Source organism: Sceloporus occidentalis, unplaced genomic scaffold (assembly GCF_023333645.1).
Source record: "Sceloporus occidentalis isolate IW3139 unplaced genomic scaffold, rSceOcc1.0.p SCAF_1, whole genome shotgun sequence".
NCBI lineage: Eukaryota > Metazoa > Chordata > Lepidosauria > Squamata > Phrynosomatidae > Sceloporus > Sceloporus occidentalis.
In genome coordinates, this window is record NW_028316981.1 from 104,647,970 (window position 1) to 104,792,148 (window position 144,179).

Below are 144,179 nucleotides of genomic sequence, written 5' to 3' on the forward strand. Positions count from 1 at the left end.
AGAGGAAAGTGTGCAGGTGGTTAGCCATACCATACTAAGGCCTGTTACAGACAGCCAAAATAAAGCTGCTTCGAGTCACAGTGGAGCTATGCTGTTTCAATGATGCATGCGTCCTAAGAGTCCAGAAGCCGCACCAAAGCCACGCTCCAGTCCTTAGGGCTGGAGCGTGGCTTTGGTGCGACTTCTGGACTCTTAGGACGCATGCATCATTGAAACAGCATAGCTCCACTGTGACTCGAAGCAGCTTTATTTTGGCTGTCTGTAACAGGCCCAGGAAATCCAGATGGCTTAGCATGGGGAAAGCCCAGGCATTTAGCTGTGATGAGCTCACTCAAGATCAGAATCAGCATAAGCCTTTAAGAAGGCTTTAAAAACTTATCTCTTCCTTCAAGCCTTCCCTCCTAATTCCATTTAAGAATATATTCCCCTATTGATGTATAGTATCTATGATTCTTGATTTTAATAATGTCATTGGATGTTTTTAAATTTTGGTCGCATTTAATCTATTTTAATTATGTACTTTTAAGATGTGGTTTCTCCTGTTTTTATTGTCTGTTTTTAACAATTTCTGTACACCGCTTTGATCGTTGGAAAAGCGGTTAATTAATGAACAATTTATTATTTATTATAATCCCTTCACCAAGGAGTGTGATGGTGGGTCCTGGGCCTAGAAATTGCTTGCATCTAACAGACAAAAGGAGTTTCCTTCTGGGAATGAAACTCTTTTTGTCTGAGGACATTCACATGGATTGTTCAGTCATTCTAGTATATCTTGTTCCTTTCTTCCCTTCTGGGAAAGTTATTTAACTCCTGGAAAAGTTGTTTAACTTCTGAAACACTACCCTAGGACCCATGTTTTGATATAAATACCTGCCCCTAGACAACAGCAATTCAGTCTAGTTTGAAGTCAGAGAGAACCTCCATTTGCTTTCAGCTGAACACCTCAGTGTTCAGCCAGCCCATGTTCTGCAGGCAGAGCATTCTAATTCGGATAACCCTGCAATTGGAGTCATACTTCAGCATCAGTATACTAGTGCCCTTTACAACCCTGCAACTCACTGTATTTTACTACCTTTGGATCATTAGTTCTTGCATGTATGTATAAGAGTGCATTTGCATGTGTGTTGATTCCTCTTTGTATAAATAAACTAAATTGATTTGGAATCTGCTTCTGGAGTTCTCTGGGTTCAGAACTGGCATACAAAGGTTTATGATCCTGGCTTTATGCAACTGAAGCCCTTTTGCTATTTCCTATTGAGCTAAATCAATTTTCTCAATTGAATGCCATTTGTGGCTGCCCTCTCAGGACTCCCTGCGATTTAGGTAACAAGGGTGGGTCATGTTTAGAATTTACGTGTGTCATATATGTTATAAATCAATGACATTTAGTCTTGAAGATGACTTCAGCTATTTCACCTATGATAAGGCAGAATTTATATCTCAATTTCTCTAATAATGCAAGGGTCCAAATTCTGTTCAGCCAATGATTAATGGACAAATCTTGTAAATTCTTACATACTTTCTTACTATCACCAACCTTGCTTCATACAGCAAGCCAGATAAAAGATCTTTACATAGGGCATTTTCATTTCCTTTATCATGGATTAATAAGGTCTGTAGAGTACTCTGAAAGTGTATATTTTGATTAGTTATTTTGTTAATCTAATCAAGAACTTTCAGTCAGAATGGAATTATTTTAGAGCAGTCAACCCACATATGTTCCAATGTGCCAAAATTCTTACAGCTTCTCCAGCACCTGACAACTTGTTATTGATCCTATGGAGTCTTAAGGGGCACAATGATGTATCACTTTAATAGTAACCTCTTTTACAGTTGCAGGCAGTAACATAAGTGCAGTATAGACCACCCTAAAGCCTTTCTAACTCTGTCCGCCTCTAGAGCTTCCAGTTTTGCACTTCCCAGCCAGGATCTAGTTGTTGATACCAATACAGAAAAGGGAATCCCTTTCTAGGTTGTGGCAGGATAGAAGAGATGTTGATTAGGTTCCTGAAACACATTTAGGTAAAGTCAAAAGGGAGAGAAAAAGAAAAAGAGGGGACAAGCACATAAGGGCCTTTAGATGAGTCACTAACAATTGATTTTCCTTCTCTCTCTTATGTGCTTGTTTCCTAATATCCTGCTCCGTGCCTCCTGAGGACAGCACACAGGAGATGAAAGCAAAGAAAACCAAACATGCCACCGGCAGCGTTCACTCAATTGATTTTTACACAAAATTTGCCTTTGCGCTCGAAGGACAGAAAAATGATCTCATTAATAATGAATCATGAAAACAAATGTGAGGAGGAAATCAATGGAGGCACATTGCATGTCACAGGGAGTTGAAGTGGGGAATGGAGTCTCACGACAACAGACATCTGATTTGCGACATAGAGGTGCATGTTTCGCTACATAATAATGTGGGGGGGGGGGGGTTGCAAGGCAGAGGAGATTTGGCTTTTTTCAAGTCTAGGCAGTGCAAGGATGTGCCCAGGTGGAGAAGCTGCCATGGCACAGATGGAAAGGGAATGTCAAGAGTAACACTTTGGATTTGTGCTGGAGAAATCCCACATTAGGAAGATTCAGTGATCTGAGAATTAGGAGAGATTTGCAACCTAGAATGGCAGTAAAAGATAAACACATATAGTCTAAATAGTTTTGAAGGATTGAGCGGATTCAGAAAGTGGCCTCTCATTCTGTCCCAAATTGGGTGGCTAAAAGCCTTCATTAACAGAGCACAAGCCATTGGAAGAGCTACTCAGTCTAAGTCTAATTTAGAGACAAATAACCTTATGAAGGAAGATGAAAAACCCTGATATTGCCCATTTACAGTTAGAACTTGGATGACAGACTTGACAAACACCCAGTCACATTCTTCCCCACTCATGTGTGATGTATTGCAATTCTATCTGAATAATACAGTCCTTTCCTATTTCACACCTAATACATATAAATCAGCATATGCAATTTTATGCAGGTCATGCCTTTTGTCGTCTTCTTTGAGGGAGGAATTATCTCTTTTGGAGGGATGTGTAAGTGACCACTCAAATTCCAAAGTATTAGATCAGTTTGCCAGTTTCAAAGTCTGGCCATCTCATGCCATCCAGGGCATGAGGCTGGGGAGGGTTTGGGGTGGGATTGGGATAGCTTTGCTGGGCTTTCAGATTGATGAATTTCCTTCCATGTGGAAGCAGGATAGGGACAGTCACTGAACCAGCTTCTGGTCGGCACAATAAGAGGCCCCTCTTCAGGACATGAAGAGACTTGCATGCAATAGATCAAAGAGCCTTATCGCATGAGGGGGGGGGGGGAAGCCAAAATAGAGCAGGAGAGAAGTCCCCTTTTCCTTGCTTCTCCATATTACATTGTAGCACTTCCATTCACCTTCCCAAGGGAGATGGCTGTGAATGCATGCCTTTTGCCAAATGGATTATTCCAGCATGACAAAAGACATACTATTACTCAAGAAGAGGATGGAAGTGCTTCAGTGGCATATGAAGAGCCACAGAGAAAGCTGCTACTCTCAAGCTCCATTTTGGCTTTCTTTTCTTATGCAATAAGGCTAGACACAAACAGTACACCCCATAGCACCCAATTTGGGGGCTGATCACTGGCCAGAAGACCAAGTGTCTTAGATTTTCTGAGTATAATTCAACTACAATTCTCTTAGCCTCAGAGGAAGATAATGCAAATCTCCTCTCTCTAAGAAAATTCTTTGAGAGGGTTGCCATTAGTCAGAGTCAACTTACAGGCACATAAAAGCAATAAAGAGGAGGTCCACCAGGTGTAAGAAGAGTTCCCTCAACCCCAGCATGTTTCCACTGGATGCAACAGAGAAGATCCCTGCTCAATCCTAAATCATTTTAGGTCTCTTCCAGATGGGACAAATTTTTTGGGTGGTTACTGGAGGTTGCCATATTTGTTTTTTTAATTCAAGGGGCAGGGGGGGGGGGATTAAAATGTCCAAACCACATTTTTGTTGTCCTGGATTACTTTGTGGCACTTCCCAGCACTGGTTGCAACTTTTTATTCCCATACTTGTCCCTGACAGAGGAGGCTAAAAATCTCACAAAGCCTAGGCCCCATTCCCACTGGCTTATAACGCGGATCAAGACTCTAATTATGGGGCATCGTTCCCATTTGAGGGCGCATTCAATCCTCATTGTGCCAATTTCATTCCCATTGGAATTTGGATCTGATCCCCATGTAATCGATTTTTCCTGGAAAACCCCGAATCAGTGGTGGATAAACCAGATTAATTTGACTAAACTTTTTGGGAGGTTTTTCCTGCACCTCCTGAGTCTGATTTGGGGCAAATGAATGGGAACAACAAGGGTGTCTGATTCAGGAACTTGGGGATGGGAGAAGCGGTGCTCAAGGGGCTGGCCTGGGGGTGTCACCCGCTTGTTCTCTTTCCTGCATTACCGGCGCCATTTCCGCCGCTTGCATAGCCTTTCCCCCGGTGAAGTGGGAAGCAGGGTAAGGCGATAGCATGTGTAGACAAATTTATTTATTTTTAAATTAAGCTTTCGATTGCTTAGGTGCTCTGTCAGGTGTGCAAACATAGCAAATTGCTACATTGACCTCCAAATGCAGTAAACACATTACGCCCCTCTGCAACCTCCCCGCTGCTCCACATTCATAGATCAACGTGTGAGGAGAGCCATTTAACACAATTTTAAACTATTTCCCCCCTTTTTTTACATGCCTGCTTGATCGCCCCCCAGACAACCCAGGGAGCAATGGGGGGGGGGGGCAAATGGACTTGGGGAAATAGAGGTTCCCTTTTCCCTTTTCCAGAGAGACTCTGGGAAGACACAGGAGAGCCTGGGAGAGAAAGGGACCTGGGAGAATAGAGGCTTCCTTTTCCCTTTCCCAGAGGGAGTCTGGGAAGACACAGGAGTGCCTGGGAGGCAAAGGAATTTGGGGGAATAGAGGCTCCCTTTCCCAGAGGGAGTCTGGGAAGACACAGGAGAGCCTGAGAGGGAAAGGCACTTTGAGGAATAGAGGCTCCTTCTCTCTTTCCCAGAGGGGAAAAGCCCCTAAGCGCTTGATTGTCTGTGATGTCAAGTGCCTAAGCGCTTAATTGACAGCTGCTTTTAAAAAAAGAGGTTCCGGAAGGGCAATGGGAACAGGGAGCAAAAAAGTCTGCTTCAAATTACAACTGAGAAAATTTGAAAGGGAATGAGAACATGGGTCAAAAAACCCCGAGTCCGTTTGCACCCTTTTGTAATGGGAATGAGGAGCCAGATTAGAATACAACTCAGAAAAAAAATCCAAGTTAGAATTGCAGCAATATAAGCCGCTTTTTTTGCCCAGTGGGAATGGGGCCTTAGGGTTCCATAGCACTGAGCCATGGCACGTAAAATGGTGTCAAACTGCATTGCTTTTGCTGAGCAGATTAGGCCTGAAAGATGATTATGGATACTCTCTATGTTCCATCTCCAGATAGAATGTCAATTTATATAGAAGTAAACTTAAAATCCTGTGACCTACTTAGTTGGAGTACCAAAATTATTTGGGAGTGAAAAGTGGACTGTAAAATCTTATTTGACCCTCTGGCAACATTTCTAGCTTTGTAAAGCTACATTTTTTTTACTACAAAGTCCAGAATCCCTCACCAGTGTGGTTACTGGGCCACAATTTTGGAAGCTGATGTTAAAAAAAAAACCCTAATAACTTTTATTTCATCAATTGGTCTGTTCTTGCAGTGGTACATTTGGCAGAATGGGCTTTATCACATGCGGTATTTAAACCGCGATTCTCATGGGAGGGAAATGGCATTGGTGACGCCGATTGCACAACGCCACTTCCCTTCTATAACTGCCCCATCCCCTGGACATCTCTTTTCATTCACAGGAGAAACCAATGAATGACTTGCCAGTAGTGCAATACTCTGCCATCCCTGGGGCAGTCGCATTATTGGCAGCCACATTACCACACTACACTCTTATAATGCTGCTGTTCCACATTTACTGCTCAGGCTGCCTCCTGTTGCATTTTGAGATTTGTAGTTCAGTAAGGCCTAAGAGCTCTCTGGCTGAGAATTATAAATGCTCCTCCTTAAACTGCAAATCCTAGAATGCAACAGGAGGCAGCCAGAGCAGTAAAAGTGGAACAGCAACACTATAAGAGTGTAGTGTAGTAATCATTGTCATTGTCTCCTCCACCCCTTTCCCCCCTCCCCCTTGCAATTTTTTTAAAAAATCTCTTCTTTTGTCTCATAATTTCAGAGCTCTGCAGCATGACGGTATCATAAAAATTTTAAAACATTCACTGCGGAGCTGCAGAGCTTCAAAATTGCACAAGAAAAGCTAAATTTTTTGTTTAAAAACAATGGCATGACAGGGAAGCATGCAGAAAAAGTGGCAATAAAAGTGGTAGGTTAGCATTTCTTTTTCCCCCTCGTGATTGCAGTGAGAAAGGAGCTGGTGTGATAAAGCCCAGTGTCTTGTGTTCTTTGGCTACACAAAATAAAATAAATAAATAAATAGTGTGGGGTTTTTTGTGGGTTTTTTTTTTTTTACTTTATTTAACTGCCCCAAACCTCTATGCTCCAGATCTTTGGGTACTCTGTGATCCCCACAGTATTAATTCAGCATTTGGAGAAATATACACATAATTCCGTTATCAGTCTTTGCATGTAACATGGGAGGTACTTAGTCTGAAAGCATAAATCCATGATGAAATATTCATGAAAAAGTTTGAGGTATTCATTAAAAATCCCTTTAGCTTCTGTAAAGTAAGCTTGTAATTCTTTCCAGTTTTTCCTTCACACTGCATACTCATAGCACTTTGATACCACTTTAACTGACATAGCTCCATCCTACGGAATCCTGGGATTTGTAGTTTTATGAGGTATTTAACATTTTACTCAAGAGAGTTCCCCGAGGATTATGTAGGATACAGCCAAGCCAGTTAATGTGGTATCAAAGTGCTATAATCATGTACTATAGAAGAGAATTTAGATTTGAAAAGGTATTTCTTAATTCTCCAGGGACATATCTTCATATTGAGAAATCCAGTGATATTATTAAATTAATTTTAACTTCATTCATCCTGAGCTGTTGGCTTCATAGATTGACACCATCAGGGACCTTAGGTAAATGCATTATAATTTCCTTTTTAGATCAAAACCTTTTTGAAACTTGAGATGCTATTCTTTGTTTATTTGACAAAGAAGGGTTTTTATGTAGACTTTTCTTTCCTACTCTCAGTCTTCCATGATTACCCATTGGCCTCTTCTTCTATGCAGAATTCTCTGGCAGAAATCACTCAATTCTCTAGTTGCTTTCTGACCAATGATATCTTTCCTTCAAGCCCTCTGCTGGTTTCTCATCTAATCTTGGATCAGCACAATGACCTTGGCTTGCAACTTAACTTTATACTCTGAGGACAGTTGCATTCATGGAAGAGAGTCTTCCTGTTCATGGAAAGAACCCTTCCATTTGTACATTACTCCTAAAGTCAGGAGGATCCAAATCCTTGTCCTTGTCTTCAAAACTTTTAATGTCATCCTACATCCATCCTCTGGATTTCTACTTATTCCTGGCCATGTTTTTGTCCACCTCCAAATCCACTGCAAAAGATCTACTCCTCCCTAAGACAACCTTGCCTTTTCCCCTTCTGCCATGCCATTGCATGCCATGCCATTCTGTCCTAAAATACACTGCTGCTCCCCTCTCTAAATTTCCCCTCAAATGCCATCTTTTTTATGAAGCTTCATCCATTATTAAAACTAAGTCGTTGCATGCAACCAAACTGAACAAATACAGAATTCATCTTCTGCTTCTCTTTGTCTTCTTCTTACTAATCTGTTCCCAACTCAGGGCAGAGACCTATATTTTTATTCCATAAAGCATCACACACCATCATCATCATTGTTGCTACCTCCATTTTCATCTTCATCTGCATTGCCTGTTGCATCTGAGATTACTTATTAGGAGCCCTGGTGGCGCAGTGGTTAAATGCTTGTACTTCAGCCATTCACTCAAAACCACAAGGTTGCGAGCTCAAGACCAGCAAAAGGGCCCAAGTTCGACTCAGGCTTGCATCCTTCCGAGGTCGCTAAAATGAGTACCCAGACTGTTGGGGGCAAATTAGCTTACTGCTAATTAGCTTACTAGCTGTTCACCGCTATGGTCTTTGGAATAGTGGTATATAAATAAAACAAATTATTATTAAATTATTATTACTTCTGAAATTTAGGTGGTGTATTATCTCAATTTCTCATGGATGGATTCAGTTCCCTCTTTACTTGTGAATAGTCTTCCTAGTGAGCCAGTGTGGTGTAGGGGTTTGTGAGTGTTGGACTATGACTCTGGAGATCAGCATGGTTTTCTACAAGCCTTTCCCTCTGAAATGGAGGTTTTACGCTAGATGGATGAGAATTCCTATGATGTCTACTAGTTTATGTGTTAAACACTACTGCAGAGACATATGTTTCAACCTATGGAGGGAGCTCAGGTCGGATGATTATGAGTAGAACTGCAAAATGAACTTCATATCTCCATGTGTGGCATGTGCTTTGATGTCTACACAGAATGGTTCCGTTCTTTTGTCATAGAAAATAAGATACAATCCCCAATGTATTTTTAATGTTATGAAAATATTCATATCCCTCCCCATACCACAAGATTTCAGGGTGGCATACAATAAAATTTCACCAATTTAAAACAATTTACAACAGGAAAAATATTTAAACATTCTATGAGCCTTTGAGCAACAATTTGTCAAGTTAAACCAAGAAAGTTTCAAACCAGTTAAAACAGCTGAAGACAAAGTAAAACCGTGCTTGTATGTAAATGTGGATGAAATCATTTAGGTCCCAAAGACTTTAGCAAAGAGGCATGTTTTTACTGGTCACTGAAGTTACAAGAATGGGCCGCTATGGGGAGAGTGTTCCACAATCAGGTGTACAACAGCAGAAAAAGTCCTCTCTCAGACCCTCTTACAGTGAATTGTCTCACTGGTGGAAATCAGGGAAGGGTGCTCCAGCAAACCTCAAACCTCTGGTAGGTGTATATAGTAAGATATGATTTCTCAAATACCAATGGCCCAAGTCATTTAGGGCTTTCAACGTCATCACAACACCTTGAATTTAGACCAGGCACATACTCGTTTAGACTATAAGTGCAATGGTCCAGTTTGTTCATTCTGGTTTGTTACAATAGAAGTCCTCCTCATTTTATTGTTATGGTTGTATCTGCTCTCTTAAATTTAGCATAAGTTTCGTTGCCCCTCTCCCCACACCAAATAACATCCATTCATGATCACAAGATAACCAACTGTAGCAGTAAACATTAAGCCTGTACTATTCTAAGCCTGGCCTTGGACTTATAGCCAGCATGGTTTTGTTTGAAAGTAGAAGCTTGTCAAAATTCCACACCCAGTCAGAGTGCACCCCAGCTGTAATATTTATTTACAAACTTGTTACTAGTGCCATGTTGATTTCCAGTATTTTTGGGGTAGCATATTATTTATTAATCAGATTTGTTGTTCCCATCTTCTAATATGTCCACACACCTGGCATAGAGTGGGTATAAAAGTGATTAATCTAAACATTGCACACAAGAGAAAAAGAAATTGAGAGATCATGGCTCTAATTAAACAGAGGTTATTTTTGCTAATCCCAGACTGACTGTTGAATATGATCCTTAGTGTGAATTATTATTTATAAATTATTGAAGAGAGCCATATCCCCATTATTGGCAGTCAAAACATAAGAGCTGGAAAAGAAACCCAGACATCACCCATCACAAGAACACAGCATTTGGACAGAGCAACATGAATTAATTATTCAGCAGAATAGTCTTTTCATTCTGTATAGATCAGCTCTGGACTTCTTGGAGAGAGGCTGATCTCCCTCAGTGTTTCAATACACAACATCTTGGATTAAAAATGCATACATGTCTCATTTGAGGCCTTTGCAATTGGTAACAATTAATAAGAGCTAGAAAATAGATTTGGCAATTTCTAAAATGGATTATGTTGTTTGCCACTCATAAGAGGCAAGTGGACTAAAAAATCTAAAACAAACATTTAAAGACAATAAACAACCAGTTTAAGAGAACAAGTTAAAATAACAGTATTCAATGGGCAGCCAATGTGGCATAGTGGTTTAAGAACTAGGACCCTGGAGACCAGGGTCCAAATTCCTGCTTGGCCATAGAAACCCACTGGGCAAAACATTCCCTCACCCTCAGAGGAAGGCAAAGGCAAACTTCCTCTGAACAAATGTTGCCAAAAATGTGATAGGTTTGCCTTAGGGTCACTGCTATTGACTGCTTTAAAGAATGAAAATAATCTTCCCTGTTTTGGAAATTGGAAATTATTTGAAGGCACACACCAACCAACATTCAATACATATTAATTTTAAAATCTTGTTACAAGAATGTTTTTTAAAAAAATCATGGATACTGTTTTTATTGATAGGAATTCAATGTCGGGAAGTAGTGAATCTCACTTACAGGGGAAGTCTATTAGGTTCATGCCACTCTGATCCTATTTGTCATTTGACATGCCACCAACAGCCAAGGAATCTGGAGTATGGCATTAGAATAGGTGGAGGGAAAATATACTGTACAAAAGAAGACAATTTTAAGGGTGTCCTGGTCCTAACCTGTTTAAGGCTTAATGTGTTAAAATCAGCACCTTGGACAGAGCCTAAAAACACATTGGAGACCAAAGAAGCTCAAACAAAGTAGGAAGATAATTGGTTGCACCCACACTGCAGACATAATCCAGGTTGTTATTACTTTAACTGCCAGGGCTCCACGCTGTGGAATCCTGGGAGTTATAGTTTTGTTGTGGCACCATAGCTCTCTGACAGAGAAGGTTAAATGTCTCACAAAAACCAAAATTCCCAGAATTCCATAGCAGTGAGCCACGGCAATTAAAGTGGTGTCAACCTGGATTATTTCTGCATTACAGATGCAGCCTATATAACTAAAAAGTTCACAGGAACTAGTTCAAGCAGTTCTGCTTTCTCTTTGAAATGCTGGACTGGGTAGGCAGATGTTAGAATTTTCCCTGATTGTTGACTTCCCCAGCAAATGTTCCCATCTGCTACACTAGTGAATGTCTTTGTGACAGCAGCCATGCACAAGTATTTACAAAAGTACAAGAACCGATTTTAGATGCTCTGAACAATGGTACTTAATATGAAAAATATCTGCAAGTTCATTATTGAATTATAGCTACCATTTAGAAAGAAACTTCAATAAACAGGGAGAGTCAAATACTTCATCTAACTGTGAAATGTAGAGACCAGCAAGTTATGTAAAATAAGTTCCTTGTAAGTGTATTGCACTTTGTGTCTCATTAATATTTAGTTTTCCTTATTGTTACATCTGAAAAAGAGTCAGATCAAATTTTTGCTACTGAGGGAATCTGGGAATTTGGCAACCTCTATGTACGTTCCATATCCAGCTTTCAATAAAACATTTGTTTCTGCGGCCTGGATCCTTGGGAAAACAGCAGATTCTGATCAGACATTAATATAGTTGGGCTTTCCCTGTACCACCTGAGTTTAAAAAGGAAGTCAAGAAAGGAGGTTGTAGGCATTCCTTTCATATGCATAAAGAGCAATGCCAAAAGTAAAGACTGCAGTATTTATGGGAGACAGGCGAACATCTCTTTCATCTCTGGTGTTTGAAATTTCTTTCAGTGTTACCTATGGGAAAACAATGCACAGGGCATGACTGAATATGATGTATGTTTCACACAAGTGAAACTATGTTTCTTTTAAAAGAAGAAGAAAGAAAGAGAGAGAGAAAGTAAGAAAGAAAATCTTTTTAGTAAATCCCGCAGAACAAAAGCAAATTTGACTTAGAACAGAAAGGTTTGCTATCTGGATACAAGTTAGATGTGTATCAGTTTCTGCCTTAAGTAAGACCAGGGGTGAATATATACTGTAGAAATAATGCTATTTGACACCACTTTAAGTGTTGTAACTCCATCCTATGGAATCATGGGATCTGTAGTTTTACTCTTTGCCAAAAACTACAAATGCCAGGATTCTGTAGGATGGAGCTATAGCAATTAAATTGGTGTCAAACTGCATGTCTATGCACCCCTAGCTACATGATTCTGTTGACAAAGCAATTCTCAGTGATATGGCTTGTCCTAACAGATCACTGTTATGGATAGGGCCTCAAAGGACCAGGCTCTGCCACTGCTGCAGTACAGGGAAGAACATGTCCATTCCTTCAGCAGTCAACAGCAGAGCCTGGAAAGTTTACCAGTTACTGTATTTATTTATTTAGAGTACTTTTGCCATGTCTTTCAGCCAAAAAGGTACCCAAAATGGCTTACAAAGTGTGCTGTACTATCTCTCAGAGGCCAGAGCAATGGCATCTGGGATGAAGGGAGAGCCTTTCCTCAGCCACTGGAAACCTCCTGCTATATTGGGGTGAACAGCTGTGTGAGGGCCAGAAGCCAATTTCTGACCCTCAAGGGCCATACCAGGCATCAGTGGCAACCTGAAAGTGACACTACATCACTTTCAGTTTCCATTTCAGTTTGTGGTTGTTTGTACAGATCTGAAGGGCAGGGTTAAGGGGAAAGGAGGTAGACCACTGTGCTTTCAAGGCAGTTTTGATGATTTTCAGGTGATTCGGGGGCCAAATATTTCCCAGATCATTGCAGCCAGGCAAATATCTCTTTTCTTATTGTTTTTCTCCACACTGTAAACTGAAAGAAGACAGAGCCACCATCTTTCCCATTTTGGACTATGTCCACAACCAATTCTGCAAAGTAGGCCTCCACATGTTTTTCCTGAGACAAAGGATTAAGGTTTCCTAGTCTTATATCAGGCTCTTAATGGAGACAGAAAGGCCTGCCAGCTGCTCCCAGTACATTATATCATTGTTTCCATCCTTTCCAATCCTGTCTTGCATTCCTCTGAGTGAACCATGCACATAGGAGGTTGCATAGAGTGGATGCCATGTTTGTATGTCTCCATGTTAGTACACTGTGGCGATCCATCCTATATGCATAAATGCTGCACCCCAAGTCAACAAGACACAGATCATTCATGTGCACTTGTCTTCCAATCGCAGGTACAGAGATGAATATGAAATGGAATAGAAGAACTCCACATTCAGTATGGAAAGGGAAGCATGCAAGAAACTGTTTTAACTATCATGCCAGGTAGCATGAAGCTCAAAGCCTGCTTAATGCTTGCTCAATGCCAAGTTTCTGAAATACATTTGGAATCCTGCCTGGTTCGTATTTCTTTGTCAGTACCATTACATTTATGATATTCATGAGAAAATGTCATTTCTGAATTAATGTTAAGCATTAGTATGGCCATATCAACACACCATTTCTATTTGAAATGGAAGGTCCTAGTTTCCCATGGAATTTTGTTGCCTATTATTCTTTATCCCAGTTTGCTAGCCTCCCTCCCTCTCTTATTGGTCACCATCCATGACTCAAGGAGCTGTCCACCAGACCTTGGAAAAGCACCCTTTCTGAACTACAGTTTTCAGTATCTCCAAACCAGCATGGCCGGATTCTGAGAAATGTCAGCTCTACCCAATATTGTCATTTAACAAATACCAGGTATTGTAGGCCATATTTCAGAGGAAGGAATTGGCAAAATGATCTCTGAATATTCCTTGCCTAAGAAAACCCTATGAAATTCATGGGATTGTCATACATACACACACGCATACACATACACACACACACACCATCTGTGCAATACATGTTTCTTTTCTGAAAAAAATTGTTTTGTAGTAAACCTGTACATGCCATCCTTTCTTAGTCCACAAAGGATAGCACTGTATTTTCTACACAACTTAAAACCTAATGAAAATGCAAGTCCTGATCTCAGACTTCCCCAGTAAAATCCTAAACATGTTTACTCAGAAGTAAAGTCACTTGCTAAACTGAGGATGTATCCACCCTGCAGAAGCAGTTTGACACCACTGTGACAGTCATGACTCCATCCTTTGGAATCCTGGGATTTGTAGTTTGGTGAGGCACCAGAGCACTCTGACAGACTAGGTTGAATACCTCACCAAACTACAAATCCCAGAATCCCACTAGAAGGAGTTGTGACAGAGTGGTGACAAACTGCTTTATTTCTGCAGTGTGGATACGCCCCTCAGTTTATTCCTGAAGTACGGAAGAGCTGTGAGACACTTTATTTCTTTATTCTACCTAAATCCTAAGGCACGGTGTAAATGGAATGAAAATTATCCACAGTTTCACAACCTGAATTATTTATAAATTATTTGCAGCAAAATAGCCAATAGTGCCCCCTCCCCAAGACTTTGGGAAGTGCTATTGACAATTGTGTGAGTCAAAATTTTAAAATTCTGACTTTTCAGATTTGGAGTGAGGTGAACATTAATGGGTCACAGCCCCTTAGGGTCCTGAGAACAGTCAATGCACCCCTCCAACCACTGGCAGTTATTCACCCTCTGTCTTGTGGGCTAGCTGGAAGAGGACTACCTTGTGTTATATCTGATCTGGAATGAGTGAGACTTATGAAGTTTAAAAATGAAGGGTAGGAAAACTTTGGAAATAAGGCATAGATCCATGCTACTTCTAGAATTCAGCTAGAAAATAGGACAGGTGTCCCTGAGGCACTGCTGCTGTGATTCCTGTGGCAAGAAAAAAAAAAGGTGGGAAACAAGAGAGGAGTAAGGCTGTTCAGATTCTTGTGCTTCAAAATGGGAATGGGCTCTCTGAGGTATTGTTGGTTAGATTTGTAAAGGGTGAGGACATTGTGACACAGGAGACACTATGGACCTCTTTGGTGCAACTAACTATGGGCCTGAGCATTACTGGCTACACTTCAGCTAGAAAACAAACAAAAGTGAGTTCCCCATAACACAGGGCAAGAGGACTGTAGCCTTCAAATAAAGACATACAGATTTGCTCAGAAGCTTGCTGTATAAAATGGGTTCTCTCCCTGATTTCTAAAAGCCAAGCTCTGGGCAACTAAGGCTTGAGAGAGCAGAACTGCTCTACAACATCTTGGCTTTTTGGTGTACTTCACAAATCTCTAACAATATGTTCAAAAAAGCATTGCCAGTGCCACCTAGTGTTGCTAGGTTTTCAAAAGAGAAATAAGGGACAATCAAAACTCATGATGTTGACAGGGGGTTGACAGTCAGGAAGCAGATGTTGACAAGTTAGTGTTATCAAGTTACCATATATATTCGACTATAACTTGATCTCATATATAAGTTGAGGACAGGTTTTGGGGCCAACATTATTGATTTTGACATGAGGCTTATATAAGTTGAGGGTAAACATTGGGCGCATGTAACAAAGGAAGCATAGGAAAACAATGCCAAAGAGTTTACAAAATTCTAGAAGGCATAACTATTTGGGCTCACACGAAAGGTTGGATGGATGAAAGAGTAGAATGAGTCAGTGCTATTAGGACAGATCACGCTCTTGCCTTTCACCAAGGAATAGATTTATTTTTAAAGTGAGAGTTAAAACACGGGGAAAAGCGTACACAAATAAAAAAGATCTTTACCTGGCAGCAAAAAGAGAGCAGAGTGGGAGCCAGCTAAACCTCCCATGGGAGGGATTTCCAAAACCTAGGTGCAACATTGAGAAGGTTTTCCTATATATTCTTATTCCGGTTAGATGGGTAAAGACTCCACAGCTTATACTGAGCTGTACTACAGCTTATAATAAGCTACTTAAAATAATTATAATAAAGATCAAGACATCAATTTTCTTTTCTTTTTTAATTTTTGAGGAAAGCCTTTACTTTGAGAGGTTTGTGATGACACAGTCTGAGAGTGCCAGTGACAAGCCAGTCATCAAGAATTGGTTTCTGTGTCATTGATAATGAATCAGACATCCATATGATGGACCCAAGATGGAGACCACCAAGATAGTTTTACATGAATATACAAAAGCAGCTGCTGGATAGGAGCATATTTGGGGCATTAACAATCATGACAGGATTCAACATTACAGTCTATCAAGCAATGAAAGATGTTATGGTCTATCTATTATCCAAACCATCCCTCTCTCTGGATTATGTTATAGTATAATGATTTCAATATATGTTAAAGAACAAACCTGCATCAATTGAACAGTTGGCAAATGGGCAAAATTTATGAGGCCTCCCTACAGAAATCAATGGACCCATTGATAGCACCGTGCTTCAAATTTAGCCTTAGTTGACCTGAAAGATCTTATCTCAGTCTTGTATTGGCAACACCTGGTAGAAACATGGTGTGAAATTCTAATCAACTAGGTACCAAAAAAGGGGGGGACAACCAATAATTTTAATCCTTAGTAGACAATACTTTAAAAAGTTTCATAATTTGGTTGTTTCAGAAAAGTTCTAGCCTTCACCTCACACCTACTGAATAGCAAGACAGCTTAGCCCAGTTGTTACCACACAGCAAACTAAACCAATTCAAGTTTCATTCTTTTGAGGAGGAAAAACACACCCAACTATTGCTTTTTTAAGAAAAGCAAAACAGTACAGACTATTTTTCTTCATAATAAGTTCTTTTAAACTGTTTGGTGGGTAACTAAATATGCCAAGGGGACATGTAAGGAAAGGAAGGAAGGGTGCAGGGCCAACTTCCTATGTCTTGTCATTCAGTTTTGTCATGGTACTATAGCCACTGTACCTCATTTAATCTTACTTAGCTGGACTGATTGTGCTCTAAAAGTTTTCAGTTGTGATCTCTGTTTTAACCCACAAAGCCACCACTGATGCTTGGAAGCAGGACTGTGTCTCCTCTGTGCATCTGTAGGTACGCTGCATATACCCAGTGTCTCCTTAGCATAGAATAAAAGTTTTTTTCCCCAGCTTGAGAGTCAGCCATGGATGATGGCCATCTAGGGGCACATGAAAAGTCTTAGTGTTGCTTCCTGCCTAGAAAATGGAAAGCACCTGGCAGGCCAAGATCCATGGCTGATGGTTCCTATTTTGTTTCAGGAATAGATGTTGTAAAGGCTATTCAAGGAGAGCATGTAAGATGGATAGTACTGCAGCATGTCCTTTCCCACTTTTGCACTGAATAATGGGGGGAGGAAGGAGAGTAGACAATGCCCATCAACGCCTACATTTCTCCTCACTCCTTTCCCATGAGAACATCATTTGGTGCTTTCTCAGCTTTTGAATGAACTTTTTATTCTAAAAGCTGAAATATCCTTCTTAAAGGCTTACTTACTGGCAGCAAATGCTTTAAATTAATGTATGCTGGTATTTTTGGTCCCATCTTTTTGCCTGTAGCACACTCACCTCCCCTAAACTTTTCTAAAATTGAATTCAGCCTCAGATGGAAAAAAGTTCCTCCAGCTTTGAGGTTTTGCCACATGAACCCCATTCTCAAAGCAATCTAGTCGGCAATAATTTAAAAAGAGAAACATAGTACATTCAGAGCACTAATATCACATGTCTTCAGAATTGCATGACTGGGGCTACTGCTGCCATCACACCCTCTTTCTAAGTTCCCTTTATCTCCATCCCCTGCCTTACACCCTACTCAACATGCCTGTCTTTGTTTTTTATTTTTTATTTTTATTTCTTTTTCTTTTAACTCATGTAGTTCTGAAGCTCTGCTACAGTGATGTAAGTAAAAAAAAGTTTGTTTTTTTTTTTAAAGAAAAGAAATAGAAATAATAATAAATGCAACCAAGCTGCATGGGAATAGTAAGGAGGAGGGGGGATGGGGGAGACACCATGCAACTATTGATAATGCAACTGCCCCAGGAAGGGACATTTCACACATGGGGACGTGTGTTATAAAGACTTCATTGATGGGTTTCCCCCATCAGTGAAAAGGGACACCCTAATTGTGGTTGAGGGACACAGCAGCTATGGGTCAGAGACATTGTTGTGCACTAAGTATCGACAAAGCCAATTCCCCCCAGGTGTAATCATGGTTTAAAAGCCATTTGTAGTAATCTCCTAAATCTTCTTCATTGCCAATCTCTGACCTGTCAATAGAAGCTGGTAGTTTTCATGTCAGTGAGGTGGTAGAACAGTTCCATCTTTTAATCTTAATTTTAAATACGTTGCTGGGGTGCTGAATCCTAAAGATAGCTTTAAAACCTTGAATAGCTCATTTACTAAAACCCAGAGTAGGTATGCTGTTCCAGTGACACGGATGCCACCAGCTGCCACTGTGGCTTGTTTCCTCAAGTGTCATCATTTTGTGTCTAAAGAGTTGCTTTTATCCTCTTGCAGCCACAGGCACAACTACTCATCTAAAGGCTGTTTCCTCATGAGCCCAGAGGCCTGTGCATGCTTTTTTCTAAACCTTAATTTTATGTGGCTCCTCCTGCTACTTTTTGTTCTTAGTCCAAACAACAGAGAGCAAGACACATATGAATAAAGAAAATCATTTGTGAGGAAAGAAAAGAAGGCAAAGAAGGACAGAAGGAAGGCTGGTTCACCCCACCACAAATGATGTCCTCACTCAAATTCCCCCAGTGTCAGGCTTTTGTCATTGTTTGGCAAGCTTCAGAAGTGAGAGTGATGGCTAATGACTAGGCAACAGCAAATAGAGTCCCTGGTGGTCTGGAGAGCTTATTTCTCCTCTGTCACACTGAGAGGGGCTGGCAGCCAGCATCCAGAGACCAGCACAAGTCGAAAAGCCACACAACAGAGTTTTCTTCCTGCTGTTTCTTTTCATCTCTTTGTTTGGATATATAATGAAGTTAAGAGAGACAAAAGATGGAAGCAGAACAGGCAAGGGACTTGTTAAACAGCAGCCGCAAAGCTGTGAACGGTTAGCAGTGCAGACAGGTAAAGTCCAACGGTATGAGACACGTGGGAAAGTAGCCTTGTTGACACATACCCTGCCATTGCATCAAATGAGTAACAAGGAAAACCTATTTCATTTTGTTTATTCAGAAGTTGGCTTGAATAACTAGTAGTGAAAGCCTCACTACACCTTTTTCCCAAAATGTATTTTCAAGGAAGAAGCCAGTGTGCACATCTCAGGTCACCAGGGTCCTGTATGAACATGCTGGTTATCTTCATGTACAAGTGCCTTCGTCTCAGAAATCAAGATTGCAGTGGGTTTAGGGCAGCCCAAGACATTTTGCTGTCTGAGGAAGAACAGCCAAAAAATGCTGCCCTCTCATTCAGGTCTGAGCACTCAAAATCAGCCAAGTTATTTTGCCACCAGGTGCAGAAAGGTCCACAAGAACCTCTTTCTCTCCCTGACATTAAAAATACTAAAACTATAACATCAAAGCAAATCATTAGCACTTTGCTACCTTTTTAATAAACCCAAATTCTGCTGCCTGGGGAAGGCACCTCAGTTCTTCCTAATGGCTGGGCCAGTCCTGAGTCGGTTTAAAACCTGAAAAACATCAGTCAGGGATTTATCTGCATGCCACCAATATAGGCTAGAGAAGGGATTCTGAACCATTCAGGTAGACCTCCAAAACAGGTTCTTGAATGCTCACAGGCCCAAGCAGGAGCTGGTTATCATCTTTTTTCGCAACAGAAATTCCTCTGTCATTGATGCTATTCGGCCTTGAACAACAGAAAACATATGGATGTGCCCAAACTCTAAGATCTTGGGGGAAGCCTTTCTCTCAATCCCACTGGCACTTGGGGTTGTTAAGGGGGTAGGGCCTTCTTGGTGGCTGCTCCCAGACTTTGGAACTCCCTCCTTAGAGAGGCTAGGATGCTCATCTCTTTGCTTTCTTTCCACTGACAAGTAAAACTTGCCTATTCCATATGCTTTTAATGATAATGTTGTTTAGTTCTTTTTTACATCCTGCCTTTTAGTGAATTTTAAATGGGATTTATTCTATGAATTGTTTAATTGCTTTTTAAAATAAGTTTTATCTACTTTACTGATTCTTGGTATGTTTTTTAATCTGTTTTAGTTTTAATATTCTATAAACTGCTTTGAGTCCCAATATTAGGGGAAAGGCAGGATATAAATGAATAAAACAATGATAACAATAATTCCTCTAGGCCTTCTGACAGGACCACAACACAACCAATTTTTCATAAATAGTAATTTTCAGAGCCAAGCTTGAAAAAGCTGTGACTTTTGAATGCTGGAGGATGTCAGAAGTTAATTTGGGGGTATTCAGGGAGCCAGTGGAATTACTATTGGGGTGTGTGTGTGTGTGTGTGGTGAGGGTGGACAACCCCAGAAGTGGAGTGACACCCAGTCAGGCCCTCCTCCCACTGTACACCCCCCAGCTTTGTTGTGACAGTGCAGGCTTCCTCACAAGGAGACCTTCACTGCTGCAGTGATGGAGAGGGCTAACCATGCCCTTTTGGCCACTGCAGACCCCTGCAGACACCCCCTCCCCCCGACTCCAGGTGACACCACAGGCGGGGATGCCACTGCTGTGTACTCCAATAATATTTCCCAACTGTAATACAAAGCAACTTTTTAAAAAATCTGAATGGCTCAAAATCCAGGAATGGTTTGGGAAAGGTATAGTTTGATTCAGGCAGTGATTTCTGTTTCTCTTTGCCTTAGGGTCACCATAAATTGGAAATGACTTGAAGGACCAAAGAACAACAAGGTTTGCTTCCTGCCACAGCTTTGTCTCCCTTAGCAAAATAGTCTCACATCTGAAGGAGGGAGAAAGCACAAAAACTAAAATGCCAAGGTGGTTGGAGGAGTGATAGTTGCTTTCCATCTTGGATCATCATCTCCATCTCTGCATAGCTGGTGAGCAAAGGGAGTCTTTTGATTTATGCCTCCATTGCAGTAGTCTAAATAATCATGATTGCAAAATGGCAGAGTGAAAACTGAGCCAACAGAACAAATGTTACAGTAATAAAATCCACAGCAAACCTGATCAATTGGCTTGGTCCACCATTGCAAAACTAACTCTGTTTCAAAAAGAAGAAGACAGAATTGTCTGGTATGCAGTAAGTTGGCAAGAGACTGATGTTCCCAGAGGTAAATGCAATATGCATTTTTTAAAAAGTGCTTAATTTAATATTAACCCAAGAGACAGAAAATTTCTTCTCTCTCTAGGAAGCAGTTCACATTTTATAGCCTGTGAGAAGAGACTTTAATTTTCCCTGTACCACTCAGAATACCTCACAGGATGTAGATTTCTAAAAGTGAAAAGGCTATACTGATTTTTTTAAAGGCACATAAAGGCAAAGGATGCTTGAGGTAAACCTACATGGATGGAGAAATTTAAAACCCCATCTACTCCTGGGTTACTACTGTAGTGCTATGACAATTATTCCATTCAGTTTCCCCAATGAGCATTGATACTTTTGAAAACAGCTACCTTAAACCTCTTTGAACAATAATCTAGTTTTGTGTGTCCACAGGCTTTACTGACTTTCTTCTTTCACACTCTGTTACTAGACTGAGATATAAATTGACTGCTGCTTGCTGTTTTGAAGAATCTCTTCACAAGATGTACCTCAGGAACAAAGCAAAGATCAATGGCTTGGCTGAGGGGCATCTAGTGAACAATGAGTATTATTTATTTGTATTGCATCCAAGCGTAGAGCAAGCACAGCAGCACTTGAGCAGAGGAGCCAGTACATTCCCAGTTAAAACTTTCTTCTCTTCCTTCCACACCTCCCTACTTCCTCTTTTCTATTCAGAGCTAGGTTTGAAAAAACAGCTTCTGGCCAATAATCAAGTTAGTAATAGAGAATATGATGATATTTTACTGCAATGATATTTTATTGCTCACACTGAAAAGCAAATGATGCCTCCTGTGTGTTGTTTATTTGTTTTATTGAATTTATACCCTGCCTTTCTCCCAGGATGAGGTCCAAGACAGCTTACAGTAATGTAAAACAATATTAAGTTAAAATCTTACACCGGAATCCTGTTGGAGCCTTAAATTTTCCTAAGTGGACTTACATCTGCAAGAATTATGCAGCTGTGCTCTTCCATGTGTCTTGTTACACATCTTTGCAATTCAGTAAAAGGGCTTCTTAGTACCTCTACTATATAACTAGGTATATGTAAAGTTACACAATGTAAAAGGCCATTTGGATTCTGGCATTATTTTACAGACTTTTTTAAAATATTATTTTTTAAAACATTGGCCTGTTACAGACTGCCAAAATAAAGCTGCTTTGGGTCTCTTTGGAGGTATGTTATTTAAATGATGCATGCACCCTAAGAATCCAGAAGCTGCACCAAAGCTGCACTCCAGTGCTTAGGAATGGAGTGTGGCTTTGGCACGACCTCCGGACTCTTAGGACCCATGCGTCATTTAAACAGCACACCTCCAAAGAGACCCAAAGCAGCTTTATTTTGGCACTCTGTAACAGGCCATAGTTAAATACATTTAAAACATGATTATTAATACAAGTTGAATCTCCCTTCTCCAGAATTCCAAAATTCAAAATATTCCAAATACCAAAACCTTTTCCATGGGTGGCTGACATGGTGATACCTATGGGGAGTGTGTGAAGCTAACAATCCAAGAAATAAGGGGGAATAGGGGCTATTCCCATCAGTGAGAAAAGCAGCTCTTAGTGTTAGCTATAGTTTTTATACATCCTGTCCTGATAGTCTCTGTTTATACATGTATGTGTGTGCACAAGAGAGCGGTGTAGTGATTTGAGTGCTGTATTATGACTCTGGAGACCAGGATTCGAATGCCTGCTCGGCCATGGAAACCCATTGAGTGACCTTGGACAAGTCACATTCTCTCTCAGCCTGAGAAAAAGGCAAAGGCAACCCCCTTTGAAGAAATCTTGCCAAGAAAACCCTGTCATACTTTTAGCTTAGGATTGACATAAAGTCTTTTTATAAAAAAATTAATAAAAATACTTATTATTAAAAAAAACATACAGGAAATATACAAGATGTCCAGGAAAGCTGGCAAGAATGCGGATAATGGCTCACACAGACTGGCAGATATTTATATTTTATAACAAAATAATAGGCCTTTGCAAATAAGAGAAACAAAGCACAGTTTCAAAGTACCAAGTCAGTGTACAATAGAGAGTGGTCAGGCAGTCTGGGGCTCAAGGATTTTGACAAGGCAGGTTTAACCAGGCAGTCCGAAAGTCAAGGGTTCCAGGGAGTCCATATCAGTCTGCAGTCTGAGAGTCAAGGTTTCAGGCCAAGAAGACAAGGGAGTCAGAGAAACACGCTTTCATCAGGAAGCTCAGATAATTTGTGACAAAGGAGCTCAGCGTCCTGCACCTGTTTAGATTTCCTAGTTCATGATCACAGGTGCTTCCTGATTGCTGAAAGTTGCTCATAAAGTCTCTGTGACCGGTGGAGGCACACCCTTTCAGACATTTGCTGGCTAAAGGTAGGTATCTCAGCCTCCTGGTCTTCCATATCTTCTGTGCCTGGAATCTCTGCGGGTGGGAGGCTGGGCTGCTGAGGATCTTGACACGGCAGAGACTCTGCTGGAGCTGGCAGAGCAGAGCTAGAACCCGGCTCACCTTCAGGCTCAACCTCCATCTGGGGCTCTAACTCAGCCTCCTCAGCCTCTGAGTCCTCAGCCTGGCTAAGCATGACACTAGACATGTAAAATATACCAAAAAAAAAAAAAAAAACATTAAAAAATTCTTAAGGATGCTTCTTGTGTTAATCATCCTCAATCCATAGTCATAATCCTAATCTTCATTCCTCATTCCATTGTTTCTTCATTTCTTTGTAATATTTGTTTGCACATATTCTTAGTTTCTCTATATTCTCCATATTCACAGTTTGTATATATATATTTCTTCTTTTCCATACTATTTCATAATAATTCTCATATGACATATCATCCTCTGTGAGTGAATGAGAAGTCTCCTCCTTTTCTCTATGAATCCATATTCCTTTTGTTTCTCATCATTAATACTTTATCTGTGCGTTAATTGTATAGTAAGTATTCCACAAACTCTACCAGTCTAATATATCTTACAACCACACAAATAAAACATCCAAACGTTCACACAGTCTTACCACACCATATAATCAACCAACATTCATACCACCTTAACCCACATTCATTAAATTAGATCTACCAGTTCATTGATCCATTCATAATTATTTCTTGACCTTACTGTACAAGTTTTCTTTTTAGCTCTCATTTCCTCATTTAATTCTTCCTTTTGTGCATGTTTTTTTTCCTACCTTTCTCCCTTTTCTGCACATTTGCCTTAGGGTTGACATAAAGTCTTGAGAGCACAGACCAACAATGTGTGCATATGTAAGAAAAGAAGCTTAGAAAGAATTAATGCCACAGAGAAAAGTGGAGGTAAGCACTTTATCCATTTTCTACCTCCCATTCTCCCATTCTCAATTCTCCTCCAGTTGCTCCCCCCTCACACACACACAGAGGTACCAAATGTAGTTTTACCTCTTGACAGTGCTATTCCCTGTGGTCTGGGAGTGGGTCTGTTGGTGGGCAGCAGGACAGGAGATGTTGTTGGATTCCCACCATACCCAGACAGTATATAGACAGGTTATAGTAATGCTAGGCACTGCTCTCCAGCAACATCAGGTGGCCTACATGTTCTATACCAATGAACATGTAACATACTGGTTTTCTCTACTGGATCAAAGAGTGATACTTCAGCCTGGGAACCTAAAGAAGTACTATTGTTAGAAAAATATTCCTTTAAATAATTGTGAAAATATTGATTGACAGGTGGCATCATATCCTGTGGGACTGCCATAGAATGCTGAGTCAGAGCACATGGCATGATGCAAACTCTACTGAGGTTGCATCATGCTATGAGGCACCAGATTATGACTCACAGCAAATACTGTATATAAGTGAGCCAGAAGACAGGGTATATGTGAATTGTTGGATTGGAGTGGTTTGGGTGGCTTGTGGTTTGGATTGAAATGAAACTGTAAACCAATGTACTACAGATGGAGAAATTGATGGGAATCAGCAAGGAGAGTTTGTAAATATTTGTAGATATTGCAACTCAAGAAAAAAAACCTAAAAGGACTTGGATGGAATCAACAGTACCTGTGAGTTATTTTTTCAGTGTGGAAAGTGTTCAGTGTATTGCCAATACCTATGGTGGCGCAGTGGTTAAATGCCTATACTGAAGCCCCTCACTCACAAACCACCAGGTTGTGAGTTCAATACCAGCCAGGGGCTCAGGGTCAACTCAGCCTGGCATCCTTCTGGGGTCACTACTCAGCTTGTTGGCGGCAATTAGCTTACCCACATTGTAACTGCTTAGGAAGTGTTTAAGTGCACTGATAAGTGGTATAGAAATGTACTTGCTATTGCTACATCTGGATTTTTTTTTTTTTTTGCTTCTGTACTCACCTACATTATTGTTGAGCTGCATCCGAGTGCATCGTCCTCAGATTGTACTGAAAGTTGACTCCTGAAATGGCAGTGAGTTCATTAGAAAGCCAACAACTATGATATACCTTGATTGTTATAGATTCTTATTGCCAGGATCTATTACAGTAATATACCTCCATCTTCTTCCTTGTCCCATGAGAACTTCGCCTCCATCACTGTTCTGATAGATTGTTATTCTGCACTCCTGTCACATAATGGACCTTGAGCCAAGGAGACTGAAGTTGATCAGCCATGAAGCTGATGCAGTGGCCTAGCTAAACTACCTTGCAAGATTGCTGTAAGGATTAAATTAGAGAAACCCATATATTCTGCCTTACACTACTTGGTGCAGAGGTGGAACAGAACATGTGACAAGTAAATATTTATTTTAGTATGATATACAGTAACTCCTCAGAGCACGATTCATGTGACTTCTAATTTCAAAACCCTTTCCCCTTATAAACACCATCACTCCAGTGTCTCTCATTTTTACCAAAAGAGACGTGTTTGTTTATTTGAAAAGACATGCTTGCCTTTTGATTTTAATGTTTATTTATTAGAAATATTTCTATACTGCTTCTTATGTGAATGAGTCCCCAAATTACATTTAAAACAGCAGTGAGGCCTAATGTTTATGGGGAGAAATTATCCCCTAAACCTTCCCTCACTATGTTCTACTGTTTACACACAGAGTTCACCTCTCTCATCAGATTTGGGCAGGGGAAAATGTCTTAAAGCAGTTGAGGTGGGTAACTGAAGTGGGAGAGTCTGGGAGGTCCTGATGGCAGGAAAAGAAGCCATTAAGTTTTCCTCTTGTCCTTTGCAAACCAGGCCAAGGAACTTTTTGTTACAAAAGTGTGGCCAGCTGCAAGTGCCACCCACATCAGTGAAGAGAAGCAATCCTGACACGGCAGCTCTGACAGACGCTAATTAAACTGATCTGGGTTCTATGCGGCATGATCCTTTGCTCAAAGGGAGGATGTGAAGCAGGCGTAAGGAGCAGCACAGCGGAGGAAACAGGAGAGCAGAAGCACCTAGACACATCAATTATGCATAGAATGCCAGCAGCAACAAAGGCAAAGAGGGACCAGAACTAGGAGAATGGAATATCATAAAGCTCTTTAATAGTCTTTTTCTATTAATGTCAGAGTGGTGACCATGTTTCAAGGAGGCGGGAGCTTTTCAAAACTCAGATGGAATTCAGTGACAACAGCTAAATTGTGTAACTTCATCTCCTCCCACATCCCACACATGTGCTGCTGAAATTCTTGGTCTCAGAAGTGGAACATGATTGGTGTGGCTGCACACTTGATGCTATAGAAAGGCCTTCCTTAAAGGTTCCCCAAAGAAGACATGCAGAGTGGCCATGCCAGCTGGGGGCTTTTGGAGATTGTAGGCCAGAAGGTAACTTTTCCATGCATTCCATTTGTCAATGAACAAATGACAGAGTAACTGGTGGTGGGATTATAGTAAAGAGTGGTGGCGGTTACAGCACATGTTTGTTTGTGTTTATTTTAGTTTTAGCTATATCCTGCCTTTCCACGGATGTGCTCATGGCAGCTCACAAAATCACTTATTCAGTACAAAATGACCAAATCATCAAACAAATATGACAAGTAACAAAAATGTGATCGATAAATTATGCTAACCTTTGATCTTGGCTTCATTGCTCTTAATTTGAATCGTACAGCATCCCAAAATGTGTAGGTGTCTTAGACCAGGCATTTGTGCCCCAGAGCCACTTTCATTTAGGGTTGCCAGGACAGTTGCCAAATAAGAAATGAGCCTTTGTTGCTAAACAAGATCATTTTTAAAAAAAAAAAAAAGGGGGGGGGGGGGGCGGGCTGGTGAAGGAAGATTAAAAAGCAATGCAAAACTAATTCTCTGGATAGGAAGAGAAAGAGTACAGATGCAAGCCATGGGCCCTGAGTTTGTGAGATCTAAACAGGGCTGTTGATGAAAGGGTGATGTGTAGGTTTCTCCTCCATAAAATGTCCAGGGTGTCAATAGTAAAGGTTGGGGGAGACACCAAGTGACATCCTAAGGGGGAGTGACATCACTGCTTCCCAAACATCTGCCTTTTGGCAGCAATGGACTGTGGTGTTTGCCTGCATCCTTTTAAAATGCTGAAGAGATTATTGGGTGAGATTCACTGGGAGGAGATAAGAGAAGCCCAGGGTTGATTTTATAAATAAATAAATAAATAAATAAATAAATTTCTAAACATTTTAAAGTTTTATTCTTTTTAAAAAATATATTTTCTTTTAAAATTTTCTTTAAAAACATCACACCTTACTGAATTTTTACTTTAACTCCATGAAATGACGTACATGGAAATACATTTAGGCTGTGTGTATGATATTGTAATTTAAAAGTATAATTTTAATTTTGCTAGTTATGTATGTCATAGTTATTGTTATTACATTTAGTGGCATATAGGAATTACAATTTATGAGTAACATCAGTACAAAAGACACTACTGAGGATTCTGTATGGAGTGGTGTAGGAAGAGGTCAAAGGGGCTTAACACTATCAGCATTGGTGATCACAACCCTAGTGATGCCACTGAGAATCACCAGAGGTTGAGATTGACTTGACAGAAGTTAACAACAAATTTTTTCACAGGCTTTACATGCCTAATCAACATCTTTGGTCTTTTACTGCTGTATAGTTGTTTTAAAGGTTTATATACAATATTTCAATGAATTGTAATGTTTTCAATGTTTAATGTTTTAACATAAATGCTTTTTAAATCTTATATTCATACTTTAATTAATGCTTTTGTATTGTTTTTAACTGATGGTGCAGTGGTTAAATTTGGTAGTGCAGCCACGAACAAGGTTGTGAGTTCAATTCCATCCAGGGGCTCCAGGGTCGACTCAGCCTAGCATCCTTCCAAAGTTGCTAAAATGAGTACCCAAATTGTTGGGGGTAGTTAATTTACATGTTGTAAACTGCTTAGAGACTGCTTAGTTCAGTATGAAGTGGTATAGAAATGTAGCTGCTAGAAATGTAGCTGCTATTAAATATGTTGTTATGGGCCTTGAGTCCCATTATTGGGAGAAAAGCAGGATGTAAATCAATCAATCAAACATCTGAGTTTTCAGTTCTAGAATCAATTCTGCAATGCTGAAATTTCTTGTAAGTGTTCAAGAGAATTAAAACATATCCATGATCTGTATACATCCAGGCTAGTGCCACACCAAAGTGTGTTCATGTTGCCTCTTAGGAAGAACAGTTCTTTCTTCACTAGCCATGGCAAAGAGGAGCTGGGAAAGTCATCCTTCCTCCCTTGCTTACTCTCAAATGCAGCATCTCTGGGAATAAAAGGTGGTTCTTAGAAATGAATGAAGGACAGTAAATAAAATATTTGCAAGAAACATTTCTGCTCTGTTGACCTGAACCAAGATGATACAGAATTAAATGTCTTTGGTCAGGTGGTCTATGGGTACACCTACGTTGTAGAAACAATGCAGTTTCCTTCCTATGGAATCCTGAGATTTGTAGTTTTACAAGGACTTTAGCCTTCCCTGCCAACGAGTGCTGGTGCCACACAAAACTATAAATCCCAGCTACTGTAGGACAGAGCCATGGCAGTTAAAGTGGTGTCAAACTGTATTATTCAACAGTGTAGATGCACCCTAAGGGAGCCAGTGTTGCACTAGGACTTAGGGACACCAGCTAGTACAGTGGCAAGAAGAAGTCATAAAGAAATCATATTACTTTTCTTTTAAAGGAATGACACAGGCTGCCATTATGCTTCTGCAGAAGTTCAAAGTCATAGTGATGGCATTCAGAGCCTCAACAGAAAAATAAGACATATCTAAAAATGTTGAAAATGAGGCCTTTTATTTTCTAAATAACAATGGACTTTTCAGCTAGTAAAGATCATTTCTCTAGCTTGTCTCTTTTTCTCTCTCTTGTAGCATTCATTACATACTCTTGAGATTTTTTTGCATGTTTTGATGACATTCAAAGCCCAAAACACTTTATATGTGTTCAGTTACATAAATGCAACATAGGGTATAGCCCTGGAATATTTTCCATAGGGCAGGTTTGATAAATATACAGGAAACAGTGTCCAAGTGATGTGGTTGATCCCCAGTGTCTCAGACTGATCATTCATATCACTTCTCCTTTAGGTCAAGTTTCCTTCCTATAACAATCAAACCTAAAGCTAAGAATCATATTGCTTATTACCAGAGATGTTTAGGTACCATCCAATATCTAACCCACATAGCACTCCAGATCTCAGAGGACATGCATGATGAGAGAAGGGAAAACAGATTTTTATCAGAAACAAAATGCCACAGTCTGAATGCTAGGAAAATGCAGTTTATCTGCAAGTAAAGTATCATCTTGAGGAAAATGACTGAATCCTTTATGGCAGCTGAAGAAACAAAAAGCATCATCTGAAAAGGTTTTGAAGGTAAATGGGTGACATTAGCCCACTGTGACCTGCTTGCTTTGCATCAGACACAAATATAGCCCCAGATACTTTGTAGCTGCTGAGTTAAAGGCTGCCAGTAGCATAACCTACATAAGAAAAATGATATTTTTTCTTACACAGTTTATCCATCTGTTTATTAAAGGTATTTTGTTTATCACCACTCTGCCCACCAGTGTTACTGGGGTGGTACACAACAGATTAAAACATTCCTTTACAAAAATGAAAACAACTGTTTGAGGCTGCTGCTACTGCAGTTTGACTGCCACGGCTCCATCCCATGGAGTCCTGGGGTTTGTAGTTTGTTGTGTAACCAGGGCTCTCTGATTGGGAAGGATAAATGTCTCACAAAGCTACAGTTCCCAGAATTCCCTAGCATTGAGCCATGGGAGTTAAAGTGGTGTCAAACTGCATTAACTCTGTCGTGGGGAGACATACTAAACACGCACATACATTTAAAACAGTGAAGAACCAAAGGCCAAATGAAACACTATAGTCTTGACTGCCCACTGGAAGCTTTGCAGGTATGGAGGCAACCTGTTCACTGTTCAGATGGCTGCTGCTACTGAGAAAGACCTGTCTCTTGTACTTACCAACATAGCAAGCTGGGGGGCTCTGCTGGGTCTTCATCAAAGATTTCAAATTCTGGGCCAGTACATATGCTATACTCTCCCAGTGTCCCAATTTGGTAGGAACAGTTTCTTTCACATTTTACCAAATTTTCACTTCACCCACATGAAACTATGGGCCTTATCACACGTGAAACAGGAACTCCAATTCAAAGCAAGGGGGGAGCAGAGTCATTTCGGATCCAAGGCAATTCATGTGATGTATTATTATACCCGAGGAACAAAATTGTGGTCTCTACTTGGGCAAAGCAGAGTGAGTGCACATTGTATTACCACGCCAGAGGGATTCAACAATTCAAATTGGCACGCTTGCACATGCTCAGTGGGGCTCTGGATGCTGTCATCCTTCCCTGCCCGCTCCTTAGCTGTCATCCTTCAATGGGGTGAAGGAGGAGGCAGGGGATGATGGGACAGGTGGCAGAGTGGCAGAGGGGGTGAGATCGGGGTGAAGGAGGAGGCACGGGATGATGGGACAGATGGAAGGGGGTCACTGGGGTGAGGTCAGGGTGAAAGAGGAGGCAGGGGATGATGGGACAGGTCGCAGGGGTCACTGGGGGTGAGATCGGGGTAAAGGAGCAGGCAGGGGATGATGGGACAGGTAGCAGGGTGCCAGAGGGGGCAAGATTGGGTGAAGGAGGAGGCAGGTGATGACGGGACAGGTGGCAGGGTGCCAGAGGGCGCAAGATCGGGTGAAGGAGAAGGCAGGGGATGATGGGACAGGTGGCAGGGTGCCAGAGAGAGCGAGATTGGGGTGAAGGAGCAGGCAGGGGATGATGGGACAGATTGCAGGGGGTCACTGGGGGCGAGATCGGGGTGATCTTCCACACCAGACCAATTCGAAATGAAATTGAAGTGAGCTTGGAAACCATTTTTGTGAATTCGCTTGTTACCGAATTCACAGAAATGAGGAGTCACTCCGAATTGACTGTGGATCTGCCTCGGAACGAGCCCCCATAGCAAACAATCATGTCTGATAATACATCACATTATAACATGAATACGCATGGCTGGACCTGCAGTGACTCTGTACCTGAGTTGCAAAACCCTTCATGTGATAAGGCCCTATTTATATTTATATATAAATGCATTTGGGTTGTGCATATGATATTGTAATTTAAAGGCATAATTTAAATTTTGCTAATTATCTATGTCACAACTATTGCCATTACATTCAGTGATATATGAGAAGTAACATTTATGGGTAATGCTAGTACAAAACATTACTAAGGATTCTGTATGGTGTGGTATGGGAGGAGGTCAATGTGGGAGTGACACCATAAGTTATTGTACCAGGTGACACCAAACCTGGTGACACCACTGGTCCTCAACTTATTTCAATTCTTCAATGAGATCAAAGTGCAAAAGTAATTTTCACTCAGTTAACACCATTGGAATATTTACCTTAGGAGTCTTCTCCAATGCGACGAATGTGAGTGATGGGGGAAGGTGAGACATGGCTGCGGAGAATGGGGAAAACAAGTGGTGACCGCAGTGGCTAGGAGCTGAGTTCCAGCGGGCAAAGCTAACTTAGAGGCCCGAGAAAGACAGTGAGCATTGGCTTAGCTCGAGTGATTTCAGCGGAGCCCAAGGCTCGGGGAACTCAAGCCTGGAGCAGCAGCTCAGCAAGCAAGGTTTTGAGGCTTGGAACTTCAGCTCAACAAGCCCAATGAGGGCAGAAATCTAGGTCCTATTTATACTGTGAAACGTATCCTCAGGCTATGGCTGCCTGGTGAACAAAGGTCTTGATGGCTATCTTTTGTCTAAGCTGAAACTTACACAAAGGAGAGGTCTGACACCGTTCAGGGAAGACAAATACCTAGATGGCAGAGCTCGCTTTTAGGATAATGGCGGCTTGTGATGGGGTCAGTCAGGGGTCATGATTTTTGATTGCTTGGCACCCAAAATTTATATAAAACCAAACTCGTTAACACTACTGCATGGATAAATGCAACAGATAAGAGGGGAAATTGTCCAAAACCTAAAGCTAGTGACCCCAAACAAACAGGAATGGATCCATCGGCTAAAACCCACTCTTTGTTTGAATTTCTTTTCCTAATCATGGCAATCATCTGCTGAGCATTCTTTCAAGAATTCCACTGGGAACATCCATTAATCCCATCAAGTTGCTAAAAGACTGGCACAAAGGATGTTTTGATGTTCAAAATGAGTGATATCAATCATCATCAAGAGCCAGTGCCAAGAAAGGGGAAAATGTAAAGTCCATAGATATTTCACCCTATTTTTCCTAGTAAAAGTGCAACTTTAATAATCTTTAATAATTTTATTCACAAAAGGCAGTGAACAGAACATTGGGGCAACTAACAAACCATATGAAATCTGACTCTTTGTACTGACAATAATTCCTGAGTTTACTGGAAAGCTATTTTGCCAACTGTATATGGTTATCAGTGCTCTAGGCTATGTTTCTGTGGAAGTAACTGTCAAAACCACCTCTGAGAAAAACTTTCTGAAATTCATGGGGTCACCTTAAGTCAACAGGTGACTTGAAGGCTGACGAGTGTGCGAGCATGTGCACACGCCCACACAGAGATATCCTATATGGGGTGGGGGATAGAGACTGGGGGGAGAAGGAAGAAAGGAAAGAGAAAGAAGAAAATTTTATTTATCTTTTCAGAGCTTGGAAATAACACCTCACACCTAAAATGCAGGCTTTTAAATGGTTGTTTGGATTTGGACTGACCATTCGGGAGCATTTTTCTATTTTTTAAGGGTTAAAAATAGAATCAGTCACAGAGCTGGAAGGAACCACATGGGGAAGAAGTTCAGGAATTCACAGCTAGAACATTCCTGAGAGGTTACTATCCAATTCTGTGTTAAAAAGTCCAACAGATAGACAATTCATTAATTAAATAATATATTAGCAATGGGGCTCTAATGCGTCATTCACAAAATAATGACTAGTGCTAAAACTGTTACACATTTTAAAGTACTGACTGACAGTTTGTCTGAAAAAATATTCCAAGTTCTGTCCCTAATGCCTTAGTCCTCATTCTGTTGAACACAGCCCACCCCATATCTACACAGAAATGTTTTTTGCAATACTGTTTTTAATCTGGATGTTGTGAAACTTCTCTAATCATGCAGTCAGAGAAACAGATGTCTGTTCAGCCCTTCCTGAACTAGTTGCTCATCACAGATACATCTCCTCCCCTTCCCATTCTTGCTGTATTCATCTGCCAGCTGAAGGTTGCCATAGTCCAAAATAGGACCTGTGGGTCTCCCATGGCAGATGCTGCCACTGCTGTAGTCTAGAGGCCCTCCAGACAGCCCAGGGCAAAAAATTTAATTCAACATCAAACTTCAGTTTGAAATCTAGGGGTAAAAATGACATGATGTCAGTGCCTCTGAACCTATTTAGCTGTGCTTGAAAGTTCACTGATCTGGACCACAGAACTCTGGATAATGGGTTTTAAACAAAAGCCACTCAGAGGTTCTTTGAGCTTTGTGTGTTGGTGCTTGTTGTCTTGAAGGTCAGTATGATAAAAACCAGGGTTGTTTTTTTTTTAACTCAAGAAGCCAAAGCAAACAGCTTTGATTATGAGAAGAGTTGCAAATACAGTGAAAAAGGACAGGGACTTGAGCCTAAACAGTCTTCATGAACCCTCTATGAAGAGAAGCAACTGCACTTTGACACTATTGACAGTTCAAGATATTTTACTGTTTGAGGGAAAGGGCACAATGGTGGTTGCTACCATGCCTTCCAATATTTCATAGATGAAACCTGGGATACATGTGGCCAAGCAACATCAGAGTGTAGTCAAGATGGCAAAAGTTAATAATGAGGAAGAACACACAAACTAGGAGAGACCACAGCAGTTTGCTTTTATCTGATTCTGTTGGGAAGGGCAACACTCTCTCCTTGTCTGTCCTCTTTCTCCTACTGAGATAAATGAGTGCCAGCAGTTAAATAATATATACAAATATTTTGTCCTTCTAACACGAGGAGGTGGGCAGCAAAATGCAGCCCTCCAGATGTTATTCAACTACAGACATCCATGCCAGCATGGCAAATGGTGAGGTAGGCTGAGAGTTGCCACCTGACAACATCTGTAGGACTACACAGTTCTTACCCTGGTTCAGACACCTGAACACAGCTTTGCTTAAACTAAAACCAAGCACAGGATCCCCATTCAGGATCAGGACCATAATGAAGGTAGTTTAGCACATTCCTCCTCATAGTATTCCTGTAATAGGGTTCTTGTGTGGGTATGTGTGCGCAGTGGCAGCTTTTGAAAGAGAAAATGAAGAAAGGAATCCTTCTATTGACATGTCTTAGGGTAACTTTTCTTTATGTTCACAGCATGGGGAGAAGAGATGAAACTGCCTTTCCTACTCATCGAAGTCATGATTTGAATTTGGAGGCCCCTGTGCTTGATTTAATGAAACAGAACTGGCATGTGTAAAGCTAACCACTTGAACATTGAGTCATCTTTAAATCAGGAGTGGGGAAACTTTGGGCCCTCTAGATATTTTGGATTACAGCTCCCATTGGCCCTGTACAGACCAGCAAAAAGCACTGGCCTGCGTGCAGGGTGAGAGCTGAGCATCCCCATGCTCCAAGCCCTTATGCCACTGCCCATGTGCCATTTTGGCACACACCCTTCTAGATGGTGCACATGATGTTGCACCTCCGCCGCAGCGCCCAAACATGCTTATGATGCCCCTTCCAGGGAGCCACTGGGGGCGGCTTCTTTTTGCTCCTTCCAGGGAGAAGATTGGTGCCAGTGTGGCACTGATCCAAGGAGAAAAGGGGTGGCTGCATGCTGCCCATTTGTATAGCCCCATAATCTCTTACCATCTTGACTACTGTTTCTACTTGACTACTGAAGTACTAAACCTCTGAGGGCTATATATTATATGCTTCTGCCCTCAACTAAGTAATAGTTGTGGAGAACAGCCAGACACTGGGGCTTCAGACTAATATTCAGCAGGCAGTAATTCTCCCTGGGATCTGCTTGAAAGAAAATTAGATATGGGGAAATGTTATAATGACATTAACTGGGTTCAAATGGGAAGGGACTGTGGTACTAGAAATGTACCACATCAGGTTGTTTTGTGTTTTTTGTTTGTGGAGGGAAGCTTTGTTGTTAATTGCCATCAAGTTGGAAAACTTATGTATAAGAGACATGCAAGTTATCCTGTCATCAACAACTCTGCTCAGGTCTTGCAGACTCAGGGCTATGTCTTTCTTGATTGTCTATAAATCTATAATGTAGTCTTCCTCTTTTCTTCCTGCCTTCTACCTTAGCATTGTTGCCTTTTCTAGTGAGTCACTTCTTCTTATGATATGGCCAAAGTACCACAGTCTCAGGCCTGTTACAGACAGCCAAAATAAAGCTGCTTTGAGTCACAGTGGAGGTATGGTGTTTCAATGATGGTCATGCAATGTGTTCCCCACTCTTGGTTTAATTTCCCTTTAATTCCTCAGGTCTTGTGAAAGAGATCTTGTGAAAGAGGTCTTTTGTTCTTCCTTGTTTCTTGTCATCTATTTCTCTGCATTGATTATCATACTAATTTTCTTTGTCCCTGTGCAAAGTTACTGAACAGTAGTATTCAGACCCTATTTCTCTCACCTTTTACTTTGCTTCTCATCTGTCCTTAACTGTTTGAAGATTTTCATCTGTCATCCACTGAGACTTTTCTTTCTTTTTGCTGCAAATAGCATGTTTTTCCTTTCTTCCTGAGAATAGCCCTGGTTTCAGTCAAGTTTCAGTCGAGAATTCTTCTGGCCTTCAGTCAATTAGACAAATCTATTGTTTGCATTATCTTTAAATCCTTTGGGGATATTCTTCACATTGTATTTTGTCATTATGGTTAGTTTAATGTTCTTCTTTAGCTTTATTTGCAGTTCATGGTCTGTTCCACAATTTGCTCCTAGTCTTGTTTTTGCAGATAAGTTCTCTATCTTCTGCTTCCAGTTATGTAGTCTATTTGATTTTTGTATTGCTCATCAGGTGATGTCCATGTATACAAGTCACATCTTTGGTTACTCAAAGAAAGTGTTTGTAATGAACAAACTATTGATCTCGCAAAATTCATTCCACTGCTCCCCTGCTTCATTTCTTGACCATAGGCCAAATTTTCCTACAGTCTTTCATTCTGCTCTATTTCCTACTTTTGAATTACAGTTGTTTTTGATTAACAAGAAATCCTGTTGTGTGATCAATTTTCTCCTTCACCTTAGCACAGTATCTTTAAAATTCTTCTTTTTCTGTATCTGTAGCATAAACTAGGATTATAGTTATATTAATAGATTTTCCCTGAAGTCTTATTGATATTATTCAGCCAGACTGAATTATATCCTTTGATTACTTTTGCTCCATCTCTCAGCTTTATTAAAGCCACCCCATTTCTTCATAAATTGTCCTTTCCTGAGTGAAACAGTGTGTAATTAGCTAACTCAAAATGTACTCTTCCTGACCACTCACCCCAAGTATTGTTTTGTTATATCTAGCTTCCCTTTATTCATGCTTTTCACATTCCATGTTTCTCTAATATGTGTTGTGCAGCTTCAGACTTTCTTTTAACCTCTGAGAATGTCAAAGCTAAACATTATTTCAGTGTGAGTCCAGTTGCATCATTATCACAACCCTGCTCGTAGTTGTCTTCTGCAGTACCTCAGTAGCTTGTTGAGTGCCTTCCAACCTGAAGTGTCATCTTCTGGCACTATATCTTGTTTCATTTCATCTGTAAAAAGACCTTACAAACATCTTTCTATGTAATTACAACATTATTAAATCATTCTGAACCTGTCAGGTAAGAGAATGGATGAAGTGAAATGAAGAAAGAGAGCCTAATCCTTTAGGGTTTACCTATCCTGTCCAAAAATTGTTTTAATCTGTTTGCCTTGGGAAGTGTTGAGCTGGAGAAGACAGTTTTGATGGAAGAGAATGAAAACCAAATAGCCTTTGTATCCTCTTGCCCCCCTCATCTCCTTTTCTTTTCTTTGCAGTTCAGGAGACAAGATACTCCTCATCTCAACACAAGGGCAAAACCAAGTCAACATTCTCTCCCAATTTCCTTCCTGCTGATCCTAAGAGGCTCCTTCTGAATCTCATCCTCTCCAGAGACTTCTCCAGCACCGGCAGCAGTGTGTCACTCGCTGTAGATATGGCAGCTGATGAAGGGGGAGCAAAGGCTCCTGGGACCCCAGGGGCCCCTTTGAACAGAAGAAGAGCAGAGTGGATTGCTCGAGCTGTACAGACGACTGACAATCACCCTCTGATGTGTCAACGCTCTTGTAGTGCTAGTGGTTTTAAACAAAATACATGAATAAAAATGAAAAGGAGCAAACCATAATATCAAAGGGAAAGCAACAGAGAGCTGTTTTTATCAGAGTCTCATCAAAAGCTCCCTCAGTAATTCTGATTATTCAAGTCAGACAGCTCTTTCCAGGTGGGAAAAGCAGGCAGAGACAATGGCACAAGTCAGAAAAGTGGATGAGAGCACAGAGGTGATCTGGAAACTCCAATGTGCACAGCCTCCAAGCCATGGAATATATTCTGCTATGGCATCAGGCCCAGATTTACATTCCGTTCTACTCTGTCTTCCCTCCAGATTTCAAGGTTGCAAAGAATAATATTTCAAAATGTTGAATTCGAAGGAGAAGCATAGTGGTTGGCCATATGCAGAACCTATGGCTATTTTCACAGTGCCCAGACTGCCCCCCCCCCCCCCCAATTACCATTGAAATTGGATGGTAAACTGTAAAGAAAAATCTTTTAAAATGAATATTTCCATTAAATTTAAAGGGATTTTACCAGTTGGCTCCTGAAATACAGCAATGTGCTCTGCCATTAGCAGCATGGAAGCAGGGGAAATGGAAGCAGTGGCAGTTTTTTTGGAGGGGGGAGAGAATTGGCCCCCAGATCTACTGAAGTTGCCTACCCCTTTCCAGAGGAAGAACTAAATGCTCTGCCCTAACTACTTGTTTTCTGCCCCACAGTGATATTTGGAGTAAGTGGTATGAGGAGAGTTGCTTAACCGTTCCCTCTAGCTTCCCCCCCCCCCATAACTCCTTTGTGCTTTTTCTCCAGTTAAACAGCCAGACCACTGTTTGCTTTCCTCTCCTAAGCTCCAGTCATTGATAAAATATGTTAAGTTCTGTGAAATGGTTAAATACTGCTATCTGAATGAGAAATTCTGAGATTAGTCATGTCTCTTGGAATCCTTGTGATCAGATAAAAGTTTCTGGAAATATATTATAATGGACAGATATATCCAGATCTTGAAAGAACTTGGTATAAATGACTAGTTACTTGTAATTAATTACTTATCCCAATAATTAGCATCTAATTACATTACATCCCTATTTTGACTTAGGGTGCATCTACATTGTAGAAATAATGTAATTTGACACTACTTAAGTGCCATAGCTCCATCCTAGGGAATCCTGGGATTTGTAGAATTACAAAGTCTTTCGCTTTCTCTGCGAAAGCGTGCTGGTGCCTCACAAAACTATAGATGTGGATTCTGTAGGATAGAGCCATGACAGTTAAAGTGGTGTCAAACTGCATTATTTCTATAGTGTAGATACATCCATGATGGAGAATAATCTCACTCTTTTGTGGTGTAACAGTAACATTTAGTTTTATAGTTATGGCAGTGAAGGAAAATCACATGGTTCAAGTGTACTTGTGCTTCATACTACTACTGAATGAAAAACATTCAGACTGTTTTTAAAGTGACTAAAAGGAAATATTTCAGCTTTTTTTCAGAAACAGACAAGTAAAGACAAGTAAAATAGTTGGGATTCTGTTATGCCACAGTGAAAAAGAAGATGCCATCAACAAGAAGAAAAATTTCCCTGGGCAGTAGTGGTGGCAATGAGAATCCAGATTCTCCAGTAATGAGAGGAGACAGGGACATGTTAGCTACCTATTTCTGGCTTGGGAATGGGGTTTCCTCATAGTCAGTGGGAGTGATGGCATTGGTCATTATCACAGAGGGAAAATTGGAAGGTCAATGCAGTGTGATCCTGGGTGCAATCATGGGGTTTCACATTTTTGCACGAGAGGTTATCACATGTAATCAAAGTCAATTAGAACCCAACCCAGGGTCAACTGAGAGATGTGTAAATTCGAGGAAAAATAGAATTTACAAATCCTGTTCCACTCTAAAGTTTCGTTCAATTTAGGGTTGCCATAACCCGGTTGCAACTGGGTTTTTCCCGGTTTTGGCAGCACCTGCCCGGTCACAGCACGGGTGCAGCCAAAAACCGGGAGAAGCCCGGTTGCAGCGGGGTTGCTGGGCAACCCTGGGGCCTCACTGCCCTCCTCCTCCTCCACCGCGCATGGCCGCGCGGAGGAAAAGGAGGGCAGCGAGGCCTGGGGTGGACGAGGCTGCAGGGAGGCGGAGCCTCTTGGGCGCAGCCGCGCCAACCTCCCCGCCTCCCTGCAGCCTCCTCGCCTCCTTCCTGGCTTCCGCGGGGGCCAGGAACGAGGCGAGGCCGTGGCAATCGCCGCTGGCCTGCTTGTCCCCTTCCTGGTCCCTGCGGGGGCCAGGAACGAGGCGAGGCCACGGCGATCGCCGCCGGCATGCTCGCCCCCTTCCTGGTCCCTGCGGGGGCCAGGAACGAGGCGAGGCCCCGATCCTGGCCTCCGATCGCGGCGAGGCCCGGGGCCCAGGCGGGGAGGGAAAGCCTCCTTAAGTGGAGGCTTTCCCTCACCGCTTGGCCTCCGCTCCCCGCCGCAATCGCCAGGGAAAATGTAGGACATAATTTTCAAATGTAGGACACATTTTTGTGTCCTACATTTGAAAATTTTGTCCTACATTTTTCCCGGTTTGGAGATCCGGCGCTATGGCAACCCTAGTTCAATTCAAATTTGAAAGATATGGAACACATGTCTTGGTCGTCTTTAGATTGCCTTCAAATTAGACTACAATTCCCAAGCTCCTTTGCTGGCTGCAATTTTCTCTGCTGTGCTCCCTGGCTGCTCCCTCTGGGAGCAAAGGGGTGGGAAAAGTGAAGGTGATTGTGCTGCCCAAGAAAGGGAGGGAAATGCTCTGGCCTCCCCAAAAAGTTAAAAGATCGGCACCAAAGTCCACCTTTCCTCCCTCCTTCCTGGAAAGGTGGGGGGGGGGGGCTTTTCTCTCAACCTAGCAAAGTTCCTCTCAGAGTTCTGGAGCTGTTTTGGGGATGAAGCCGCCCTCCCTCCCCACAGAGACACACATGCACACACACTGCCTCCCTCCCTCCTCCTCTCAGCCTTTTCCAGCTCTTTCCTTTTGCAAACTCATCCTCTCCAACTGGGGTCTCTCTTTCACTCTCATGACCCTGTCACACGATTTTCTTGGCAAATTTACTCAAATGGGGTTTGCCATTGCCATTTTCTGAGGAGGCTGAGAGAGTGTGACTTGCACCAGGTCACCAAGTGGGATTGATCCCTGCCTTTTAGAGTCTTAGTCCAATGCTCAAACCAAGTACAAGGTTGCTTTGGACTGGTTTTGAATTGGTGAATTGCCTAAATAACATGTAAGAAGGGGCAATGAATGAACAAATAATGTGAATTGCCTAAATAACATGAAATAAAGGGTAATGAATGAACAAATAACATGAAACAAGGCAAAACCACGGAAACCGGAAGCAAGCCCCATCAGAAGTGTAAAAAAGTCATGATCTAATTCTGCCCTCACTGCATATGTGCAGGGACGGTAATTCGAATTCTACACTATGATGGGTACGTACTCATATGATAATTTCTTCTTCATTCGCACTACTTTGGCTTTGGGATGGGTGCTGTGTTGTTCTGTGGTGTGATAACCATCCATGTACTTGCGTTCATTTCTGAATTGATGCTACTTTCTTTTCTTTTGAAATTGAGAGACATTCCTCCCGTGTGATATTGTCCATTGACAACTGCTTATGCCACTAAAAAGGTAACTGCCCAAGTTACGCTTCCCACAGTACCTTGGCTATGAGGACACCTCCTCCCCCAAAACACTGAAGGTAGCCTAGAACTGGCCACTCCCTTCTCTCATTGCCATTGCTGCCTCTACAAACACAGAACAGATCAAACCACTTGTGTAAAGGGATCAGTGCATAAGTGGTTTGCTATTATAGGATCCCAACTGGCAACTATAAGAAGAAAAAACTGCTTTATGGGCATAGGTGCTCTATAGGTGCTCTAAATAACTACTTTTTAAAAGTAATTTTCCAAGTTCGGCAGATTGCCTATCTTTTCTTCACAACACACCATTCTGAGATTAATCGCTTTCCTCTCTTGGTTGGTTTAATTGGCTAGATTAAGAAGCACTGGTCTAATATCGCTTCCTCATGTGCTAGCTAGACTGTTTACATCACAAATGGAAAACCTGTTCATACTGAATAGGAGTCAGATAATCATATAATGAGAAGTAAGCATGCTATCCCTGTTCCCTCTGTTTTCATTTCCATTGCCCTACATATAGAGGATGACTTTCTAAAGAAAAGAGCCTCTTCTGTGTGTCAACTCTCCCCAGGCTATTAAGGAACATTGATTTCCAAACATTCTGGATCATACAGAGAGCAAACACACCTCTCCCACTGAAAAAACTGTTAATTCACATGAGAAGAGTGATAAAATGTATTAGAAGAAGTTTGTTTAGTAAGGTCCCCCTCCTTGTGGTTTTATTTACTCACAGCCAGTAACATCTAAATAAAGATGGCACTTTCCTTACAATTAGTTGAAACAACAACTAATTTCCAACAAAGGAACAAATCTTAAAGGTCTAATACTTCTATAAATACTCTGTCTTGGAGAATTATTCACGCATATATTATTTGACTTTTCCACATTTTTTTATATTACAACTTTGAACTGAAATGGATTTGTCGGACACTGTTATCAATTGATGTACACAAGATACTCAACACTGAAGCTATAAAATATTTCTGTTATGGTACAAAAGGTGAGTGAATAAAAACAAATAAAAACAAACTGGCCCTCAATTGTATATAATTACAGCTGTGAGTCTTCTTTGGTAAGCTTCTGCCATCAGGCAGATGGGCTCTAATATCCTTGTCAGCATCATAGCCATATGTTAATAGTAGTCCAGTGTAAAAATGTTATTTAGTATTCAATAGGTCCTGCTAGATAGTTTCACTTCAGCCTAGCAGTTCAAGTACAGGGGGATGGCCAGGGAAGTAAACTTTCCTGTTAACAACTTATTTACATTATTCTCACAGCTATTAGGCTGCAGAATACAATCTTTGTTGATTGTGCCCTATATAACCCCAGAGATCCATCTTTTAGATGCCTCACCCATAAAGTGAGGTTTGTTGTGGCCCTGGGAACTAATCATCCAACCACTGGGATCAGAGATGGCACACTTGGGAAAATCTGGGGTAGAATATGTTGCCTGCTGTGAAGGACTGCTGGAGCCCATCAGCTGAAGAACTGTGATGCTTTCCTCTGATGTAGTTCACCCACTGAATCAATTTGCCACAATAAATCTTGCATAACAATGATGCATTTTTTTGGGTATCAAACAATGTCACGAGGAAGCCTCAAGTAATTTGTTTTCATTTGATCTGACTTGATTTTATTGTCTTTTTTCCTTTGTGGAGACAGAAAAGCAGAATACCTTCTGCTCTTCTTAGGTGTCCCATACAAAATTACAGAATTGACTGAGCTTGAGAAGCGTACTTTTTGATGACACATCCCCTAAACAGCATTGGTAGCATACTTGCCAACATTTCACATACAAAAACAAGGACATGTATAGCCAAGCAGCATCAGAGTATGGTTAAGATGGCAAAAGTGATGAATGACAAAGAAATTAGGAGAGGCTGCAGCAGTTTGCTTTTGCCTAAGCCAACTGGGAAGGGAAATCCCCCCCCTGCAGCCCTCTCCCTCCTGATGATTTGAGTTCAAGCTACTTTTGCATTTGAACTCCATTTCCAGTAACATAGAGGGGAAATGGGATGAAAAGAGAGAAACTGGAACATTTTTTAAAAGCTGAAAAGGTGAGATGACAAAAGATCAATTGGGACTATCCCTGACCAATTGGGACAGCTGGAGAGTATGTGGAAAGCCAATGTCTCAACAATTTCTTTTCTTTTTTCACATTTTCCCATATATATATTTATCATATATTTAAAGTCTCATGTTCACCAGTAAAAGAAATTCCACATTAGTCCCGAGTCTCACTAAACTATCACTTTCTTAAATTTCACAAAAAATAATCACATCTGATCCACAAGACATTTTGATCACTAGTTGAACAATTATGCTATGATGTATGATCCATAAAGAATCATATTCAGACCAGTAAGTAGTCCTCAGAATAAAATTTAAACTTGACAACCATTCTCAGATTTCCCATTAAAATGCTGGTAGGTCTGCTCACCATTTCCTGTCTAAACCTTTTTGCAATTCAAATAAGAAATAGTCCATCTTCATAATAGTCTTCTCAGCAAGCTTGTCTCACCACATCAGATAATATAAAAAACAAAACACTGCTCTATTTATGAAAGCTTCAGCAGCTTCTGTAGAAACTGAGGGACTCCTTTCATCCCACCCGGATGTATGTACATTCTGTTCCTTATTGTTGCTTCCTAACAACTATATGATCCATGTTTCCAGTTTTGTTAGGTTCATTGTTTTCAAGATTAGGTGTTTCTTACCCCTCAGTTGTCACTGTATCTTCTGTAGAATTTATTAGCTCAGTTAATTTACATTTATGAATCCTTACAAAGACTAATTTCCCTGCCATTTGTTTGTGGTCTAGTCTACACATAAGTGTATATGGATCTATTCTACACATAATCTACAGTGCTATATAAATAAAGCATAATAATAATAATAATAATAATAATAATAATAGTAATAATGTGTATTATGTGAATTTCTGTGGATTTTCACACATCACATCGAGGTTTAGGACTTTATCATGCCAGGGAAATTGAGTGTATAAAAAAAGCATTTTCCTGGGACATTTGCACAATCACAGGAAAGATCTTCTCATGACGTTGTGAGGACTTATCCCAGGAATAACCAGGAATGCTCCAGCAACAAATCATTCATGGGAAATAACCAGCATTTCTGGTTATTCCGAGGATAAGTCCTCTCTAAGCATGATGTGTGGGAAAACTCATGCAAATGTCCCAGGAAACCCCCGTGCCTTTTTAAACACCCGATTTTCCCCGTGTGATAAAGTCCTTAATTATGTTCACTTTACTGCACAAATCAGCATCCTCATGGATACGGTGGTAAAAATCACAAGTCCTTTTTCAGCAGAGATTATGGAGTGGGTTTTGGGGGGGAGGGGGCTGAAAAAATCTGACTTCCTCTGAATTGTGTGTATTTGGGTCACAGTCTATTCTGTTCGAATGGGGAAAATTTTAATTGTGTAGACAAGCCCTAGGGTACTGACTTATGGTACTTTACATGGGAAACAGTGCTCTCACTACATGCATATAATATTGCATAACATACTCAGAGGAAAATACCATCCGAACATTGTAGACAGTAAAAATAAAATGTGGATCAGAGGTCACACACAGCTCATAATTACAAAGACCAGAAAGTTACTGAAATGTCCTGTCCCTACTTAATTCAAAGAACAGACTTCATGGCTGACGTCAGGAAAGTTTTATTGAAGATTAGGCTCAGCACAGTAGCAACTTCATTACCAGATCTGAGGCTGCAACTAGGTTTCACTTTTAAGAACTCCTCGCAATTCAGTCTCCCTCCCAGAGGCCTGCATACTTTCCCATACAGTTTCAAGCAGCTAAAAAGCCTTGAGTCCCAGAAGCATCCTCCTGCACCTGCTCACCACCACCATGCCCACTCCAACATGGCTCCAGAGCAGCTAAGCAAGCTTTTGCATGGCCTCTCTGACAGTTACTTTTGAAAGAGATTAGTTACCCCTTAGTGCCAATGCCCAAATGTTAGCTACTGTTGCAGTTAACATTTTTAAAAGTAAAAATGTACTTTTCTCTTATTCAAAAGTAACTTTGCTATGTTTAAAGATAACACATGAATGAAGCAGCATGGAGCACAGCATGAGTCCATGCCTGAACCATGTTATTATTTCTCCTCCACCATTTAATGAGGCCACATTCCTGTAATTACAAGCCACCTTGGATCTCTTCCTTGGGTGGCTTCCTGGGAGAAAGGTGGCACATAAATAAATAAATAAATAAATAAATAAATAAATAAATAAATAAGCCAATAAAAATTACAATTGACCTGCAAGGGGGAGGAAGCTATCCCTCATTAAGTTGGAATCATAATGGTATCAGTTATATCTTTGTTATTAGAAAAAGAAATTAAAAGTAACAGACCAACAATTGACAATTTTGATACCTCTGCATGCTTCATAAAAATATGATTAACAGCTTGGTTACTCTCAAGCCCATTAATTTCAATAGATTTCATTGTGTCTTAACTCTGCATACGTTTTGTCTATTTTGTTGCAATTTTAAGCACTCCTACTCCGGAGTGAGTCCCACTGAAATTAATGAAAAACCATGCACAAGACTGAGCTGTAGTGAAAGCTCTGTGTAAAAATTATCTGCTTTCTACATGTGATCAGGGTATATGTCCACACCATTGTAGCCCTATCCCCCATATGATATGCATATGGTCTCATTGTTCATGCATGCAGCCCAAATACCTGCCAAAAAGGGACTTGCCTATATCCAGATGTATATATACGTAGGTCCCAACTTTAAAGACATTCACACTCCATGAGTGGCACTGGTAGGTGGAGCTGCATGGCACAACAACTCACATGTAGACAGTAAGTTGTTTTTGCACACCCAAATCAGGTCTGTCAGATGAGAACACTATGCTAAAGGGTCAGTGGTCAGACCAAATGCCGTGCTAATAAATTTTTTGCTTAACTGGCTTTGAATGATGGGGTTGACAAGCTGACACAAGGCTGAAAGGGGAAATCTGCCAAGTTCAAGACTGTATGCCTGAGGCTTATGCTGCCTCTGGCTCCCACAGAAGCCTTCGTGCAATGCACAGATTCCCCAGGCATGCAGCTTCAATCACAGGATGCAATCCAGTGACCTCAAGGCAGTCAGAAAGCCAAATGGGCCCTTCCTATCCTCAGGCAGCCCTAATGGCTAGGTTTCAGACAGGAGATAGAGGTTGATTTGGATGCTTGCATAGGTTTCCCACAATCTCTTAAAAAGAAAAGAAAATTCACCTCCTTTTACCTGTGGCACGGGCCAGGAGGAGGCAATTATGCACAATATCATTGCTCTCCTTGCAAAAGACATAACAAAAAGGTGGGCTGGTGTTATGGATATAAAAAGATCTCAAGGTTTTGTGTACTGTCTGTTCAAATTGTATCATTCTTTGAATTAGGTAATAATGTGATAGCCTCAGTGGGAATGACAAGGGCAGAAGTGAATTTTAAAGCTCTTAATCTCTTATCTGAATATGGGTCAAACTTGATGAAATGACATTAGTGGAATTAATGTATACCTAGATGACTTAAAAAAAAAGAAACAGCAGGACATGGAATCCCAGTCCAAATCAAGACCTTCATTGGAGTTTATCTGAAGTTGAGATATATGCAGACCGTGGGTGCTCAGGGTATAGGTACCAACCACTTCCCTGCTTCCCAGCTGATCAGTTGAGTTGTAGGCTGCAGGGAATGCTATCGCCCCAACACCAAACCAAGATTGCTAGTAGCAACAGAGAAACCTTTATGCTGACAGAGATCCATGGGAGATAGAAAAACATATTTGCTCCTCTGAGACAGCTGTTTCTATAACCAAAAAACAGAAGTCCCAGAGGTTTTGCTGGTGTATTTATGTTGTACTTCACCTCCACCCTGTCCCAGAAGCCCCTAGATCTCAGCAGATATGGAAAGGTGGTTTATGCCTTCCTATCTGTCCATGCTGAATATGGGGTAGGAAGTGTTTGTGTGTATGAATGGGGTGGGGAGGAAGAGTATGCATGTTGCTAAGAACACATATCACCCAGGCAGCCTAAAAGGACATGCACCCATGGTTTAAAGCATTTTTAAAATGCTGTACTTCATTTTTAAAAAAACAAAAACCTCCCAAATCAGTTTACATCAAGTCAATAAATTAAGGCAGGTCCAACCCCAAGGCTTACAAGCAGAACTTCATGATGGAAAGGCAGACATGTCTCCATAAGTGAAACAGTCTCATGAAGGGGCCTGCCCCTGAGTGCAAGGAGGACAGGGTAACTAGATGTCATGACCTCAAAGGAGTACAAGGCACCACAAAATGTAAGACATTCCAAAATAAAAAATAAAAACACTAATATAAATATATATATATTCATGCTTCTTAGTCATGCTCAAAATTCCTTCTGGACAGAAGGTTAAAATGTAGGTTATGTCCTGGAAAAGGACATGTCCTGGATGTCTGGTCACCCTGAAGGAAGACCCCAAAGTGGCAGGTGAAGGGGAGATAAGCCCCTATGAGGTGATAATCTCTGGCTATTAACTCCATAGGAATGATAAACAAAGGAGTACTGGAAGTGGTGTGGCTCTGTGTATTAGGAAGGCGTCATGTCAAGTAAGTAGAAATGGGGAGGGGAAAAATCATTCCTGAAGAGAATCACTGTGGATGTTATTTTATTTATTTATTGGATTTATATCCTGACTTTCTCCCAATAATTTTAAAAGGATAGAACTAAAACATTAATTTACAAAGTTAAAAATAATTAAATAATGCTAACATTAACACATAACAAGAACACAGCATAGTTAAACCCAATTTTAAAAAGTAAAAAAAAGCATTAAAAACAGCACACCAATTACACACACACACTAAATAAGTAAAATTCCCACACTGAAAGCCTGTCTAAATAAGAATGTCTTCTGTGGCCAGCAAAAAGAGAGGGGGGGGGGCTGACCTGACCTGCTGCAGAAGAGAGTTCCACAGTCAAAACAAAGTCTTAACATTTCTAGATATCCTAGATGACATGCTTTAGATTGTTAATGGAAGTGACCATATTAGATGGACTTAATGGACCTAATCCAGAGCAATACTACTCAGTACTACTCAAGACTTAGTGTGATATGTGAGCCTGGTAGAACAGATCAGAAAAAAAGGAACCACAATGCCATCCAGTGGTAGAATTCACAGGTACAGTCTGTAGAATCAGTATGTAGAGAGATCTTGTAGCACCTTTGAGACTAACTGAAAGAAAGAGGTGGGCAGCATGAGCTTTCCTAGACTTAAGTCTACTTCCATCATGCTGCCAACTTCTTTCTTTCAGTTACTCTCAAAGGTGCTAGAAGATCTCTCTACATAATGCTATCCAGCTTAATTTATACAGCACATGAGTGGGAATCTCCTATAAAACACCATCATTGTCTTATTTGATTTCAAAAGAGAAAAGGCAGTCATCAATTAAAAAATTAACAATGCTGGCCTAGGTTGGTTTAAGGTTTTTGTTCCTTCTGTTACTTTTTGTGAGATCAATGACTGATACAGCAGACTCCCCACTCAACACTATCACCATATATTATACAAATGCAAACTAACCTGTCTTCTCACCATAGATAACACCGTAGGTTTTTAAAAAAATCATAATCATATGATATAATTTATAATCATAAATTAGGACTGATCCAAAATGGCTTGCCCAGTTTGTCAAGTTGCAGATGGCACAATGGGATAGCCATGTCAGTGATTTTCAGGATGGATTGGGAGTGTTGTGAAATGTTTCAGAAGTGGGAAGGGGAAGCGTGGTAGCAGCTATTGCTATAATAATGGACCCTTCTGGTTTTAATTTTTACTTGTATCTATGGTTTCGTTGCTCCAGCTACTGTCATGTTCTCTTCTAATTCATCTCTTTTGCTAGCATCTGAGTAAAGGAATGTGGTGGCTGACAGAGCTTCATTCCAATTGCCTGGAGGTCTACACCACCCTTGACTGGAGAGATACAATGCATACAATGAAAGACTAACCACAGTCTGGAAAAGAACAAGATGAAGTCAACACCTCTGCTGTTCTGAAGCCATATATATATATATATATATATATATATATATATATATAGCATATTCTGACCTACTTACACTAGAAAAACCAGCTAGCAAAGACACTTCCTTCAAATTCCTCTAAAAAGCCAAACCACACCAATCCATGTAACTGTAGCAACAAATCACCAGTTCCTCTTGATGTTTTGACATGATCACCATAGAATGGTTGGGAGTATGCTCTGTTTCTGTACTCTTTGTAGATTCCCATCTGTGATTCCATGAATATTTGATGCCAGTGGCCATTCTACATACCAACATTACTGATAACTTTTGCCCAGAAGCTAGAGCACAATTGTCAGCCATCAGAGTAAGCTAAAAAGAGCTCATTCATTAGTAACATCAAAGAAGCAGGGGTGTCGTGTCTGTGTTTAAAGGGGGGGGGGGGGAATACATGAAGACAGAGAGATTCACTATTTTTTTATTTTATTTTATAGGTGGACAATTTCAAGTAAGCAATTCACTAATTCAAAAAATATTTAACATATGGTAGTTTAACTGAGCGTTTCAATGGAATAAACATAACTATCTTTTGGGGTTTCCCTTCCTTTCCCTTGCTCTCCTTCCTTGACTTCCCTGTCTATTTTTCATGTCCTCCTATCTTACCTTATCTCAAATCTATTGTCATCTTACAAGTTTAACAACTCGCTTATGGAAACACTGCCTGCCAAGAGGCTGCTCGCAGTCAGGCAAACGACTTCTGTGAATAAAACAGGGAAATAATCATTTAGATGGGGATGTACACTTGTTTTTAAAAAGGAGATTTTTTTTTTACATTGAGTAACATTATATACTGCAATGTTACACTTTCTGTGGTAGTCTCTATGAACAAGTTAGTTGAAGGAGCAAGATGAATAATTCAGAAAGGTAGCTAATAAACTGGTTTTAAAAAATCTATGTTGTCCAAGGCAACTTGTGTGTGCCCTGACATCATTAGATTGCAAGTTCCACTGACCCATTAGCTATGCTGACAAAGCCTGGTGGGAGCTGCAGCCCAACAACTTTGACTACACATGCTGCACCCCTGAACTATGTATCCAAAAGTCAGTTCCAGGTATCCTACCATAGTATAAAGTGGGCTCTGATGAGATTGATTGATAAATTGCACCTTGCATATAGATAAATAAACTGTATAGTCAGTCCTCCATATCTACGGATTCTTTATCTATGAATTTCAAACTTACAAGGATTGGGCTATATATACCGTGTTGTTCAGATTGTATGGTTTGTATAGAATTTTAAATACATTTTAAATTTTAATGCATAATTGTTTTAACTTTTTACTTCTAAAATTACTTAATTGTTTTTTTTAATTTATATTTATATATTTTAATGTTTTTGTATTGTTTTTAAATTGGTCTGTTTTAAACTTGCTGTTCACTGCCTTGAGTCCATATATTGGGCGAAAGGCAGGATATAAGTAAATAATAATAATAATAATAACATCCATGGCTTGAAAATATTTTTTTAAAAAATATAAATTCCAAAAACCAAACCTTCTGTGACCCTAGGATCCAGCCCACAGTCACCCCTCATTGGTTTATATCAAATTTAATATCAAAAAGGGCTGTTGCAATTGGGTATTCAAAAGGGGGCACCCCAGTGCAAGAAAATAGCCATACCATATTAGGAAATCTGGATGGTGCAGCATGGGGGAAGCCCAGGCCACTTAGCCATCATGGGATCATTTAAGATTGGAATCAGCATAATCCCATCACCCAGGAGTGTGACACTGGGAGCTGGACTTGGCGATTGCTTGCATACAGCAGACAAAGGAAGCTTCCTTCTGGGAATGAAACTCTTTTTGTTCAAGGACATTCAATTGTCTGGTCACTTCTTCATATCTCATTCTATTCTTCCCTCCTGAGAAAGTCATATAATTCCAGGAAAAGGCATTTAGCTCCTGAAACACTGCCCCAGAACCCATTTCTTGTCTAAATACCTGTGCCTGGACCATAGCAATTTGGTCTACTTTGGAGCCAAGCTGTCATACTTTCAGCTCTTTTATATCATTCTTCAATGCATTGTTTCCATCATCTTTTTATTTGTACATCTCATACCTGTGTCCACCATCACATCTTCTCAGAAGACTTTCATCATGGCCTGTAAGGGCAGAAATTGGGCACCTGCCTACAACCATGTGTCCTGCTGTCCACATTTAAAGCCCTCCATGGGTTGGCCCCTCCTTACTTATCAGACCTTCTTTCTCCTCACCTTCCCACCAGGGCCCTCCGTTCTGGTAGTCAAGGTCTGCTGTCACAGCCCAGGATTTCCTCTGCCCCATCCCGGATTCGCCCCTTTTCACTCGCTGCCCCTCACTCCTGGAACCTTCTTCCCCCACAAGGAAGAGCCATCACTTCTTTAACCAGCTTCAAAATGGAGTTGAAAACCATCCTGTTCAGAGAAGCTTTCCCAGGCATTGCATAACTGTCACTTGCTATTTGATGTTCTTTTGTTGCCTGTTTTATTGAATCATTTCCTGTATTGCTATGTATTTTTTATGTATTATCCTACTAGTGAGGCAGGCTAACTCCAACAGGCTTCCCTGGAAGAAGATTAACCATCCATTATGAAGCCAAGTCCTCCCTCCAGTCCATCTGCCTTGGTCCAGGCCTTGGAGGTAGAGAGGAACTGCTGGACCTCTTACCCTTTCCCTCCACCACTCACTTCTCCTTCTGTGTCATGTCTTTTTAGATTGTAAGCCTGAGGGCAGGGAACCGTCCAGTTAAAAAGATTGTATGTACATAGCTGTGTAAATTTACAGCGCTTTATAAATAAAGGTTAATAATAATAATAATAATAATAATAATAATAATATATTAGCAAGCTTGCATTCAGACAAGATGTCTGTGGTGGCAGCAGCAAATAAAGAGTGATCGTGTCCAGTGGGAATAGTAGTTGCATAATATCTCATATATTTACCTTGAGGGTATCTAGAAGGTCCCCACATTTGATGGCTACAGCAGTAGGACAGGAGGATGTCCTTACACTCTCAGAAGAGGTGGGGACAAGGAAAAGCCATCACTCTTGGTGGTAACAGTGAGAATAGTGGATGTCTTCACATTTGCTGTTAGTGGGTGTTTAGGCTGACTTATACCTGGTGGAAAAGCATTGGGTTAAGTCAGTGGTTCTCAAACAGTGTGTGTGTGTGTGTGTGTGTGTGTGTGTGTGCGCGCACGTGTGTGCGTGCACAAGAGTTGCTGAAGGGGCTGATCCATCCTCTTCTTTCCCTACCTAAACTTTATGTTTAAAATGTACACATGCATTGAGTTAAATATTGAACTTACTTAAATAAAACTGTTCTAATTTGAATTTTATATTATTTCCTTACAAAATGTTAAAATTTTAATATACATGGATGTGTCAATGAAAATACACACACTAAGGGGTTGTTCCCACTTAAGATTTGAAACGATTTAAAATACAACGTTTTTAATAAAATCGATTCAAAATAACACTGTTCTTATCCCGCTATCCGAATCGCTTTGTTCATCGTTCCCATCTGGTTATTTAAATCGAAGTTTTTACCTGCAAGCGTTCCTACTTGGCATGAAATCGGTGTTTAAATAAAGCGATTCTTCTCCTCCACACCTTATTTGGAGCTGTCAATCAATAGTACGTCAGAATGACGTAACGTTAATCCGGAATATTTGGAAGTGATTTATCTTTTGGCATCGTTTCCATTTCATTGACTGTTTGTGAATTTAGCGAATTTAGGAAAGCGAATTTAAGAAACCCAAGCTCTTTCCAGAGGAACTATGGGATAGGTTTTGCATGACAGCATCCCCTCTTCATGTCTCCCAAAAGACAGCCAGGGAGAATCCCTTCAGAGAGCCCAGAGGTCAATGGGGGAGGCTTCTGGCAAAGCGAAGCTCTTTCCAGAGGAACTATGGGATAGGTTTTGGAGGGCAGCATCCTGTCTCCCAAGACAGCCAGGGAGAATCCCTTCAGAGAGCACAGAGATCAATGGGAGAGGCTTCTGGCAAAGCGAAGCTCTTTCCAGAGGAACTATGGGAGAATCCCTTCAGAGAGCCCAGAGATCAATGAAGGAGGCTGCTGGAAAAGCAGGGAGGGAGCACTCTTCCCAAAGATTCTCTTTCCAGGGTTGGAGGAGAAGGCAGATTCCATTTGAGAAAGGGAGAGAGAAAGGCTCTATCCCCCCCCCCCCCCCATTGATTAGAGCCCTTCCCTGCCTGGGCGAGATCAGATGTCTCCTCGCGAGGAGCCATCCCTTCCCTGCCTCTCCTCCGTTAGAAATGGGCTCTCCCCACACAGAGGGGAGGTTGCAATCCACCGGGGGAAGCCTTGAGCAGCCGGGACTTCAGGTGTTTAAAGCGCTGAAGAGATTAAGCGCCTGTAAACCATTAAAATAAAAAATAAAAATAATCCTTATCTCTTATTGAAAGACCACAGCGGACAAAGGGGTGAGGGAAGCAAAAATGGCGACAGCCAGACGGATGGGGACAGAAAGGGCAACTCCCCCAAGGACAGCCCCATCGCACTCCGCTCCTCCCATTCATCTAACGCAATTTCAAAGGCTGTCGTTCCTATTTAAATGCTCCGGTTCCTAAATTGAATCAATGGAAAAACGTAGGTCGGACCCTAGTGTTTTTTTAACATGCGTTAAATGAGGAAAACTCGATTCAAAATTTTATTCCGCTCTACAATTCGATTTGTAGTGGGGACGATTGCGGGTTGCTCTAGAACCGTTCTAGGTTTAAATCGGATCCTAATAGGAACGCCACTCCTTGGATTCGATTCAGAACGCGGGGTTTCACCTAGTGAGAACAACCCCTAAATAAAGAAAATATTTTATTCCTATACTACATTGCATGGGGGAGGGGGCGACTGCCTGTAGATGTAATGGGGGGGGGGTCCCAAGGGTAAAATATCTGAGTACTGCTGAGATAAGTGGTAACCATCCCACAGGCTGCACATAAAAAGTTACCCATGGATCACTGTGTTCCATATTATTATTATTATTATATTTTATTTATATAGTGCTGTAGATTTACACAGCACTGTACATACAATCAATAAAATCCATACATCATCTACAAAGGGACTGAGCAGAACTGTGGAACCCTTGTGGCGCAGTGGTTAAATGCTTATCCTGCAGCCATTCACAGCCACAAGGTTGTGAGTTCAATCCCAGGGGCTTCAAAGTCCACTCAGCCTTGCTTCCTTCCATAGGTCACTAAAATTAGTACCCAGCTTGTTGGGGGCAATTAGCTTACAGAATGAAAATCACTTAGAAAGTGCTTAAGTGCACTGATAAGCAGTTTAGAAATGTAGTTGCTATTGCTATAGAAAACCTGGACTATATGCTACAGTTCTTTTGTGTGCAGCAATCTCAGCTTGGCCCAGAGTTTAAAAGCCTATAAATTCAGTGATGGTGGATGAGAGAGAAAGAGATTCAGGGGAAGAACTTTGATCTTCACCCAAAGACAGCTAAGGCTCTACCTAAATGGTAGATGAGTGGCAAATTATAAGGCTGAACTAAATCTGGCTAAATCATTAGGCTAGCCTAAATTTGTAGTAAAGGTATCCAAAGGAAAAATCTAATACTGACTATATATGGTAGGAACAAGTGAGATTTCCTGAATGCTTTTTTCAGTTTGCTCTTCAAGCATTTCATGAATCAAATGGATCAAGAGACACTTTTGCAGAATTCCATGCCATATTAATCTGTTTTCATCTTCTCAAGTTGTTGAAGGGGATCTCCTAGTGGCTAAAAAAGAGGAGTGAAAGGAAGGGTTACAAGTGTGATTTACTTAGGGGGGCTTTAGTGACTGTAGCTGCAGTCTTTATTAACATGACTGTGGAATATGCTCCTGTTTGAATCACTAGGACTATTCTGAGAGTTGAAGTACAATTGCTGAGTACTCAAAGTGTGTAAATGGTTTTTTTATTTAATTGTATGCAACACACACACACACACAACACACTAGCTACAGGATTTTAATTTGCCCACAACTACTGCTCCATATACCCTATAGTTAATATTGTCCAATGACAGCAGGCAGACTTAACTTGAGTGCAGAAGTCAAGATATGAGACCAAATGAACAGCCATTATTTTTCCTATTTATTTTGTAAGCAACTGCAAACTGAGCCTCCCTTATCTGAAATGCTTGGAACCAGAAATGTTTTTGAAATAATTGCACTTACATAGTAAGACATCTTGGAGATGGGACCCAAGTCTAAATATGACATTCATTTGTGTTTTATGTTCACCTTATAAACATAGCCTGAAGATAATTTTATGCATCATATTTTTAATAGTTCTATGAATGTTTGTGAACGCTGAACAATCAGAAAGTAAAGGTGTCACTATTTCACCTACCCATGTGGACAATTTTGGATTTTAGATTTCCAGATTAGTGATACTCAACCTGTATACATGTCTCAAGGAAATTTCAGTGTTGTTCTCAAGGAAATTTCAGCACACAATCCTACAGTGCAAACCAAAATGTTTTTTTAGTTCCCTGGTTTGTTGATGTTTTGTAGGAAAATGCATGGGTGATGTGAAATAACAGCAGTATCATTTATAAAGGAATAGAGCATCATTAAATGTCGTGAAGGAAACTAGGGAAAGAACTGCAAATATTATCTGCAAATAGAAGGACTTATTCTGGATACACAGTCTAATCATTAAATTATTGTAACCCACCTTGAATCCATTGTGAAAGAAAGGTGGGATATAAATCATTGAAATAAAAATAAATAAAATTCATTGAAAAGCCATAGGGAATTAAACCTGGAAAAGAGTTCTCAGACACCTAAGATACTTACCTTTCTGATTTGGTGCCTAAGCTATCATTTTTATCAGAAACAGATCGGGTTCTCTTTATATACACAAAATGAGCCACTCCTGCAGAATGTTTGTATGGTTCAAAATCTAAATAATCAAAGTTATTTTATGATGGCTAACCTAAATTTTTTCGAATAATATGGAAAAATCAGATCCATTAAAGAAGAATGCATATAATGTCCTGCTGAACATGAGTCACCAGTGTGAGGCATCAGCTGAAAAGGCCAATGCAGTTCTAGGCTGCATCAATAGTAGTGTCTAGATCTAGGGAAGTATTAGTACCAGTCTGTTCTGCTTTGATCAGGCCTCACCTGGAATAATCCTTTCCAGTTCTGGGCACCACAATTCAAAAAGGATGTTGAGAAACCGGAGCATGTCCAAGGGAGGGCAACTAAAATGGTGAAGGGTCTGGAAACCATGCCCTATGAGGAACGACTTAGGGAGCTGGGGATGTTTAGTCTGGAGAAGAAACAGTTAAGAGGTGATATGATATCCCTGTTTAAGTATTTGAAGGGTTGTCACAATGAGGTCCATCCATGCAAGCTTGTTTTCTGCTGCCCCAGAGAATAGGACCTGAAGCAATGGATACAAGCTACAGGAAAAGAGATTCCACCTCAACATTAGGAGGAACTTCCTGATAGTGAGACCTGTTCGACATTGGAACAAACTTTCTCGGAGGGTAGTGGAGTCTCCTTCTTTCAAGGTCTTTAAACAGAGGGTGGATGGCCATCTGTGACTGTTGGAGATGCTTTGATTGAGAGTTCCTGCATGGCAGGGGGTTGGACTGGATGGCCATTGTGGTCTCCTCCAAATCTATGATTCTATGAAGTCACCCATGGGTTGTACAAAGGGCACCATGCTACCAATGCTCAGCCAAGGATGGCTTCAGCATGATACCATGTTCATCCTTCTTTTAAAGTTACTTTCCCAACTCTGGAGTGGGTAGTTTGGGAAAGTTACTGTTTTGCACTACAGCTCCCAGAACTCCCAGCCACTGGCTAAGCTTACTAAAAGGGCTTCTGGGAGATGTAGTACAAAACCTGTGACAGGTGTCCTGTTAACATAAAATAGCAAACCCATCTCAAGTTGAGGAGAAAGCAAACATCAGTGGCACTAATATCTTCCATTTCTTTTTCCTGTTTGCCTGCTGAAGAAGCCAGTGAGACTTTGAAAGCTTGCGACATGTAATTGCATATTTTGGTTGGGTGTGGTACAGAGTGCTAAAATGAGCCCCCCCCCAGCGCCTCTCTTTGCTCTGCAGAAGCACCGCAGCAACCAAATTGTGTGGCGCTGCTGCGCAGCAAAAAAGTACCGCCCGGAAGCGGCTCCTTTTTGCGGCGCTGCTGCAACACCAGAAAGCGCCAGAGACGGCACGGTGACCGTTTAGATGCGGCACAGCTGCGTCATCGTTGTGCCCTGTCTGTACGGCACTGTGCAGCTGCGGCGCGCCCATGATGTGCTAGGGTTGTGGGGCATGTGCATGCCCTGCCCTAGAGCAACCCTAGCACGTCATGGGCGTGCTGCAAAGGGCCCGTCTGTACCGGGCCATAGAGTTGGAAGAGACCACAAGGGCTATCCAGTCCAACCCCCTTCCATGCAGGAACTCTTGATTAAAGCATCCCTGATAGATGGCCATCCTAATGTTGAGGTGGAATCTCTTTTCCTGTAGCTTGCATCCATTGTTCCAGGTCTTGTTCTCTGGAGCAGCAGAAAACAAGCTTGTTCCCTCCTCAATATGACATCCCTTGAAATATTTAAACAGGGCTATCATATCACCTCTTAACCTTCTCTTCTCCAGGCTAAACATCCCCAGCTCATAAGGCATGGTTTCCAGACGCTTCACCATTTTAGTCATCCTTAGGGTTGCCATAATTGTCCACTTTTACCAGGGACAAAATGTGGAACAAATTCAAGACCAAACTGTAGGACAACTGCAGGACAAAACTCAGCCCAAAATGTAGGACATTGAAGAAAAATGGTGGACCTTAAATGTCCTACATTTTGAGCTGAGTTTTGTCCTGCAGTTGCCCTACAGTTTGGTCTTGAATTTGTCCTACATTTTGTCCCTGGTAAAAGTGGACAATTATGGCAGCCCTAGTCATCCTCCTCAGGACATGCTCGTTTCTCAATGTCCGTTTTGAATTGTGGCACCCAGAACTAGACACAATATTCCAGGTGGGGCCCGACCAGAGCAGAATAGAGTGGCACTATTACTTCCCTTGATCCAGACACAAAAGGCCCAAACAGACAGGCCAAAATAAAGCTGCTTTGGGCCACTTTGGAAGTGTGCTGTTTAAATGATGCATGTGTACCAACAGGCCAGAAACTGTGCCAAAGCCACGCTCTGGTCCTCAGGAGTACAGCTTTGGCGCAGCTTCTGACCTCTTAAGATACATGTGACATTTAAAGAGCAGACCTGAAGGAGCTTTGTTTTGGCCTGTCTGTTTGGGCCCGAAACCTCTGTTGATGCAGCCTAAAATTGCATTGGCCTTTTTAGCTGCCGCATTGCCCTGTTGACTCATGTTCCAGTTGTGATCTACTTGGACTCCTAGATGCCTTTCACGTTCAGCCAGGTGCCCCCCATCCTATGTCTGGGCGAGAAAAAGAAATGTCTAGCATAAAATCAGATGTCAGCAGGACTGGAGTCCAGCACATCCACACTGGAGAAATAATCCAGTTTGAGACCACTTTAAGTGCCCTGGCTCAGGCAATTCTGGGAACTGTAGTTTTGTGAGAAATATAGCCTTCTCTGTCAGAGATAGCGCCACAGCACACTACAGTTCCCAAGATTCCCTAGCACTGAGCCAGAACACTTAAACTGGTCTCAAAGTGGATTATTTCTGCAGTGCAGATGCAGCAGCTTTGCTCAGGCAGCAAAAAAGAGAGAGAGAAAGAGCGAGAACAGCGAGGAAATATAGATCGTCGTGCTTTAAAGTGACGTCTTTTTAGCTTTTTTAAAAAGTGTATTTATTAACCTTAACCTGCCCACAGTATTTGTGACGTTTTAATAATGTTTTTGTCTTCTGAGCCGCCTTGGGTCCTTTTTGGGGAGAAAGGCGGCATAGAAGTGAAAGAAAACAAACCAAGATTTATTTATTTTTACTGAGGATTTTATTTTATTTATGATGTTGCTTCTAATCAAACAGTCTTCCAGCCAGAGAGGAGCCCTGAGGCGCAGTTGCTTCTGTTTCTCTATGGCTTTCTATGGGCGGCCCTCTTTTCAAAATGGTTCTTCTCTCTGAATAAACCCCCAAGAATTACGTCCCAACGACGTCACGGCGCTCTTCCATTTTCCTCTCTCTAGAATCCGATCCTAGCTTTTTTCTTTCTTTCAACCGCATCACTTCCGGGTCGCAGTTCACGTGACGTACTCCCAGAGGCGCTCCTCGATGACCCCCCATACCACCCAGTCACCGCTCGCTTTCCTCCCCTCATTCAAACTCGGCGGCGGCGCCAGCCAATCGGGAGCGAGGCTTGTCCTCTGACGTCCGGTAAGTGACGCCTCGAGCAGCCAACGAGGAGGAGGAAGACTTGGGTGAGGGTGGGCGTGTGCGGCGGCAGCACTGGTGGGCTGGTGATGGCGGAAAGAGGAGGAGGTGGCGGTGGTGGCGGCGTTGGTGTTAGTGGCGGAGGAGCCGGGGGCGGAGAAGGGGACGCTGCGGCAGCGGCGGCGGCAGAGCGATACAATAATGAGATCAGGTAAGGCCAAAGAGAAGGAGGAGGTGGGGCGGGTCGCCTGGAGCACGAGGCTTTTGTGAGCGCGCGCGCGCGCGCAGGTGAACCGCTGAGGTCACTGACTGGCGCGCGCGCTCCCTCCATGCGCATGCGCGCGCGCGGAGAGAAAAGCATGGGGAGAGAGCGCGCGCCAGTCGGTGACCGCAGCGCTTCACCTGCGCGCGCGCACACAAACCCGTCCTCGCGCTATCGCTCGAGGCGGAAGTGGCCGTTGGTCCAGTCAGTTTTTAGTCAGCCTAATAAGCCCCGCCCCCTCCCTCCTCTCGCTCTCTCTCTCTCTCCCGCTTTTCATCTCAAGCCCCGCTGGTGAGCCTTTCCCCCGTTAAATGACTGGCGCCTTTCCTCAGCAACGCCCCGCCTTTGCCTTTGTAATCGTGGCCCTTGAGGGGTTCGGTTTCATTTTAAGGGCCTTCTCCTCTCTCTCCTCGGGCTGTTTCTCCTGCTTCTGAGGAAGGCGAGATTCCCGCGATTCAAGGCCTCGAGGAAGGAAGGAGTGAGGGAGGGAGGGAGGCCTCGTTCTGACCCGCTTCAGCCGCAGGAACGATCCCAGTTCGAGGCTGCGTCCACACTGGGGAAATAACCCGGTTTGGCACCGCTTTTATTCTGTCTGGGAGGTGGAGTTTGTTGTGGCCCTCGGCTCTGAGCCCCACAACAAACTCCCAATTCCCAGAATCCCATAGCCTCGAGCCAGATAGAGTTAAAGCGGTGCCAAACCGGGTTATTTCCCCAGTGTGGACACAGCCTCAAGACTGTTTTGACTGCCCTCCCACCGTGATACTCAAAATCATGCAGTTTGACATCACTTTAAGTGTCACCCTGAGGAATTCTGGGATGTGTAGCTTGTTGTGGTAACAGACCTTTGACAGAGAATGCTTAACGTCTCGCCAAGCTACAAATCCCAGCATTCCCTTGAGCCACAGCAGTTAAAGCAGCGTCAGACTGGATTATTTGTTCCGTGTGGAAGCAGCCTTTATGCTCAAAAGAGGCTTAGAGCTCGCAAGGCTGGCGGAAAACGCGCTCCTGAAGGACCGGCTATTCTTCAGCCTGATGCCTTGCGGCCGTGTTGGGCTCCGGCCCCTGTCATCCCTGGCCCACGCTGCCTTGGCTGGCATGATGGGAGCTGTAGTCCAAGCGCATTTGGGGTGCTAGGCAGGGAGACTCCTGTGCTAGACCATACTTGGCAAGGGGCCCTTGAGGGTAAATACTGTATTGGAACCAAAGCCAGGGGAATGGGATGTTTGCACATAGCGTCTCGGAGAACAGGGTTGACTTTGACTTGTCATGGTTATCGCACCTCTTGCAGTAGAAACAACCCAGCTAAAATGTTACTATTAAAACAGAACTCCTGTATTGCACAAGGAGACTCCACCATCTAGGAAGTGCTGAATGCCATGTGCCTGTCTTCTGATGGGAAAAGCGGTAGAATGCTTTGGTAGAAAGCTGTGTTACATGCATTGCAGCCTGCCAGTGTGTGGGTGCAGATCAGGTTGTGCATAATTGGTCCTCATGCATCGTAGTCTTCATGCGAGGTTTGGTCCCTTTCTATACATAGAAATATACTGCTGCAGTGTGCAGAGTGACCCTGAGAAGCCAGGGAGAACTTCACCAAAATAACCTTCCATGCCAGTGCTGCTTAATGACTGTAAAGTCAGGTGGAAGGCAAGATATCGTGTAGTGTTTCAGGTGCAAGTCTGAAAGGCAGTTGATGTATTCACACAGCATGGCAAGCCTGGGATCTTTGAAACCTCCATTTCTCACGAATTAGCAGCATGGCACTTGATTGCTCTATTTCCATTGGAATGGCTTTTCTTTTCTTTTTTGGCTGTCTAGCTGCATGCAGCTTCCCTTCTCTGGTTTCCCTCCAAATAAAGTAGAGAAAGATGTCAAGAACAAATCTGGATTCCTTTCCTCCATGTTTATTCACAAGGAATGGACCAAATACTAATCTCCAGGGCCAGAGAACCCACTCTCAGATGCAAGTTGGCTTATCCTTTTCTCCTGTAAGTTCATTTGGGATGAGCCACACTTTCCAAAGATCACTTGCTGATCATGTTATGTGAATCTATCCTGTAACTAGTTTTGATGGAAAGGGAGTTATCAAAAGTCCGTTTATGAGGGTGGTGAAAAGCACTGCACCATTATTTACAGCCTTACAATCAACTGAAAACTTTTAATGCCTTATGTTTGTATCATTAGGCTCTGTGACTTTTTAAAAACCTTTTGAAATACTGCATTATGACCAAGGAACAAGGTTAGACTATGCAAACAGGACAGCCCTTGTACTCTAGGCCCACAACTTTCTGTTCATAACAGCCGTGATTACAGCAAGTAGGACTTACAAATCCTGTAGTAATAAGCCCTCAGTATGCTTGAGGCCTAAGTTGCTGCCAGCCTCTCTTTTCCCTCAAGTGCTAGGCTTTAGAGAAAGACAAATATCTAATGTCTAGTGGATGTTTGGGGAGCTGAGGAAGTCCTGTACCACACCAGAACACTGTGTACTCTTTGGCAGGTTGTCTGAACCCGAAAAGCCATCATGCACTGAATTGAAAAAACTAAATTGTCTCAGCACATTTGCTTCACTGGTCATCTTGTAATGGAAAACAATAAACTTAAGTATAAAATGAAATTGGATTTCTACAGCAAATATCTATAGGAGAAGTTGCCAAAACAAAAAGAAAAATCTGTGAGGTTTGGTTCACTTGTTAAATCTCCTTGGCTGACACTTTCAAACAACTGCCCCCCCCCCCCCCCAGAACCAATGCCCATATTTATTGGAAGCGACAAAGAAGCCAGCTTTCATTATGTTTGTAGTTATATGTGTGCACTTTTAAAAGAGGTCCCATAAACATCTTGATCTGAAATTGTTGAGAATGCTTTCCATATAAATGTCTGGGACCTGAATTCCTCAAATAATATTTAACAGAAACCCTTTGGGGATTCTGCTATTGAAAAGTTATGATTCCTATGTACCATCTCCAGTTGTTTAAAGAATCATAAAAATTAAAGTGAGAATAAAATAACAAAATCAATTTGGAGTCCATTTGTTGGCTGTCATAGTTTTGTGGCCTACAGTAATCTTATAGATAGTGTCTTCCATAATTGTCAAAAGAGGTTCCTTAGCAAAATTGTTATTTTAAGACATGTTGCACATAAATATTGACAAATAACTAGATAAAATTTATACTGTGTTAGTTATGCACAATTATCTAATGTGGCCTTTTCATTTTAAAATAAATGGGAGTAGTACTTAGAAAGAATCCCAACCTTGTTTATATTTTAAAAACATAAATTGAAATGTTTACATATGTACAGTTCATCCCACATGATGCTATATACATGATTACATATTCTGATTCATTTGTCAAGGATACAGTGATCTGGTGTGGCCAGGAACATCTCAGTTGCTAGAGACCACATATGGTGCCACATTACAAATTTACAAATTTATATACAGCAGTAGAAATTTTATATACCATAACGGTATGCAGTGTCTAAATTAGAAAATGTTTTAATAACAAGTATTGAATTATGTGTCTGTTGTCGTTCGCCACCTTATAACCTTTGTTTTTTTCAATTTTGAGTCATCATGCCAACATTGGTATTGCACTGGCACTAAATGGTGGGCAAAATTGTTTTCCTGAGAGCATCAGAAGAACGTTTGTTGGTTACAAAGGTGAACGTTTTTTCTATATATACATTTTCTAAGTTACCTCTTTAGAGGGCTGGGTGGCACAGTGGGATTAACATACTCAGATCTGTCTTTAGTTTATAAATGACAGGATGTAGATGCCTTCATTCAAATGAATCATGGGCATCTATTAACATTATGACACTTTTGGTTGCCTTTCTATCTGCTACCAGTACAAAAAGATTTAGATGCCCTGGATATTTTGGAGTAGTGGGTATTACATTACACCTTATGTTGAAGGTGCTTTACAGTTAGACCTGTGGGAGGGAAGCTTGCACAGTGCCTTTCCATTCTAAGTAGGCACCCTCTTTATATTGTTTTGTTATAAATTTAAATTTTGAAGACAGAACCTCCCAAGAAATTTGAACCCTAGCATTGTTCATGAAAACTTATGTCACAAAATTCTCATTCACTTACCACACCAGCACCCTTCTATTGTGCAACAAGCTTGAACGTAAAACTGTTTCTTTCTTGGTTTTGCTCACAGGATGGCTCAACAACAAGCACTGAGATTTCGTGGTCCAGCTCCTCCACCAAACACTGTCATGAGAGGGCCACCGCCTCTTATGCGTCCACCTCCACCTTTTGGCATGATGCGAGGCCCACCTCCACCACCTAGGCCCCCCTTTGGACGTCCTCCATTTGATCCAAATATGCCTCCAATGCCACCCCCGGGAGGGATTCCTCCACCTATGGGACCTCCCCACCTACAGGTAAAAATGTCCATGAGGTGCATTTTTCAGAATAGTACAGAGTTGTTGTTGTTGTTGTTCTTCTGTAATAGGCAAAGGACTGCTTTTCCTGGGTGAAATATATGGTCATTCCTTTACTGATAGTGAGTTTTCTAAAGGTTTGCAATAAACTGAGATAATTTTAGATGTCTGGGTTTTCCCCCTCACTGTTGACTCTTAATATTTTGAAGTTTAAACTAATGCACTTAGCTTATAGCTTGTCTTCCTGCATGAAATTTACTGCAACAGCATTCACCTTTAGGCCCTAGGTATTTTCCTCAGCCTTTCTTCCTGTTTTGCTACTCAGTTCTATTCTCCGTTCCTTCTCTAATTTCTCCATCTAAAAACTTTTTTTTTCTTTTTGGTTGTCTGCTCTCTGCTTTGGTCAGGTCTCACCTGAAAGACCTTGTCCAGTTTTGGGCGCCACACAATTCAATAAACTATGTTGACAAGCTGGAGCTGTCCAGAGGTGGACAGGGCTGGAGAGTAGTGGTGATTCTGGGGTTACTCCTTATCTTACTCCAGAGTAAGATTTTTTTTCTTACTGTTATTCCTACTCCATTAAGAACGTCTTACCCCTTACTCCTGCTCCCCAGCCCTAGAGGAAAGCCCCGATTGCTTTACAAGGCTGGTGTGTGTGTGTGTGTGTTTGTGTGTGTAAGTGTCTCTTTGCCTCCGAGTCCCGTCCTCAGTGCACTATAATAAAATTGGGGTTTTTTTTTTTTTGTGTTTGCATGTACAAACAGAAATAAGGAGTAAGAAATACATTTTGTTATTTCTTACTCCTTCTCCTTTACTTCCTCCTCCTCCTCCCCCTACTCCCTGCAGGGCAACCAAAATGATGAAGAGATATGGAAACCATGACTTATGAGGAGAGACTTAGGGAGCTCAGTATGTTTAGTCTAGAGAAGAGACAGTTGAGAGGTGATAAGATAGACCTGTGTAAGTATTTGAAGGAGTGTCATATTGAGGATGGAGCAAGCTTGTTTTCTTCTGCTCCAGAGACTAGGGCATGGAGCAATGGATGCAAGCTATAGGAAAAGAGATTCCACCTAAACATTCGGAGGAACTTCCTGACAGTAAGAGGTGGAACACAGTCTCTCAGTGGGTGGTAGAGTCACCTTTGGAGGCTGGATGGCCATCTGTTGGGGGTGCTTTGATTGTGAATTCCTGCATGACCAGATTGGAGTGGATGACCCTTAGGGTCTCTTCCAACTCTATAACTCTGTGATTCTACTTGGAACTTATTAATGTATGATTGATTTGATTTCCAATTTTTCTTTCTCCCCCAAAAAGGAGGATCCATGGCGTCTAATAATAACATTAGATACAAACATAAAGCAGACTGACTGAAAATAAAACATCTAACAACATTAAAGTCTACTAAAAATAGATCAGTTGGTTAGGGGAAAGATTCCAAACTCTCAAGCTCCCTGCCATCCTTGCAACTTTGTCTCTGTGTTGTTTTCTTTCTAAAAATACCTTCTCTTGTCCAAGGTGCAATCTGAATTTTTCCCAGCCCTCCTATTTTCAGCTGTCAATTCTTTCTACAACTTTATGCTCTCTTTAGATTTGCTTTTGACATCTTTGCTATTCCTTTTTCGTATGTGCTTTCCTTGGTGTCCTGTTTTGCCATCAAGTGCGTGTGGTGTATCTTTTTTTTTAATTTTAATATATTCTTTATTTCAATAACCTAAAACAACTTAAACAAAAAATACATTCAATATATCTATATCATCATCTTCATGCATTACCGATCCAGAGTGCAGACATATGGTTAATAAGTTTAAGTACAACCTTGCACAATTTCACTATATGTATCTTTTTTTACTATACTCTGTTGAGTTTTTCATTATGTTATGACCCTTCAATCTGAAATCTTACTGCGTTCATGTATGCATATACTTTGTGTCAACATAAGTAAAGTAATCAAATTGATCTACCACCATAATATAGTATCTCACGCACCTATCTTCTTACTTTAACCTCACATTCTCATCCTAACGATTAACTTACATTCTTACATTCTTATATTCCATTTTTTATAAACATATTCTTCAAAAGGTATCCACAAACCATTTTCATATTCCTCATTTTTTAATAGTGCAGTTAATTTGTCCATTGCTTTAATTTCCAAGACTTTCTGTATCCATTCATCTATGTTAGGTAATCTTTTCAATTTCCAAAATTTAGCAAGAAGTATTCGAGCCGCTGTTACAAAATATAACACGCTTTTCCAATACCTTTTCTCTGGCTCGATCCCCAAATAAGTGGTCATATTGAGCAGATATAGCTCCGGAGTCATAGTATATTTTACTCTTATTATTTTTTGTATGCTGTCATGAATTTTTTTCCAAAAGCACTTAACTTTAGTACAGGACCACCATACATGATAATAACTTCCCTTTACCTTGACACACTTCCAACATTTATTTGCTTTAGTATTATGTATCTTGGATAACCTTGACGGCGTCAAATACCATCTGTTTACAACTTTCAAGTGATTTTCCTTCAAGTCTTGTGCCACCATAAATTTTGCTGTTTTTTTCCACGAATTTTCCCAATTTTCCAGACTAATCGGGTGCCCCACATCCTGTGCCCATCTTATCATATTAGCTGTAATCAGTTCAGGTTCAAGCTCCCTTAATGACAGTAACTTATAAAATTTTGAAATCTTTCCCTTATCTGTGTCCAAAATTTTTTATCCAATTCATTTGGCTGAGTCTCCAATCCCTCCTTTAATAAATCTTCTTTGAATTTGGATTTAATTTGTAACTACGTGAACCACTGAACATTAATTCCACTACTTTCCAGTTCCTCTTTGGTTTTAATTTCTATTTCACCTTTTACCGTCCTTTTAATTAAATCCTTATATCTTAGCCAACTTTGTGTTCTTTCCCATCTGCCAGGCAGAGCTTCTTGAGCAGAGGCCCAGTATGGTATCTTTGTGTAGAACATTGATCTTATTAATTTCCAGATTCTTAACAAAGGCTTCCTAATTGAGTGATTTATGAATTCTTTATTAACCAGGTCTTTATGATACCATAAGTATCCGTGCCATCCATACCTCATATTGGATGACTCAATATTTAGCAAATTGTTATTTTCTAATCTCACCCAGTCTTACAGCCATAATAGTCCTGCTGCCCCAAAATACTATTTCATGTTGGGCAAGGCGCAACCTCCTTTTTCCTTTCTTTTCTGTAATATCTGAGCATTGATCCTTGCCCTTCTTCCTTTCCATAGAAATTTATTAATCTGTTTTTCCCATGTCAAAATTACTTTATCATTGTTAATAATGGGCAGGTTTAAAAAAAGATACATAATTCTCGGGAGTACGTTCATTTTGATAGTACTTATTCTTCCTAGCAATGACAGGTCCAGCTTGTTCCATCTTTGCGAATCCCTTGTAATCTGTTTCCATACTACCTTGTAATTATTTTCAAATAATTCTATGTTTTTATTTGTTAACCAAATACCTAAGTACTTTGCTCTTTTTTTTAACTTCAATTCCTGATTTCAATGCTGATTTTTTATCATCAACTGTTCTCATATTCCTTGTAATCAATATAGTTTTGTTTTTGTTTATCCTAAATCCTGAGAATAAACCGAATTCATTCAATTCCCCTAAAACACGATCGATACAGTTGTTTGGATCTTCTAATATTAATATCATATCATCGGCATAGGCCCAAAGCTTGTATTCGACTCCCTTAATTCTGGTACCAGTAATTTTCTTATTTGCTCTGATAGAATTATTCAATACTTCTAAAGCAATAATAAAAAGCAAAGGTGAGAGGGGGCATCCTTGTTTTGTGCCCTTTTCTACATTAATACAATTTGTCTTTTGCCCATTTACCATAACTTGTATTTTCTGATCCGCATATAATTGAGCAATATTTGATAAACATCTGTACCCAATCCTCATTCTTTTCATGACCTCAAACATGAACTTCCATCGCAAATTGTCAAAAGCCTTCTCAGCATCAACCAGCATTAGCGCCATCTTTTTATCATTGTGTATTGTATAATGTTCTATTATATTCAAGATGGTACATATGTTAGATCTTACATGCCTTCCTGGCAAAAATCCATTTTGGTCTACATGTATAATTTCCTCCAGTACTTTTTTAAGTCTATTTGCCAGAATTCCAGTATAAATCTTGTAATCTATATTTAGGAGTGCAATGGGTCTGTAGTTGACGAGCTCTGTACTGTCTTTACCCTCTTTAGGTATTAAGGTCACATTTGCTAACTTCCACGTGTTAGGGACCCCCTCTTCTGCTATGTTATTGAATACTTTCTCTAATTCCTTAGTGATCTCTTTTTCAAAAGTTGTATAAAAAAAGCCGTGTAGCCATCCGGCCCAGGTACTTTCCCCTCTTTCAATGCCTTTATCCCTTTCGATATTTCCTCCTCCTGTATCGGTTTTTCTAACTCCTCAATTTGTTCTTTTGTCATCTGTTTTATGTTCTTTCTATCAAGATAAGTACTTAATTTTCCATCAAAGTCGTCATCATCTTTATTTTCTTTAAATACATTTGTAAAATATTCTTGAAACACTCTTTTTAACTCTTCCTGTTGAGTTATTATTTTTTGTCTTATCTTAATTTCATTGATCATTTTTTTTCTCTGTTTCCTTTTTCAATTTGTATGCTAACCAACGTTCTGATTTATTAGCTCCTTCAAAGTGTTTTTGTTTAATTCTCATTAACTTTTTCGCAGTCTCTTCCGTATTTAACTGTTGTATTCTATTTTTTAGTATTATATATTGTTTTTTCAGATTGTCACTATTCTTGTTTATCATCATTTTATTTTCTAATATCTTTAGTTCCTGCATATCTTTTTTGTATTTTTCGTCTGTCTTTTATTTTCTGCTCCTTTTTTAATCAACAGTCCTCTTATAACTGATTTAAAAGTATCCCAAACAACCTTACTTTTCATTCCTTTTGTATTGTTTTCCTTAAAAAAGTATTTCATTTCCTCTCTCATAACTTCCACAAATTTTTTGTCTTTAATCAGATTCTCATTTAATTTCCATGGCCTCCCCGTTTTCCTATACTCTGTGCGCAGTCTGGGGGTGTTTCTTGACTCGTCGCTTCACCTGACTGCTCAGGTGAATGCGACGGTCAAGAACACCTGTTATCAGCTTCGGCTTATTCGCCAGCTGCGCCCATACCTGGCCCAGAGGGACCTTGAAACGGTAGTACATGCTCTGGTAACCTCGAGATTGGATTTCTGCAACGCACTCTACATGGGGCAACCCTTATACCAAACCCGGAAGCTACAAATGGTACAGAATATGGCAGCCAGGCTGGTCACTGGAACTTCCAGGGCCAGCCATATTACACCGGTGCTTAAAGATCTGCATTGGCTGCCTATTTGCTTCCGGGCACAATATAAGGTGTTGGTGATGACCTATAAAGCCCTAAATGGCTTGGGCCCAGGATACCTGAAGGACCGCCTCTCCCCGTACATTCCGTCCCGCACCCTCAGAATATCTGGGCAGCAACTACTTAAGGTGCCAGGGGCTAGGTTGACCTCCACCGCGAGGAAGACATTTTCCATCGCCGCCCCGGCCCTTTGGAACACGCTGCCCACAGAGCTCCGCTCGGCCACCTCCCTGACCCAATTTAGAAAGGACCTAAAAACCTTTCTATTTCAGCTTGCATTCCCCGATTAAAGTCCAGTGGGCCTCCCTTCCTCTTCTGTGGCAAAGAGGACTGGCTAACAGGGGTTTTATTCTGTTTATGTGTAATTGTTTTTAACCCTGATGTATATGTTGTTTGATATTTTGCTGTCAACCGCCCTGATCTATGGAAGGGCGGTATAAAAATAAAAATTTTATTTATTTATTATTATTATACTCGACATCTATTAATACTTCTATCAAATTGTGGTCAGTCATTAATCTTGGTGCGATTTCCATCTTTTTAAGCTTTGTTGTTAATTCTTTAGTTGTGAAAAACATGTCCAGATGGGATAACAAATTATGTACATCAGAGTAGTATGTGAATCCTTTTTTTCCCTTATAAAGATGTGTCCATACGTCCGTTAATTCATGTTCCTCTAACAATTCAAAAAGGGAACTTGGAAGTTTACCTTGATTATTTTGGATTTTCCTCTTGGATTCCCTATCTCTTTTTGGTTTTATAACCCCGTTAAAATCTCCTGCTAGTATTATGTTAGTTCCATTGCATTCTATCAGTTCTTTGTTTAGACTATAAAAGAATACGTCCTTTTTTTCCAGTGTATACGATTTTAATTTTTTCATTACCAACAGCAACTTCGGCCGCTACAAATCTTCCTTCTGTGTCCTTAAATATTAAGTTAGAATCATACTTTCTATTAACATAAATATCAACTCCTCTTCTTCTCTTATTTTCATTTGAGGAATAATACAAACATCCTATTTTGGGGTTTCTCAAAAATTTTATTTCATTGTTTCTAATCTTTGTCTCGTGCAGGCAAATTATGTCATAATTGTTTTCTTCCAAATAATGAAAAATCTCTTTCCTTCTGTAATTATTGTTTAATCCTCTCACATTGAAAGAGCAAATTTTTAAAGTCACATTTATTTATTTATTTATTCAACAGGTAATCTAACCTATTCAGTACAATTCGTCTGAGTTGGAATCTCTGCTAGTTTCATGCACTGCTAGGTCTAAATCTATTAATGAAACTTCCTGCACACCTAATTCCTTGTCTTCTCTAGCTTCCTGAGTATTACTTATTTCTACAAAACCTATTTCGGTATTGCTTCCCTCCTTTTCTTTTCTTTTTTTCTTTTTCTTTAAATTCCTTCTCTTCCTCTTTCTTTTTTTTAGCTCTCAATTTCCTGTATATGTCTTTTGCTTTCTCTATCGAATTAACTCTATATCTTTTTTGCCCATATGTTAAAGAAATGCCTTCTATTCTTTCCCATCTGTACCTGATATTCAATTTCTGCAGAAGTTGGGTTAAAAATCTGTATTCCTGCCTTTTTTTCAAAACGTTAGCCAGTATGTCACTAAATATCTCAAGTTCTTTATCATTTATAACTAATCTTTCTTCATAACTCAACTGACACAATTTCTCTCGAATTCTAGAATTAGTAAAACATACAACAATAGCTCTTGGCAGGTTTCTCTCCTTAGCAAAAGTTGAGTTGATCCTAAAAGCTTTTTCAATTTGTAAATCTAGCATTTCAACAGGTACATCCAAATAATTGGCTAACTCCGGTAATAAACGTAAAATAAGATTTTCCTTTTCGGGAAGCCCTCTGATTTTCACACTCCTATCCCTGTATCTGATTTCTTGAATCAGGATATTTTGCTTATCATTTTCCCTATCTTTTGCTATCCTTTCCGTTTTCCTATCCAATTCCTTAGTTTTGACTACAACTTTGTCCACTTCTGCTCTTATTTCTATTACTTCCTTAGTCATACTATCTATCTTTTTATACAGCTCTCCAATTTCTTTGCGTACATCCAATCTTATTTCTTCCCTTGTATCTTTAAGTTCCTGTCTAATTTGCACGTTGAAATCTCTTAATTCTTTTAATATTGTCATAGTTATATCTGGTTGTTTATCTGATGTTTCCAGTGATCCCCTCCTGGAATTGGAGAAAATTCTAGTTTGTGTTGGCGCCTGTGTTTGTGTCTGTATTTTAGATCTAGTACCAGCCACCATGACGCAAATTTAGTTCTGCCTCAGTCCTTACCTATCAACTACGAAGCCTTCAACAAGCCTCCTCCACCATTCAAATGGAAAAATCAAAAAAACATATACAGTTCTAAATTTCTATGTCAACCACAAACATTAATTATATGTTCCTTCTTTACATTCAGAAGAGCATATTCTAAGTCCAGTAATTATTGGTCTATGCCTATTTTCTGCACTCCTTAGTCTCTAGTAATTTAACTGTTGATGCTAAAAAAAAAGGAATATCAGACTAACGCTAATAGCAGTCTATCGTGGCAATGGCTACTCTGCGACTCTCTTCCCTCTCTCAATCCTTACCTCCCTTGGGAGGATCAGGAAGAGAGAGAAACAATAGGTCCCCCTCGGGCCCACAAGTCACCCCCCCTTTTCTGGAGTAGAGACCCCGAATCCGTAGATCCGGCTTGCCACAATAGAAGGATAGGGAGCCAAACTGCCCCCTATTCCAATCGTCCGATTCCCTTCTTAGGTCTGCGCCTTGAAGTGTGGAGAGAGCAGATAAATCAGAGGCGTTTTTTATGGCCCCCAGCTGCTCTTCTCTCACCCGCGCCACAGCTGGTCGCCAGATGGGAGGGGGTTGGAGGCGATGGTTGGGCCTCCGGCGCTCCTTCCTCTCTCCCTCACGCCGCCGCGCAGCCGAAAGTGGAAGGTAAGGGAGGCGTTTTTATGGCCCCGGCCGCTCCTTTCTCACCCGCGCCGCAGCTTGTTGCCAGATGGGAGGGGGTTGGAGGCGATGGTTGGGCCTCCGGTGCTTCTTCCTCTCTCCCCCACGCCGCCGCGCAGCCTGTGTATCTTTTCTTTTGCTATACAATTAGCTCTCCGTATCCATGGATTTTTTAACTCATGGATTCAGCCTTCCAAGTCTTGAAAATATCCCCATATTTCCCCTAAAGGAAACCTAAATTTTGCCATTTTATTTAAGGGACACAATTTTACTATTCCATTGGATATAATGGGGCTTGAGCATCCATAGATTTTGGTATCCATGGGAGCATCAATTTAAAAGAGCATATAAAACCAATGCATATTAAAAGTTAAATTCGGTTTTTTTAAAAAGACCTGGCAAATTTTGTGAGTGGTTAGAAAACCAAAGGGAAGTTATTGATGCTAAAGAAAGGAGGATTAGGAGTACCAGATATGAATGTATACTTTGAATCAATTTGTGTAACATGGGTGAAGGATAGTGGCACGTGTACCTCTGGTATGGTAAAGTTAAGATGAATGTGGATTTTAAAAATCACATAATAGGAAGAGCATTGTTGAGAATATGGGTTAAATATAAAGACCAATTTGGTACTAAAATACCTGGCTGGCTCTCTCTTCAAGAAGCATTCTGTCAGAAAGCGGTAATGTACAGGAGTGGCTAAGGTACCAAGATTTAATAAAAATACAACAAGGAACAGGGAGAATGAAAGAATTGCAACAGTTATAAGAGGAAGGGCACAAACTGCAATGTTGGTTAATGCACTTTCAATTAAGGGAATGATTCAAGAAAGATAAAACTAGATTTAGCTTTGAACAAGTAAAACATTTTGAAAAACTGATTATGGAAGAAAAGCACACTCTTGCAAAATTTATAAATTCTTAAGATTTGAAACAGAGGAGGAACAGTTTCAAGATTGTATGGTTAACTGGTCCAAGGGTTTAAAATTTGCATGTAGTTATGACCTTAAAGAGAGTTACTTGTTTAAAATGATGCTACCTCTCCCCAGATAAATTGGCCAAAATACAGTCGGCCCTTCTTATACACAGATTTTTTTATACACGGATTCTTCAGTATAAATTTCCGATATCAAACCTTGATTTTCCTTTTTCTATAATGGACACCAATTTGTTATGCCATATTTAATGGGACTTGAGCATCCATGGATTTTGTTATCCACAGGGGATCTTGGAACCAAACCCCAGTGTATAAAAAGAGTCCACTGTGTATAAAAATGCATATAGCAAATGCAAGAAATGCAATAAATCTATTGTATAATAATACTAATAATAATATTTATTTTTATCCCACCTCTCCCTATGGATCGAGGTAGGTTACAATAAGATGAAATAAAATCCAAACCATACCATAATCAAAATAATACAATCTGCAACCCTCCACCAACATCAAATTAAAACAATCAATTACAAATTCAAGATTAAAATTAGTTATAAAATGATTAAAAGAATGGAGAGTGGAGTAGAACAACTAGGGGCAGGCGGGGTTATCTTTTAATGGTAGGTCATTCTGGGAAGGCCTGCTGGAAGAGATCCATTTTTGACAGCCTTTTTAAAGGGTGGTAATATGATGGATCTCCTCCAGCAGGTCATTCCACACTTTTGGAGCGGCCAATGAAATTGTATTTTTTTTACCACCAATGGTGGTCTTTCAAAAGATATTGGTTAAAAATAGGGAAGATGATGAATAAGATTTTGAAGACAGATATAATCTAGACCTGAGTTGTTCCTTTTAAATATGATTGATTATGAAGAGAAATCAGAAAGAGGGATAGTACAGTGGACCCTTGTTATACGCTGGGGTTTGGTTCCAAGATCCCCCGTGTATAACAAAATCTGTGTATGCACAAGTCCCATTAAATATAATGACATAGCAAAATGGTGTCCCTTATAAAAAATGGAAAATCAAGGTAAATTTATACTTTTTTGGAACATTTTCAAACCGTGTATGCTTGAATCCGTGTACAGTGGTACCCCGGGATACGAATGCGCCGCCTTACGAAATTTCCGGGTTACGAAAAAAATCCATTTAAAAACATTTTTCCGGGTTACGAAGGTTATTTCGGGTTACGAAGAAAAATTTGGTGCTTTTCGGCGCGATTTCACACGGAATCGCGGCTTTCGCTATTAGCGCCTATGGGCATTTCGGCTAGCGAAAGTTTCCGGGTTACGAAAGTGGCGGCGGAACGAATTAATTTCGTAACCCGGGGTACCACTGTATAAAAAATCCGTGTATAAGAAGGGCCGACTGCCCTCTGATTTGTTATATGATTACAGCAGCAAGAGTACTGCACGTGAAATGCTGGAAGCAAAAGGAAATTCCAAATGTTGAAGAGTGGCTAGAAAAACCAATGGATCTTGCTACCTCAGATAAATTGACCAACTTGATAAAAGAAATCTTGACTCAAGTGTATATGAATACCTTGCAACCCTTTATAGATTATTTTTTTAAAAAGATTCGGAGACAGTGCAATTATTGGTTTTGATGTTTAAATATGAATTATTTCTTATGGATCAGGAAAGTACATACATATAAATGAAAGTTAATTAGAGAGGACATTATATAGTAGAATTGTTGACTGCAGTCAGGAATGTGCTGGAAATAATTGCAGTAAGATAAGAGAGGGGGATGCAGGGGGGACCATATGTTAGATATTCTTATCTCTTTAGGCTTGTTAGGGTTTTTTTTCTTTCCTTTGTTGTTTGTTTCCTTATTTGTTTGTCTTGGTGTGGATTTTGTATGTTACAGTTTTTGTGTGTGTTGGTGTCTTCTATTTCCGTTTTTTGTTATTGAATTATTAATAAAATTTATTTTATTGTTTGTACCATTACAGGGTTTTCTGTTTTCCTGAACATTTAGAATGCTTATAATGTTCTCTGATATTAAAGATCTCAACCACTGGTGAAGGAATGATTGACATAGTTACAATAATTCTATTATGTTTAAGTCATTATCTGGTAGCATGTTTTATGGATTTAAAAAAATTACATGGTTTTGGAATGCCATTCATAGTGAAGTTTACTGTCCTACATGGTGGGGTGAGGTTGGACTGGCGGCATTGGCAGAAGGCAAAGATTTTCCCTGCTCTTTCAGTTTTTTTTTAAAATTTGCATTGTGTTAAGTCTGTTTTGATACTATGTGATTTCATTTTGTATATTAATTATTGCGGCTTTGTAAATGTGCAGATAACCTGGTTTATAGATGGCAAAAAAATGTAATAGATTGTGTGTCAATGGAGTATGCATGTAGAGGTCTTCTGTCCTTAGAGTACTAACATTAGCTGATTATTTTTTGGTATGTATAATAAAAATTTTGCAGTTATCATGAATGGAATACTTTCTGTATGGCAAGTGGAAAGATTAATATGATGAATTGCATCAAAATATTCTATGAGTGTCTTCTTTTGATTCTGTCCTAAATCCAGTGCAGAACTGAAACCAGGTATTAAAACAATTTGGCCAGCTTGGATTAACCTCCTCCTCTCCCTCCCCCCCTCCCCCCGCAAAATAGACCTCGCTACAGACCAACTCTTGAGTTTTTTTTAACTCCTAATGGTTAGATTGTAGCTTTACTACCCAGGTTTTGTTTCTCCTTTTACTTGTAAAGTTGAGTGCTTTGTTACATCCCATGCTTCTTTCTGCAATGACCACCTGTTGGTTTTACATTAACTACAATTTTTTAAAGGCTAACTACAATATATGCTTTTTCTTTTTAATTGTGAAGACACTGTGAATTGGAATACATATAATCTTTTATTGACTATTGTATATTTTTATAGAGACCTCCTTTTATGCCTCCTCCTATGGGTAATATGCCACCACCTCCTGGTATGATGTTTCCTCCAGGGATGCCACCAGTCTCTGCCCCTGGAACTCCAACAATGCCACCTACTGAAGAGATATGGGTAGAAAACAAAACTCCAGATGGAAAGGTCAGATTTATTTCTAGTAACAATTGTTGTTATGCCACCTTTACAATGCATATTGTATTATAGAACTTAGTAATCTTATTGATTCAATTGTTCGGGTAGTTAAATGTTAAGTTTAATCAGTAGATAGATTGATTTGATATTTTAGCTGTGAACTTCAAGCATAAAGGATAAGATCATATATGTAACCTAAAATTATGTATTTTTTTCTGAAGGTTTATTACTATAATGCACGAACACGTGAATCAGCATGGACCAAACCTGATGGAGTGAAAGTTATTCAGCAGTCTGAACTGACACCAATTCTGGCTGCACAGGCCCAGGCCCAGGCTCAAGCTGTAGGTGCTTCCACACCTACTACAAGTAGTCCTACATCAGCAGTATCTCCATCTGCATCATCAAGTAGTCAGGCATCTACAACCTCTACTACTACTACAGCTACGTCCGTTTCACAAACAGTTTCCAGTGAGTAAATTTTGCAGGACATAGGAAGGGAGGGATAGGAAATATTCTTTATTTGGGGGGAAATGCTACTGTGTCACTTGTCAAATGTAAGGCCTTTCAACATGTATAGATTGCTGCTGCTTTTCTTACCTCCCCTTATTCTCTTTCCTTGTTCCATTCTGGACTTATGTGGAAGAAGATGGGCTGGATCACATTTGTAAACTAGTTTTTTTCCCCTTATCAAAAATCTAATCTATTATGTGAACATAGTGTTTTCTGTGGTGACTACCTATGTAGAGGATCCAGGTATAAAAATAGAGTTAAGATATGAATATTTTAAAACCCACATATTCTCCTGTTTAGTGGGGGGGGGGGGGGGGACTCAGTTTTTTTGAAAAGCATGATGTGAGTCATGAGTACCTTTAGGATTTTTCTGGTTTTCCCTCTTGATATCATGGGATTCCCTTATATCTAGTGAGTGCTTAACATCATGCATCTGAAGAAATGCACTCACTATGTAGATTCTTGATCAAGATCTTATCTTGCTTATGTGCTGTTTTCAACAGGAAGGTGAATGGTTCCTTTTTTGTTGCAGTTTACTCCTGGAGTCCCTTTGTAATCTTCCCACTTCTAATCTGAATTTCTGGTGCACATACTGCCTCAGTAGTAGTAAAGACAAGAATATATTGCTTATTTTCAGAAGCATTCTTATCTTGTCTGTGCATTGGTTATTAAGGTAGTACTTGCAGATAGGCTTGACTGTTTTTTAAAATGGTTCAGGTTTCCAAGGTTTATCGACAGTGAAGCAACCCATGTGATCCAACTCAAATAAACTATTGGATTTATATGTCGTCTGCTTTGGTTTCCATTATTTTTTGAAGTGTTTCCACAGTGTAAGGGGAAGGAAGACCTTAGAAAATATCTGGCCCTTGTGCTGTAACAGTTTAATGTATCTGTAATTCTTCTGCAGATTTAGGCCTGGTATAGACCACTGCTTTGTGGCGGCCTGGGGCTGACTTTAGGGTTTGGAGCCCTACCATGTGCACCCCCTGGCGCCATCATGGCTCGCCCCTGTCCACACGAGGGCCACCATGATGACATACGTGTGGCGCAGCCTCCAAATGGCGCCACACGTAAATCATCACTGCGCGTAAGGGTGCCAGTGGTGCCTTGGCGCATCCCAGAAAGAGCCTTTCTATGCCTCCTGGAGGCCGCGCTGTTTAGTTGGTGCAGCCTATGGGAAAAAATGGGTGGATGCAGATCACCCTTTCAGGGCTGTCTATACAGCCTCTTAGTTATGAGAATGTTACTGAAAGTGTTTTATGGTATATTTTGAATTTTAATTCTTGGTTCTCATGTAGGCAGATGAGAAAACCTATACTGAATGACTTAATTTGAGATACTTCGTGACCTTAATAACAAATTGAGTGTATTGCAGGGTAGAAAAATGCCCCAAATGCACCCCCATGTAGGTGCAGAAACAAAGTTTCTCCATAACATCCAAACACCCAGAACTAGAAAACATCTGTTCACATGAGATTGTGTCTTTGTTTTGCCTGTCAGCCTTCTTTTTGTGCAAAAAAGAAAGAAAGGAAATAAACCATCATACTGATTGTGTCTTAAAATACTGATATTTCATCTGTTGATTTTTTTTAATATGGCAGGTATCTATAAGTCAGTGAGTACAATTCTTTGGTGCAGTAAATGTTACAATGTGCAGTGTAGTAAATTGCCTTGTAGGTTTTGTTCTTTGCAAAATCTGCAAAAAAACCATGATGCAGGATTAAAATGTTCTGAATGCCAGAATGAGGCTTAAAGTGAGCAGATTCTATACTGCAACCAATTACATTTATTAGGTTGTCCTGCATTTTATGCATATTGGAATAAGCAACATTAACTCCTTAAATGCCTTCCATAGTGGTAGAATTCAAAGATATAGCCATGTAAGTTTGTAGAATCAGTACATAGAGAGATCTTGTTGCACATCTGAGACTAACTGAAAGAAAGAAATTGGCAACATGAGCTTTTGTAGACTTCAATCTACTTCCCCAAATGCATTTGGGGAAGTGGACTGAAGTCTACAAAAGCTCATGCTTTCAGTTTCTTTCAGTTCATCTCAAAGGTGTTACAAGATCTCTCTGCATCCTTAAATGCCTGCAGAATTCAATATTAAATACTAATGCCACTTGGAGGTGCTACAGGATTCTAGATTGCTTACAGTGTCTCAATTCAAGGGGTAAAACATTGAGCACTGCTGACATGTTTTAAATTTTTTTGTTATATTGCACATAGCTTGTGCACTCGAGTTGACCAAAATGGTAGTTTTATTGTTTGGGGTTGTTCTGTATTTTCTTGGTGTTATGTAAGTTGCTTATGCATTCATAAACTGACCATCTTTGCTGTTTGGTGAATCAACAGAAAACTTCTGCCACTGCTCTGGAGGTTTGTTAGGTGCATTATATGGAAAATGTGAAGGTGAAATAAAATGCTAGAACTGTCCTTTGAAGAAAGCTGAAAAATCTCAGTATCAGCTCTTTTCAGAAATTTACTTTACATAGGCAATTGAGGTGAGTGTGTGTATGAACAGAGTAAATGTTCAGAGCTGCAGAGATTGTTCCATGATTTGTTTCTCATAGCAGAAAACTTCTTTAAAGGGGGCTACAGTAACAGAGCACCTTGAAGATCCTAACTATAATTTGTAAAACAATTTGTTATAATGGAGATCTGTACTGAAGTGAAATAATATGTTGCCTCTCTGAAAACTATATCAATATATGTATGTTTAAATCAGCTGAGATTATGCCCAGTTTAGCATCAGTGTACAAGGTACCGTTGGTTAGTCCTATTAAATATACAGCTGATACTATATGATACAGTTTCAGATGTCTGTTTTCTTTATCAGCACCTACAACACAAGACCAGACCCCCAGCTCAGCTGTTTCAGTTGCCACACCTTCAGTCAGTGTTTCAACCTCTGCTCCTTCTGCTACGCCTGTGCAAACTGTACCACAGCCAGTCCCACAGACATTGCCTCCTGCAGTTCCTCATGCAGTTCCTCAGCCAACAGCAGCAATTCCGGCTTTTCCACCAGTAATGGTACCTCCATTTCGTGTTCCCCTTCCCGGCATGCCTATTCCACTACCAGGTAAATTGGGAAGTCACAACTGTCTTGTCAGTCCCATGTCCATGTTGTCAATTTGTTTGCACTCATGTGTCCACTGTGTATGGAATTTGCCTGAATCTCTTCATTTAAAATTTATTCTTCAACAAATGTGGAGTTATTAGACAATCCTTTGAAAGCAGAATTTCCAATATTTATTTTTATTGGAAATAAGCCACATCCAGTCATGTGAAATACTATTTTGGCATGAGCAGAATACATCTTGTGCTTCAGAAAACATAATTTATTGATTTTACAATTAGTAGTTGGAAGAAATTCATCTTGTCTCTGGTACTTAGTTTGTGATCCTTTACATACTTATCTTGGGAGTAAGTCCTATTGAATCCAATGCATAGGATTGTGCCATAAAAATGTTATATTAGGCCTTACCTGTTTTAAAATTGGATGATGTCTGATAGAAGTAGACTACAGCCTTCAAGTAAAATAAGGTACAAACAGCTTTTACATCAGAGTTGGAGAACCTGTAATTCTCCAGATGATGTTGGATTGCCATTCCCATCATCCTTGTAATCCAACAACATCAGGAGATCCACTGGTTTTCCAACTCTGTTCTCTGCAGATTGATTCTTAGGCTGACTAGTTCTCTGTAGAAACCCTTGTAGGCTAAAATGCAGGTTCAGAACAGGTTTTTGTATGTGTACTTGACAGAAAAGGTGTTGTAATCATGGAAAGTATTCAGTATTATACAAACAAACAAAGTTATTTGGATGTCAAGAAATGTGCAGATACAGAATACATAGATTGCAAAAAGGCTGTGACTGTTGGCATATTGACATTTGAAATAACGTATGCTGTGTGGAACACACTGTAATTTTAAATCTGTATCTGGGTGGACTACACTCCAGCTTAAATTCTTATAATATGAACCTTTCAGTACAAAAATGGAGTAAGGTTTCACATCTGTATGATTTAAGAGAGAATTGGTACATTGTGAGCACCATGAGAAGATAAAATGCTGGTTTACTAAGCCTAGATCTGTAGAAGTTTTGAGAACTTGCATATGGCCCCTTTGCGTCTACTTCATTCTTTCCTTCACACAAACAAGGAAAAAAAGCAGGTCACAAATTACATGTGAATTGGGACCTCTAGTTAATGCATTCTTAAAGTGTACTTTAAATCATGGTTTTCCATGTTCTGGTCTATTAAGCTAGAACCTGATTGTTCAAAGACAATCTATTTGAAATCTTTATTTAAATATTTATTTAAAAGTAAGTAATCTTTATTTAAAAGTAAATAAGCCATTGTATTCCCTGTTATCATGTATGGATGTGAGAGCTGGACAGTGAAAAAAGCAGATAGGAAGAAAATCAATTCATTTGAGATGTGGTGCTGGAGAAGAGTATTGAGGATGCCATGGACAGCCAAAAAGACAAACAAATGGGTCCTAGAACAGATCAAGCCAGAAATCTCCCTGGAAGTTCAAGGACAGCAGCCTTAGATTATCTAATTTGCAATCAATATCTGTACAACTATAAAGAGGGTTTACAGAATAACATTTGGCAAGACTAAGATTATATTTGTTGTTACCCCTTGAGTCTTGAGAAGGTACAACTCACTGGAAAAAACAATAATGCTAGGAAAAGTAGAGGGAACCAGAAAGAGAGGAAGGCACTGTCTTTATTCTTCTATGTAGTTGCAGTCATGCAAATTTCTACATCTCTAATGCTTAACAAAGCCAATCTAGTGCAGTTACATATTGTGTGACATACCTGTAACTGGAACAGTGGGCCTCTTTTAGGACATTCAGGCAAATGGTACATTTTAACATGGTTGAGTTTGACAGTGAAAATGGCTATTTTCCTGAGAAATCTTTATGGATAAAATCTTAATTCAATTAACTTTTATATTTATTTGCACATACTAGTTTCTAGTACAATCCTATGCATGTTTATGGAGAACTTCTATATACACAGTTGGACTTACTTTTCTAGTAAGTGTGTTTAGGATTACAGCCCTAGCTTTAATTTTCAGGCACATTCAGAATATGGTTAACAAGATTAACCTCTGCATTCATTACAGGTTTTATAGCATTAATTCACCCTAGCATATATCAGCAAATACTCTGCTTGACCTGCCAGGTTGCTTTTTGTTCCATGCATGAATAAAGCTTGGGAATCTTACTAGAATATTGGACATTATCTTCAAGACTGATAAAATACAAAAACCTTTGAATGATATTATAGTTTATTGCATAGAACACTCTCTTTGAGAAACATTTTGATTTTTGTGTTTTGAATTTAGATTTTTTCTTTAAAGCCCCCCCCCCCCCGACAGTACAATATAATATTTTTCAGGAATTCAGAGAATTACTTTTTGCATTTCAAAACTGGAAGATACTGTAACAATTTGGTTTTTCTCATGTAGTAGCCTTCTTTAAATGATCTCTTGTTGGGAATCTCACTCCAATTCCTTTATTTTCCTTCCTCATTTTCTGGTTACCTTAGCCTATGTGACCTGTCAATATCATTTTTCAATTAAAATACAGTTCTTGAATCTGTTCTTCTTAACTAGGAAACTTAATTTCAGTTAATTTCAAAGGTGCTACAAGATCTCTCTACATTAATGGTGCCCAGTAAATGCTATCCTAATCACAAGATGGAAAATAGTTCACATTTGGCTTGGATAACACGTAAAGGGCTATCCTTGAATTGATATAGGAGTGGGAGAGATGAGAGAAGATGTATGGGAGTGCAGATAGAGTGATATAAAAAGAATGGTACAAAAGTACAGTTCTTCTTACTCAGTTTTACACCATTCTTTTTTAATCACCATGTATAGGCTGCTAAATAGCCATCAACTCAGTTTTTTGTTTCTTCTCTCCATATCTTGTCTCCTCTTATTTCACTTCACTTTCTTATACTTCCCCCAAAACTGGTACACCTGTGCCTCATAGTATGATATTGTCCTTTTAGTATTACTGTTTTCTCTTGTTTACCAAAATAAATACATTCCTACAGCTTCAGTCCATTGCATACTTGGGATTCAGCCCTACAGAACACAGTGGGATTTCCTTCCAAGTAGTTACATATATGATTGGGCTGCATGAGATGTTTTGCCAAATACTGGGTAAAGTTCTAGAGAATAAAATAAGTATGGACTTTCTTTTTAGCACTGTTTCTCAAAGGTCAAGGAATCTACCCACACTTAATCTAAATCCCTGGGTCATCCCACAATTTTAAAGGACCATATCTGTTGTCCTTTGAGTCTTCTTGCTCAGCATAAATCAAGGCTATTGCAGGAACTGTGATCAATCTGACATCACTTCAATAAAATGTTATCCCTGCTTGTTGTTTATTGCCATTGAAAAAAATGGCTTGCTAAATTTGTAGCAGGTGACTGATACTGCTCAGATTCCCAGTGGTAGCTGACATACAGTGGCAGCTTTCCAACATGCTTGCTTATCCATTTTACAGGTGTAGCAATGATGCAAATAGTCAGCTGCCCGTATGTAAAGACAGTCGCTACCACCAAGACCGGTAATTTTTTAAAACCATCTTAGTCTGTTTTGTCTGTAAGTTGGCATGATAGTGAATGTTGTTGTTTTTATCTTTTATTTGCTTTCCCCAAATAACTGGATCTCTAACTTTATTTTCAAAGTACACTTATACAGATTTCACATGTAGCCAGCAAGAAACCTTCCAAATTAACTGACAATATTACCTTACATAGTACAAAATCTTTTCAATTTAAATTATTCTATTCATGTGAATCTCTTCCATGTCCATATTTTGCTTTTGTTGTTCTTTGTGGGATACAGTGTTTTGGTTTTTTCCCTCTCCTGCCATCTGTACATTGATCAGACTTTGTTTGCATGTTAGTGTGCTTGTGTATGTGTATATATATATGTATGTATGTATGTAAAATTTTTAAACTAAACTTTTAATGTTGTTCTAGATACATACAGTTTCACAGAAAAAGCAGTTTGTGGTCAGAACCATTTACACTCAGTACAAAAGTTAAGAGTTGAATCACTAAATCTATTCTGTATGCCAAGATCCTAAATCATAGTACATCTAAGGAGAAAAATACTTAAAAGTTATGTCAATTTATTCCTTCTGCTGCTTAAATAAAGTGAGGAAATTATTCTGTCATTAATTTAACTTTATACTTTTTTTCCTTTCTAAAACTTCCAGATAAAGTTCAGCTCAAAATAGTAATAATAATAAAATATGCCCTATCTTTTTCTAAAAATCTTCACAAACTTTATGAAACATTAAACCAAACCCAAGAAGAAGGGAATCAGACACCTACATGCCAGATCTAAACATTTGATCCATCCTCCCCAAAATGGCTGCTAACGCTAATGATAATTTGAGCTCAATAAGTGTACTAGGCTCTGTTCACCTACCTGAACAGAGTTTCTCTTGCTGGATCACAAATTCTGAGCAATCAAGAAAGAGAAGTAAGAGACATAAGAGAGATTATTTGCTGATAGATATTCACTGCATCTGTACAATAAAATCTGGCTTTTTATTTTAATACTCGCAGCCACTGTAATTTCTTTCAGAGAACTTATTCTTCACTGAATGTTGATCCTGATCCATATATAGAGTATATGGAATTGGGAATACTTTATTCTCTGGAAGGTGCAGAGAATCGTTTAATTCTGCTCTTGATCTTTATACATAGTGTATAGTATTGGGAAATAAATATAGTTGGTTTCTTAACACTTATAAAATGCTGTGAGCTCACATGATATGTAAAATTCCACCTACATTTTGTGTTGTAAGCAGCTGGGTGTACAATTAAACAAGAGCCGCTAGTGAGTAGTGTAACAAGTGTGGTTTACTAACATCAGAATACATTTTAGAAAGAATATGTCATCTTCAAGTGTTAGTTGTTTTGTTTCCTTTATATGACATTATAAATGCTGGATTCATTTTGGTTCTTAAGAGTCAAAAATGTTTCTTTATCAGTACTTTTGTTGCCTCCTCTGACCTAGGTGTCTTGCCAGGAATGGCTCCTCCTATTGTACCTATGATCCATCCTCAAGTTGCTATTGCTGCATCACCCGCTACATTGGCTGGAGCAACAGCAGTCTCTGAATGGACAGAGTATAAAACAGCAGATGGGAAGACTTACTACTATAACAATAGGACACTGGAATCAACATGGGAGAAGCCACAAGAACTAAAAGAGAAAGGTAAAGTATTTAATTTTACATCCTGTATGCTATTTACAATGTGTTTTGCAAAATTAGGAAAGCTCTTAACTGATGAATTTGTGCATACCACTCTGCACATGTACAAAGGTTTATTTAAAATATTGCTCATTAACAAGATTCCAGCATAACATACAAAATTAATAAAACAAGAATTAAAATTAAAGTACAGATACAGAACCCATAGTGAAACTGAAAATTTTATTGAGGTACATTAAAATGGGCAAATTCTTAATCAAATGGACTTGTTTTTAGGAGGTGGCAAAACAGCATTTTTGCTGCTGCCTGTCATATTTGTTGAAGGACAGAATTCAAAACACAAAGTGCCATATCAAAAAGCACCCTGCTTTCTGCTTGACTAAACAATCAGGCAGCTTGACTTTTGGATCACTGTGAATTAGTAGGCTTCTACCACTCAGTTTGCTTTTCAGGGTTACATCCTATCTCACTATTCCTTGGTGTCATGTTCATTATTTATCTCCCTTTCCTGGTCATTTATACAATCTGTCATTCATCTTTTCAGTTTCAATTACTATCATCATAGTATTACTCTTCAGTCTCCTTTTGTGTGCTTGTTTTTGTAGTGGTCTTTAAACAGCTGTCGAATCACATATCTGTCTAGCCAAACACATCTTTCTAAATGTTCTGTCAGTATCTTAAACTGAACATCAAAGTTTGAGATCCTGTTTTTTCCTCCCGCTAATACTTTCTTATACCACATGTTACTGTGTTTTCTTTTTTTAGGTAAGTATCGTGTGTGTGTGTGTGTGTGTGTGTGTGTGTGTGTGTGTGTAAAAATCCTATGTGACCAAAATATAGGAAATTATATGTTCTGCTGATTCTTCATCCTTAAATTCATCTTATATCTATCTTTTCTTTTCCTTGTTCTCTTTTTCATTATTATTTCTAATAACTTTGAAATTAGTTAGGTAGCTTGACTAGATGTGTTTGAAAGAAACTGATAAAAGCATCCCATGGAATAGTTATCTCAAGTTAATTTTCCAAAAAATCTCTGCATTTCTGACAGTCCAATTTAGCTGTTGCACATATTAGCTTAAAGGGATTACATACCCCCCGCCCTGACTCTTCCTGTTAGAAACAAGCTCTATCCTGGGCCTAGAATGCCTGAGGAGCATGGCAAAATGCCCATCATGCCCTGACAGGTCATTTGGGACAAAAATTATTGAAGTACTGGGGAGTCCTGGGGGCCTCTCAAATCACCTTATGGACTGCATGTGGCCCAGAGACTTCACTTTCTCCACCGTCCACAGCTTCTCCCTCCCCAATTATTTTTGTTTGCCAAAATTAAAATTTTCTACCGTTGTGTTTGTTGAATACTGGTAATAAATATTATACTGATAAGTGTATATGTGATTTTGAATTTACAAACTTTAATAAAATAATAAATGAATAATAATGTAAAGATTAAGAGTGCTTTTTTTTTCTTTTTTAGAAAAAGTAGAAGAAAAAATGAAAGAAAGCATTAAAGAACCTACTGAGGACCCATTGCCTATGGAGACAGAAGAAGAAGAACCTAAAATTGAACCTATCAAGGAGCTCATAAAGGAGGTAAAAGACGTAACACACATACAGGTGAACTTATTATTTTTATTCTGTTAATGTCTGAAAGCAGATCTATATCTGATATTTCACTTGCTCTGTAATGCCAGTATAACATAGCTTTTTTTCTTTCCCCCTCCACATTGCAGCCTTATCATTTTTATTCTGTTAATGTCTGAAAGCAGGTCTAAATCTGATATTTCACTTGTTCTGTAAGGCCAGTACAGCATAATTCCCCCCCACACACACACACACATTGCAGCTTTTGGCAGCACTCAAAACCTGGTTCTTGACAGTTTCCCAGCCCTCTGGAGTTTCCAGGGTGAACAGGCAGTTTCAGGGTAGGAGGAGATTGCTTCTCCTCCCATTTCTATTGATGGAAATAGTTCTGTAAATGGATGCCCACCACTGGATTTTGTCCATAAAGCTATAAGTAAATAGTAGAATTAAGGGCAAGCTAAAGTTAAATAATAATTTAATAACGAACCTAAGAGAAGCACCAATCCTCTCTACTCTCTCTGCTGTGGCACTGCTTTGGATCTTTTTGAATACCTGGGCAGCAGTGTTGGCACTTTATCATTTCACCTCAAACAAGCTCTGAGAGAGTAGAAGGCATCAGTGTTTCTTTTAAGTTCTGGAGTGGAATAAGCTCTGTCCTTTAGTCAGTCTTGAGGGCATGACCTCCTCCTGCTTCCCTAACCCTTTCTGTCCTGGAGAGAAAGAGAGGAGTGAGGAGGGTATATGGAACAGCTGCCTCTGCTGAGAGTGGAGAGTAGGTAAGCTGTCTGGACCATGACCTCTGGCAGGGCTCATCCTGAACCATTGCTGCTTCTTCCCCCACATTTCTCATCACTGCCCTGGTTTTTTGGGATGAGATGCTGTTTCATGGATATATTCATGCATATTCATTAATATAAATGAATGTGCAAATGAAAATATGCACCCTAAACAAACAAATATTTTTATTCAATCTACTACATTAGATGAAAAGGGTCACAAAAGTAACAATCTGTAAGATCCTCTGAGAGCATTTGTCTATGAACAGCAGGCTATAAATACAATTAATTAATTAATTAATTAATTAATTAAAAAGTTTGAGAACCACTGCTTTATTTAATTCTGTCTATGTATTGCTGTGGAATACAGTTGTACCCCTTAGTTACTTATAGTTCCTGTAGCAGATGAAAGGCAACCACAGCATTTCAAATGAGTCATTGAATGTTTGTTCCATTGCTTGTCTAATTTGGTTTGTCGCTTTGTCTAAGAAGATGATTTCCAAATTCAGTTACACGAGTTATCTATACACATTATGTTGAATTTCCATTTACTTATGGTGGCTTGTCTTGCTGCCAACAAGGAGAAGGAGGTAAAATCCTTATTGGCAGCTTTTCAACCTGTATTATGACAACTAGACCAAGATCCAGATTAATGTGTTCAGATTTACTGATACTAATTTCTTTTCTTACCTGTTGCAAAACCCACGGACCATTGGTCATTCCCTCCTTACAGGAAAATGAGGAATATAGTCACATCCTCAACACATCAAGCTTCCTTTATTAATGGGTGCCAATTTAATAGGGGTGTTAATCCTGCTTCCAGTATATATATATTTGATTGTGTGTTATAATGAGCAGTTTATAATTGTAATTTATTTATGATTGGAACCATCCCCTTAGATTTAGAGGTATGCGTCCCCCATCATACTTGCAAAAGCAGAGAACACTTCACTACCTCGATGTGCTTCTGCTTTCAAACATAGGGAGCACTCTGCTACCTTGATGTGCTTCTGTATTCAGACTCAAAAAGTGAATCTAATTTATCTGAAACTATGCATTTATAGAAGATGATAGATTACCTCTGATTTGTTGCTTTCTTCCTTTGCTGCTTTGAGGGAAAAATACAAATCAATCTGTGTAAAACTTGTTCAGTTAGTAAATCATAATATTTTGTCTGGATGAAAGATGAGTGAGCATAACAGGATACGGAATGGTGAATGGTGAAATTTCAGGACTAGTAGAGTGGACCCAAGACACAGGAATGGTTTGTTCCTGATACACATTTCTTTGATCTAAGTGATCTAAAACTATTTTAATAGAAGAAGTTGGTGCAGTTGAAATGCAGTGTCATTTTTGTGGATTTCAGGGATACCCAACCCCTCTTCTGTTACATTTTGAGAAGTCATTTTTAAAAAAAGTTTTAAACTGCTTTTTTTTTTTTTAAGTATGAATTGAAGCTACATTGCCAGGTTTTGAGATGCAGTATTATCAGAAGAACATGGAAGAGAAAATTTAATTTGAGCAGGACTTTTATTTAAATTTCCAGTACATAATGTATCCATTACAGACTAAGTTTTGGTTGATTGCTCATATTTATTTTTGTTTGCTTTATTATTTCATTATGATATTCCCATAAATTGTTAAGATTGGTTGGCGGTGGTATCCTTATATCTTCTATTAGTTTGATATAAGTTCAGACCTGTATTGCATCTTCCTTCCTCGGGATTCGTTATGGGGTTAGCAAGAATGGCTTGGGGCAGGTTTTTCCAGTTTTAACTGTTTGAACAATATCCTATCTGTCAGGGCTCTACTACAATGACACAGAATACTGGCAGCATGCAATCCTGTTTGGTCCCCTTGTTTAAAGGGGGATTATGATCTAAGGTGGAATGTAATTGATCCTATTTTGGATAATAAACAAAACATATTGGCAATTCACCAATAGTATGTTCTTTAATTAAGGAATTTATGAGATGCAATGTTTGATTTTACAGTTCTTCTCAAAAACAGAACACAATCATTACTGTGTACTGCAGTGTTACCTAGGAACTACTGCATTTTTAAAGAATAACCGTAGTGGCTGAAATGTTAAATAAATGTCCATTCTGTTTAGAAATTAAAATATCAACAACAAAATTGTTAAGTTTTTTTCAGAACAAATAGCAAAAGATAGAGGAGAAAGATACGTACATACAAATTTGACAGCTCATATATTGCCAAGATGTTAAGAAATGTTTTCCTTAAAAAAACACCCTCTTGGTATATATTGAATCTTAGTATAAGTAAACCATTTTTATTAAGGAAACATGTTATGCCTTCAGAAAACATGTTATGCAATGTTCAACTGTTGCCTAGACTTGATTATGTTCTAAAACATCAGGGAGTTTTTTGGTGTTTTTGTTTTGTTTTGTTTTGTTTTGTTTACTTTTTATCACAATTAGTTGAAGAGAATTAAATCCTATAGTATGACTCCACTTGTTCAAGCTTTTTCTACCACTCAGTATGCCTTAATTATGCTAGGTTTTGCTTGCACTAGTAATTCTGCTAGTAGTTGTGCAACTATTATTTTTTTTGCTGATATTATTGTTGAATACAACCCAGTAGCTAGTCTTGAAGTGTAACTGATTTCCACAGCTTTTGTTCTCTCATCAGGAGCCAAAAGAAGAAGAAATGACTGAAGAAGAAAAGGCAGCTCAGAAAGCAAAACCTGTGGCTACTACTCCTATTCCTGGTACTCCATGGTATATAACTTACTTTCTTAAATTTATGAATGTATTAGACATGTTTATGTACTTCATATTGTAAAAAATTAATATTGGAATCAACAACATAATCAACATAAACTTTTGATTTTAAAATCCTATAGTAATGGTATCAGTAGCATTGAGTGGGTTTATATATTTTGTAATAAAAAAAGCGAAAATGGATTTTTGGTTTTTGTCTGTCAAATTGACAACTCACTAGACATTGATGGCAGAAGTAGCCACAGTCCACATCTAATTGCTTTGCATATGATTGAATCCAGTTGACATATTGCCTGATTAGAGTTCTATTTAGGACACTCCGGCTGGCCGGAAGAGTTGAGGAGGTGATCTTTATTGATTCTCCCCTCATCCCCGCCCCCACCTACCAAACTGTTTGAGAAGATACCTACAGAACAGATACCCATTGGCATGGGGACTGCAGGGAGCAATGGAAATCAGCCAAGATCACCTTCTGTTTCTATTCTGCCATCAGCAGAGCAGCAGTTCGCATCTGAATCTCAAGAGCAAAAGAGGAGGAGAGGGGACAATCCAAGACAGTCAGGTGCGATTAAATACCAAAGATTTTGGCTTTGGGAATAAGCACCAAATATAGTGTGGCTTTTTTCTGAGTAAATATACTTAGATTTGTGTTGAAGGTGCTGAAGTCTCCATTACACAAGGAATTGGAGGCCCTTTGTTTTATGAACAGAAGCCTGACCTGTGGATTATGGACCCACTGGTAGGTGCAGAATTGTCTGCTAGTGACTCATGAATATGAAATAAAATAAAATAGAATACACCAAAATTGAGAATTTGTGGCATTTTTTCTTAGGTGTGTGGTTTGGACTGGTGATGAACGAGTTTTCTTTTACAATCCTACCACGCGTCTGTCTATGTGGGACCGACCAGATGACTTAATAGGAAGAGCTGATGTAGACAAAATTATTCAAGAACCTCCTCACAAAAAAGGAATGGATGATGGGAAAAAACAAAGTAAGAAAAGTGTTGCCCTGATTTTCTTCTTCGATATTTTGTCATTTTAAATATGAATTCTAACTTTTGTTCGTATTTTGAAGCAGTATAAAAGTGGAGTGGGTAAAGTTAATGGTTCACAGGTGATTGTTGGGACTACACTGTGATTAATCCACTTTTGTTGCCATGACAATTATGTTTACATAATATTAGGAAATCTGCTATTCTTTACTTTTTATAAAATATGTGCAAGTAAAACCAATTTTTTTTTAAAAAAAAAAAGCCAGTATGGTGCCAAATAAAAGATAGAGCACAAAACAGATGAAAAATAGGCTATAAGTTAAAACACCATTACATTAAAATACAGATTAAAACACTGAGTAGCAGGAAACATAATTCTACTCCATAGGGCATTCACCCGTTTAGCAAGAATGCTTTTGCATGCTGCCAGAATGCCTCCTCAGGGAAGGGGTGTGGTAGGCACACTAGTCTCAACTGAGCAAAATTGCTTCTGGCCATAACTAGCATATGTGATGAAGTTTGCCTACAAGAATGCTAATAAAAATCTTTCTTACAGTAAAAGAAGAGCATGAAATGTTAGAAGAAACTAACGATGATGAGCCTATTAAAGCAAAGAAGCGGAAGTAAGTCAAGAGTAATATTGCATGATCAACTCACCCATGAACCTACCTAAGCTTAATTAGTTCTTCAGTCTGAACCAGGCTTTAGGCTTTTGTGAATTTGGAAAATCAGAGATTTAATTATATTGATGTTTTTTCATAGAATTTTATATGTTTCTATTTTGTAGGAAAGAAGATAGCAAAGACATTGATTCAGAAAAGGAGGCTGCAATGGAAGCTGAAATCAAAGCAGCTCGAGAGAGAGCTATTGTCCCTTTGGAAGCTCGAATGAAACAGTTCAAGGATATGCTACTAGAGAGAGGGGTCAGAAACTATTATTTTATTAAGTTAGCAGGAACATTGTAAATTTCTAATTTATCGTTGGCTATTAATTATCATATACACATATGTTTTTAAATTAGAAGATGAAAGGACAAAACTTTCACATTGTGGTAGGAATGTACTGAGAATTATTTTTTGTGTGCTACACAGTGGTTATAGTCCTGCCCTATAGAGTGACTGGCCTAGATTTGTTGCCATGATAAATAAAGTATTATTTCTAATGAAATAATTGACAGATCTAGAAGGTACTTCTTTACCCAGTCCCTCCAGCTAGTTGTCTTTAAAAGGTTTTTGCCACCCTCAGGGTTATTACAGTGTACTACAGAGAGTACTGCAGTATCTGGACCACTGCCTGGAAAAAAAATCAAATCATTATCTAAAATGAGAACTTGCGGAGACAGAAAATTCTGGTTTTTTAACTGCATTTTTTTTAAAAAGTCATAAGTCTATGAACTGTCATAAGTTTTCAACTTCCAGCTCTTTTTGTTTTACCTTGGCCCCAATTGATTCCTGCACAAAACCCTCCAGTTTATTCCAGAGACTGAAGAATACTGTATCATTTAGAAAGAAATATGAAGGCATAGGAACCTGGAATACAGAACTTCAAGGTTTTCTTTTGATGTAGCAGTTTTTAAATGTCACACAGTAGTGGTTATTTTAATGAGTAATTAGGCGTGTGTTAGTTCTGTGTAATTATGTAGACGTTTTCAGGGCCAATTAGTGTGGAGATTTGCCATGCTGACCTCCTGCAGCTCATCATCTATTAGTGATGAAACTGCTGTATGGGTTTCAGTCATGCCTCCCTTTTTAACAGATGTCCTGTAGGTTTCAAGCAGCATTGTACAACCCGTGTGTCTTAGGATGAATTTAATTGCCAGAAAAAAGTTACCATTCTTTCCCCCACTTCTCTTTTTTTAGGTTTCTGCTTTTTCTACTTGGGAGAAGGAGCTACACAAGATAGTTTTTGATCCCCGATATCTGCTTCTTAATCCTAAAGAAAGGAAACAGGTAAAAGGAGATGACTAATAAGTCTATATTGAAGATGAGAAATAAAGTAAGTCAGTGGTATCTGACTTATTGAGTGTTTTTCAGGTTTTTTGCATTGTTATTTTCCAATCTAACTTTGGTAATATTTGAGGTTTCAAATAATTGATAATGGGTGTGGAAAGAAGGGTAAGGTTCCTGTGTATTTCTCATTTAAGAGAAAATGACATTTTCTGTTGCAAGCAGAAAGCTTCACGTGCAAATGTATATGTGGGTACAGAGTTGTCCACTTCACAAACAGGAAACCTTATACCAGAGAAATTGTATAGGAATAACCTGCCTAACTGCTAGAAAAAGTTGCATTCATTTTGTTTAGAATCAGCTCCAGTCTCCATAAAGTATTTCTTTTGTAGAGATGGTAATAAGAATTGCAAAAATTTGCAAATAAAAATTGTCAGCGTTCATTTATCATTATAGTTTTTAGACATTTTACCAGAGTTTCCTTTATGTAGTATAAAAAAAGAAAGAATGGCCTGTTACAGACTGCCAAAATAAAGCTGCTTCGGGTCTCTTTGGAGGTATGCTGTTTAAATGATACATGCATCCTAAGAATCCGGAAGCTGCACCAAAGCTGCACTCCAGTCCGTAGGAATGGAGTGTGGATTTGGTGTGACCTCCGGACTCTTAGGACCCATGCATCATTTAAATAGCATACCTCCAAAGAGACCCGAAGCAGCTTTATTTTGGCAGTCTGTAACAGGCCAATGTTCCTTTACTTATAATTCTCATCACACTTCTCTTGGTGTGAACTGTGCTTCTTCTCTTTGATTGTGACATATGAGGCAACATTTGAGTATACAACAATACTTTTTTTCCTGAATGTCTTGAACAGTAGAAATTCCTTCTTTTTATGCCTCTTTTCCTGTGGGTTCCTAACTGTTTCCTTTGGGAGCCATATGGAGCCATAAACAGACATTTCTGTCACTGCTGTATCATTGAACACTGATCAAATTTTATATAAATTTTTATATAAAAGCGCACCTTACTGCTGTTATATCAAGTGGGGTTCCCAATTCAGCATTTTGCTTCAGGTACCAAATTAATGCTCATGCTTCTGTTTTGTTTTGTTTTTTAATGATGATCCTGTACTTCAAAAATGTCATTCAAGTACAGTTGTGCTGGTGTAAAGGCAAAGGTACTCATGATTCTGAATCCTACCAAGAGGCCCTGATGTCTTCAATGAACTTAATCCTACCACATTATTAAATACAAGAGTAAGCCTGATCAAACTAAAGCTTTGTATCCACTAAAGCTTCCTTCCATTCCACTGAGGAGGAAGATCAGCCTTCCCCACATCTTAGAGCACCTGTAGCTACAAATAGCTCTGCAGGGGAAACAGCAGCAGTAAGAATAATGAGCTTGGGTTTGTTTGTTTGTTTGTTTGTTTCCTTTCTTCATCTTGGCTTCCCTTAATTTATCAGATGCAGATTGGCCTTATATTATAAACAGCAGTGAAGTTGACTACGGAGATAAAACATTCCCCATATCTAGTGGTCAGATCCTCACCGTCTGTTCAGGTGTATTCACTTGAGGGATGCTTCACAAAATTCCTTCTGCCAATCCTTCCAGATCCACATGCCAAACTGTTCACATGGGAAATTAATTGTCAAGAGATTACTGCTCAGTCTGCATGGACTTTTTAGCAGGCCTGTCACAACATACATTGACTAGAGTAAAAAGCCACCTGTCTCGCCTTTCTCTGCTCCCAAACACTTTGCCTTCATCGTCACGTATTTCAGTGAGCCCTTTGGTATCAACTGGGGTTTAATTCCAGGACCCTCTGGATAACAAATCCATGGATGGTCAAGTCTCATCATATACAGTAGGATAGTAAGATGATGACAATTATATGAAATGACAAAAAGCAAGGTTTGCTTTTTGGATTTTATTTTATATTTAAAAATATTTTCAGGCAATGTATGGTTGAATCCAATGTATGGTTGACTGCAGTAAAAATAGATGACATGATGAAAATGTCATAAGATTTGCTCAAGAGTACTTTCCAGAATAATGGAAACCCAAAATGTGCTGATAGCCTCTTGGGTTCTGAGGCTAAACTATGCTTACCTTCTCATTCTTCTAATATGGAGGATTCTGAGGAAAGTGGTGCTGCAAAGTGCAAAAGTAGTTCTGGTGGTTTCATATTGGCCTGAGAGGCTATGGTTCTCCCTGTTGTCTCATGTGTCAGTAGAGTATCCATAGTGTCTTGGTCTCTCCACAAGTTACTAATATAAGGACCCATCATTCATCCAGATCAGCTGCACCTAGCCTCCTGAAGCACTTGTAGTTGTTAGGTCTTCCAGCAAAGTGATAACCTCTCTTTTTTCTCCCTGTCATTCTTCCATATCAGAATTCTATACAACCATCTCAAAAAGCATGGCTTTAAGTTACAAGGAAATTGAATCAAATATATCCTGGAATTTCTATAATCAATTTTGGACTTGTTGTTGTTGTTGTTGTTGTTGTTATTGTTGTTATTATTATTATTATGCTTTATTTATATAGTGCTGTAGATTTGCACAGCACTGTACATACAAACAATAAAACAGATAAGAGTAAAACTGCCCATGGCATACAATCTAAGAAATAATAGCATAATACATATAAATAATACATAATGCTCCAAATACATAAAGGTAAAGGTATTCCCCATTGACAAGATTGTCAAGTCGTGTCTGGCCATAGGGGACGGTGCTCATCTCCGTTACTAAGCCGAAGAGCCAGCATTGTCAGAGACTACTCTGTGATCATGTGGCCAGCATGATTGCACAGAATGTTGTTTACCTTCCCACCAAAATGGTACCTATTTACGTACTTGCATTTGCTTGTTTTCAGACTGCTAGGTTGGCAGAAGCTGGGACTAGTAATGGGAGCTCACTCCATCATGCGGCACCCAGGCCTTGAACTGCCAACCTGCCAATCTTGCAATCAACATAGTCATACTTCTTGCTTTTTCTTTAGGTATTTGATCAGTATGTCAAAACCAGGGCAGAAGAAGAACGCAAAGAAAAGAAAAACAAAATAATGCAGTCCAAGGAAGATTTCAAGAAAATGATGGAAGAAGCAAAGATTAACCCAAGGTATGACTGTTTTCTCCCATTTATATTTAAAAAGTTCTTTTTCTGATAACACGATGGGATTCCATTACTTCTGCACTACGTTTCACTGTTTCTACACTCATTGAAAAGACTTAGTCTTGCTTGCACTCTTCTCAACAAGTTTTCTGTCATTGTCATTTTCACACAAATTCTAAAACTTACTATTACAAGATATACAACAATTCTAAATATTTTGCATGATGTGGAGAATGGATTTATTTGCTCTAAATGTGCACATGTCAAGTTCCCCAACCTTTCAGCTTTTATTGTCTGTCGGAAACAATAACAAAATATTCAGTATAGTAGAGAGCTTGTATTTCTTTAGCATTATGTAAATATGAAGCATACCACTGTCAGTCACTGTGTGGATTATATTACTGGAATTGTTTACAGCATTTGGCAGCAGTTTTAAAAGCTAATAGCCTCACTCCAACAATCTGTACAAATAGGCCATAGCTACAAAAGGCATTCCACAGTCAGTAGTGGAAAGCCTTATGTGTACTCCACACTGGATTGCTGAATTGCAAGTTGGTTTCCACAGTTAATTCACAGTGAAAGCAAGGTGTCATTGATATGTTATTTGACAGTATATAACCACTGCCATATTTAAAATTTATTTGTTCTCTATTGGCTTAAATCTGGAAGGATTGGTCAAAGTAGAACTTCACACTAATACCCAACCACAACTCTAATGGAACTTACTTCTTCTCTCCTATTCAGCCCTCTGTGCTGCAAAAAAACCTGTTCTGCATTGGAATTGGGAATCCAGTTATTATTGGACTGCAACTCCCAGTAGTTCTGGGCACCATGGGAATGGTGGGAGTTGCAGTTCAACAATGTCTGAATGGCCTTGTAATTCCCATCCTTGCTTTAGAGTTTCCCAGCCATCCAGGGCATTTTTTCAGAGTCCACAGGGGCTGCAGGTTTGACTGGCTCTGCTGATGGAAGCACATTCATTAGTACAACAACCCCACAGAATCTTGGCCATTTATTTTGCAGTTACTCTCCACCTGGGTGAGCTCATTATTGTTGTTTCCACAAAAATTAGTGAAACATAATTAAAGATGAGACTTTTTTCGGGTGTTGTGATACTTTGCTTGAATTAACTTGAAGCTGCAAACAGCTGTCCAAAAAATATTGCAAATCTTAAACTAGTTATATTAATGGAGTAAGCCCTACTAAACTAATTTTACTTCTAAACAGTCATGAGATTGCCTTGTGGGCTGCACTGTAGTTTCCTCATTGATTAGAGTGAATTCATATCTGGATTTGTTTCTTTGCTAGGTAGTTATTTTGCTGATTTAGCCTCAGCTATTTCTTTTTTCACACACCCATACCCACAGAATAGAATTCATAGGTTTGGATCCCAGCTTGCTCCTTCCCTTACTAGAATGGAATGAAGCGCAATAGAGGCACCTGCTAGAGGAAGACACAGTTGATGATTGCCTTCCCTCCATTACTTTCCCTCTATCTTCCTCAAGTAGGGAAATCTTAGCAGCAGGGTTCAACCCATGGGCAGTCTGGCTACAGTCCGCTGTTTCTCTCATTTACATATGCTTTGCTTTTAGTTAACAGTGAGTGAGGAAGGCAGTATTGAAAGGGTCTGCATTATCATCATCTTTTAATTTATGTTTTTTAATCCAAAGTAAGCATAACATTTTGGATGTTGGCACACCTTGAAATCATTTTTATGTTTTGTTTGCTCAAGAATTTGTGTCCAGCTTTGGTTCTGCAGTTCACTTTTCTTTAGTATAGGTTTACATACACTTCCAAGCCATTGAATAAGCTACCAAATTTTTCTCTTGTTTTAATTTACCCTACAGCAACAGTAGGCGGGATTTCCCAGGTCTAATTATTTCCATGCTGTGATGAAAACATTCGTAGGATTATAATGTCTCACGTAATCTTGGGGCCAGATTAGCATCAGATCTTGGAAAATGCACAGTAGTGGGTTTTTTTTCGAGGTAAGTGGCAGTATTATATCTACTGCACATCTGAGATTTGGAATCTGGCCCTGGAGGTGAGAGAGTATTTTAAGAATAAAACTGCAGTAAGGAAGAATGGAAAACCCTGCAGCCACGTCTGTCCTTGATCTCATAATGTTACAAACAATCTGGTTTTTTCTGTCTTGTTAGTTCCACCCTTAGTGGTGTTGGATGGCAAATGAGGAGTTGTTAACTTTACATTGGCTAACCATAAATTATTAAGGCAGGCTAGTTATAGAACTGGTATATTACAAGGTTTGTGCAGTTTTGAAAAGACTGCATTTAACATGTAATTTTTAAAATAAAAAACAAGGCAGCCCTTTTAAAAGGTAAAATAGAGACTTTGCTTCATGGACCTGTATCTGAGATAAGGATACTCGTCTATTGGTATTTAATTCACTTATACACACTTGTGCTTTTAAATGCATGTTCCAGCTAAGAAAGCACTGCCAAATCAGTACACTTGCCATTTTATTACAGAACTACTTTTAGTGAATTTGCAGCCAAGCATGCTAAAGACTCGCGTTTCAAAGCAATTGAAAAAATGAAAGATCGAGAGGCCTTGTTTAATGAGTTTATCACAGCAGCAAGGAAGAAAGAAAAGGAAGACTCGAAGACCAGAGGAGAGAAGGTAAGACTTTTCTATTAGGTTTGTGAAAGAAGTGTAAATGTTGGAGAGGGCCTGTGCTAGCCTTCCAGGTGGCCACCCAACCCTCAAAATTTTTGAAGCATTTTCATATCTTTATAATTCTTCAGGGTGTTTTTAATCTCCAGAATTATTTCCCCTAAAATGTGTGGATACTATTCTCAGGATGGCAGGGTCTGTCAGTCTACTTCCACTGGAACATACCCAATATCTAGCTTTTAAAATCCTAGTGTTGGGGCAGGAGCCTTGTCTGACTCCAGACAGACAGTTATGTACCCATTCTGTCAGTGGTGTAACATTTGGGAAGTTTGTGGACAAATTTCAAATAGTTGTTTTACCTCTTAAGTGCTAACACTTCAGTAATGATTTCATCTTCCAGTAAATGTAATTTAGTATGACTGCTTATCAGAATTAAAGGTCACCTATAAAAGATTAATGAATTCCAAATGTCATTTGTCTGCACTGTCAGTACGAGAGACAAAGCACATATCTCTGGGGAAGGTGAATGCTAACAAAGTATCTTCAGTGGTGTTAGGATCAAATGTTGTTTGCATCAGCTTTCTTTAGCATTCTAGTATGCTGAATATGTGATTGGGAGGAATGGTATAGCTCTGAAATCTAATCGTTTCTGTTGTTTGTGTTTCTTTATATTCCATGTAATTGAAGCATGTAAGTCCTGTCACATAGGAAGGAATATGGGTAGAAGCATGTAGTATTTCATGCAAATGTGTTCTGCCATAAGGAATAGAAATACATTCACAATTGGAATGCAAACCTCCTATTTACATTTTAAAAAATATTGTACAACTTCATGGTAGATCTACGTGATGTTTCCCGGCTCATCTGTTTATTTGTTTATTAGTAATAGTAGTATGTACATAATGTACATACGTATTTACATCACTTTGGAACATTCCAAAATTACTTAAGACACAATAATATCTTATTGTGAGCTTTCCGATAATATTTTAGAATAGATCGGTACTGCTATTCCCATATTGCAATTCAAGAACTAAGAGTAGGAGAGTGAATGAATTCATAACAGAAGTGAGATTCAAACCGGGGACTTTCCAGTGCATCACAGAGCTTTTTTAGGGTGCAGTCCTTCAGCCAGTTACCTGGGAATAAGCCCCAATCAACTCAGTGGTCCCTTTCTTTTCAGTAAGCACATGTATGATTATGCTCTTAAACTCTGTGCTACACTAGAATGATCAGCTTTCTAGAGGTGAATACATGTAATTTGAAACTTCAACATAAACCTGCACTCTGTTTGTTTTAATCTAGTCATAGTTTAAACTTTATTGCTACTGCATTGCTATTATCAATATGAATAATACATAAGTAAATTTGTTAATATTGCATGAGCTACATCGAGCAAGATTTTGTGTTAAATATTGTATTTATCTTTGCATTTGAAACTAATTATTTCTTTTCTCCCAAAGCCTCTTGTAACCATTTTATGTATTCTGTTTTGTAACAAGTGGATAGATTTTACAGTTTTGTGCTGTGCGGCCTGTCAATCAGTTCAGTCTGACAGCTGTCAATCACTGACACGCAAAGTATTATGGGATTCCCTAGTGAGGAAAGAATTGGTATCTCTGTGTGGTGACTTTAGCCTCCCGCAGTTCCGGTACTTTACATTTTTTTCAGTTTCTTTCCTTGTGAAGTGATGAGAGTTATACCCAGAATGTGTAAACTGCAAAAAAGGAGAAAAATCCTCCTAAATACGCACACAGTATTTCAGCCATATTTGCTTTTGTTATGTTTCCATTAAAAAGCTAGAAGTTTACAGAAAAGTTTCTGAAACATTAAGTGAAGCTTTCTCAACCAGTTTTTAAGAAAAGAAGTTAACTGTAAAAATTGTGTGAGCTTTCCACAGGGCTTTAAAGTAAGGGTTTGAATTGTCATACTTGGACTAATTCTTTATGGTTATCCTCTGGTCCTGTAGTCCACTTTTTAGTAGCATAAAGAGAGAAGATAATCAAGAACCTTTAGGATAAGAACATATTTTTATGCTGAAGGAAGAGATCAAATATATATCCTTTAAAGTTTGTGTTATTTTTTGTGTTATTCTTTGACTTAACAATTTTCAGCTCCTCTCTCTGTCACTAGTAGCAAACATTTAAGTGGAGTTATCCTGGCTATATTTTTAAAAATAAATTAAATTAGTACCAAACTGAAAGCCTTTATTACAGTCAACAGATCATTGGGCAATAAATTAAATTTATTCAGGACAGTCAGGGACACCTGTTTTCTATTTCAGTGGTACTGCTGCAATCTACAGGTTATTGACTATGTCCTTGATTTTAAACTTCATTTTCTGCTTTGCTTTTTGTAAAGGGTATGCAGGGTTTTATTTTTTTAACTAAAAGTGGAGTTCTCATCACTTGTATGAAACTAAAATCCTGCGTGTTCTCTAAAACCTTTGTCTCTTAGACAAGGTAGTAGTAGCAATGCCTTTTGTCAAAATACTGGCTGTTCTCTTGACACAAGAAGTAGCACTAGGTGGTGGGCTCATGCTGGCTTTCAGGTTAGAATCAGGATGAGAGCTGCTGGTTTCTATAGCGACAAGGATGCATGCTGTGTAGATGTGAACACAATTCTTGCTGGAGAGACTTCATAGCTATGTTTTCAGTCTTTCCAGGTGAATTCCATCTCTGTTTTAGAGATTGACAAATAAGCTTAATAGACAGTTTTTAAAAACTATAGAAAGTAGTATTAATCCATGTAGTGTCTGTTCATTTGCCCTTACTTTAGAGATTTCTACCAAAAAAAATCTGTGTTTTCCATTTCTTGAATGTAAGGATCTTACATCTGGTTTAGAACGCTTTATATTTTAGTACTTGGATGTTTATTATGTTTAAATTCACATTTCAGAGAACAAATACTGAGTTGGATCCAGAAATAGATGGACAGACCACTGCTCATACAACAGGACTTTACCTGGTTCTTTCTTCCCACTGTAATTCCTTATGCACCCCTGTCCACCGAAAGCTGATTCTCAAGATTGAGGGAGTGTCTAACATATGGTGGGACCTGGGCAACACAGGAAATCAGGAGAATTCAGTGAAGCAGCCTTCTGCAAATGGAAGTGCAAAACATCTCTGGATCCAAGCTAGTATTTTAATACTTAGAGGTTGTGCATGATCTTAAACACTATTGTGGTAGCTCATAGCAGTAAAATTGGTAGAGGGTTAATAAATTTCCTATTCACAACACTGCCTTTATTTACCTGTGGATTTTGGAAACATAATTGATATTCTCAAATGTTTAGATACTGTACCAAGAACCAACTGCCAATATTGGAGAAAATGTACAGGCAATTAACACTGTTCTTTGCCCTGTCCTGTACGTGACAATTACTGTTGGTTTTTGAAGGGCACCAGAACACAAGTTTTAATCGGCAGATGAGGCACACATTATGCATCAAGCTGCAATATAAGCATAGTTGAGTCAATCAGGTTTGACTTCTTTAATACATTAAGAAATAGCATTTCCAGTGAAATTCTGTACATGTATACTCCAGATTAATGTGGAAGGGTATTAAAAAGATATGACCTGGTCAGGCTTACAACTGAATGACATAGTCAGAGTAACCATAGTTTATCAAGTATTAATAGAAGTTGGGAAATTTTGAGATGACTGTATATAGCTCCATAGATAAACTTGGCTATTTTGCCCAACGAAATACTGTACTCACAGAAAGGTCTTTTCCCATGAAGTAGAGGTTTTGTTATATGTGAGCACAGTTTCACACAATAAACTAAACTGAAAAGTTTTATAAGACAGTTTGCCCTTTTGGGTGAACTTACACAGCAGAAATAGATATTTATTTTCTCTGTTGGTAATAACAGAAAATAACAGCGTTTTCTCCCTTTTATATAGATAAAGGTGAAATTTCAGATGGTTTGGCAAATTCACATATAATTCCACAAGCACAATTGAATATTTATTACACACTACATAATCACAGTTTCACATTATAAGCTGTTCGTGGGAACCAGTTTCTTTTCTGCTTGCACCAACTTCAACTATACCTGTTTTTTCAACAAGGGAAGGGTTTATAGCTGTGTAGAGTATATCTGTTGCAGACACATGGGGAGGCATTCACACAAACAAAACTTATTTATTATATCTACTTTATAGCAGTTAATATTCTTAATGAAATAAAGTTTATTATAATTCATGTTCTATTCTTGTATTTTTAAAAAGATGATGAAAAAAACATATTTAACAAATGCATTAGCAGCCTGACAAACCTTGAGCGATGGGCAGTACTCTTAATTATGTTTTATATAGTACTTGCTTTTAAATTTAACTTAAATAAAACAAGTTTTTTAGTATTCTATGTGAAGTTTAATTGTGATATTTATAATGATTTTTAAAATCAGTGTCTACCACTAGCTGTTAGCGTAGTGTTTCTACAACATTAGCTCCCCCATTTTAATGCATGTGTGTGTGCAAATCTACAGCACTATATAAATAATAATAATAATAATGTATATGTATTTTGTTATTTCATTCCTTAATACAGATGTTTTTTGAAATAGTACTTAAAATACAATGAGAAATCTAAGTCCACCAGGTATAGCTCCTGTGTAACAGCAAATTCAGTGGACTACACAATGTCTGAAGTTAAGTTTACACACATGCAGTAGAACTTTAGATTACTTGTCCAGGCAAATCCTCAGTATAAATAATGGAGAGACCATGTGGTTTTTCTCTGTACTTCCCTGCCTCCGTTTCCTTAAAGAGGAAGAATTGTACACTCCTGCGTGTTTGTACACATACATACACACTACATCATACACTAAACAAGGCCCATGTTTGTGGAAAGACCCCGTGTTTGCAGTCTAGATTTTCTGGTGTAGTTCCTACTGGAGCAATATCAGATGTGTGGGGGATGCACCACTTTGAAATAGCAAGTTGGTGTTGTTGTAATACAAACTCCCCAAGAAAGCCGTAAGTATTGAGGCTGATCTCTGACACATGTGTAAGGATTCGCTTTATGCTGTGGCTGATTACTGTAATGACGACAGTATCCTTTAAGGAACTATTCAGCTTACATTTTGAAGCCTCTTTTGTTATTATTTTTAATACATTGACCAAGGTTTAATCCAAAATGGCAGTGACCTAAGCACACACAAATGTAAAGTTTAGCATCCTTATGAAAAGTCTGGAAAGGAAAGTCTGGTTCTGCTTCTTAAGAATAACATTCAAGTATTTGGAAGTGACTCTTCATTTCCCTGTTTTTTTCTTTTGTCTTCTGTTTAAAATATAGATCAAAATGGACTTCTTTGAACTGTTATCTAATCACCACTTGGATAGTCAGTCTCGCTGGAGCAAAGTGAAGGACAAAGTAGAGACTGATCCTCGCTACAAGGCTGTGGATAGCTCTTCACAAAGGGAGGATCTGTTTAAGCAGTATATTGAAAAAATAGCCAAAGTATGTTTGCTACTGACAAAAGTGCTTCCATTTTCTTAGTATTTCAGTGCTGGAACAATTGGTGTAAGATTACATCCAGCATAAGTCCTACTGTATCTAAAGGAGAACGATTGAAATTAGTGAAACCTAATTTAATTATGAATAGCAAATCATTTCATTATGTCGACCTCAAATACCATTCACATTAATTTAGACCATAAGACTTTAAAATACTCACAGTAGCAGCTGAATATGAGTCCATGGACCACAGGATAAGAATCCCTGCCATAGGCAGTTCTCTTTAATAAGGTTGGCATCCTTTTCATTGTTTATAAGATATGGACTTACAATCTTGTAACCTTTGGGATTCACAATTATGGTTGTTTATGACCAAATTTTATTCCCCCCCCCCCAAAAAAAACAAAAAAAAATCTCAAGCCAGGCCATGCCCCAACTGAATGATGATTGGAGAGCTCTCCTCTTTCAGGATGTGTTGAGACAAGCAGCTGTGGCAGGACTCCAAGGGGTCTCCCCAGCTGCATATGTTTGTGCACCCCATGACAAAGAGAGCACTGCAGTCATTTTCCAGCACCCTAGTCTACAGATCTCTTTGGTTGATACACTGCCTTGGAGAGGTATGTTTTTTGGAGGGCAATGTCAGCAAAAGTAACTACAGGAACAGAGCTGTGTCATCATAGGTATGTCTGCTGATGCACTGTTCTCAGCCTACATTTTATTAGTGATACACATTTCCTATATCAGGGATTCTTAAGCTATGGTCCAAGTTATGGTTCAGGCATCCATGAACCAGGACAAGAAAAAAATATTTTTTGGACTTCTCTTTGCTTTGGCAATTATTTCAAATGCATTTTTAATTGGGGGGGGGGGGGAGGTTGCATAGTTTGATCATTCATGGGGGGGTGTCTGTTACCCCTCCCCCCAAAAACAGTTAAGAGCCACTGATTTGTTGGTATCCTGCTCCTGCTATTAGAATAATTTTAATAAATGGATAGGCTTTATATTCTGTAAATGTAAATTGGCACAATATGCTAGAAGTAGTCCCTGTGTATGAACAGGGAAATACTTCTTCCCAACTGTCATGTGGAACAGTCAGCCCTCCTTAGCATGGATTTTTTATCCATGAATTCAAGCATTCACGGCTAGAAAATACTTTTAAAATATTCCGATGCCCATAGGGAAACCTTGGTTTTGCCCTTTAACTATATAAGTAACACCATTTTACTATGCCATTATATTTAATGGAACTGGAACATCCACGGATTTTGGTATCCACGGGGGGTCCTGGAACCAAACCCCAGCCGATACCAAGGGCCCACTGTATTCTCAAGATGTATTTGAAACTAACTGGGGGGAAAATAGAGTAGATAAAATTCTTGTTTAGTCTCAACTGTGCTATGGGATTTTTATGTCTGACCTGAGTATATGACAAGTTGACCTGAGAAGGCATTGTTATTTTCACCTCATAGTCCATTTTTTTCCTTTTCATCCTCCTTCCTAGTCTCTGTGACTCACACAGATGGGTTATCCTGTGCCTGCAAAGTGCCTCTTTTAGAGTGTTCTATAGTGTTCTAAGGAGTTCTGGCATTAGCCCCACCCAACTTTTGTCAGCCCTATATAAGGGGCTCCTGCCAAAACCCACCAGTTCCTTTGCATACACCACTGCAGCTTACTCATGGTTTGTGTACTCAAATTAAAGACATTTTCTGAGGATTGATTGTTGACGTGAGCTTTGTAGCCATGTTATCCCTCGGGGCATTCTCGGTACCACTGACTGCTTCTAAGAAATAAGTCAAATGTGGCACTAAGAGCCATGACCAAAATGGGAATTTAAAATGCTTTCAGTGTTTGGGTGAGTCCCATATTGTTACCTCATGTGTGCACTGTGCAGCATTGACACCACAGGCCAGACACAACATAAGAGTGTAGCCTCAATGCTCTCCTGTATGAGAAGGCCTTGAAACCACAAGAGCCTGTACGTCTTTGAGAGATGAAGTGGGTCCTCAGCATTGATATTGGGTTTCAAAGAAATCAAAGTTGAATATGCAAAAGGCTACCTCAGTCCGGACGGATGTGAGGTCAAGGTCTCCTGTCACAGTGTAGGACTACCACTGCCCCCTCCCGAATTCGTCCCTTCTCGCTTGCTGCCCCTTACTCCTGGAACCTTCTTCCCCCACATGCACACCTCATCACTTCTCTACCCAGTTTCAAAACTGAATTAAAGACTATATTGTTTAGAGACGCATTCCCAGAGGTGAGCCCCTCTCTGACCCAGGAAAGCCTCCTTTTAACCATCCATCAAGAAGCCAAGCCCTTCCTCCAGTCCATCTGCCTTGGTCCAGGCCTCGGAGGTGGAGAAGATCTGCTGGACCTGATCCTATTCCCCACCACCACTCCCTTCTCCTTTTGTGTCGTGTCTTTTAGATTGTAAGCCTGAGGGCAGGGAACCATCTGACTTAAAAAAAAAATTATGTACAGTGCTGTGTAAATTTACAGCGCTTTATAAATAAAGGTTAATAATAATAATGTGAGCTCTTCTAAACAAAAGGTAGCAAATACGTTGATTAAGAAGGATATTTAATCCTCTAGGGAGATCTCTTGAGACTGAGGTGCAGACTGGCCTAAACTACAAACAGAAGAAGAAGAAGAAATCAGAAAAACACTGTGGCTCAGCCTTCTTTGCATTTGACTATGGCTGTAGCTGAGCCATCTTTAGGCAGTTATTTTTCTATTATTTATTTGTTAGAGTACTTATACCCCACCCTTCAGCCCTAAAGGCTATCAGAGCAGCTTACAATTATTATTTGTAATTAGACAGTTCCCTGCCTTACAATCTAAAAAGACACAACACAAAAATAGAAGGTAATGGTGGTGGGGAAAGGGATCAGGTCCAGCAGTTCTTCTCCCTCCGAGGCCTGGACCAAGGCAGATGGACTGGAGGGAGGGCTCTTCTTAATCAAGGCCAGGCCTCAGAGACATTTTTTCTTGAGACTGTGATACCTTCCTTGCTGGCTTATCTGATACAGTGTATTGTGGTGCCGGAGACCATCTCCTTCCAGAACAGAAGGTTGAACAACCATATTTTAGAGAGAGAAATACAGAGTGTCATTAGGGTTATAGCTTCTCATTCTCCAGTTCGAGTCTCGGTTCGAGAGAAACCACTTTCAGCAATTCGGTCTCTGCATCAACAGCAACATTGGTACTGTTCCAAGCCACTCTTATTCTGATTCAGACACTGAATTGGTTTCTTCCTATCAGCATTACAGGAGCAAAAGACACCGTTGGTCCCATCCACAAACTGTCCATAGCCTCTGATAACATGACCATTATAGTTATTGATTCCTTTTTCAGAATCCTGCTATTCTGAGGTCAGCTCTTGCCCTAGTGGGTATTATACTTGCCACTATAGGAACAAAGGTTCTTCAATACAAACCTTGAGACACGAGATGCCATTTGGACAACACACACTCTGCTGTTCTGGCCTCTGTTCAGCAAAGGTGACCCTTCTAAAGGTACTGCATCTCAAGAACAGGCTGTGTCTCGGCCAGGTCAAGCTCAGGATACTGTATCTGGTATGATACAGTACCACTCCCCCTGCTTCAACTATTGTTATTGCCGTCCATCTTTCTACAATATTTGGGAGTTACAGGTCTGGATCTGATTCTGATTCTGTGGTTCTGCTGACTAGAAAGTTCCTCTGATTGAGTTGTGCACCATGGACCCTTCCTCCCCAACTGATGATATCAAAGTATTTGTTGATCAGACGCACCACATGGCCAAGTCTCATGCCATTAAGGTCTAGCAACAACTTATGCCAATTGAAGATCCAGTTTTCCCGCGGATCCAATCACAAGAAACCACTCCTGTGGCTCTACCAATGCTCCCATACCTCACTCAGGTTGTTGGAAGTCTTGGTGGATACTTGTCCATTCCATCCACTTCCCGCAAGTTAAAGACTCTCTACAAGGTAAATCATCCAGCCATCTCTCTAGGACAGAATCCAAAACCTAATCACATCAATGTTTATGCTGCCCAATTGAGACCTTTACATTGTCTGAATTCTACGGCTATGGACAAGGAGGCCAAGAAACTCAGAGCTGTGAGGCGGTTCTACTCTTTGGCTCCTTTTATCTCAAAGATCTTTAAACTAGTTGGCTTACATGAGGGCCTACAGCCAACACCATTCTTAAGCTTGTTGATGAAGATTGCAGAGTGATGAATCATAGAATTGGAAGAGACCACAAGGGCCATACAGTCCAACCCCCTGCCATGCAGAACAGATGGCCATCCAGCCTCTATTGAAAGACCTCCAAAGAAAGAGACTTCACCACTCTTCCACTGTTGAACAGCCCTTACTGTCAGGAAGTTCCTCCTAATGTTGAGGTGGAATTTCTTTTCCTGTAGCTTGCATCCATTGTTCCAGGTCCTGTTCTTTGGAGCAGCAGAAAACAAGCTTGGTCTTTCCTCAATATGACATTCCTTCAAATATTTAAACAGGGCTATCATATCACCTCTTAACCTTCTCTTCTCCAGGCTAAACATCCCCAGCTCCCTAAGGCATTCCTCAAAGGGCATGGTTTCCAGACCCTTCACCATTTTAGTCGCCCTCCTTTGGACACTCTCCAGTTTCTCAGTGTCCTTTTTGAATTGTGGTGCCCAGAACTGGACACAATATTCCAGGTGGGGCCTGACCAGAGCAGAATACAGTGGCACTATTCCCTTGATCAAGACACTATACTTCTATTGATGCAGCCTAAAATTGCATGCTGCCTCATCACACTGTTGACTCATGTTCAACTTGTGGTCTACTTGGACTCCTAGATCCCTTTCACACGTAGTCTCCTTAAGCCATGTGTCCCCCATCCTATATCTATGCATTTCGTTTTTCTGCCCTAAGTGCAGTGGCTCCGATATTACATTTGCCAGTTCTTTTAATACTCTTGGATGTAGTTCATCAGGTCCTGGAGACTTATATTTGTTTAGATTAACCAGGTATTCCTATACTATCTACTTATTCTGTGCTGAATTTCCCCTATTTTGTCGTCTGTTCCATTATCCTCAGGTTGAGCACCCTTTGCCTTTTCTGAGGACACTATGGCAAAGAAGGTGTTGAGTAATTCTGCCTTTTCTCTGTCCTCTGTTAGCATTTTGACATCTTCTCCACGCAGTTTTCAGGAGTCAGCTGCATCAGGCCAGAAGTTCAAGTCTGGGCAAATGAAGAAGAAGCCTCCAAGCACCAACTTTGACTTTCTGTCACACAGCACTTTGACGGCCAAGTCTCCCACTTCACACCACTCTTCATTCTGAACAACCCAGAGCCGTTATCCACTGCATCACAAATCCCACTATCATCCAGACCTCTCTCAATCCTGAAAATTTTGCATCTTCTACCCACTATTCCAGTGCCTTCTTTTTCATTCCACAGTCAGCTACAAAAATTTCTATCAGATGTAGAACTCCATCATTGCTGATTTATAGGTGCTAGACTTTCTGACAAGAGACTACGCCATTAAATTCAAGTCTTATCGTCCAGTGGGACTCTTCTGATCCATGTCTCCTTCCACTGTTCTACTCCGAGAAGCAGACATCCTTTTACAGAAGGGAGAAACTGAGTCTGTACCACACTCTGAAGTTGGTTGGGGGATTTTCCTAGTACTTTATCATCACCAAGAAGGATGATGGTCTGAGGCTGATTCTGGACTTGAGGGGTGTGAACCTGTACATTCATCCACGATGCTTAAAGATGTTGACTTTATCTTCAATTCTTCTGTTGATGCAATCGGACAATTGCTATGCCACTTCGGACCTAAAAGATGCCCACTTCCATATTTCAGTTTGGCTTTGCCATAGACGTTTCCTGTGCTTCACTGTATGAGGAAAGACATACAAGTTTCAAGTTCTACCATTCGGCATCAGCACAATTCCTCAAGTGTTTACACAGGTGATGGCTGTTGTAGTTGCTTTTCTTTGGCAGCAAGGTATTGTCTATGACCCATACATAGATGACTGGTTAGCATTGTAACTGCTCTGAGAGCTGGTAGACTTTGTGCCTTGCAGGTGGATTACCTGTATCTCCGGTTTCATCCAGAGAGGGTTTTGTGTTGAGACCTGACATCATCTTGTCAAAGGTGATGTCATCATTCCACCTTAACCAGGCCATTGTGTTACCTTCCTTGTTTCAGAAACCCCCAATTTAGACTGCAAGAGGTGTCGGCACTGTCTCGGTATACAGAGGGCATTGATCTTCTATTTGAACAGGACTGCAGCCTCCATACCACTCCCAGACTGTTTGTTTGCTACTTGGCCTTGAGGAAGGGACTACCTGTTCCCTTGCAATGTTTTTCAAAGTGGGTGGCATCGACTATACAGCTGTCTTACAAACTGGCTTGAAAGGACCTTCTGACTCTGGTTTGAGCCAATTCCACCAGGCGATTGCCGCCTCCTGTGCTTTCCTAGCTGGTGTTTTGATCGAGGACATCTGTCATGCAGCTACTTAGTCCCAACCTATGACTTTTATTTCAGATTACAGAATGGACTCAAGGTCTCGTGCTGATACCATGTTTGAGAAAGCTGTACTTCGTTCATTCCTTAACTGATTGCCCTGATTGCATGTTATCTCTGTACTGTATTGCTGAATACCTTTGAATTCAGCCTTATTTCATTACTGTTGAATGCTATTTCTGTACTGTATTGCTTAATGTCTTCAAATACAGCGCGCCTGTGCTATACGTAGCTTTACTCTTACGCAGAAGGTTAAGCCGCCGGGGGATAAATGGTGCGTGCACCGAATGCAGAAGCGCTCCCCCATTGCAACCAATGGGGGTTGAGCTTACGTGTTTTCCCCCGCGTATGGAGAGGGCCCACTGTACAACCTTATTTCAATACTGTGTTCTACTGTTTCAGAGATTCTCCCTTCTTTTGAAACTGTGTTAATTTTGTGATTCTTCTTGTATGACATATTGGAGCAGGTGGGTTGCTATGCTTATGGTTGTTGACTGTACACATGTTCTTCAGTAAAGGTTTATTGTTTGTACTGTCATTTCTGCCTCCTATGTCTTGTGGCTTGCTAGTGTCCCATTTATGTAAGTCACAGAGACCACAAAGGTGAAGGACAGGTTGCATAGTTCTTCAAGTGGTCATCTGTGAACTCACACAATCCTGTCTGTCTTCCCTTTGTCCTGTCTTGCTGATTCACAAGGATGACTGCAGTGGCACCCTATGGAACTGGTGGATTGTGGCAGGAGCCTCTTATATAGGTGGCAGAGGTGGGCAGGGCTACCACCAAAACTCTTTAGAGAGCCCAGGAGACCACCAAAACTCTTGAGAATGATATAGAATGTTCCCAAAAAAAAAAAAGTCACCTTGCAGGATAACCCATTTGCGTGAGTTCTAGAAATCTAAATCCAATGACCACATTTAAAACTAATCAGGCTGTTCGTTGAATACCAGCCATTGTTTGTCTTCTGATCATAATAAAAAGAATCTCTAATTATTCATTCCTCTTTCACCTCTTTAAATCTGCAGAAGAGTGTATTGAGGTCAGGTGTATTCATCTTCCACTTCAAATTTACCACTTCTTCTTGTGGTACAACTTGGAACCAAAGATGATTTAATTTGCATTTTCAAAGGGTTGTGTATAACTTTTGCAAGGCACTATAATTTATGTGACCCATTTGAATCATTATTCTTTAAAAGGTTTTTTTAAAAATGAAACTTAGGTTGGAACTTTATATTGGTAATCGCAAAAATATTTTCCAAAGTTGTTGCATTAAATTGTCATATTCTAGAAGTGTCAATATTAAATTTATCCATCTTATTTCCTAAGTTTACATTGCATTAATATGTGTACTTATCAAAATTTGTAATGTTAACTTGAATTTTAGAATGTGGACTCTGAAAAAGAAAAGGAAATGGAAAGACAGGCTCGAATTGAAGCAAGCTTGCGTGAACGAGAGAGAGAAGTTCAGAAGGCTCGTTCTGAGCAGACGAAAGAAATTGATAGAGAAAGAGAGCAGCACAAACGAGAAGAGGCCATCCAGAACTTCAAAGCTCTTCTGTCTGATATGGTCAGGATCTCATATGTTATATTTTAAAAGAGAATTACTTTGTGTATGGGGAAGATATAAAAAATCATTCAGCTCAATTGTAATCCATGAAAGATCAAACAAAAAGTATTGCTAACAAACAAGCTATTTCTTGGGAAGACAGATGACAGCTAATGTAACTATTAATTTAATAGTCTTATCTAATCTGATGCTCCTCCCCTGAATTTGACTAAAATTCCTATCCATTTCTGCTGGCTTGTTTACTGATAAGAATGGTAATCCAACACATTTTAAAGGCTTACGGTTGTGGGATGCTGTTTTATAAGTCCTGCTCCTCAGGCTGCATTCAGTCTCCTGGGGCGTTTTTGTGACACTCAAGGCGCCCCAGGGTCAGATTCATTTAAGGCCTTTCTTTAGAGAAGAGATGCGCCAGTGGGCCTAATGCACCCCCTAGCCTTGCACAGTTGCCCAGCCTTTCTTAGAAGATACGTTTCTATTTGGCAAATCTTGCAGCCAATTCTCACATACATGCGTTATAGACTGCCCTGAAAACTGAGCCTGGAAGTGCCCAGAAATCTGCTTCTGGTTTTCAGTTCTTTTCTTCTCAGCCAAATTTCAGCCTTAAAAAACAACAACTGAGGGTGGTGATATTGACATAGGACCCATTGATTCTGTTCTCTGCTCCTGGACATAAAAGGAGAAATGTAGAATTTTTTTCTACAGAATTATTTTACATGAATGATGCAACCAATTCACATTTCAATAAAACTGGTGACTTCATCATTCAGATCACATTCCCTGGTCCCACCTTCTCTTAATATTGTACCAATAAGAGCTTATGTAGTAGATTCAGGGGTAAAGCTGGAATCAAGAAGCCTCCAGTTAAACTGTTGAGTTCAATCCCCTCCAAGAAAGAAAGAAAGATTCCTTCTCATGATATCATCTTGGCTTCCAGAGAGGTTTCAGGCTTAATCTGTTCTAGAACCCATTTGTTTGTCTTCTTGGCCATCCACAGCATCCTTAGCATTATTGTCCAGTACCACGTATCAGATGAATTGATTTTCCTCCTATCCACTTTCCTCACTGTTGAGCACTCACAACTGTATGTGGCAATAGGGGAAACTATGGCTTGTATAATTCTAACTTTCATGCTCAGCTGTATATCTTTATATTTTAGGATCTTTTCTAATTCTTTCATAGCTGCCCTCCCCATTCCTATTATTATTTCTTGACTGTAGTCCCCATTCTGATCAATATTTGACCCAAGGTATGGGAACTCTTTTACTGCTTCAATTTCCTCATTGTCTAGGTTGTATCTATGTAAATGTCTTGTGGTCATTTTTTGTTTGTTTGTTTTATGTTGAGCAGTAAGCCTGCCTTTGCACTTTCCTCTTTGATCTTTCTTAGTTGTTCCAGATCTGTGATATTTTCTTCTAGTAGTATGGTGTTAATTGCATATCTCAGATTATTGTTATTCCTTCCTCCTGTCTTCACTCCTCCCTGTTCTGTGTCCAAGCCTGCTCTTTGTATATGTTCTGCATACAAGTTGAACAGATAGGTAAAAGGATGCAGCCTAGTCTGACCCTTTTGCCAATGGGGAACCATTCAGTTTCTCCTTATTCTTTTCTAACAGTAACCTCTATTCCTAAGTATAGATTTCTCATCAGGACTATCAGATGTGGTGGCACTCCCATGTCTTTAAGGGCATTCCATAGCTGTTTATGTTTATGTTTACGCAGTGGGGCAGCGCATAGATGTTCTGCCTCCTTGAACAATGCATTCATGTCTAAGTTCTAGGTAAAATTTGTAGTGAAAAGTAAACTGAAACTGAACTGTGCAGAATAACAAAATAAATTATTCTGTATAGTAATCTAAAATTTTGCCTCTTTAGGTGCGATCTTCAGATGTGTCATGGTCTGATACCAGAAGGACACTTCGAAAAGATCATAGATGGGAATCTGGCTCCCTTTTGGAAAGAGAAGAGAAGGAAAAACTATTTAATGAACATATAGAGGCTCTTACAAAGAAGAAGAAGGAGCATTTTCGGCAACTTCTGGATGAAACATCATCAGTAAGAGAGATGTTTGCCTTTTATTTTTACATACGCGTGCGCGCGCACACACACATACACAAAACCATGCTTTAATTTCATAGTTGTGTCTTTCTTTAGCTATTTCTCAATGTGCATCTATACCATCTTAGTAAAGTTATTGTATATTTATTTTCCGTTTTTTACTGCCTTATTAAATTTGGAACAAGATACCAGTAAGTCTATCCCAAGACCCACTAGATTGGGTCTATACTTCTAGAGCTGAGCATTCAAGAAGTGGTAATAGGGAATGAATATTTGTAAATGATTTCCTGTTATCTTTTGGCAAATTAAAGCAAGAGGATCTCAAAGGTACATGAAAATGTGTACTAGTGGGGACAGAAATAGTTTTGGTACTGTGTCAATAGTTTTTGGCAGCTTATTAACAGGCTTAGTGGTATGTATTGAAACATACCAAAGGTGTCCAAAGGCTTTCACCATCACATATCACTGAGCTGATAAGTGAAGCAGAATGCAGCAAGAATTATTCTGTTTCTTTGTAGACTTGTAAGCTTGTATATAGCCTTCCTAATTTCTCCTCACCTAACAATGAACAAAATGAAGATGGGACATAATTGTTTTTTCCCATCATGATGAAGGAATAAAAGAGAATTGGCTTACTGAGTTATGGGATAGTAATATAAAATGTGTATGTGAATCCTGCAGGTTCCTTAAATACTTCTTTTTACTCTTGAGTCACTGTGGAGGAGATCGTGTTGACCATATTCAAAAAGCATGATGCAAAAGTAAAACTGTTCTTTTTTGGCTTTGCATCATTCTTTTTGAAATCACCTGGTTTTAGCTCTAGACCCATCCCTTGTATTTTATTCATTAGATTCTGCAGATGCTTCATGCTGTCATTCTTTGTTAACATGAAATAAATAACAACCAATACTATTTCTTTTATCTTCGTGTTTTAAAAGATTACTTTAACATCGACATGGAAAGAAGTTAAGAAAATAATTAAAGAAGATCCCAGATGCATTAAATTCTCTTCTAGTGACAGGGTAAGATACCATGTACAGTGTGCCCGTGTCATATGCAGCTTTCAGCATATGCTGAAAGCTGCGCAGGGAGGAAGGGGCGGCGCATCCCATAGGGACAAATGAGGCGTGTGTGCAGCACCGCACCGCCCCATGCACGAGCCCCATTCATATAAATGGGGCTCGAGCATACATGTTACTTATTTTACACGGGGGAGTCTGGAACGGATCCCCCATGTAAACAAAGGGTGATTTGTACTGTTTTTGTATTAAACTTGCCATAACTTCCCATCCCTACCTCAGCCCCAGCAGTGATCTTTTGTTGAATGAGAATGTGTAACATAGAAGAAGAATGAGATCAGTGTTGTAATGATGAAAAAATTTCCAAATGTTCTTCTTTTCCTGCAGAAAAAGCAAAGGGAATTTGAAGAGTACATCAGAGACAAATACATTACCGCCAAAGCAGATTTCAGAACACTTTTGAAAGAGACCAAATTTATCACATACAGGTATGTATTCATATGTAACACGGGGATGGATGTTTTTTCTTCCAAATTTTACTTTCTGATCCTTTTTCCTTGTCCAATATCTGATTAGCTTTCTTTTGTTAGTTTAGCAGTTTTTAAGGAAATTTTAGGATTGCTATGAAAATTCCCATGAATTTTCTCACACCATCTCAGTTTCTCACACCATTGCACAAATCCTGATACAATGTGGTATTTCACTATGAAAAGTCTAGCTGTTACACAAGAGTTATGGAGCAGCACAATCCCCCTCCAGTTCATAGCTATTTGGATCATTTGGCAAAACATGGATTGTTTTGCTTACCGGTAGTCCTAAAAATCTACATAGAGAATTTGATCCTAGTAGACTTCCTTATTTTAATAGGTTGCTTTTTCTTTGCAGTTCATATATTTGCAAATTGTATGTGTTTATTGACTGCATGTGTGTATATCACACTGCCTTGCCAACATATTTCCTGCAGATTAAAATATCGAAACCAAAAGATATAGAAGACAATATAACAGCAGATTTATCTCAGGCTAGTGGTGTCTCTTCCAGAGCTGATGGGATGAATTCTTCAGTCTGTATGTCTCTTCTATCTGTCTCTTGTATTGAAGTCTGATTATTGTTGCCATTGAAATCGATTGCTGTCTCAAATTAATGTAATGATCAGATTAATGCTGTGATTTGACTAGACTGCTACTGGAATATTGGGACTGTTTTCTAGAGAGGTTCTTCAGCATTAACCAATCAGTTTGAAATTGTTATTTTTTCCCCCTTATATTATATTTGGGTAGTTCAACTCAAGTACTGATTTTAAAAGGTTCTGGCATCCCTTGAGATTATTTATTTATTATTTATTTATGGTTTTTATACCCCGCCCTTCAGCCCCGTTTTGCCCAACTCTTGATCTGAAGGAGTAATCTTGCAGATGAGAGGAAAGGCCAGTCTCTCTCTTCTTTTGACCATTTGCCCTAGCTAATTGCTTTGTCAAGAAAGATTTTGTTAGGGGAGTGGACTTGTTACTGCAGTGCCAGCTCACTTGTGAAATACTCAGATAATAATGCTAAGCCTTGCACTTAATTGCAGATCCAAAAAGTTGATCCAAGAATCTGACCAACACCTAAAGGATATAGAAAAGATACTACAGAATGACAAGCGTTATCTGGTGCTTGATTGTGTACCAGAGGAGAGACGCAAACTCATCGTGTCCTATGTAGATGACTTAGATCGCAGAGGTCCCCCTCCACCTCCCACAGCTTCAGAGCCTACAAGACGAACAACAAAATAACTACAAAGTACTCTTGAACAAGAATAACTGTTAAGTCAAGAAGATTGCATGAGCCATCTGTCAGGTTTAATCATATACATTACCATGAACTATTGCAAAACCATCCAAGGAGCAGAGAGAAAAGCAGCATTTGTGAACACAAAGCAGTCTTTGTACAGAGAGAACATTTGCATTGTTGATGCTTTTTCTCTGTTGCATGACTGACAAATATTCTAACCATGCAGCTATTTCCAGTGATTTTTAGATTCTAGACCAATGCAATATCTGTGAACTAGGTGTGGATGTTGGTAGCATTTGGAGGTGTTCTTCTCGGCAGTGTTATGTGTGAAAGCCTTGGGATGATTGATATTTGTGGTTTGAAGTTAAGATCTTAAAATATACACACAAAACCTCCAGTAACCACAGATATCCTAATGGGAGAGCCAAGGTCAGGCACTCTGATGATTAAACTAAACTGAAGACAGCAGTGAGATTAGGCCGCTTTGTGAACCTGAAAATGTAGAGGTCCTAATTATCTATTCATGTGTGGCCTTTCCTGTATAAATCAGGACTAACTCCATTAATGTTAGATCCAGCAAGAGAGGAGAATGAACCTTGCAGTGACCAAACTGAATAAACACCATTTGATTTTGTTCACAGGCCTGCTTTGATTCCCCCCTCTCCCCCTCCTTCCCAATAGGCAGAATCAAGTTGCTTTGCCCAGTAGTCTGGTAATGTTTTTGCTGTAAATTGGACATGCACCGGGAAATTAAAAAAAATCCCCTCTCCCCCTTCAGATAGCACGATTGTAAAAATACACTTTTATTTACCATACAGTGATCTCTACCCCCTTTGGATTTAGAGTATGGATTTCCCTTCTGGGTATTTCTTGTAAACTATATTCCTGTTTTGAATGTTAAACTTGTGTTTCTAAAGTTTAATTTTGAAATGTTGGGATTGTTCAGTTTACGTATTTGAGCAACAATAAACCAACCCTTTTTTTATATGGATTGTACATGCTTGGTAATGGTTTATTACTTTATATGGGGGTGGTTGGTAAGCCATATTGTATTCAGTGGAATTTACTCTAGGAATTTACAGGATGCAACCTAATAAACCAGAAGAAATATGAAGGTCAAAAATCAAACACAATTAACTGCAGGCTAAGATCATAATGTATTTGTCTCAGTGGGAGATAACTGGTTGCCTTAGCACTTCAGATAATATCTGTTAAAACAACTCTCTATTTAGTTGTGGCTCCAAATATTTAAAAACATTGTATGGAAGGTTGATGTTTTTTATTTTATATTATTTGGTGAACTTTGGCGTTGGGAGGGTGTCCTTGTTGGTTCTACTGTATCTCTCAGTGACTTTAGATACCACTGACCATCCTACCTTTCTTGACTCCCTGGCCCACATGAGTTTTGCAGGCAGTGCTTTCATGGTGATTCTTGTATTTCCTGGACAGTGTGCTACACAGTTATTGCTCAGTAGTTAATTTTTTTGACCTATAGTTTCCTTATCTTTATCCTATCCTATCTTTTGTCCTATACTGACTAACATTTACTTGAAAAAACATGTCAAAATTACCCAGAGCTAGTATTTTTTATATCATTCACATGTTGATGAAAACCCAGTTCTCTACTTCATCCAAAGGTAAAGTTCTGGATCTGTGCATGGGATCAGTAATAATCAGTAGGCAGGAATGAAACCACATGATAGTTATTCAAAGACACACTGTTCGGAGCTAACTGAAATAGAGGTATGGAAATTGGATAGCGGAAACATAGGATTGTAGGAGGTAATATTTACGTGTTCTGAAGAAGAAACCACAGAAAGTGGGGTGTGGCTCAGATGATGTCTGAATGTGACACAGTGACTGGAAGAATCTCTGTATGCACCGTGCACACCAGGGCTTGGTTTGGGACAGATAGTTATACCTGAGGTCCTTGCCTTGAGGCAGGGGTAGGCAACCCTTTTGAGCCGGGGGCCGGGTTGCTGTCCCTCAGACAACTGGGGGGCCGAAGCCAAAAAATAAATAATTAAATATTTTTTTTAAAAAAAAATAAATAAATAAACCGGGACAAATGTAGGACAAAATTTTCAAATGGAGGGCACTTTTTTAATAAAAAATGGAGGACACACAAAAAAAATGCTGATTTTTTAAAAAAATGTTAAGATAAATGTGTGTTTCTGAAGCTTCTATAGACAATTGCCCCACCATGCCCCTTGTGCAAGATACCAAAGGCCCTGGCGGCAATCAGCGGCAGGACCGGGCTGGGGCTGGTCCCAAGGCCTCACCGGGCCGCATCCGGCCCGTGGGCCGCAGGTTGCCTACCCCTGCCTTGAGGGGTGCTAGGTGCTTTCTTGCAATGGTCTGATAGTCTTCCCAGGGAATCAACAATGGGGTTCCAGAACAACAGATGGCTGTAACAAAAGCACCAATTGGATTTAGGACAACCCCAAAATGGATGGATAGGGAAGTTGGCTGGCAACATGGCAGGAGTTGGGAAGTATTGGCTTACCCACCTTTGCCTTTGTCTTCAGTGTGAGAGACTATGTGGAGAGTCTCTGGGGGATGATAGAGCAATCAGCAAACCTATTTAGCTTTTATCTTGGTATTACCTGGGTCCTTCATATGTCTTTGGGTCTACATGTCCTTCCCATGGGAAAGTCTCCCGGTGTTCCAAAGGTCGTTGCGACCTCTTAAGGACACGTCTGGCTCCAGATATGAAATTATGCAAATATAAGCTGGGCGTATGTTGGTATGCTAACAAGTGGCCTTTGGCGATTTGCTTCCAGAAGTGTTTTTATACAACATACGTCAACTGGGTCTGTTTCTCTTGCCACATTCAGATATATGACTTGCTTACTTGGATAATTAAATATGCACCTTCTGAAGCTTCTTTCGAAAAGTACACACAAACTAAGCTGGTACAAAATATTAGCTAAATTTCTTGATATGTTTGTTTCATGAAGAATGTAACTTCATTTACTTTGCTTGCTAAGTATTCGTTTCTAGGCTCCATTTAAAGTGCTGTTAATTTCCTTTAAAACCCTAAACAGCTTGTGACTAGGTTCCTTAAAAACCTCTCCCCCTGATCTTGCCTGTCCAGTTAAGTCAGCTAGGAGTGATCAGGATTACATCAGCTTTTTGTATCTTGGCTTCCATCGGAGGAGCAATTGGTACATGTGATGAAAGACCCTTATTTGTTGCAGCACTCAGGCTGTGCAAATTTCAGAGATCTGCCTAAGCTGCTCTCTAGTGACATTTTGATACTAACTGAAATCATTTTTAATTCCTGCAAGCCTTTGCCTTAATCAGTATTATATATGTCATGGCTCACTCTGTTATGATTCGTTATACTTGCTGCAATTGTGTGTTTTTGCTTTTGTTTTCATTTGTTTGTTTAAATCTTGCTGTTGCTAGGACTTTTAAGTTGCAAACCATACATCATTCAGTTGTAAGCATGACTGAGCACTTTCTGAAAAATTCTTCTTTTTTTTTTTAAAAAAGTAGCATAATGAACACGTGCATGGATCACCCTCAATTGTAAAAATAAATGAGTTCAATATGATTATGTTTTACTGAAGAGTTCATGAGAACCATTTCTAAACTTTTTGCCATGGGTTCTACATATACTTGTAATTCCTCCCCACCCCCCAACTAGATTGTTTAAACAACTTCCTCATAGTCCAACTGCATTGATCCAAGAACCTAAGGATGTATGGGATGTTCACTTTATGTAAGCTCAAGAACCATGCTAAAGATGCTAAATACTATAATGGCCTGTTACAGACAGCCAAAATAAAGCTGCTTCGAGTCACAGTGGAGGTATGGTGTTTCAATGATGCATGCGTCCTAAGAGTCCAGAAGCCACACCAAAGCCACGCTCCAATCCTTAGGGCTGGAGTGTGGCTTTGGTGCAACTTCTGGACTCTTAGGACGCATGCATCATTGAAACACCATACCTCCACTGTGACTCGAAGCAGCTTTATTTTGGCTGTCTGTAACAGGCCAATGTCAGTAGCTACCAGCATTCTGGAACAGGATTCTGATCTGAGGTGCACTTAACATCAAATTGTTAAAACTGACAACTTAAAACAGTCTACTACAGACTTGGTCTTAAGAAGGGCAAAATGAAGCAGGACAATAAATTGACATTTGGTTCTGTTAAATGTTGTGTTCACTCAATTCATTTCAAGGTGTTGCAGAAACAACTTGCTGTTTAAGCACCTTAAAATGCAAGGATTTCTCAAACGGTATCAAGCACAAATAAAATGAAACTATTAATTGTCATGGGCTACTGGTGGACAAAATGATTATCCATGAAAAAGCAAGCAAATAAGTGTGCACTTATACACTGGAGCCTTTATGAAACACACTAATGTGCTAGACCACCAAACAGTTGCTTAAGATGATGATAGTTTTAGGGACAAAAAGGAAGAAATGTGTGATCCAAGAGCTGCATCTTGGGATAGCTCATAGAAGGTGCAACTCTTGATATATACAACTGTTACTCACTGTTGTCCTCTCTCTTGTTAACAGTCTTAAGACCAGAGCTGTGTTGGACCAAACCAAAAGCCTTTGTCATCATGTATTCTCCTGCCAAAATGGCCAGCCAGAGGGCTATGGAAAGCCCAGTGCAATTTGTCCTTGTTCTTTAGCAATTGGCAATAAGAAGGATACTGCCCCCAATAGTGGAGTTACCATATAGTCATCACATGAGTAGTTTGTCTTCAATGAATCGTTCAACAGTCAGCTTCAGTGAATGATCCCAGGCTCTAATATTTGAGAAGAGGGGGGAAATCTCTGCTTTCTCTACACCATGCATATTTTTCACATTTATAATGTCCCACCTACTTTATTTTCCTAATCTAGAAAATCCTGTCATAACCTTTCTTTTGAGGGGTGTTCCTCCAGACCCTCCAATGCTAAATTATCAGTTTCTTGTTACAGTGACCAGAACTGTACAAGGTGTTCTACATGTGGGCACACCATAGATTTCTGTAAGTGCACTTTGTGACTGGCAGTTTTATTTTTGATAATCTTTTCTTGTGATACCTAACACAGATTTTTCACAGCTGCCACACTTATTTCAGTATCTACCACAACCCCAGCATTCCTTCCCCAGTCTGTTGTTGCCTGTTCATGACCCAGTTCACAAATATGCGAAGAAAGGAAATGTTATTTTACAAAAAAATTATCTGTCTTTGACCTGACTGTTAGCAGAATCTACTGAAACCATTTCCAAGAAAATATGTGCCCTGTTCATTCCAGTGCTGCTTATAAAAGTTAAATTATGTAACCTGCATGACATGAATAATAAATAAGCCGGTGTTTTGCTATATGCACTCTTGCACCCGAAACTCAGAAAATAACACTAAATATCATCAAGTGAGCTTTCTCCCTTTAAAAAGTAGGGTTTGTTTTATATACAAGTTGTAGCTCAGTAGCAGAGCTTTTCATGCAGAGGATCCCAGGTTTAAGCCCCAGCTTCTCCAGATGGGTAGAAAAAGTCCAGTCTGAATCCTTTGGCAAATGCCTGCCAGTTAATACTGACAATACTGACTTAGATGGACCAATGATCTGATTTCCTGCGGCAGCTTGTATTCCTCTGTCATATGACATTGGAATAAAAGTAATTCTGCTCTGCACAAATGCCAACAAGTAATCAGAGGAAGGAAATGCTCCATCATATCAAACTGAAACACATTATTGATGATACGTCTTATATTACTTGGAGGGGGGATCTACACAGTAGAAATAATGCATTTTGACAACACTTTAAGTGTTGTAGCTCCATCCTATGGAATCCTGAGATCTGTAATTTTGCATCTTTAGCTGCTACTGCTAAAGAGTGCTGGTGCCTCACAAAACTACAAATCCCAGGATTCTGTAGGATGGAGCCATGACTTTTAAAGTGTCAAACTGCAAATTGTTTCTACAGTGTAGATGTGCCCTTAGTCAGAAACTCACTTGCTTTTTTTAAAAATCTTTGTACTAACATGAACATGCAAACTGTAAGAATCTAGATATATAGCTATATCTTACATGGTTCTGAAAAAGTTTCAGTTACATAATCTGAAATCCTTGTACAGTTGATACTTTAATTTCAACTCTTGATGAAACCTAGCCTCATTGCTAGTTATAAATTTCCAATGGACAACAAACGTCCAAAGAAACATAATGCAAGTAGGAAATTCCTTCACATCTGCCTTTCAGTATGGTACCTAAACTAGAAAGTCCACTCCATCATTCATAGTTGGAATCTGGCATACTAAAAAGACTGATCAATTATTCAGGAAACAGGTCCACTTTTGCTTTGAGCACATTTAATACCTATTTTTGGTGTAATAACAAGAACACCTGTAATGTGTACTATCATTTGTAAAACAAAACAAACAAATTACACATTTGCTCTGCACTTTTGTGGAATTTAACAAAACCAGCTTGACCTAACCTGTCACCTAAATTATACACAAGCCTGCTTTATATGTATTACAAATAAGCAATGAAGCCCTTCAGCTGTATAGTCAGATCATGCAGTTTCAACTCATTTAATAAAGCAGTACTATACAAATTTCACCAGTGTAAAACGTTTTCCTCTTCTGAAATTTGAACTTAAACCCTCCTCCTGAAAGTGCATAATATTACTTTTTAAATAAGATGGAAAATAAAATCTTAAAAACAGAGAAACTCGAAGGATTGCTGCATTTGTACATAGCATGAATTTTACAGGAATTGACAAGTCTTAGGCACTAATGAACACATGCAAAAGCAAAACTATAGCAGTCAATACAGCAGTGCTATCCATACCCTAAATAAGCAACAAAATTATACTGAGTTTGGATCCAGGATTTTGTATGCTGAGAAATGACTAGCCTAAGTCCCATTCATTTAAATGGGCCTGTCATAGGCATGCCTAAGTCTGGATCCAACCCCATGGTTTTGCTTGCTTTTTGTTTTGTTTGGGTTTTTTTAAAAAAAAAATCTCTTATTTGCTTGTTCAGCTTTCTAACTTCACTTTTGCTGATCACAACCTACTGTCTCTTGTCCTTCACGTTCCCAAGGAATAGGATCATTGTCTTGAGCATCGGGGACTGCTTCCCTGTCATGCCAGAATTGCTCTACATCTGGCAAAATAGGCATCTCCTTCTTTATTTCTATGCTTTCTGAGCTATGGGGTACAGGAGGGGGCTGTTTCTCTTGATCAGGAGTCATTGTCTTTGGTGAAGGAGTAGAGTCTGGTACTTCCTCAGAGTTATTGTCAGCTGCTGTTTTCTCCTGCTCCTCTGAGGTAGGCAGAGGCTTTTTCAGTGTAAGCCTTTTCCATAAGCCTTTAAAGCCCTCTCTGAACTCTTCAGACATAAGTACAAAGATGAGAGGATTGGCTGAAGAGATGGCAAACATCAAGACTTGAGTAGTGGCCAGGAACCCTTGTGGAGGAGTGGGCCCATCCTTCATCTGGTGCCAGAGCCATAACCAAGATATCCAGTTGGGAAGCCACATGACAGTGGAGGTGAGAGTAACGCTCAGAAGCATCATGGTTAGACACCTGGATCGGATTTGGTTCCTCAGGTTCTGAGTCTTGGTCCCCCTTCGCTGGCATCTGCCATAAGCTCTCCAGAAATAAAAGAAAGCAAAGGTGAGGGGTGCACAAAATACTACCAGGGGATAGAGCTTGACAAAAGCTGACATGAACTCATGAGCATGAGATGGGATCACCATGATGCACACAGCAGAGCCTCCCTCAGGCTCCCGGAGGCTGCTAAAGAACCACAAGGGCAACGGAATCCCCAAAGCCACTAGCCAAATCACCAACAGCACTGCACAGATGGTGTGCCATTTAATAGTCACCTGCTTAGCTGGATTATTGGCGTACATGAAACAGGTCTTGGCTACCACAGCAATGGTCAAGCTCTTGGCTGTCATGCAAGCATTTTGGAACCAGTCAGAGGTTTTGCAAAGAAACCAGCCCAGATACCAGGCTCCCTTAGAGTAAGCAGCTGCCCTGATAGGCACAACAAAAAGGATGAGAAGAAGGTCCGCGAAGCTGAGGTTGAGCATCAAAGAGTGAATCATAGAAGGTTTCCCTTTCTTGGAGTTGTACAGTAGGATCCCAATGACACACATGTTTCCTGCAAAGCCAGCCAGGCAGATCACCCCCAAGAAGGCTGGGATTGCCACCTTCCACTCTTTGGAATCCTGTGGTTCGTAGCCTCCTGCATAATGGAGTGATTGAGCCAGGGAGGTGTTCATGGTGCAAAGAAAACAGATTTCTCACCCGCAAGTGCCTGTTGTTCTTAATGCACACCAATAAGACTCAATCCCGTCTTGCTCCGTTTTGTCTGTCTTTCCGTCTCTTTCTTTTTTAAGCCCTCTGAGGTTGGATCAAATCTGTCATTCCACCTGTAATATACAGCCGCTGCAAGGAACCTCAATACAGTACATGTGGATTTAGCCAGACCTTCTCTTTGCTATATAACTGCTACGGCTTTGATTGACAGGCTCCCCAGTGGGAGCACCTAGCCGGTGGCTTATTAGCAAGTCTAATAGCCAGCCCTAGCAGTCCCATGGAGTAATTAAAATGATTCTTCTGTAAATGATGTACAAACAAAAAACACGTACTGTGCCTGGTTCCCAGTTTTAAAAACTCAAATAAAAGCAGTAATTTGGTAAGTCAGTTCTAGATGTTTATTAAAAAGGAACAGAGGGACTGAATGATTCCCTAATTTTGATGCTAATGTGAACATAGGCCACAGAGTAAAATAACTCTGTAATTCCGTCAACAATAATGGCAAAGCTCCATGCCGTGTGCTACAGGTGCAAATTGCATTTTGACTTTGCAGAAAATTGCTTCAGCAATTAGAAGATTTAATGATAGGGTAGTGTTATTGCACAAACTGTCTAAAATGACAGCCATTGAACATCATTTGACTGAGGTATAGTTAGCTCCATCATACTTTTGGCAGAGACTCTTATTATTACTGCATCTTTTTGTTGCTGTGTATCAGGTTTGAGCCCAGTGGAGGAAAAGAGGCAACTGGCAGCTGTTTTAGATTATTTAGATCATTTAACATGCAGGAAATAAGGCTTGCCCTGTTGCTTCATCTGGAAACTTATGCAGGTTTGGGGGCAAGTTGACTGGCTTATCTAGGGGACTTGTTAGGGACATTTCAATATTGTAAGCCCTGTAAGTCTGGGATATTGTTTCAAAGTATTGCTATGATAAGTACCTGTGAGTTCTAACCAATCTATAACTATCTTAAAAAGGCTAACAGGGATGTTTCAGGGTAGACTACTACTAAAGCTATATTGCAATAAAGAGAAGAGTTTCCTCAACTGAGTGGGTTGTAAGTGCACCAAGATAAAAATGGGAAAATGTATTTCCTGTTCCACCACTCATGATCAGGCACTCACTAGGCTGCATCAGCTCTGTGGCTGAGATACACATGTCTAAGTAACTGGATGTGTAACCCCTAGAGCCCTTTGGAAACAGTCATGGTCTCAGCATTGTTACTTCTCAGTTCACTGACTTGTACAACAGAGCATTAGCTCATACCTCTTTCCCAGGTATGACCTAATAAGCATGGATATAAAAATGAAAGGTTACCCAAAGGAAGCCCTAGCATCTGGGCCTGCATTAAGAAACATTTCCAAAATGTTTGGGTTTTGCTACAAGAGTCTTCCTTTTTCTTGTTAGCAGGGTGTAAGCCTCATGATATGATTGATAAAGTTTCTGCTAGGTGCACAACTCAGTCATGAGCTATAAGTAACCTATACTTATGACAGGCCACTTATAACATGTTCCTCTCTCCCACACACTTTGTTTGAAGGTGTAACCAAGGGCCCTTCCAAACTATACAATTATAGTGCAATAATTCCACTTTAATTGCCATGGTTCCATCCTATGGAATCCTTGAAGTTTTGGGCCAAGTCTTTAGAACCCAGAATCAGGGGGATCTTCTGGTGTCACTGGCCAAAGTACAAAACCCAGAATTCCAGAGGAGGCAGTTTTACCTAAAATGCAAGAGTCTCAAGAGGGCACCCATAATTGTATTCAATAAGGGAATTAATTTAGCTCGATAAGAAGCACTGAGAGGGTTTTGGGTAATCTTTTAAAAGTCGGGGTCTAGCCTATGTATGTTCCAAACCATAGAGCTCTAAGACTGCAGATTCCAAACTAGCTTAGTTTTATTTATAACAGCAAAATCAACTTTCACTCAAAGACATTCACTCACACACACATACGTGCAAGGACTAACAATGTAGAGGTGGTAGCTGATAGCAATTTCAGAAGGTTTTGCAAAGGGTGATACTTTACCAGATTCAGGCGTGGAGCTTCAGCCAGAGGATGCAGTGCATGAGTCCAGCTCATAGGGTTGCCATATCCCGGTTTTACCCGGGAAAATCCCGGGTTTGTGGCCCTGGGACCATCCCGGTCCAGTTTTGGCCCTTTGTCTCAGGCCCCTAGGGGCCTGGGCGCTCCCGCGCCTCCGCGGCGCTTGCCAAAGGCCCACAGCTCCTCCTCCTCTAGGCTTCTCCATAGGAGAAGCTGCAGTGTCACCAACTGCCCACAAGGGGCAGTGGCTGGCCCAGAGGAGGAGGAGCCCAGGTAGGCCTGGGCAGGGCTGTGGGGCATCAGGGTGTTTGGGGCGGCCATTTGCTGCACGTTTAGCGCAGCAGCGGTGGCGGGGGAAAGAGAGAGGCCTGTATAGGCCTCTCTCCTTTGGCGGGGGGGCTTCCCTCCCCTCTTCGGCTCCGTCGGCTGCCTGGGACGAAGCCGAGGGGGAGAAGGAAGCCTTGCCACAGCGAGGCTGCCTCCTCTTCTCCAGCCTCAGCTGCAGCATGAAGCCGGAGAAGGGAAGGGACCTTCGCCGAGGCGAGGCTGCCTCCCCTTCTCCGGCCTCGGCTGCAGCATGAAGCCAGAGAAGGGAAGGGAGCCTTGCCTGGTCCCCTCTTCCTCCTCTTGTTTTTCTTCCTCTCTTCCTCCTCTTCTTCCTCCTTCTTCCTCCTCTTGTTCTTCCCTTCTTCCTCCTTCTTCCTCCTCCTCTTCTTCTTCCCCTCTTCTTCTTTCTTTCTTCCTCCTCTTCTTCCTCACTACCTCCTTCTTCTTCCTCCTCTTCTTCTTCCTCCTCCTCTTCTTCTTCCTCTCTTCCTCCTTCTTCCTCTTGTTCTTCCCCTCTTCCTCCTTCTTCCTCCTTCTTCCTCCTCCTCCTCCTGTTCTTCCCCTCTTCCTCCTTCTTCCTCCTCTTCTTCCTCTCTACCTCCTTCTTCTTCTTCCTCCTCCTCCTCTTCTTCTTCCCCTCTTCCTCTTCTTCCTCCTCTTCTTCTTCCCCTTCTCTTCTTCCCCCTTCCTCTTGTTCTTCCCCTCTCCCTCCTGCTCCTCCTCTTCCCCTCTTCCTCCTCTTCTTCTTCCCCTCCTCCTATTTTTATCTTTTCCCTACTTTTCTTCTTTCTCCTCCTTTTCTTCTTTCTCGTTCTCATTCATTTTTCTCCTCCCCCTTCTTCCTCCTCTGTTGTTGTTGTTGTTGTGTACCTTCAGCTCCTTTCCAACTTATGAGGACCCAGTGAAATGCCCAAATGTACTTCGTGTGTGTTTTGGAATGGAGGGGGGTGGCTTGGCCAGAAAGGGAAGTACATTTCTGCCATCTGTCTAGGAGTAATGGCAAAATGTCCTCCATTTTGATCATGCCTAAGAAATATGCATTTATATTAACATTTTAAAAAAATCATCAATTTTTTTCGTGTGTCCTCCATTTATTAAAACGGTGTCCTACATTTGAAAATGTTGTCCTACATTTGTCCTACATTTCTCCCAGTTTGGAGGTCCTGACTTATGGCAACCCTACCAGCTTAGCATGCAGCCTAGGCCTGGGTGGGTCTGCATGTGCTGAGGAATCAAAGGAGAAATGGACAGGGTAGCTGCTGAACTCAACCAGATTGGGACTGCCCAAAGGGGACATGTGTAAAGGATGAAATGTATCCTGAGGCAGTTTCTCAGGAGTTTGAGTGGATTTTTCCAGGGAGAAGAATGGCCAGTGGTGTATGGAAATGGCAGGGCAATCAATGCAAATGTCTTACAGAAAGAGATGTCATCTCCAAAGGGAAGTCCCCTTTGATTCCCATTTTTTGGCAAGTTCCCAGTGCATCACCCACCATCACACTCCTATGTGAACGGATTATGCAGATTCCAGCCTCAATGGACCTATCCTGTCTGCATCCGCTAGCACTTCCAAGGTAAGCCCACTGGATCTCCTTATTTGAACAGGCTATTGTCCTCACATTGGGGCACCCTCAGTGGGTAAGTGACCAAAACATCCCTTTTAATATTAATTTGATATCAAAGATTGACTTGGGGCAAAGAAGGGCTACTCCATGGAGCAATAATGGGAGTTAACGTGGAATCATTGTGCTATGTGAAAGGGCCCTAAAAGTAACAAGTGGAACAGCAGCTACGTTTTTGGTATAATAAGTCATATTACTGAGTTATTAAACATCTTTTATAGACATTTTTAGGCAGTTTAAGAGGTGTTTTGTAGGATTTTTTTCAAGTTTTATGCCATTGTCTATTCCATTTTACAGTGTACTTGTTTTTTAAATGATGTAATGACTAATGAAAAGATTTCATTTAAACTCTATGACTGAGATCCTAAATCAAAGCATGCAGACTGTGATGTTCAGCACATGTAGCTGTATGCATCTGTAAAAGTGGAGCTGGTGGTCACTGTCCATTTACTATCCAGGGAGAAGAGAAGTTGACGCCAACACATGGCTGCAATTCTGCAGGCGGGGGAAATAGAAATGAGGTTGTTCTCTTGGATCTACAGTGATTCACAGGGGGCATCTACACCAACGTTTTGGACTTTAGATCCTGGAATGATGATGATGATGACGACGATGAAGATGATATTAATTTATATGCCACCTTCCTACCAGTAGAGGGACTCAAGGCGGATTACAAATCTAAAACACTCCAAGTTAAAACACTATAAAACATACAAAATATTAGTTTAAAAAACAATTAAACAATTCAAATAATTAAAAATATTACATTCTTAAAAATTTATAGTTTCAAACTCTTTAAAATAAAAACAAAACACCATGCATGTCATTCAAAAGCCTGGTGGCATAAAAACATCTTTACTGCTGCCAGAACCAGCTTGGGAGCAGCCACTGAAAAGTCCCTGTCTCTTGTTTCCACCAAATGCGCCTGAGAGGGTAGTGGGACAGAGAGAAGGGCCTGACTGTTTTTTTTATTATTTTATTATTTTATTATTTAGGTATTTATTTAGGTATTATTTAGGTATTATTTAGGTATTAGACTGTTGGCTAGGCTAGCTGGGGTCTCTGGGAGCTGATGCCCTAAACACCTGCAGGATAAAAGTTTGGGAAACACTGGTCTACACTGTAGAAATAATGCAGGTTGGCACTGCTTTAACTGCCATGGCTCCATCTTGCAGAATCTTGGGACTGGTAGTTTTGTGAGGCACTAGTACTCTTTGGCAAAGAAGGCTAAAGACCTTGTAAACCTTACTGCCACAGTCACTTGCATGTTGATGCTGATCACTTACTGTCAGCTCTTACAGTCATGAAGTTCTTCCCAATGTTTAGATGGAATCTCTTTTCCTGCAGCTTGAAGCCATTGCTCCATATCTTATACTCTGGAACAGCAGAAACAAGATTGTTGCATGCTCAGTAAGACATCCCTTCAAATATTTAAACATGGCTATCATGTCACTCCTTATCCTTCTCTTCTCCAGACTAAACACACCCAGCTCCCTAAACAGCTCCTCATTTGGCATGGTTTCCAGACTTTTCACCACATTGGTCACCCTTTTCTAGACGCTGTCCAGCTTATCACTATCCCTCTTGAATTGTGATGCCCAGAACGAGGCACAGTATTCCAGGTGAAGTCTGACCAAAGCAAAATAGAGTGGCACTAACCACGCTGGTTTATATGGTACAATTAAAACTGTTAAGTATAAAACTTTAAAACAGCAACATAAAATATTTATATAAAATAACAGGAACAATAACACATCCAATGTATAAACAGAAGAGCAACATCTATATATCTAAAAGCAGACTGAAACATCCAGAACATTGCAATCTATAAATAAGGAGAGATCCCTGGGTATTACTGAAGGATGGAAATGCCACAAATAAGGCCTTGGTAACTGGATATGTTGTAGTGAGGGAGTGGGTAGGGTGTGTGTGTGAGAGAAGGGGGTGTTCTTTGGCACTAGGGAGGTCTCTACAACTGAAACTTGTCCTTCAGAAATGTGTAATCAGTAGTAATGTTGAGTACTATGTAGAAAAATAAATAGGTAGAAAATGCCTGTTAAATGGATCTGTTGCCACTATTTTGGAAAATACTTCATTGCCAGTTTACCTACCTCTGCTGAAGGAATAGCCAAAGGAAAGAATTTCCCCCCACATATAGATACACACACGCTTCTGATCCGAGGAATAAAATGAAGTGGATTGTCTATTTATTATTCACTCTCTGCTTTCCAGCTGGTATTACAAATGAGCCACTTTTTAAAGTGACAAGGGACATTATTTTCACTGCAGCACATTTAGTGTGTCTATAATTCACTTCTTGTTGGAAAGCCTATGCACTACTACCTGATGCTCATTTTTTGGGTGCCACGTTTTGCTTAGAAGTTAAGATTGGTCCCTCTGAGCACACAATATGCTCACGTGTCTACCTGGTTAGCTATACAGATGATTTGGCTGCTTTACTGATCTCTGAAGAGGCAGGCAGCTTTAAAACTATGCCCTAGAGATATGACCTCTACACCCTCTACACCCAATTGCAAGTGAGGAGTTTTTGGTGTGTTGGTTTGTTTTGTATTAGAAAGTTGGAATTCAGTCTGACATCAAAATGGACATGCAGTCTTTTATTCCTTTATGAATGTTTAAATGGCAGTCTCCCACAAACTCACATATTCTATAGCACTGTCTCCATTTCATACAGGTTTGAGATTGCATTCTTTTTAAAATAAAAACACTAAACATATTCTGTTGTTTTTCTAAAATAATACTTAAACAAATTTGATCAATTTGCATACACTGAAAGAAACCACATTATTCCTATGTCATGGTATTAAGATTCATTTTTTGCGCTCAGAGTGCAAGTCTATGGGTGCATCTACACTGTAGAAATATTGCAATTTGGTGCTACTTAAACACTGTAGCTCCATCCTATGGAATCCTAGAATTTGTAGTTTTACATAGTCTTCAGCCTTCTCTGCCAAAGTGTACTGGTGTCTCACAAAACTACAAATCCCAGGATTCTGTTGGATGGAGCTGTGGCAGTTAAAGTGGTGTCAAACTGCATTATTTCTACAGTGTATGTGCATCGCAAGTGTTGTATGTATGTATTCCTGCCCTGCTAAATAGATTCCAGAACTTGGAAGTGACTACCTACAATAATTTTTAGCAGTCTTGTCTAGTGCACATTTAAGGCATTTGTTGTTGTTAACTGCCATCCAGACAATTTCAACTCATGGTGACCCTATCAATGAGAGACTTCCAGGCCATCCTAGCCTTTTTTTTTCCTGTGCACTGTCTTTATTAAATTATTTTAACATATATACAGTGTTACATATGCCCCATTCCCTACTTCCCCTCCCGCTCCCACATGGCGTGATAGAGTTTAGAATCAATATACTGTTTACAATTAATACCTAACATTCAATATGTGGGATTTAATTACATTATTGACTTCATTGTACTCCGTATTCCCTTTAACCTTCTCAAGCAGGATTTCCCAACCCAAATTCCAAGCTTCTACTTTCCTTTCTCCAGTATATTTTAATCTTCTATCTCTAATAATATCAAACAACAGGTTATCTACCAGGTCATCCTAGCCTCAGCAGTCTGGCTCAGGTCTTGCAGGCTCATGCATGTGGCTTCCTTCATTGGGTCTATCCATCTGGAATGTGTTTTTTTCCTGCTTACCTTACTAAGCATTATTGCCTTTTCTACTAAGTCATGTCTTTTCATGATGTGTTCAAAGTATGAAAGCCTCAATTTAGTCATCATGGCTTCTAGGGAGAATTCAAACTTGGTTTGCACTATCCATCATCTCTCTCTCTCTCTCTCTCTCTCTCTCTCTCTCTCTCTCTCTCTCTCTTTTTGTATGTTTTAATGTGTTTCCTGCTTGTCATAGGATATTTCCATTCTTGCTTTAAATTTCCCTTTGGTCTCTGAGATCTTGTGGAAGAGGTTTCTTGTTCCAGTTTTGTGCACGGGGGGGGTGGGGGTGGGTCATCTTCTATTTCTACACGGTTATTATAGTAGTTCTTTTTGTCCATGCACACAAGTCACTGGAAAAGCTGCATTCAGCATTCTGACCCTATTTTTGTCACCTTTTCCTTTTGCTTCTCATCTGTCCTTAACTGCTTGAAGAGTTTAATCTGTCACCCATTGAGGCTTTTCTTCTGTTTTGGCTGCAGATGTTTCTGGCTTCAGTCCAGAATTCTTTTGGCTCCAGTTCTAATTTTTTTTTAAAGCTATCTTTAAATGGGATGTTCTTCAGGCTGTATTTTGACATGATAGCTAGTTTATTGATCTTTATTAGTTTTACTCTAATTTTTTATATTGGCAGTTCATAGTCTGTGCTACAATCTGCTGTTGGTCTTGTTTTTGCAGATAGAATTACACTTCTTCATCTTCTGCTTCCAATTATGTAGTCTACTTGATTTCTATATTAGCCATTTTTTTGTTATTGTTAACTACCCTCAAGTCGATCTCAACCCATGGCAACCCTGTGGATGAGACATCTCCAACACTCCCTGTCCTCCACTGCTCTGCTTAGTTCTTGAAAAGTCATACTCATAACCTCCTTAACATTATTGTTTTTTCCAATGAGTCATGCCTTCTCAGGATGTGTCCAAAGTATAACAGATTCAATTTTGTCATCTTGGCTTCCAGCAAGGTTTCTGGCTTGATCTGCTCTAGGATCCATTTGCTTGTCTTTTTGTCTGTCCATAGTATCCTTAGCACTCTTCTCCAGCACCACATCTCAAAAGAATTGATTTTTCTCCTATCTTCTTTCTTAACTGTCCAGTTCTCACATCCATACATAGTAATAGAGAATGCATTGGCTTGTATGGTTCAACCTTTGTGCTCAGTTGTATATCTTTTCATTTTGGGATCTTTTCTAGTTATTATTATTCTTTATTTATATAGTGCTGTAGATTTGCACAGTGCTGTACATAAAAACAATAAATATAAAAGAGTAAACCTGCCTATGGCGTACAATCTAAGAAATAATAGGATAATACATATAAAATACATAGCAATACAGGAAATGGTTCAATAAAACAGGCAACAAAAAGAACATCAGAAAGCAAGCGACAATCACGCAATGCCTGGGAACACTTCTCTGAACAGGACGGTCTTCAACTCCATTTTGAAGCTAGTTAAAGAAGTGATAGCCCTTGCTCGCAGGGGAAGAAGGTTCCAGGACTGAGGGCAGGAAGTGAAAAGGGGCGAATCCGAGATGGGGCAGAGGAAATCATGGGCTGGGACAGCCAACCCTGACTACCTGAAAGGAGGGCCCAAGTGGGAAGGTGAGGAGAAAGAAGGTCAGATAAATAAGGAGGGGCCATCCCATGGAGGGCTTTAAACGTTGACAGCAGGAGCTTGTACTGAATGCGGAAAGGGAGTGGGAGCCAGTGAAGGGATGCCAACACATGAGAGATGTAGTCAGAGCTGTGGGCAGATGTGATAATGCGTGCAGCTGAATGCTGGACAGAAATTAAAGGACGGAGGTGAGAAAGAGGAAGCCCAACCAGGAGGACGTTACAGTAATCAAGTCGTGAGACCACTAGGGCATGGACCAGGATCTTGGCAGTAGAGGTGGAGAGAAATGGTCGGATTTTGGCAATATTATATAAGAAGAATCTACAAGCCTTGGCTGTGGTCTGGATCTGAGGGATACACGACAGAGAAGAATCAAAGATAAAACCGAGATTGCAGGCTTGCTGGACTGGTTGAATAGAAATGTTGTCCACAGAGACAGAAAAGGAGTGTTGAAGGGTGGGCTTAGGAGGAAAGACAAGAAGCTCCGTCTTGGACATGTTGAGCTTCAAACGCCGATGCTGCATCCACTGCGAGACAGCTGTGAGACAAGACGAGACTTGCTGTTCAAGCCTTGGAGAAAGGTCAGGGGTGGAAAGATACAACTGGGTGTCATCTGCATACAGATGGTAGGAAAAACCAAAAGAGCTAATGAGTTTACTTAAGGACAGTGTGTAGAGAGAAAACAGAAGGGGACCCAGAACAGAGCCCTGGGGAACTCCAACAGATAAAGGAACAGAGAACAAAGTTTGACCACCAGTGACCACTGCAAAAGCTCTGTCTGACAAATAAGATCTAAACCAGTCAAGAACAGAGTCTGAGAACCCAAGGTCAGAAAGTATATCAACTAGAAGACAGGGATCAACGGTGTCAAAGGCTGCAGACAAATCAAGAAGGATGAGAACAGAGTAAAGGCCATTAGCCTTGGCCCGTAAAAGGTCATTCGAGATCTTGGTAAGAGCTGTCTCTGTAGAATGCCGTGGGTGGAAACCAGACTGAAAGGGATCTAGAATGGAGTTGGCTTCAAGAAACTCAGGACAGTTCTTTCATAGCTACCCTCCCCATTCTTAATCTTCTGATTTACTGGCTTCAGTCCCCATTCCTGATCCCAGGTATGAGAAGTCTTTTACATTTTCTGTTTCCTCATTGTCTAGGTTGAATTTGTGTAGATTCTTCGTGGTCATTATTTTTGTTTTCTTTATGTCCAACAGTAAGCCTGCCTTTGCACTTTCTTTTTTGATCTTCCTTAGTAGTTGTTCCAGGTCTGTGAGAATTTCTGCTAGTATTATGGTGTCATCTGCATATCTTAGATTGTTGATATTCCTTCCTCTTATTTTCACTTGTCCTGCTTTTGTGTCCAAGCCTGCTTTTCTTATAATATTTTCTGGATACATGTTGAATAGAGAGAGTGAAAGGATGCAGCCTTGTTTGACCCCTTTGCCAATTAGGAACAATTCTGTTTCTCCATGTTCTGTTCTGACAGTAGCCTCTTATCCTGAGTACAGATTCCTCATCAGGAGTATCAGATGTGTTGACACTCCTGTGTCTTTAAAGGGATACCCATGTATAAAGTTGCCTCTTGGATTGCTTGAAAAATATGTTTGTGTTGGACATCTGTTGGCTTCAGGCACTCTCCTGCTTCATTTCTTAATCCTAGTCCAAATGTTCCTACAATTGTTGATTCTGTTTTGTTTCTTGTTTTTGCATTCCAATCACCGAAAGAGGTGACTGTGTGTGACACTGCCATCTCCACATTCCCCTCCCAAACTGTCATGTTTCTCTTCTTAATATGCTTGAAGTTCCCATTCTGGACCAAAATTTCAACATGCGGTGGCCATCACACACACAAAGCATGACAGCTGCACATCCAAACACCCAGGGAACAGTTGACCTAGGATGGCATACTATGCACGTTTGTCCAAGTGGTGTATTTTCACTGGGGAGGGGGGGGGGAACTCCACATATTCTCCTCAGAAAAAAATTCTTCTACAATACTTTGCGACATTTGAATGTTAGTAAAAATATGCAAAATTCTCATTGATCTATTTTCTTTACAATGGAGTTTCCTGACTACTGGGAAACCTGTTTTTTTCACCTGAGTAAGATTAATTACAAATATTCTATCCATCCTTAATGTACACCCCATTGGATGGAAAGTGAAGTACAGTCCACCCTTCCTTTATGTGGGGGATCCATCCTGCCCCCCCCCCCCCCCCACGTAAAGGGAATTCCGCGTATGCTCAAGCCCCATTTAAATGAATGGGGCTTGTGTACATGGTGGCGTGGAGGCACACGTGCCATTACCCCTTATTGGGCATACCGCCCCTTTTCCCAGCGCTGCTTTCAGCATATGCTGAAAGCCATGTAAGGTGCATCTGCGTATGGTGCAGGCGCACTGTACCCTGCCTTCACTCCACTCTCCACTTTCCCTTGTGAGAAGTTGGTAAGCTTTGCCAGATCATAGTGGCAGCAATCCACCCATACACAACAAAAAGTGTGTGCCTATCTGCATCTATAAATGAAACCTGTCAATTAAACGGATTTATGATTTTTGGCAACTTCACCTAAGTATACTGAGAGTTCATTCCCACTATGGTTTAAACTGGATTGTACCGAAGCACGATCTGATTTAAATGAGTCTCATGGCACCTCAAAGACTTAACAAAAGTATTACTGTCTGTGTTTTTTCTTACTGCAAAAACAAAAGCAGCAACATCTGGAATCTGTTCTTGGCAAAGTAATATGCAAACTTAGCCCACAAGATGGCACCATTTCTTTATGGATTTTGAAAGCGGTGCCTCTGGGAGGGGAAAGCAAGCACATTCATGGGCAGACAAGCAGGCCAGATTTCTCAACAGGGAATATTAAATATCTTTTTCCTCCTAGTCAATGTGAACTTGTAAAAAATTTAAATAAATGCTTTTCTTCCAACCTTTCTGATATATCTCAAATGCCTAAACAAATGTCCTTCACGTGTTACAGAGTCACTGGGTTGGATCCAGACTTAGGCTGAATCTGCACTGCAGAAATAATGCAGTTTGACAACTAACAGCTGAACATCCTATGGAATCCTGGAATTTGTAGCTTGTTGTGGCTCCAGAGCTCTTTGACAGAGAAGCCCCACAAAACTATAAATCCCAGAATCCCATAGCACTGAGCCATGGCAAGTTAAAGCAATGTCAACCTTGGTGATTTCTGCAGTGCAGATTCAGTCTTAGTTATTCAGGCTTACAGCGGACCCACTGAAATTAATTCTCTTTAGTGATGTGATTAAATCGGCCTATTGATTTTGATGGTTCTGCCTTAACCATGGCTAAATCAGGATGCAAACTCATCCCCACAACTTCTACATTTTAATCTCACTCTTTCATTCACTCCCATTTCATTATTCTATACATTTGTGATGCATATTATAGAGTCCTTGACACTTGACAAGAAATAATGTATTAAGTATAATTTAAAGGTATGACAGTTTCCCCCAGCTTCCTTTGTAGTTTTAGACCAGGGTCTTGGCATTGTTTTTACACACCATTTTTGTTGTTGTTGTGTGTCTACAAGTCATTTCTGACTTATGGTGACCCTAAGGTGAACGATCATAGCGTTTTCATGACATGTTTCTTCAGAGTGGGTTTGCCATTGTCATCCTCTGTGGCTGAGACAGTGGGACTTGCCCAAGGTCACCCAGTGGGTTTGTATGCTGAAGTGGGGAATCAAACCCTGATCTCCTTAGTACAACAGTCAGACCACTGCACCACTTGATTTCAGGGGAATCAAATGCCAAAACCAGCAGCCACATTTCAGTATGAAAATATGATAAATGGTTGTTGAATTGGAGGAATCCACCCTAAGATTCATCCATGTGGAGTGTAGAGGTAAGCTTTTGGATCATTTTTCATCCCTTCCTCTAATTAGCATTTGACCCCTAGATTGTGTTGTTTCTTTGGAAAGTTATTAATGATAGTGTTCAAGATGAATTAATTGGTGTCTACCATGGGTAGCAAAGACTTCCTCTGTAAATGTATAATCTCCCTTCTGTCTCTCCCAGTAGCCCATTCCAGGTTCTTAACTGCATGTGTTAATTGCTTTCCTGTACATGGGACACTGTAATCCATATTGTGGCTCCCCCAATAAAGTCTCTTCCAGTCATTTGGTCCAGCCGTGCATTTGGAGATAACTAGGTTGGTATTTTGCATCCTTTTGTGGCAGCTAAACAAGTTAAATTCAGCCTATTCAAAATGGCACAAACGGCACAAAGCGCTCTGATCAAAATTACCTCTCTTCAGCGATGGTGATATTTTTAGCCTCTACAAAGGCAGAGGAGATGGAAAGCAGGCAAAGTGCAGTATCTGTAATCGAATTGCCGCACTTAAAAAGAAACCATCAAGTACTTTGTCTCAGGTTTGACCTACCATGAGAATTCTCATTAATCTGGTCTGATGGAGTGGAGGGGGAGAAGCAGAGAGTTAGCTGGGCTGCACAAACAAGGAAGAAGCAATGCCTCTGTCTTTTAAAATGCATTACACATGCCAGGGCAGTCACTGGCAATGATGGGGCAAAGAGGGGAGAAACTGTGCCCATTCAGATAAGATAGAAAGAGTCCTGAGTTCATTTGTCATGTCAGTAGGGCTTGCCATGTCAGTAGTTCATTTCCCATGTCAGCAGAGCCTATCCATGGAATAAGAATCTTCTATGCAACTTTGCTAATATATATATATATATATTTAAATATGGGTGGGTATGGTGTTTATGATGACTTGGTTCACACCAGTTTGCCTGAACTGGTTGTTAAAATTTGTCAGTTGCACTAAGGTGCTTGTTGTGTGGAGAGAAAATGAAAAGTTTCATTGGGCCCTCTCATTCCGACTGTCATACGCTTTGCCTCATTCCCATGACAGAGCAACAGCAGCAGCAGCAGCAGCAGTGCAAGCCAAGCTGAAAGCTTTCCTAGGTCCAAAACACACTGCAGAAATAATCCAGTTTGAGACTGCTTTAACTGCCCTGTCTCAATGCTAGGGAATTCCAGAAATGGTAGTTTTGTGAGACAATTAGCCTTCCCTGTTGGAGAGCTCTGATGCCACAATAAACTACAATTCCCAGGATTCCCTAACAGTTAAAGCGATCTCAAACCAGATTATTTCTGCAGAATGTTTTGAACCCCAGTCACCACTGGCACTAGCACAGTGGCAAGCACCATCAGGGAAGCCTAAGGAAGAAAAGAAAAGATTGCCACTTTGCAGGCAGCCCCCATCAGGGAAAGAAAGGCAGGCAGGGAAGAAGTGGAGTAGAATGACAGAGAAAGAGTGAGGGGAAAAGTTTCATCTGGAGAGTGCTTGGCCCTGATCTCTCCCCCACCCCTTTCCCCTCTGCTGTAGGCAAGCACACAGCCATACACATTTCTCCAACTGAGTCCTCCTCATCATGCACAACAATATTAATTGTATCATTATCATCATAACCATCAACACATATTGTAAGGGAAATGATGAATCATGTAACAATGGGGAGGGAGGAATATACCACATTTTGGCAAAACAGCAGACAGAATCAGTTGCTACTTATTTTGAATGACACCACTGTGTGCTTATTTATTTTAAATTGGGGTGCACGCGCGTGTGTGCGTGCGTGTATGCGTGCACGTGTGCAACATCCAGAGCCATTTTTGTGATCCAAAATGCCCATTGCTCCAAAATGCCCAGAAATGATCTCCAGTGATTCTGGAGGTCATTTCTGACATGTTTGACAGCTTGGATTGCCCCTCTGGATCAAAACCTCCCCCCCCTTTTTTTTTTTTAAAAAAGGATTTGGGGCAAATAAATAAATATATATTATTATTATTTTGTGAGTGCAGGTATGGGGGGGGGCGGGGTTGGTCTTCCAAGATTTCTTGGAGAACTAATACAGCCCCCGGTTTTCCACTGTTGCCCACTCCTCTTTTAAATCCTTCCACTGGATGTCTAGTGTGAAACAACGGGGGGGGGGGGGGGGGAGGTATGAAGAACAAAGAAGTTTTAGGAATGAAGATTTGGGAGATGATGGAGCATTGGGCCTGATTCACCAAAATGAAGGACAGAGACTGGAAGCAGCAACTAGAGGGTTTACTACCCCCTGGAAGTTAACAGTGATTTTGAAAGAGGAATTGCTGATGTGCAGCATACATTGTCCCCTGGGAAAAAGTTGAAAATAGTTGTTTGCATGGTTCCAAAGACAACCAAAAGTGAGAGCAGAGTGAGTGTATATGAATACATGTGTGTGCTGCAGTGGTTAGAGTGTTGGTCAAGGTTGCCCTACCAAGTTTAGATCCCATTCAGGTATAAAGCTCAAGGGCAATTCCTTCATACTCTCACTCTTGCTCACCCTTTCAGACTTCATGGGGCTCTAATAAGGATAAAATCATTGAGCAGGGCAGTGATGGACCAACTATGCAAAGCTGGAGCTCAGAGGGGAGGCAAAATGAGGTCATTGCTCCTTCCTCCAAAAGAATTCTGCCCCACAAATGAAATTTTCTATCTGTCATCAAATTCTAGCACCTCAGGGAGTAAAATATCCAAAAATTGTTCACACCTAAAACACTTATACTTGCTGCCTTCACATTACCATGGCAGTTTACAGACCGCCCTTTTGGGGCGGCCTGTTCTTGCCCCTTTCCCTGCCGGATTGGGGCCTCAGCTGCCACAGTGTCAGCCTCTGAGGCCCCAATCTGCCACTTTTCAGGTCGCGGGGAAGCAGCAAAAGGCCGCTTCCCCGCGGCCTGGAAAGGGGTGTCTGACAGCGGTGGGGACAAAGAGAAAGGGGCTGCTCGGCCCCTTTCTCATTTGTGTCGCTGGCGCAGCCATGTAAAGGCCGTGCCCAGCGACACAAACCTGTGACAGGACGTCACTTCCGTGCCGCTCTGTTTGGAGGCAGCGTGGTCGTGACGTCCCAATGGCGGTACCCATGTAGAATGGGCACTGCCATTTTGTACATACTAGGTATGTACTAGGGTTGGGGCGTCCGGAAAGGATGCCCTTTCCTAACCCTTGTACATACCTAGTACGTACTTTTTGCCCATCTGGAACGGGCCCTTGGTGACTTTGCCTGCCTTTTTTCTTTGGATTCCTAAACTGTATTTCTCAATGCGCAGTAGAAGTTTTATAATTCTTACAATACTAAAAATTTGGGGAGTGAAGGAAAATTTCATGGGGAGGGGGAAGAATTCTTATTTTCTCAGGCCATGCCTTTATTTTTGCCACTCTCTCCCTGATATGCCATTTGACCTCACTGAAGGAAAAACTAGACGAGGTGAAGTATAATGAATGTGTGAAGCAGGGCCTCTTTCAAACCACTCGAAGGACCTTATCACACTAGCAAAATTCCATTCAGAAATGGGATTTAAACTAGATTTAAATTTTTTAAAATCTGCAAATGCGGGAAGTTTATCACACAACGTTCCTGCAAACATGAGATAACTTCCTGAAAGTAAAAAGCTGCCATTTTTCTCTATTTTACCTTGGGTTTATTTTCACGTTATTTCACGTTTGCATGAATGTAGCGTCATAAACTTCCCACATTTGTGTTTTTTTTAAAAAATAAATCTAGTTTAGATCCTGTTTTTGAATAGGATTTCACTAATGTGATAAAGTCCAAAGACCTAATCCAGCTACTGGTCCTAGCTAGAGTAGGTCCACTGAATCAATAAAATTTATTTAAATCTCAGCTAAGCAACTGATTCTATGGACACCCTCCAGTTGGAAGTAGGAGTAAGATTTAAACCAAAACTTTCTCTTTTAAAATTTGTGCCCAGTTAAGATAGGAGAGAAAGCAGCTACTGAATTTTCCAAAAATCCATGACAACCTCAAGCCCAGGCACTTTATTCAGAAGGAAGTTCCATTATTTCATCGCAACATGCCCTGTCATTGCACATAACCTGAAGGCCAGTTTTAATTTTGTGTAAATGGAAGTGATCCAAGGTTTATTTGGGGAGTAGCTCCTGACAATGCTTACAAGAGATACTGTGTCTGAAAAATATCAATCACAACCCAGTTCATTTACATAGTTACAACATTCTCGGGGGCTATGTTAATTTATCTTCATTATGAGGTGGTAGAGCTTTTCTCCCTTATTTTTTTTCATCACCATCTCTTATTGATCACCCTCTGAAGAAGAATTTCCATTGTGAACATGTGAAAGGAATCACAGTCTCCATTGGCTTCTATTTCTCATAGAATGATCCAGGATTGGAGTTAATTAACCAGGACTAGTTCCAGTTTTGAAGGCACTAGCCGAAGGACAAATCAATTAGTTCATTAAAACACACAGCGTTCCACTGCTGGTGAGGGATTTAGGTATCCGCAATCATCTCGTTCAGTGTTGTTCTGCTAGACAAATAGATGAGTGTCTTTTAGTTTCCCATACCCTCGGGTGAAATCTACTCACAATATCAGGAATCCATCCCAAATAAATTAGTACACCAAACATGCTTCTTCTAATGCAAAAATTAAAGTATGCTCTTCACTATCTGCTCAAATAATGACAAATACTGTTTCCCTTGCAAGAATCAAAGCCACTCCTGAAGCTTGCCCAAAATGTGAGATGGACATTTCAATGTTCATTTTTATGATATCGTTTCTCAAAATTCTGAAGAAAGTTCAGTTCATCTCAAGGATCCAAAGACAGTGTTTAACAACATACATCAAGGAGTCACATGGAACTCTGGCCTGAACTTACTCAGGAGTAAGTCGCATTCAGGAGTTGCTATCCTACCCCATGCTGAAGACCACATGATTCCTACTCCTGGTGTAAGAGGAAGTGATGTACCTGATCAAGTGAAGGCACGAGGTCTCCCATTCAGATCTGCTCAAGTTGAAGACGGTGTCAGCAAGAGTTGGGACCTCATCGGCAAGACCAGTCTAACAACATCTGGAGGTTGCTGGTGTAGAATAATCCTAATATCCTATTTTTAAAATCAAATATTTATAAGAAGAAAAAAGAGCAAACAAACTAATTTAAAAAAAGCTCTCCTGTTCTGCCCACCACCACCACCAGGATTTATATGCAGAACACCAGAGGACCTGATCTATCCTATGGCCTAGAACATTGTCTCA

At 40.1% G+C, this 144,179-nt stretch overlaps 2 protein-coding genes across 10 annotated transcripts; one reads left to right on the forward strand and one right to left on the reverse strand.

Moving 5' to 3' along the window:
* Positions 1–59,508: 59,508 nt before the first annotated feature.
* Positions 59,509–119,553, forward strand: TCERG1 (transcription elongation regulator 1). Of its 9 annotated transcripts, none has more exons than XM_089531337.1 (22): positions 59,702–59,787; positions 63,405–63,496; positions 63,999–64,224; positions 76,443–76,595; positions 76,808–77,057; positions 79,939–80,181; positions 83,631–83,693; positions 85,160–85,360; positions 86,832–86,971; positions 90,367–90,455; positions 91,291–91,451; positions 92,008–92,074; positions 92,239–92,374; positions 93,311–93,400; positions 96,398–96,516; positions 99,000–99,150; positions 104,447–104,611; positions 112,492–112,674; positions 114,545–114,724; positions 115,666–115,749; positions 116,134–116,234; positions 117,319–119,553. In XM_089531337.1, the coding sequence occupies exons 3-22, from the start codon at positions 64,000–64,002 to the stop codon at positions 117,518–117,520; spliced, it is 3,003 nt and encodes a 1,000-aa protein (XP_089387463.1). In that variant the 5' UTR covers positions 59,702–59,787; positions 63,405–63,496; position 63,999; the 3' UTR covers positions 117,521–119,553. The 9 variants fall into 9 exon arrangements, with proteins under 9 accessions (XP_089387479.1, XP_089387415.1, XP_089387424.1 ...); XM_089531330.1 differs by lacking the exon at positions 59,702–59,787 and adding an exon at positions 60,063–60,129; XM_089531345.1 differs by lacking the exon at positions 59,702–59,787 and adding an exon at positions 61,765–61,823.
* Positions 119,554–124,523: 4,970 nt separating this feature from the next.
* Positions 124,524–125,762, reverse strand: GPR151 (G protein-coupled receptor 151). Its single transcript, XM_089531365.1, has one exon. It carries the CDS (start codon positions 125,760–125,762, stop codon positions 124,524–124,526), a length of 1,239 nt encoding a protein of 412 aa, XP_089387491.1.
* Positions 125,763–144,179: the final 18,417 nt, after the last annotated feature.

Excerpts from the sequence above, each read along its gene's own strand:
- GPR151 (XM_089531365.1), bottom strand. The coding sequence starts at position 125,762 with ATGAACACCTCCCTGGCTCAATCACTCCATTATGCAGGAGGCTACGAA.
- TCERG1 (XM_089531289.1), top strand. The coding sequence starts at position 59,666 with ATGGCGGAAAGAGGAGGAGGTGGCGGTGGTGGCGGCGTTGGTGTTAGT. Across the intron at positions 77,058-79,938 it reads CGTTTCACAAACAGTTTCCA|CACCTACAACACAAGACCAG; the intron begins GTGAGTAAATTT and ends TTTCTTTATCAG. Across the intron at positions 114,725-115,665 it reads TTCTGGATGAAACATCATCA|ATTACTTTAACATCGACATG; the intron begins GTAAGAGAGATG and ends GTGTTTTAAAAG.